This window comes from Cupressus sempervirens, chromosome 1 (genome assembly GCF_028749045.1).
Source record: "Cupressus sempervirens isolate cs-2001-9-10 chromosome 1, ASM2874904v1, whole genome shotgun sequence".
NCBI lineage: Eukaryota > Viridiplantae > Streptophyta > Pinopsida > Cupressales > Cupressaceae > Cupressus > Cupressus sempervirens.
In genome coordinates this window covers 241600406-241744584 of record NC_143118.1, presented here as the reverse complement: position 1 = coordinate 241744584, position 144179 = coordinate 241600406, and the positions used below count along the sequence as shown (strand labels likewise).

General features: G+C 35.2%; 1 protein-coding gene across 1 annotated transcript; it reads right to left on the bottom strand.

The window, feature by feature from the left end:
• Positions 1–37660: 37660 nt before the first annotated feature.
• LOC149577064 (protein PHR1-LIKE 3-like) lies at positions 37661–134402 on the bottom strand. The gene is made up of 4 exons (XM_089795718.1): positions 133620–134402; positions 49570–49624; positions 37875–37945; positions 37661–37780 (listed from the first exon to the last, which is right to left on the bottom strand). Exons 1-4 carry the CDS (start codon positions 134325–134327, stop codon positions 37661–37663), a joined length of 954 nt encoding a protein of 317 aa, XP_089651844.1. The 5' UTR covers positions 134328–134402.
• Positions 134403–144179: the final 9777 nt, after the last annotated feature.

Sequence of the window (144179 nt, the reverse complement as noted above, 5' to 3'; positions counted from 1 at the left end):
CTAAGTCCACAATTTTCAGTTTAATCTGGATCTTGTTGTCCTTCAACCAAAATGATGTTTGGATGTTCCCCTTTGAATTTTTGGATGAAGGAGATGATTTCTTAAGGATTTTACATGTCTTATGCTTCATACTTTTCCTCACTTCCATGTGGAAATCATGAACTTTTTGTCTTACTTCTACAAAATGATCCAACTTAGAGTCCAACTGCTTTACTGCCCCCTCAATCTTGAAAATGTGTCTAAAATCATCCTTAGAGGATAGTGCTTCAAATGATGCTTGAATTGTTGTACAAATATTTTCATTAAGCATAGTTATGTTTTGGAGTCATCATCAAAAATCTCTAAGCTAGTTGCACTATAGTATTTATTCACTTTTAATAGTTGGGCATGTGTTCTTTACACATCTTGAATATCTTCATACATAGATAACATGACCTAATTACTAGCATGTATATTCTCAATCTAATCATCAATCTTATCTAGTTCTTCTTTTGTCTAACATCTAGTAGCATTTGGTATCTCTCACTTCCAAGAATAAATCCATGAAGTGTGACTTCTTGGGAACTCCTTGAAGCTTAAAAGTCATGATTTTGAATGTGATCTTAACTGTTATTGAAGGTGAGGAAGCCGTGGTAATCTTGGTGACCTCAGGGACCTCTGGATGTTCTAGATATGTACACTAGCATACCTTCAGACTTAGCGCACCTTTACACATTCACACCTTTGCACCTTTGGAGGAAAAATGATTTTCTCAAAAAATTCAAAAGCACACCTTCGCACTTAGTGCACCTTCACACAAGTGCACCATCGCACTAGTGAACCTTCAAGGACTTGTGCAAGGTGCTCAATTTTCCAAAAAAATCAAAGTTCCCGAATTTGAAAATGATTTATGGTTTTTGCTCATATAAGATCTAAGACCACTCTTGTGTACATATTCCTGATCCTTTTGACAATTTATGCCCTCTTTATAGTCCAATATTGTCATGGACTTGAACTCTTTCTATAAAATCCTAAAGCACCTTTGTTGAATATTTACATGCACTACCATGGTAATCTTATATGGATGAGGAGGATGCCATGATGACCTACACAAATGATAAACATCAGTATATTAGTGCTAGGGGGTAAAAATAACACTTAACAACTAGACCCAACTATAAAAAAATGGTAAAAGACTAACGGAAGGCATGCACAACTATGCACTAGTTCACCTAGCACACTTGCACAAGTGTATAGGGTGTGCCTAGTGCACTAACTAGGTCAAGTTACACGATTTGTAGACCTTTAAAAGGTATGTAGGTGTGCCTATGTGCATCTGCAAAGTAGTTCAAGGTAGCACACATGGTGCACCTTGTTAGGGTGTGCATGTGCACTTGTGAGCACCTTTAGCCTCTATGCATAGCTTGATCTTCTCAACTAGTAGATTTTGAATGATGCTAACTAACCAGACTCATAAACCTAAACTACAAAATTTTTGCTCCCTAAGGCACCTTGGAAGATACCCTATTCTAAGGAATGAGCTTTTGGGAGACAAATTAAAAGGGGGGTCCCCATTTTCAAAGTAAAAAATGGGCATGTGTTGTGGAACCACAACAAATAGCCCATACAAAGAAAGAAATGACAAAGGTATTTCTTTATCAACAAGAAATTTTCAAACCCATATCAATCTTGTAACTTGATTCTAGATGCCACTATTATCTTTTGAGAACTTCAAACAAGAAACTCAAACTTTCCAATTTTCATGCTTAGTGTGTGTTTAGTGTCTTAATTCTCTTGACACTTCTAAATGCCAACCACCATGAGTGTGTACAAACATAGAAACATTTTTTTCCTAACTAATGAGAGTTTGAGAAATTTTCATCAATAAATTTACAATCACTATATGACTAGATGTTAGAATCCATTTAAAGTGATCTTAATGAGTCATCAGTTACTTGTCTTTTGTATTTCTAGTGATCTATTTGTCAACTTCATAAAGCTCATGTGTTTCCATTTGATTTTCCCTTGAAGCTTTCATTTGTGTGGAGTATGTTAGTGATTATGTTGTGCTAACTCCACTTGATTAAATTTTCATTTATACCAAGCTCCAAAATCCATTTTGTGACACCATCTCGATTTTCTTTTCTTTTCTTTTCACTTTTCTTCACTACAATTAAATTTTGCAGCCAAGGTGTTGTTGTTTCTTTTTTCTTCTATTCTAGTCTAATGACTCTCATGCTCATATTTTAATGAAATTTTGATAAATACACATGCCAAATAGTGATCTTAATATGTCTGTAGGGAAATCTTGTGCCTAGACTGGTAAGTTTTGAATTGTCCTTTGCTACTATCTACCTAAATTGAAAGCAACCTGGATGACCAATTCTTTAAATTTGTGAAGTATTGAGAAATATCAATCTAGAATCTGATTTTAAGGTTAAAAGTCTTCTTTTCCTTCAAGTGACATATGTATTTATTCCATACAAGAAACAATTTATCCAAATGCTTTGACAAAGATACACCTCTTCCAGAAATTGAGACTATTGGGATGGACCACATGATGGGGAACAATCCTGATAAAACACACCGACTCCCTAAATCAAACTATAAAAAATAAAAAGAATCTAAAAGCTGAAAAAACCCAAACAAAATAGACTCAACACAAAGAAAAATAACACCTAACTAAAAAGATTAAAAAAACAAAAACAAAAACTTATATACAAAAAACCCTGAATAATAAGAACATGGGGTGATTTTTTGTAGATTTCTCATTATTTTTAGTAGTAATAAACCACCCCATGTAGTTATAAAAAAAATTGACTTATCTTTGTACTCATAAAAATAAAATTTGGACAACCTTGGTTCAAATTATGAGGCACATATCACACAAAATCAGGAGTTGTGGTAACTCTCCATGGTTATGATTAATCCACAAACAAGTTTTCTTACCTTTACCATCATATCCAAACTAGAAATCATTAAACTAAAAGGGATAATGGAAATATATCACCTAATTTAGTGAGTCCCCCACCATAGGGGTGCACTCACCCATTGTAATTTCTCCTTCTGGTGGTCATATCTCATGGTACACAACTCCACATGCACATGGAAACATTAGTGTCAATAATGTAATATAGCTTTGAAAATAAGACCCAAAAGATAGAACATTGTGTTTATGGTCCTTATTATGACCATCATTAGCCCTAAACCATGAAGTGTCACATTTAGGCTCCTTGGGACTAGAAAACTCTATCATAATCCTTCCTTTCAAATTACAGGGTTTGTTATATCATTAATAAAGGTGTTTTCTCCCTTACATCCCAAAGAAACATGCTAAAAATCATAGATACCTTTCATTATGATCTTCCAAGCTAGTAAGAAATTAGGACAACTTTCTTTTGAATGAAACCCACAGGGATGAACTCTCCATGAATTTGTTATTGAATAGTTTGATATATGCATAAGATACCCATAAAAGAAAATATTTCCTCAACCAAGCTTGAGATAAAATTAAGCACTCTATCCATCTAGTTTGATGGCATATCTTATTCAAAGGGATGTATCTTATTATTATCCAATGGGGAAGCAATGCCACAGTAAGAAGCATTGGTATCTTCTTCTTGATGACTTTCTAATTCAAAAATCTCAACAACCTCAAGATCTTCTACATTTCCATCATTTTTTGCAACTTTGAGATTTTTTACAATTCCATAAAGTTTTGGAACTTCAAAATTTTCTACATCCTCAAAATTTTCTATGATATCCAAACTTATTGCAACATCAAAACTTGTAACAATTTCAATACTTCCAAAATTTTTAGTAGGTTGATTTATCTACACTAACACATTAGATACCGTATCTTGGAAACTAGCACATTTTGACTCTAAATGAATCCTTTGATGAAGGTGAAAATAGTTAGGAAGAAAAAGGATAGCTCTTAATTGAGATGAAGTGGTGATGTAGGATAGTTGGATCAATGTAGACCTTGAATTGTGTTAGAAACTTTCTCTCAAAAGAGTTACAATCTTTAATTGATGTGGGCGATGAATTATGGTACTAATTGAATGTTGTTTCCCCCAATGTGTAAGGGGTAGCATACCATGTCCATATGCTGATTTTGGTTCCAATTAAAGATTTCCTTGAAAATTTTAATATGATCTTCTATTGTTCATGATTCTTCATAGATGAACCGTGGGGAAAAAAATAAGGATTTTTTGGTAAGTCATGTAATGGAACCAATTAGGTTCAATGGTGAACTTCGATCAATCGAAGAAATCCATAGTGTATGATGATGGGAATGGGTGAAGTAGAATGTAGATTGGATGATGATGATGATGATGGAATTTGTAATGTGAGTGGGTGGAGCCTAGGTGTCCCTTTATTGCTGTGAGGATTACAAAAATGATTGAGTCCTAGGAACTCTTTCTTACTGGGCGAAGATCTTAATGCTCACTAAAAGGGAGATAGTGCATCAAGATCTTCTAGTTTGCACACCTTTTGGGAAGTACACTATGGATCTTGGCACACTTATGCAAAAAGTGCACCTTGGTGAAAAGTGCACCTTTTGACAAGCACACCCTAGTGAAAAGTGCACCTTTTGGTAGACACACCTTATGACTATTAACAAACTATCAAAATAGAACTATAGATTTTATAGAACTATCAATAATAATTTTTCTTTTGGGAAAATTTTTTTTAGAGGCCTCCTTCTACTGCCACTTTTGTTGAGCAATCATCTGGCATGATGCTAATGGCAAAAATATCATGAATCCCTCTCTTGAAAATTTAATCAATGACCAACTCCAAGGTTCTAAATGGCTATTTTTTAACCCGTTGGATAGTTCAATCAAAGATAAATGTGAATATTCACAAGGAGGCCTTTTCTAGTTTCTATCAATTATGCACAACTTTGAGGAAATGTAACTACAAACCAATATATTTTGTATTTTTCCATTTTATAATGAATCCAATTTCTAATCAATGTAACTATATGAATTTATATTTTAATCACATGCTTGAAAACAAAATAATGAAGATTGAGTAAAGCGAGATTAAAGAAGTTTACTAAAAGGAAAATTCCTAGCAGACATAAGCCAAAGAAACAACACATCTACAAATTAAATTATAAAAAGGACCTGGTAGGAAACCCATGAAATTAGGAGAAACACTTCCTCAACTCCACTAATTTAATCATTGATGGGAACTTTAATGAAAACTAAAAGATGCTTAATGATTCATCAAATTGTGTAGCCACAAAAAGTGTGTGCACACAAGAGAAAACACAATGCATGAACAATAGTGATCCTTTCTCCAATTCATTACAACAACATAATTTTTTAACATAAGGAAAACACCAAAACTAAAAGATCCCACAATTATCACAACACAATAAAACCATTGGCTCCATTACTATCATGAATGTAATTCATAAAAATAACACACTCTAGCAAGATTTACTACACTCAGAATGAGAGCACCAGTAGCATTTCTATTGCATCAAAATATCATTCTAGAGTACATATTAGATCCATGTATTTATAAGAAACCCTTTCCTTTTTTTGTGTTAGGAGTGAGATATCTTCTAATGTAAACATTATGCTAAAAAATAATAAAATAAAGATAATTATATACAAACCGACTCTTTAAATGGTGCTAAGTAGGTCTCCACCTTGGTTTATATCAATTAATGGGTGCATGAGCCTTTACATGACTTAAAATAATAAAATAAGAACATAAGAAGAGAGAGGCTATGAGATAATCTGGGAGTCACTGGAGCTTCAAAAAATGCAAGCTCAACCTTTTGTAGGCATTTTAAGGAGTTAAATTGTCATCAAAATGCATTTTGATGCATGGAATGCTAAAATTTAGCAACTGATCAAAACTATATGTGCACCTTTGTATTCAACACACATTGTGGGAAGCACACCTTATGAAAATTACACCTTTGTAAAAAGTGCACCTTTGGGTGACATGACCAAAATTGACAAAAATTTTCTAAGTCCATAATTTTCCAAAAGTGACATATTTTTTCTAAGTCCGCAATTTTCAGTTTCCAGTATTTGAGTCTTGTTGACCTTCAACCAAAATGATGTTTGGATGTTCCCCATTTAACTTTTGGATGGTGTAGGTGATTTATTGAGGATCTAAAAATTCTAAAGCTTCATACTTTGCCCTCACTTCCCTGTGAAAATCATGAACTTCTTTCATTACTTCTACAAAATCATCCAGCTTAGAATCTAACTCACTTAGATGTACATGGCATCATCATTAGAGGATACTTGTTCAAACGATGCTTGAATTTTTGTAGAACTATTTTTCACTAAGCATAGTTGTGTTTTGGAGTCATCATCCAAAATCTCTAATCTGGTTGTACTATAGTATTTATCCACTTCTAATAGTTGAGCATGTGTTCTATGCATATCTTGGATATCTTCATACATAGGTATAGACGCTCAAAAATGGTTCGCATCTATGACTTCATCACTTCTTCATACTAATTTGTCCCATTTTCTCATTCTACTAACTTTGATCTTTTGGCTAGATTGACCATATTTCATCATTTGTATCCCCTTTCACATCATACCAAATCAACTCGGAATCATATCAAATCAACCCAAAATCACCCCAAATCAACTCGGAGTCACTCAAAATTGGTCCTAATCAACCCAAAACATATCAAACATCTCAAATCAATCATCATTTATTCACTCCTAGTCATTTTTGTGGCTTTCAGTGCCTTGGAAACCTATCAACTTATCAATCTTATCAATTTGACCTTAGTACTGTCATGGCTCTTAGTGCTAGGTCAAAATATCATTCATGTCATTCAATCTTTGACATTTTTGAGGCTTTCAATGTCAGATCATGGCATCATCAACCATTTTAATAATATTGACAATGTCTGTCAGTGTTATTATGATCGAACCTTATCAATCAATTTCAATCTTGTAGCATTTACAATGTCGGTTAAATGTTACATATCAATTTATTCATGTCATGTGTCCTTGGAATGTTATCAATTTTGATCTATCAATTAATTTGACCATGGTTTTGGTCTACATTTTCATCATCTTATTCGATATCCATCATTGTCACATTTTCATCAAAGGATATAGTCGCATTCATTTAATCAATTTGGCCAATCATCTGCTAATTTTCTCTATAGGATTAAATAACCCATAATTTAATCCTATTCTTTCTAATTATTCTTCCCAATTATCATCCTCAATTAATTAATTTTATTAGTTAATTGATTCATTATCTGCAAACCATGGAAATTCTTAATTTCCTAAGTTCCATTTTTCATCATTAAATCCATTTTCTACTAATTCTTATTTTTTGGAATAAGAGGATTTTTAATTCAAATATTCCATAAAATATTGCGGCATCATGAAACTTGGATGTGACACTTCATGGATCCTCCTTTGACACTTGGCTGAGATTTGTCATAATCAAATATTATTACCTCTTACACATGTCCCTATTTGGCTTATTCGTCATAGATTCTTGGCTTTAAGTGGGTTGAGGAATCTTATGACGCGTCATAGATTCTCTTCCAAATTTGACTTGCATGTGTCATAGAATCTTACTTTTGGCATATTCTGTCATATGTGTCATAGGAATCTCTTGCCACATCGCATGTCTATGGGTGACAAATCCAATGCCCTCACTTTGAGTATCGATTATAAAATGAACAATCTTTCTCTCATTTTGGGTCCTTGAATCCGGATGCTTAAGTTTTGAAAGTCCAAATCTTTGAATCTTTGAGTCTCTACTTCTTTGCATGTTGCATTCTCTCTCTCACATAAAATCACACTTCAAGTATTCTCATGGCATTATCCACATCATAGGCTTTGGTTTCAACCTTGTGTGCACTATAGGTGAATTGGAGCTACAATCATTTGGAGAAGAAAGAAGAACATGGGAGCTACAAACGAAAAAGGGGGTTTCTATTGCTTTCTTAATTATTTTGGCTTTCATGGTAGACTAGTGGGTGCTAACGTATGATTATTGAGTTTGTGATTTTCTCATAGTATGTTATGCATTTAACCCATTTTTTGGTCCTAGAATCTAACTCCCTTAGTGTCTCCTCTCCTTTGAAAATGTACATGGAATCATCCTTAGAGGATACTTGTTCAAATGATGCTTGAATTTTTGTACAACTATTTTTCACTAAGCATAGTTGTGTTTTGGAGTCGTCATCCAAAATCTCTAATCTGGTTGTACTATAGTATTTATCCACTTCTAATAGTTGAGCATGTGTTCTATGCATATCTTGGATATCTTCATACATAGGTAACATGACATTATTATTGGCCTATATATTCTCAATCTAATCATAAATCTTATTAAGTCTTTCTCTTTTCTAACATCTATAGCATTTGGTATCTCTCACTTCAGAGTGCAAATACATGAAGTGACTTCTTGGGCACTTCTTGGAGCTTAAAAGTCATGGGTTTGAGTTTGATATTAACTACTATAGAAGAAGAGGAAGCTATGGTAATCTTGGGGACCTCAAGGACCTCTGGATGTTTTGGATATGTATACTAGCACACCTTCAAACTTAGTGCACCTTCACACTTTTGGAGGTAAAATGTTTCCTCAAAAACTTCAGAAGTGCACCTTTACACTTAGCAAAGTTTCACATTAGTACACCTTTTCACCTAGCATGCATTTTCACCTAGTGTACCATTTCACTAGCACACCTTTAGGAAGTTGTGCAGGCTGCTCAATTTGCCAAAAAGTCTAAGTTCCCAAATTTGAAAAAAAAAGTATGATAATTGCTCAAATGAGATCTTGGACCACACTTGAGTACTTATTCTTGATCCTTTTGATGATTTATGCCCTCTTTATATTCCAACATTTTCATTGACTTTAGCTCTTTCTTCTTCTATCTAAAATCCTAAGGCACCTATGTTGAATATGCACATGCAATATCTTGGTAATATTCACTACTATGGATGATGAGGATGTCATGATAACCTATACAAAAGATAAACATTAGTATACTGGTGCTAGGGATAAAAATGAAACTTAATGACTAGACCCAACTAATGAAAAAATTAACAAAAATGGTAAAAATTGACAAAATGCACAATTGTACACTAGCTCCCCTAGTGCACTTTTGCAGGGTGTGCCTAGTGTGCTAACTAGGTCAAGTTCCATGATCTACACACCTAGAAAGGGGCACACCTAGTTCACCTTCAAAAGGTACATAGATGCACTTGTGTGCACTTGAAAAATAGGTCAAGGAAATGCATGTGGTGCACCTTGTTTGGGTTCACATGTGCACTCGATGCACTTGTGCACACCTTTGGCCTTTATGCAAAACTTAATCTTCTCCACTGGCATATTTTGAATGATGCTAATAGACCAAACTCCTAAACCTGAACTACATAAGTTTTACTCCTTATGGCACCTTGGAAGATACCCTATTCTAAGGAATGAGCTTCTAGGAGTCAAATTAAAAAAGGAGGGGTCCCCATTTTTGAAGTAAAAAATAAGAAATGTGTTGTGGAACCACAAAAGTCCTCAAGGGATCAAAAACAAGATCATGCTTGACAAACTGTCAATAGTCCAAAGAAGGATCAAAATAAAAATCAGTCATTTCAAACTATTAGTATTCCAAAGAGGGAGGAAAAGAAAGGATTAGACATCCTAGATAATTAGTATTCCAAAGAGAGGTCCAAAAAAGAACTACAAGGATTAATCCCCCATGTGTTGTCAATAGTTCAATAGAAGAATCTAAAATATCAAAATACATGTGTGTACAAGTGAGTGAAGTGTATATCCACACACTAGAGTGATTACAAATGTCTTATAATAGAAGCAATATATTTAACAAAAGTTTACATTCATCCATCGAAAAAATTTCTACTATAAAATGCCGCACAGGAGAGAACACTTCAAGGGAAATAAATACATCACAAAAAGAGAGTATGAAGGGGATCTACTAACTTTTGGGTCACTATGATATTAGGATAATATGTGATCTTATATCAAGTATGACATTTTGTCATTCCCCAAGGGAAGTATAACAATAAGACAATGAAAGAAAAGCATGTAAGAGAGATGAAGAAGAGTCATTTTGAGTTGACAATATGGATACCAAAGTAAAATGGTGTTACCATATTGCAAGCTTCCAAGAAGACTACACAAGGGCACATAAATGAACAATAGCACATATAAAACATAACATATAATGACATATAGAATAAGGGAGATACAAATAGAAGAATGTGTATAACTTGTTTGATTACTTTATCATCTTGCATCAATACAGCAGCAAGAATTGTCTAAAGTAATCTAGACAAAATATATAACAAATAGTACAACACAAGGAAAAACACAACAAGGAGACACAATGACTACCATGGTAAATAAGTCTACTTAAAGTGTGTTACCTACCCCCCAAAGCTCAACTTGTGTCATTGGGGAAAGGTGGGAAATTTGCAAGAGGAACAACAACTAACACAACTAGAACCAAGCAAGGAATTTGGTTGGAGTCGCTATGCTCATTACTAGGAGTGAGTGTTAACTATTTAGAAAGAATGTTAGGAATATCATATACATATCAATATGTTCATATTCATCATCACTAACATGTGCACTAGAATCAATATCATCATCAAGAGTATATTTCATATCAAGATTAATAGAATCTAAAATAAGAATAGAACCATCATATTTATCCATTTGCATTTTATTACTATGATTTAATTCCTTCAAAGGATCAAGCATAGGTTGATCAAATGAAGAAAAAGGTTCAAATGAAGAGGTCATTTAAGAAGTAATAAAATGATCCTTAGCCTTATCTTTTCAATTCTTGTGATGCTTACGAGCATGTTTATTGTGAATGATTTTATGGGATGAACTTGAAGGATTAGGATCAACTATCATAAGTTCAAACGAGGAAATAACTATAGATTGAGGAGTGCTAGAAAAATGATGAATAGTTAGGGTAGGTAAGATAATTTTAGGAGGGTCAATGTAAGGAAGGCTAGGCTTAATAATTGTATCTACCTTATATTTCTAATAGGATCAATAAATATTTTCGAGATGGGTAGTTAGTTTTTCTAGGAGAGATGGCCAATAGAAATCTATCTCAACACAATCTTGATGATGCGAGGGTATATGAAGAGAATGATTAATTGAGACAACTTATCCTTTATGGTGACATTTAATGCATTTATGAATGGCATAAGTTACAACTTTCATGGAAAAGAGACATGGAATACCAAGATTAACTTGAAATTGATCAAAAGTAGGAATGATAAAAAAGGTAGTATGCACAATCTATTTGAAAAGGGTCACTGGACAATTGATAGAACCTTGAGGGTAGTAATGGAAACCATTAGAACTTTAATTCCAAATCTTAGATGTGTCATAGGTGTTATTATGAACTCAATTATTAAAAGGACTCTCTCTAGTGATAACATTCATAGAGAAAGAGATATCAATCAAAACACCATGGAAAGGGATACAAGAAACCCTAGTAGTAATGTAAAGAGAATCATTATGTGCTTTAAAAAAATATAAGTGATTAGAGGTGATAGGAAGTGAAGTTTTAGGTTTGAGACAAGGTAAAATGGAAGGTTGAGGTTTATACTCAACATAATTAACCACATGATTAGTTTCTTCTACCTTGCCATCGTAACCGATATTAGTAATGGGAGAAGTTTTATTAATGATTTTTTTGAATGTGAAGGTAAATATTTAGTGTAAATTTGTAAATTCTTATTAGGAGGTGCTATAAATTTGTGAGTACTATTACATTGACATTGATAGATACAATATTAGAATCAATAAGGTATTGGATAGAATTATTTAAAGCATAACACTTTTGAGTATCATGACCAGGTTGACAATAGTACTAACAAAAATCATTTTGATAAAATGACTTAGGAATTTTTTTTATAGTATCAATAGGACAAATAAGATAAATTTTAATAATGTTAGCATTAATAAACTTCAACTTCACCACATAAAACATTATAAAGTTTCAAATAGAGCAGTGTATTTATGATTAGGATAATATATAGAGGAAAAAATAGTTGTAGCTTTAGATTAGTAGCCACTTGATCACTAATTGTGTTAGTTTACTTATTTATTTTGATGTATTTTTTAGGATTAGAAAACTTGTTTTGATGAATTGTAGTGTCACCCTTATCAATTGTAATAGGAGAAATTGGATTGGTGCTCTCAAGCTAGCTCACTTGTAACAGACAATGGTGAAGCACTGCAAAAAAGATGTGAAAAGTAAGTATACTCGGTAAGGAGAATCTTATCATTAATGTATTTTTGTGAGTTAGAAATAAAATATGTTAAATATGATGATTAGACACAAGATAAGATATTTGAGCATACAAATATTTGAATCTACCAATAAAGTCACTAACTTTTTCTTTAACATTTTATTTATAATTCATTAAATTAGCCAAATAAATTTGAGGACCAATTTTGTTTCAAAATTATTGAATGAAAGAATATTAAATCATTTTAGAGGAATCGATAGAATAAGGGGTAAACAAAGATACCATTGCAAATATTTTTCCCTAAGAGTACATGTGAATAACATAGCCATGAGCCTAGCATAATGTACCTTATGAATCTTATTAATGACCTGGCTCTTATTGATCTGGAACTTCAAGGAGCGAATTTCACATGGTCAAACTGTAGAGTTGGAAAGGAGTGCATCTAGGTGAGACTCGATAGATATCTCATCATGATAGATTGGTTAGCTAATTTATCTTGTACTTTGATGGCCATAGAAAGGATTGGATCATATCACTCCCCAATTTTTCTAATGATGGGGCAAATGGATAGAATAAGGAACTTGCCCTTTAGATTTGAAAAAATGTGGATGGGACACCCCAATATCAAGGATAAGATTAATGAGTGGTGATCAATTCATGTGGAGGGCATAACAATGTTTAATGTGGCTAAGAAATTAAGGAATGTAAAAGACAATATCAATATTTAGAATAAATATGAAATTAGAAATATTTTTGAATCTAAGGCTATAATTATGGAAGAGATCTCTCTAATACAGGATTCTATACAGAATAGGTGATATGACATTGAATTCTTGGAGAAAGAAAAAGCCCTACTAGCTTCCTACCATGATATTATTGGTAAAGAAGAAACTTTTTGGAGACAAAGGTCTAGATCCATCTGGTTGTGAGAGGGAGATCACAACATAAGGTTCTTCCATCTCACAACCCTAAAGCATAGATCAGTCAACAAGATCTCTAAAATTATAAAAAATGACAAGACTATTGTTGATGAAGCCAAGCAATATTTTGAAGAGCTCCTTTCTATTTATCCAACCATTTATTTTAATGAATGAGAGAGGATTTTGGGAAATATAAAACCCATTAGTGGGGAAGCTCTCAACAAGAAGCTTTGTTTGATCCCCTCTGAGAAAGTGGTTAAAAAGATCATTTTTTCTTTTGAAGGTGATAAATCTCCTAGCCTTGATGGTTTCCCCATGTGCTTCTTTCAAGATTACTGGCATATAGTTAAACATGAAGTGATCAAGGTTGTGCAAGAATTTTTTTCCTCCAAGAGTTTGTTAAAGGAGCTTAATGCTACTTTCCTAGTCTTGATCCCTAAAGTGCCTGAGGTTGAGAGTTTGACCTATCAGCCTTTGTAACTCTTTCTATAAGATTATCTCTAAAGTCCTCACTCTAAGAATGTTAGAGATCTTTCCTATCTTAGTTTCCCCATAGCCTAGATTCACTCTTGGAAGGCAAAATTTGGATTCCATAATGATTTTTCATGAAGTCATGCACTCCCTTGATGTTGTAGGGAGTCAAGGATTCTTACTCAAACTAGATCTCTCCAAAACTTATGATAGAGTGGACTGGTCTTTCTTGCTGAAGGTTTTGGAAGCTTTTGGATTCAATAACAAGGAGTGTAGAATCATATCCCAATTAATTTCTTATGTCTCTATGGTTGTTATGGTTAATGGCGCTCCAACCTCTTTCTTTAAACTATCTAGAAGCCTCAAACTAGGAGATCCTCTTTCTCTCATCCTTTTTTTGGGTATTAACTCCAATTTTCTTGATGGGGTTAAGTTTTCCTTAGTTTCTAACAAGTTCTCCCATCAATAATTCATCAATGACATTATTCTGGGAGGGGCTTCCACCGTCTAGGAAGAAAAAATATTAAGGAGCTGCTCAATTGTTATTTTTAAGCCACATGCCAAATTGGAATAAAATCTCTTTGTTTTCCATTAACATTTCTACTAATAGATAGAGGATGATTGTAAATATTTTGGGTTGAAATACTAAGAACTTGTCATCTACTTATTTGGGGTTTCCCTTGGGTCTTAAGCTACTGCATAACTTTTGGCATTCCTTGGTGGATAAATTTAATAGAAAAATTATAGGATTAAAAGGGATCACACTCAATCAAGTTGGTAAGATCCAACTACTCAAGTTAACCTTGTAGAACCTACCCACCTATGCTCTTAGCCTAGTTCATATTCCTTCCAAATGTGTGGAGGATATTGAGAAGATCCAAAAAAAAATTGTTTAGGTGTTGAAGAGAAGAAAAGATTGTCCCTGATATCTTGGGACAATATCTCCCTCCCTAAAGATTTTAGAGGTCTGAGATTGAGGAAAATTAGGTTTTTCAACTCTACTTTTCTATTAAAAAAAGTTTGGAGACTATTCAAACATAATGATTAATGAAGTAAAATCTTGATTTCCAAATACCTCTCTAATCATTCTTCTTTATAGGACTTTCTTACAATTAATAAAATACCTAATGGATCCTTCATATGGAATGGTATTTTGAAAGCCTAGAAATGACATCTTTGAAAGCAAGATGGAAACTTGGCAATGGAAATTCTATCTAGTTTTGGGAGAATAATTAGCTCCCAGCTAGACCATTAGAATATTAGGAGGGGATCAATAACATGAAGGACTTTTTTGTGGAAAGGTTTAGGAGTAGAGATGCTAACTATTGGAGGAATGAAAATTGAGTGATACATGGCTTTCCTAAACTCTAATCCTTAGCTCTTATGTTGAGTTCCATCTTCTCAATAACCAATATAGATAGATTAATTTGGGAGGCATCTTCCTCTGGGACTTTTTAAGTGGCTTATGCATACTAGACTTCATCCAATTGCTCTTTGACTACTCTGTAGTGGGAAAAAGCATGGATTTTGTCCCTTACACCCAAGATTAAAATTTTCTTTTGGATTCTTCAAAAGAAGAAAATTATCACTATTGACAACCTTTGTAAAAGAGGTTTCTACATGCCAAATAGATGCGTTTTGTGTTGCTCTAAAGCAGAGACTCTCAACCATCTCTTTCTCCACTATTCCTTTAAAATTTTGATCTAGTCTAGACTCCTTATTAGATTGGATATCTCTTTGGCTCTTCCTACCACTATCCTTGACTACTTCTCTTAGTGGACCCCTCCTTCTCTGAGCCCTAAAGATTTTTCTTCCTTTTGCACTCTCACTCTGCCTCACATGTGTTGGGGTATCTACAAGAAGAGGAACAACATGATATTTAGAGACAAGAAGCTCCCCCTTTAGTAGTCTTCTCCAAAATTATCAATTCAATCTCTAAGAACCTTAGTCTTCTCAAATATGGAGATAGTAGGAGGAGTCCCTTTGAAAACCTTTTAAACCATAATGTCAAGGCTAGAATGGAAATTAGATGGAGTTTTCCTTTGGAAGGATGGTTCAAAGCCAACTTTAATAGGGCAACCAAGGAAAACCCTAGGTTGGTAGGGTGTGGGGGAGTGATAAGAAACCATTATGGTCAAAGTATTGTAGATGTAGCTCTCCCCCTAGGATCATAGACAACCCACATAACTAGCAAAATGGTCACTCTCCAAATACACAGATTGGTCAAAAAGTAGGGCATCTCCAACCTTTGGTTAGAAGGAGACTTAGTGAACATAATTAACTTCCTTAAAGGAATAACTCAACCTTCTTAGAATATTGAAAACATTATATTAGAAACCTAAAATATTCTGAATTTCTTGGTTGGACACTATATCTCTCACATGTACCAAGAACCCAATGCAGTGGTTGATGCGATTGAAAATGAGGCAATGAGGTGTCAAGGGACTATGACCTAGAAGTGTGACAAAAGCCTCCCTATGACTATCATATCTTGCATTGATTATGATATAATCAATGGTAAAGAAAGGGTAATCTTGAATAAGGATGTTTATGCCTAGAAAGATTATTTCACTGATCTTGAAATGTAAGGACGCCCAAAAAAAAGGCAAGTTTCTTAATGATCCTATCATTCTACATGCTTTATGGGTGATTTTGAGAACCACTTCTTCAATTTTAGTGGTGACTATTTGGGTAAGTTTTTGCATGTATTCTCTACAAGTTGAATATCATATAACCAATATAGGAGGCCAAACAAGGATGCATAAACGATCTAACTGTGACAAATGGAAGAAACACTCAAGGGTTTGGGAAATTTTGGAGAATGAGTACCTCACCACCTTCATGGTGAGACTTCATAGTAGAAATCTAGAGGATACTAATATTTTCCAAAAAAAGTGAAGTGATGGTTCACTAAACCTGGATGGCAAAAATTATACCATGAACAAGGAGCTCATTTCAATGGTTACTAGCATTCCAAGGAAGAAGTTCCATAGAGACTAGAAGTTTTCTAATGCAACTATTGATGATTTCCCCAAGGATCCAGATGAGAGAGAGGCCCTTGTGAAAGATGAAGGTAAGACCTACTTTCAACCAAAATGTATCAAAAAACTTTAGAGGTTTTTCCTACATGCTATCATCTATTATGTCACTCTGTATACTTTATTTTATAGAATATGTTGACCCTATGGTAAGAAATATTGTCAATTAGTGGCAAACCACTTAACCTATCTAGGAAGGTTGGTTAATACTACAACTGAGATTTCCACTAGGGAGTATATTTTAGTGTGGCCCGAGTAGTTGAAGGTATACTATGTTAACCAAGCTCATAGTATAAATCGAGCTATTTAGTATTATCATTGGGAAACAAGTTTCATATGTGAACCAAGTTCATAGTGTTAATTGAATCTACTATGTAAACTAAGCTCCTATATCACCTGACTTTCCTAGTGTTATATGAGCATCCAGTGCTAATAGAGTTCATAGTGTCACCCAAGCCCACTCTATTGCCCGATTATTAGAAAATCATCAAAATCACTATATTGCATGAGCATCAGTACTTGAGCTGACTTAAAGGCATATTTTTTTTTATAAAGATATCTATTGTGGAAGTTGAATTTATGTGAAGTTATTGTTTGAAGCATATATAAGGAAGAAAAATTCACTTGTCTAAGATGTAATATAGAAGATACATGAATATTTGAAGGCACAAGGTGCAAACATGGAGTAGATTAAGTAAGTGGGCTACAAGGAAATATAAGGGATAGAGAAGAGACTCATCCATCATAGTTAGGTGATCATATTATTCAAAGGATCTAATTTAGCAAATCAAGTTGTAAAGTAGAGATCATCTTGTTGATTCATCCTAACAGGTGCATCAATCAAATCCTCTAGCGAGTGGACCTAACAGTATTTTTCTAAATTTCTTAACAAATTAGTCACTTCATTATATTGTAAAATCTTTTCACAAGGTGGACCTAATAGTCCTTCATACTCCTAACATAGTATATCACCAGAAGTGATCAATTGTAAGCCCTAATAGGCCAACTTTATTATTGAAGTAGTGAAGCATTGTGAGTGTCATCCCCACCCCAATTTTACCTTCTACTTGGAGGGTTTATATGTTACCATATCTTGTGTCAAAGTTTTATGTTATTGATTTCTATATTGCTTTGTGTTAATGCATGGAAGTAATCTAAGAGAGAAAATTTGTATTGGTTCCTGATTCACCCCCACCCCCCCCCCCCCTCGGTACCCCTCAAAAACTTGTTTATCATTACATTTCCAATAGTTGGTATCTAAGCAAGCTTCTCTTATCAAAGGCTTAACAACTTGAGAGTAAATATCTGACGAAATGGACGTATACAAGTTACAGAAAGCTATTGTTAATGAAAAACTGGATCTACACATGGCTATGGAGCAAGTCAAGAAACTTAAGGAACAACTCACTCACTCTCTAAAAAGAAGAAAGGAATTGGATATACAAATGAATGATAATCTCTACACAAAAGAAATGATAGGAGATCTATACAAAGATAGAATCTCAAAAGATGAAGATGTAGCCATAGAAGATCTACTGGTGAGGAATGCTACTCTATAAGAAGAAGTATGAAAATTGAAAAGAGAACAAGAAAGTCACTTAATCAGGTTATGTGAAGTCATGGAGAAAAAAAACAAATCAATAAACAATAAATAAATGGTAGATGAAGACATAAGACTACTTGCTACAAGAGCAAAGGAAAAGACCAACAAAGTTCAACAGTTATCTCAACATCAAGCAAACATGGTAGATCAGCTAAATGATGTAAATCAAGGAATTATCAATTTGAGAGTAGAAAATGAAAGACTCCAGAATGAACTAAGATTTAGAAAGGAATTGAATGAAAGAAGATGAGGTCACAAGAAAGTGTGAATGAATTAAATGAGAAAACTTTGAATAGACCCAAAGGCACTACAAGATTAGGGTACATAAATCAAGGAGAATCATCACAACAAGGAGCACAAAAGAATAAAAGGCCTGCATGCAACACTTGTGGAAAAATAGGTCATACTTCAAATTTTTTTGGAGCAATTCCATGCAACCCAAGTTCAAAGGTTAGTGCTACAATTGCAAAAAATATGGTCACAAGGCAAATGAATGCATAACCAAATCAAAGTTTGAAGGAAATTATTTCACATGTCATAGAAAAGGTTAGAAATCTTTAGATGTAGGTCAAACATTCAACACAATGGGACTAGACAAAGAGCATTTATTGGTTGGGACTACAATACATGGGGAATATGTCATTATTTTGGAGAATATGTGCACATTAGTATAAATTGTGTAGAGACTTATATCAAAAAAAGAAATGGCAATATAAGGTGCTATGTATGTAAGAAGATAGGTCACTTAGCAAGAAACTATATGAATAGAGATTTAGCATATAACAGTGAAGAAAACAAAGGAAAGTCAAAGATTGAAGAAATTAAAACTCAAAGGAATTAGAAATGGGTAAGAAAATCAGAGGAAAGCCCAAGGAAAGAAGCTATCATCATCCAATATAATGAGTTGGGTGAAGCATCCACATCGAACTAGGCATCCATGGAGATGACTAGAACTGGGAAATCAAAAAAATATTACATTAGTTATAGATGTGAAAAAGGGAACAATTCAAATCAGCATAGAAAGATGCACAAGGTCATGTTTTAACCAAGTTAGAACTTATTTGTAATCGAGCTGCTTGTTATCAGCAAGTAGAGACATTTTAGAACCTAGTTCTAACTGAGCTGTGAAAAGATCACTTCATTCTGAGCTTGAATGACTTAACCAATTTATTCTACCTACCACTGTGTGATGCATTTAGGAGGCTCTAAATTTGATTTTTTTATAAAAGGAAAAATTGAGGGTTTTATTTTTACTTTGCATTTAGTTTTTAGAGCAATTTTGAGCCCCAAGAAATCTACAAGTAAATTAGTGTTGAAGAGAAAAGTTGCAGTGAAAGTTTTAGTTGTTGCAAATTCATCTTTCACTAATTATCATGGCATCCAACTCCATCTCAAAGGTGAAGAAGGGTTTAGAAATGTTAGTGAAGAATGTAATTTGCAAGGCACCCAAATTCAAGCTTCATCCAGCAATGGTCAAGCAAAAGGATCTAATGGGAGCGCATTCAGCTTTACCCCAAAAGGTACTATTGATTAATGATATCTAGTCATTCCACCACTGTAGTATTCAAGAGTTAGGTAAATTTGAAATGAATGAAGCATATAATGCCCTATGTGATAATGGAGTATTAAAGCTAGAACATAGACATATAGAGATTAAGGGTTTAATACATGCCCTATACATGCCAAAGGATTTCCAAATAAAGTGGATCAGACATGTTTTGAGAAAAGTTCATGGCATGTCTATCTGGTTAGAGAAACCTGTAAAGATTACAAAGAAGATGATTCATTGAGTTATGGGTTACCCCATGCTAGATAGACCCAAAATGATGAAGATCCTAGCTCATGGTAAAATGGAAAAAAACCCTAGCACAATGAGATGGCAGGGGAATGAAACTGGACAATTTCACAAACAATGGAGATCAAATTTGGGATCCATGTCATTGCACACAAGATCTACAACTCAAGTAGATCAAACAGTGTCCCATGTGAAGTTGTTGACTTGGCTTACAAGGTAGTGAAGAACAACCTATCATTTGATCTTGTAAAGTTGTAGCTCAATCAACTCAACAAAAACATGGAGAGCATCTAAGCTTCAAAGAAGAACATATGTAAGTTTGGATCCCTCCTAATTTGTTTATTCTTATATGTTAAAAATTATTTCCATCCAAAGGTAGTGTGGTCTGGAGTAAGGATAGGCTAGTAATTTATCAAATCAATGATTACATACAAGAGTTGGGAGAAAATTTTGATGGCATAATGGAAGCATATTTTGAGAATTTCAAGGAGAAATTATAGAATAGGTATAGAATACCTCAGTGGTTGGTTGAGTAGTATGCTCAAGATATTTGTTTCTTGGTTGATTGTGATAACACTCACATTCAAGCAGTCATTCCTAGGACTGTGTGGGTAAAAACCTTGGGATATGAAGTCAACATAGATGGTACAAGGGATATCATAGAAGTTCTTCTTAATGAGCCTATTGACCACAAGGTAACATACTTTGGCACCTATGATGAAGAAAAGACTAGGATATCTCTAGACATAGAGATTCCTCAAGTCTTAAAAAGAGGGAAGAAGAGGATGGAGACCCTAAACAAGAAGTTGAAAGGTGACCCTCTCATGCTAACTAAGGGTAAAGGTGAAGATAAAGAGGAAGAAAAAGAGGGTGAAAAGGAAGAGCAAGAATCTTGTAAGAAGAAAGGAAAAGTGATTACAAGGGCACCTAAGAAGACTACACCCAAGAAGGCATCTACCCCTATAATCACAACTACCAAAAAATCCAAGAAGAAACTAAAAATTCAGGATGAAGATGATGAAGAGGAAAACACTCCTATCATCTAGGTAAAGAAGCCTCCACTATGCTTTGAGAAACAAGTGAAGAGACTGAGAGAAGGAAGTGGCATGGGAGCAACAATAGATATAAGATGCTTTAGTGGAGAAAATGGCCAAATGGAAATATGACCCAAATGAGTTAAAAGGTCAAGCCCTTGATGTCCTACTAAAAGAAGTTACACAAAGATGGATAAAATTTGTTAAAACAAAAAAGGACATCAAAGAGAAAACATTGAAAAGCATCACGCCTAACCTCTCAAATGCATAAATCAAGGAGGCCATGGAAAAGAATAAGAATAAGTAGACTCCAAGATTCAAGGCATTCCAAATTTTGAGAAATAATATTGAGGATGTTGTGTAGTTCACAACAAAGTTGCGCAAAATAATTTTTGTGGAAGAGGTTAAAATGAAGAAAGATGAAGAGCAAGAGGTATAGACTATAGAAGAATCTAATACAGAGATGATGGCATCTGATGTGATTACATCTCTACCCTCCACTCTGATCCAAGCCATTGCTACACCCAATATAGAACAATTAGAGAAGAAGGAATAGAATCTTCCATCCACCCAAATAGGAACTAAGTTACAAACTCAATCTATCTTTGGCACAACTTTAACCAAGTAGAAGCCAAAGGATGAAGATAGGGTTGACAAAGGAGGCAAAGAAGAAACTAAGAGTCAACCAAGTGGAGAGGAGAAGAAATATGATGAAAAAGATAAATTAATTATAGTCTCTCTTAGTGCTAAAAGAAAAGGTAAAGATCTTTGATGAGATAGACCTTGACACTGAGTTTGTGATGTCAAATTGGGATCAATCCAATCTCACTGCTGATCAGATGGAGATCCTCAATGATCTATGGAGGAAAAGGACATAGTAGAAGAAATTGAGAGCAGAAAGAGACAAAGTAAAAGTTCTTAAAGATATCAAGGACATATTTTTAGATGTATTAAAAATTGAGGTAAATAAAGAAGTCCCTCTTATTGAGAAATTAGTAGATATTGTACATAAATTCAATAAGGATATAGATGGGCATGAAAAACTTCTACAAAGGGAAGAAAGAAAGTTTGAGAATAAAGTGTTGGAGAATGTAGAAAAGAAAATTGTTATTGATCAAGTGGAACTATCCACTCTTATTGGAACTCTTGAAGGAGTTGTAAAGAATGTTGTTTCATTGTTCACAAAATTGTGTGACACATCAATTTTTACTAAGGAAATAAAAGACAAACTAATCAAGATTGGTGGAGATTTAAAGAGTAGTGCTAGTTAGTTAGCACTTGACCCAAGTACTAGCTCAAATCATTTTGTGAAGGTTATAATTTTGATAGATTTACAGGTAGAGTTATTGAGGGAGGAAGCCAAAACAAGGGCAACTATATCAGAAATCCAAAGCATGATACTTCCTCACATGGATGTGATGCATAAAAATTTGGTACATGCAAAGACATTAGTACATGACACCAACTTCTTAGTTACAAATCTTGTGATGGAGCTATCAACTAAAATCTAGATTGAACTACACATTTTGAGGGCACTACAGGAAAATTGGGATAAAACTATGTCTTTAATTTTTAAAGTACATAATGATTTCCTCACACATTTTGATATTACTTTGTAAGTATATGTTTTTTGCATTTGTGACAAAAACAAGGGGGGGGGAATAGTATGTATATAATCAAGGGAGAAATATGTATATGAGGAACATATAGAGGAATATGTATATGTTACAGATTAATATAAATCAAATAATCAATCAAACAAAAACAATTTTTGAAAAATCCAAATTTAGTTAAGTTGTAACCGAGTAGTAGTTTTCACTTCAAACTGAGTTATAGGAACCAAGTACATGCAAAGGGGATTTTGACAAAAAAAATTGATTAAAATATTTTTTATTACTGAGAGACCTACTCAACGTAAGTGTTTTTGTTATTGATATCAAAGGGGGAGATTTTTGACCCTATGGTAAGACATATTGTCAATTAGTAACAAACCACTTAACCTATCCAAGAAGGTCAGCTAATACTGCATCCGATCTTTCCACTAGGGATAAGATGTTAGTGGAGCTTGAGTAGAAGAAGGCATATAGTGTTAACCAAGCCCATAATATAAACTGAGCTATTTGGTATTATTAGTGGGAAACAAGTTTCATATGTGAACTAAGTTCACAGTATTAATCGAGTCTGCTATATAACTGAGCTACTATATCACTTGAGTTTCCCAATGTTATATGAGCATCCAATGCTAGCCAAGTTCATAGTATTGCTCGAGCCCATTGTATTTCTTGAGTGTTAGTAGATCATCAAAATCACTATATTTCTCAAGCATCAATACTTGACCCAACTTAAAGGTATATTTGGTTTTTATAAAGATATGAAAGCTAACTTGATGTGAAGTTATTATTTGAAGGATATATAAGGAAGAAAAATTCACTTCTCTAAGATATAATATAGAAGATATATGAATATTTGAAGGCACAAGAAGTGAATATGGAGTAGATTAAGTAAGTAGGCTACAAGGCAGTATAAAGGGTAGAGCCGAGGCTCATCCATCATAGTTAGGTGATCACATTATTCAAAGGATCTAATTTATAAAATCAAGTTACAAAGTAGAGATCATCTTACTGATTCATCCTAATAGGTGTATTAGCCAAATCCTCTATCTAGGTGGACTTAGCAGTCTTTTGCTAAATCTCTAAACATAGTAGATACTTCATTTTTTTGTAAAATCCTTTCACAAGGTGGACCTAATAGTCCTTCATACTCCTAATAGAGTAGATCACTAGAAGTGATCAATTGTAATCCCTAACAAGCCAACTTTATTACTGTAGTAGTGAAGCATTGTGGGTGTCATCCCCACCCTAGTTTCACCTTCTACTTAGAGTGTTCCTAGGTTACTATATCTTTTGTCAAAGTGTTATGGTATTGATTTCATTATTGCTTGATTTTAATACATGGAAGTAGATTAGATAATCTAAAGAAGTAAAGCTGAAGTAATCTAAGAGAGAAGTTTTATTAGTTCCTGATTTACCACCCCGCCCCCCCCCCCCCCACCCCCCCCCAAAGTCACTTGCTTATCATTACATTTCCAATAGAATATGCTATGACCGCTTTTTATTTTTGAAAAAATTCAGCTATAATATCAAGGTTTCTATTCCTTTTTACCTTTTGTCTTCTTTAAATAGAATTATAAAGGGAATTAGGGATAAAATTTTTAGAAATCCTCCTTTACATGAGGGTCTCATGTTTCTTATTTATGAGAATATTAAATCCCATTAAATTGGTAAATTTTTTGAGTTAAAGGGAGAGGAGGAAATGGGTAGTGATTTTGATGATTCTCATGGTTCTTCAGACATTGAAGATAGTGAAGGACTACACTCTGATGATGAGGACTTAGGGATGAAGTCCAAAGGTAAAGGAAAGAATTCTACTCGCAACACTCTTGGAAAATTCCCAAGGAATAGTGGAAAAGCCTTTAAAAATTAGAAAAATAAGGTGAAGTTAGAAGAGGACTAGTATGAGGAAGACCCTATGGAGTTAGAGAAATATGTGGAGCTAACTCAATGAAGAGGGACTCCTAAAAAGAGAAAGCTTATTCAAAAGGCCAAACCCCTTAAGTCAAAAAAAGTAGGCTAAGGTGGTTATTTACTCTAATGATTATGAGGAGGAAGGGGATGACATGGACATTGATGGTCAGGAGAATGTGCCTTCTAAGATGGCATTGAGAAAGAAAACATCAGGAAAAGAGAGCGTGAAAGAGGACATGGGTGATGACTCCCCTCTAGAATACATCAAGCACTAGTATGGTGGGTCTCTCTCCCTTGAGGAGAAAGATCATTCCCTTAGTCTTCTCATAAAAAATATAAGGAAGAGCTCCCATCTTAAGGGGAAGGAAGAAAATCTTCTTGGAAAAATATGACCTTAAATTATGTGAGGCTGGGGATTTCAAGGGAAATGATTAATTTAAAGGTTGGAGAATTTGATCCAGGTAAGGTGGACCTCTAGACTCTTATTGATCCTTCTTTGTTCATTCTTAGTAATAATAGTAGAGAGAATACATAGACCTCCTTAACAATGCTAGGAGCAGCCTACTTGACAACTTTAGGCAATAAAATCAATATTTTATTAGATTTTGGACTTGAAGGATAGGATGACCATGGTTGAGGGGAGGATTGGTGGTAACAGGATGTAAGATACTGAGAACATAGACACCCCCCCCACCCAACAAGGTCTCTAATTGACATGACCACTGTCTATAGGTTGGAATCATGGGCGATGAAGCTAGAAAAAAAGTCAATAGGTTGAAAGTATGCTCTAGAGTATAGTTGAACATAGATATAATATTCTCAGATCCTCCAATGATGATGTAAGATTTTGATCACAAAGATTGAGAGAAGCTAGGGGAGAAAGCCATTTTTATTCTAGATGAGGACCTACATTTGAGAACAAGGAAGGTATGGGAAAAAGGACTAGGGCTACTATAAATAAAATGACTATAGGGGCTTCTTTCAAAATCAAAAAAATCAAAGATGTCATTGAGAAGATGGATGTGCTCCAAGAACAAGTAGTAGAGATGATTAAAAGAATGGATTAGTGACCAACTATCCCCTGGCCTATTCTATGTCTTTTTTACTTTCTAGCTTTTTTATGTTGTCTTTTGGTTGCTAACTTTTTTGAAGTTCGCCCTGTTGTTAGTGTGTTGTTGCTTAATGGGCTTTAATGTTTAATCTCTAGATATTTTGTATAGGGTTTTAGGGCCTCTTCAAAAATTGTTTTCTTAATAAAAAACTTAGCCACAAACCTATACTTATAAGAAAAATCACTATGTATGGTTGTATTGCATAAAAATGTAATAAACGGAATAAACACTAAGCAACTAATGCATATTCCTACATGATCATGAAAACCTCAAAATATGGAAGATAAACATGTAAATAAGCATAACATGAAATCACAATGACTCAAACTACTAATGTAAACCTCATGAAATCATCAAGTGATTGATGATTTCACATTATGGGATGTGGTTGCTCACAATTCCTGCAGCATAACAATGAGGTAGATAGTGCTTATGGAAATGAGGAGAGGGCTCTCCTTTTATAGGAAAAGGATGCAACGAATGGCTGAGATTAAAGGCAAGATGAAGGGCTAGGATCTCTCAGGATCGATGAGGTGTCAATGAGGTGGAGGCCAAGTAGACTCCATGGGGATTAGGGTTTTGACAATTCAAAGGGGGCAATATGCTCACACATGTGTGATCAACCTTTGATGGTGACATGATCAAGAGGTGTGAGAAGCATGGCTTCTCACACATGTGTGAGACAACTTGATTCTCATGCAAGAGGACAAGTGTACAAGAGGTGTGAGAAGCATGGTCTCTCACATATGTGTGAGACACCTCGACTCTCATGCAAGAGTACAAGTGTGCAAGAGGTGTGAGAAGCATGGTCTCTCACACATGTGTGAGACACCTTGACTCTCATGCAAGAGGAAAAATGCAATAGGCATGGAAGTCATGAGAGGTATGGGAAGTGTGAACATCTCTCACACATGTGTGAGGATTCCTCACACGTGTGAGCACACACTTAGGATTAAAAGGAGATTACCTAGGTGATTAGGAAAAGGAAGTTTGATTAAGGAAGTGGGTAGGTTTAAGAGGATGGGTTAGGTTAGAGTAGTGAGGTTAGGTGAGGGTTAAAGGTAGGAGCCATGTGCTCAAATAGGATTAAATGTAATGTTTAATTCCAAGGGGGATTAGGCAAGGATTAATTAAGTAAATGAAGTACTTAATTAAAGTGAAAGGGTTAGAATTTAAATAAACCTTAGTTTATTTAAATCAAGGAAAGGCAAGGATTTAGATAAACCTTAGCTTATTTAAATCAAGAAAAGGTGAACATAATTAAATAAATGTAAAATTTATTTAATTAAAGGTAGGGTAATTAAATAAATAATAAATATTTATTTAATTGGCTAGGAAATGGGATTTGGACAATTTTAGGTGTCTACAATAGTTTGGAAAGTCCTAACATGAATTACAGGATCATCCTTACCATTATAAATCTCAAGATGAGGTATCTCAACATTTTGTGGGATAATAATAGAAAGGATGTCTAAAGAAAGGGGATTGGAAATGTTGTGTAGGGATGTTGTACTTAGATTGAGTGAATTGAGCCACTTGTTGTTTCAAAGAAGTGACATTCTAAACCAAGCTACTAATGGTGGGATTAGAAGATGCAATAGTAGGCATAGATATATTGAATGTTTTAGAAAAAAATTTATAGGAAGTAGAAGGAATATTTAAGGATGTTTGTGGAGGATTGAAATATTTGAAAGGAAAAGCATTATATAAAGGTAATTAAGAAGGTAGGAGGAACACTTGAGAGAAGTGTAGGATTAGGAAGACCAACATTTATAGGATTAGAGACTTATGTAGAAATCATAATGAGAGGTAGCACATAAGTGGGAATCCTAGGAATAAAGGTGGAAATACGAATGGAAGGTTCAACAATTTTGGAAGGAGTGTATCCTAACTCTTGGGCACATTATGTCAAAGGTTTGGCATGAGTATCAATAAGGTGAGATACACCATGAAAGATGGACATTTTATTATCATCATGAGTAATAAGCTTCTTAACAACCTCAATAGAAGAAACACAACTAGGATTTTGGTTCTCATATACAAGCCAAGTTTCCAACTTATCAAAATCATGAGAGATTTTATCAACTTGGGATGGAGGAAAAGAGGATTCATGATCAAAAAACCTAAAGAGTCTACGACTTCTCCTAATGGGAATTTTATAGGTTGGAATTAATGTAATAAATTACATAAAAGGGGAGATCACAATAGGAAACTCTAATGAGATATAAACACACAATATCAATATAATAAGGAGAATTTTTTAAAAAAGATTCAACCACACAATATACCTAATTATAACTTAAAAACATGTAAAGAGGATAATGAATAATTTAAGAATGGAAAAAGGGAGATCAAGGGATATAAGTCGAAGATCAAAAAGAAGAGACATTCTAAGTTTACCAAAAAAAATTGGTGAAAAATATTTATGTGATTTATGTTAAACTATCTGATGTAAGTTCATTAACCTATAACTTTTCACACATTAAATATCAAATACAAGAGAAAGAGGGGCGTCTGAACATAAGTCTTAATATAATTTAAGTTAGATTATCAAAACCCAAATAGATGAAGGGTTTCCAATAGTAAACCAAAATTATATCAAGGAAATATGCAAGAATTTTCTTTCATGCAATGTAAATTGATTAAAGATTTTAAAGGAAAATATAAAATTGAGCTAATTGATTTCCTAAGAATTGTAAGATACATCTAGGAGATAAATATATACAATTATCCCAATTAAGATATGAACATAGGTCTATAGACTAAAAAATGAAATGAATTATAAAGTATTTACCTCAAAATATGTAAGGGAATATTCCTTCTTCTCCAAGAATTGTGAATCTAAACTTGTGACTAAACTTCTAATTGTGAATGTGTGAGCATGACAAAAAACCCAGATAATGATATTTTTCTTAGGCCTCTAGAAACAAGTTTACTTGGTGGTAAAGTGTATGGAAACTTTACTAGAAGATGTACGTGTTAACAAGACATGGTAGCAAAGTTAACCCAACTTCTTCGAAGAGGTCTTGATGAATAATTTCTAGATCTACAACTACAATTTGGACATCTCATTCCTACACACAATAAAGCTTGATTTTTGTTTTGGTTTGATGAGGGTTTTCTTTTTTCAAGCCCTAGATTGAGGAATTGACCTTTAAATTGAGATATAAAACATGAAATAAATAAAGATAAATGTAAATATTCACATTTCTTGAAGAAACCCTAATCAATAAGGATTTTACAATACTTGTACGTTGCCAATATTGAATTTACAATGAAGGATGTAAGAAATATACACAAATGAAATGGATCTACCAAAACCACATTATGGAGCTATGGATGTAAATATAAATCAATGGAGAAGATGGTAAATGGCTTAATGTAGATCTCCTCCCTTGATTGGTGCAAGAGCACCTGAAATCTTCACAAGGATCCAAAGAAATTTTGGTTTGTAGGTGGTTTAGAGAACCACCAATGAATAAAGACTAAAATAAATTCCCAAGATGTTTGGCAGAGTCATAATTAATAGGTTGGTAGAGATGTAGGAAGTTTGTGTCTTTCAATTTTCACAATGTTGTCAATAATGCAAAAAGTTTCTTGTAAGAGTATAGACTGGTCAAACATTGATAAGACCTCTAGAAAGGTTGGAAAAATGAGAAAAAATATTAGATGATGTATTTGGACCAAATTAGGTTCATAAGTCTTAGGTTTAATTCATGGAGCAAGAGGATGCAACATATTGCAAAGTTTCTTGTCATGACAACTATGACAACTTTCGTCAAAAACATTGAAAAGATCTCCAAAATAAGTTGGATTTCATAATAAATATTTTCATGTATAGATTATAGGTACAAAATATAAAATTAAATCAAAGGCAATGGTTGGAATTGATTTTGTTTAGTTTTGGAGTTTGAAGTAAATAGTAAAGGAAAGAAATATATCTCAGTTCTCATCTGAATCCCAACATCCACACCTTAATGGATTGATTGAGAAATTTGTATAACATGATTTGATATGGAATTGAGTGTATCTTCTTATATATAACATTTATTTTTGTTGATAAGTTTTGTTAGTAGTTTGTAAATTTGTTTTGAACTTGCCAATTTGTTGTCCTAAACAAGGCTGTCAAAAACAAATGCCTCTATCTTGAGTTCTAATGGTTGAACCTTGATGGTCATTTTCAATAAATTATGAGACTATATAAAATATGTAAATATTCATTTTTGAGTCATCTAGAATAGGTTTTTTAATTTTTGGAGTGAATTCCTAGCCAAGTTCTTCATATTTGTCTAGGCATGCAATCAGCAAAACCATGAATAAAAGAAGCATTGAATGGTTGATTTGGTTCAATCATAGAACATGGATGGTAGGGTAAATCAATGAAGACTACCTAAGCCCAAAGAAAAAAAATTTGTATTTCATTTGTTGGGTGTATAAAAAAACCTTGTAGACTGTAGTCATAACAAACTAGAAACCCTCATTTTTAGCCTACAATTGGGGAAAGCATTGTACGGATGGTTTGGGAACTCAAGACCAAAAAAAAAATTAGAAAATCAAAAAGGGTATCCAGATCACAAGGTTTTTTGGAATACTATTTAGAATTTTGTAGATTTATAAGTGTGAAACCTCATTTTAAGGCCTAATTAAGTACTAGGTCTATTAGCCCTTCTAGCTAGTGAACAAAGGGATCAATTTGAAACCCATGAGTCCAATCACCTTGGTGACCCTAAAAACCATTGAATGGGTACTAAAATTAAAATTTTCATGCCATCCTAACAAGACAAGTTCTTTGGATGGTTAGATGGAAGATTGAAAACAATGATAGCAAAGGTGAGTTTCAAGGTTAGTGAAGTGGTTTGAATTGATTGGTGGGGATTAGAGGTGAAGGGGAATAGAGAAGAGTTTCCCTTGGGTTAGGGTAAAGGAAAATATCATACAAGGCTAGTAGAGATGCCTAGGACTATGCTAGTGGGTGAACTAGGACTTTCTAGAGATCCTCCCCATCAAATTGGTTTCAAAGCCTCAAAAGATTTGGGACAAGCCATTGTGTATGTCTAACTTTGAAGGTGAATTAGTGGGAGAAGCCACCATGGTGAAAAAAATTGAAATAGAAAGGGAAGTGATAGAAAAAAGGGAGAAGAATAGACTCCTTAAGGAAGCATTAGAGGGTATGAAAGAAAAGCTTTATGAAATTATAGAGGTAGCTAACAAGATGAAGAAAAATTTGGAAATTGGTGAAGAATAGGGAAACAACCTAGATGAAGAGGGTTATAGACTTGGACCTAATCTTCCATTGCAAGAGGAACCCTTCCTTAGAGCCATCAAGGCATTGGGTGGAAAGGTTCTTGAGGGGATACCCCTATTTACTAGTAAGATGGATCCAAAATTGTTCATCAAATGAATATAAGGGATGGAGAATCATTTTGAATGTGAAGGCATCATATAGGCACAAAAAGTGAAGATTTCTAAATCAAGGCTAAGGGAACCAACCCTAACTTGGTGGAAATTCCTTCAAAAAGGGAGGGAAAGAGAAGGCAAGAAGCCTATGGCTAATTGGAAAGCTATGGTGGCCAAAATTAGAGACAACTATCTACCTAAGGACTATGAAATTTAGTTGCACAAGAAGAGACAAAGCTTGAATAAAAAAGACATGGATGTTTCCTCCTACAATAAAGAGTTTCAAAACCTTTTCTTGAGGTCTAAGGTCCAAGAAGAGGAAAGCATCAAGGTGGCAAGGTATCTATGTGGATTAATATGGAGTATTCAAGAGGAGATCAACCTTTGTACTCCTACTACTATTCATAAGTGCTTTCAATTAGCACTTAAAGTGGAAGAGAAGAATAGGAAGAAACAAGACTCTAACTCTAGAGGCAGAGGAAGAGGAAGAGACCCTAGAGGATATAGAGGTGGTTATGGTGGTACAAGCAATAAACCCAAGACTCAACGAGACTCCAAGATGATTGAACAAGGTGGTGAATCAAGTAGTAGAGGTAACTTCAATAGAGGAAGAGGATTCAATAGTGGAGGTAGAGGTAGATCAAGTAATTTCAATAGAGGTTCACACTAAATGCTAACATGAAATGCTATCATTGTGGGAAAATTGGCCATCCAACCCATAGGTGCCCTAAAAAAGAATCATCTTCTTAGAGTGAAAAGAATATGGCATATGTCCAAGAAGAATGCAATAGCAATGCAAATTTAGAGGTGAATCTTGATTCTGAGAAAGGAGAGAATCTGATGTTTAGAAGAGTCTTGATTAAAGAACCTAACAAAGAAGAGCCTAAGAAAAGAAGGCCACTCTTTAGAAGGAAATGCAAGATAATTGAAAAAGTTTGTAAGGTTATTGTGGATTTAGGGTCACCTGATAATATTGTCTCAGAAGAGTTTGTTCAAAAGCTCAAGTTGGAAAAGATTCCTCATGGTCATCCTTATAGAGTAACATGGCTAAACAAATGATATAATGTGTCGGTAAATAAACTAGTTTGGGTGGAGTTTTAAATTGGAAAATATCAAGACAAGATTCTATGTGATGTTTTTCCCATTGATGCTTGCCATATACTCTTGGGTAGACCATGTAAATACAATAGAGATGTCATCTACCATGGGAATAAGAACTTGTACACATTCAAGAAAGATAGGGTGACATATAAAATTCAATCACTTGTTGAAGAAGGGGCAGATGTAGAAGTAGATCCAAGCATACTTATCATGAGTGGGAAGGATTTTTTGCATGATTTTGAGGAGGAAAATGAAGTGGGATTTTCTATAGTTGTGAAACCAAAGGAGGAGGAAGTTTCCAAGAAAACAACATTACCAAAGGAGGTACAAGAACTGTTAGATCAGTTTGAAGGAATTATTAGTAATGGGCACCAACCACACTCCCTCCACTAAGAGCTATCAGTCATCAAATTGGCTTTGTGCCAAGAACTTCATTACCTAACAAGGATACCTATAAGATGACTCCATATTAGAACAAGGAGATTACAAGACAAGTCCAAGAACTACTTGACAAAGGCATAATTAGAAAGATTATTAGCCCATGTATTGTGCCATTTATTTTGGCACCCAAGAATGGAGGTAAGTGGAGAATGTGCACTGATTCTAGGTGGATAAATAGGATAACAATAAAATATAGGTTTCCTATCCCTAGAATAGAACATCTAATGGATTTTTTAGGGGGTGCAAAGTATTTCTCCAAGATAGATCTTTAGAGTGGGTACTGTATATGTGAAAATGTGGCCTATGCTAACACACACACTTCAACACAGTCATTGCATGCGGATTCATCTCAGAATGAACATTGGATTGTTCATTCAAAAATTGACCTGCAAAGCGACCTGTTGCCTTCTATCTAAAGGGATTTTTCCTATTAATATCCTCAGAATCAAGGTGTAGGCAACCAAACCCTCTAAGAACGAAGGATTTGACAATGGAATTAAGCTAAGAATGAGTATGCATATTAATCTAAAATGAAAGATGCAATGTAATCTAAGAACAAATAAAGCAAACCAGATTAAGCATATGCATGATTAAACTAAAATGAGATTAAACTAAGAATGAGAATGTATGCAAGAAATGTAAGTAAATGTGAGCATGAATTTCAACATCAATTCGATAGCAAATCAATTCATCCTTTAAAAATGAAGAGATGAGGGTCTCTTAAATAGACTTTCCTGAAATCCATCAATGGTTGAGATCAATCTGGATCAACGGTCAAGATTGAAGATGAGGTTCAGTCATAAAGGGAGATTCCCAAATTAAAGGGAGTTAATAGCTTTAATTTGAGTAAAATAAGGAGTTAACTAATTTAATTTGAGTAAAAAAAGGAGTTAACTGATTTAACTCATTTTTGATCAATAGTGAACTGGAAATTTCCCTTTTTGAACTGAAGAGAGATTTTGTTGAGATATTTAATTTAATAAAATGAGATATGCTCTCATAATTACTTTTTCTATTTAATTAAATAATCTTTAATTAATTAGAGACACTTTTCTTATTTAATTAAATAACTTCATTTAATTAATTAGGAATGACTTCCCATTTAATTAAATAACTTTGTTTAATTAATTAGAAGTAAGTACTCCATTTAATTAAATAATTTCATTTAATTAATTAGAAATACCTTTCCCATTTAATTAAATAATTACATTTAATTAATCAAGATAGGCGTATTTATTAAATTAAATAAATTTAATTCCATAGTACATTATCCATTAGGATATAATTTAATTTAATTAAAGTATAAATACTTAATAATTAAATTAAATATTAATCAATAGGTTTAATGTGACTAATATGAGTAAATACTATAGCAATTAAATAATAAGCATGATGAATGCAGATTTAAGTTTTCTGCATCTGACAATTAAGTCAAGTAGCGAATAGCAGAATGAGAATTGCCTATTAGAATAGGACTTAAAAATTATCAGAAATAGACCAGAATTGGTATAATGGCAATGAGCCAATTTTGGGGTATTACATTTTGTTCCTCTTTGAATGAATGTGTGAGCAACACGTTCAATTCAAAGATAATTAGAAAGCATGATGCAAACATGAGATTGGTTTCAAAGGTGATGATACGGAGACCAATTGATAAGCTTTTTAAGGACCATCTCTAGAAAAAAGCTTAATCCTAAGGAATCCAAGCAGAGCACTTAGATAACTAAGATCAATAGCATTTAAAAGACTACCTCCAAAATGAAGCATAATCTTTAAGGATCCAAACAGAACATCTAGATACCTAAAATTGATAAGCATTTAAAAAGTTTCTTCAGAACGAAGTTTAACCTTTAAGGATCCAGATAAAACACCTAGATACCCGAGAGTGATAAAGCATTTAGAAGACTATCTCCATAATAGAGCTTAATATTCAAGGATCCAGATAGAACACCTAGATACCTAGAATTGAAAGCATTTAGAAGATTATCTCCAGCATGAAGCTTAACCTTCAAGGATCTAGATAGAACACCTAGATACTTGAGATTGATTAAAAGATAACAAGGTCCAATCATAAGCCATAAAATCATCCCCAGAACAAGGCTTGATCCTCAGGAGTTGGGGTTTAGACTGTCCCAATACCTATCCATCAAACTCTGAGAAGAGTTGTTATAAGATTGATTAGTTGATGAAAAGATAGGATAGATAGCAAAGATGCCAAATAGAAAGGAACAAGATGCCCCAAGTGATTAGATGCCCCAAGTGATAGATGGCAAAGATGCCAGATAAAAGGGAACAAGATGCCCCGAGCATTAAGTATTCAATGATGTAATCATCCTGCCCCCTCGGGAGCGAAATCGAAAGATGACACACCAGAAATATGATTTGAAGCAGTATATCATGTCAGCAGAATCTAAAAGAGATTAGAACGATCTAAAGATTGGGTAGATTTGAAATGATTGCGAAGTCGCAAAAACCAAGTTTGACCAAAAGTTGACCAGATTCAGCCACAGTTGACTTAAGTTGACTATTTTTAAAATGAATTTTGAAAATATGGAGAATGTAAAGTTGAAAGGATTCCAAGAATCATAAAGTATCAGAAAGATTTGGGCTGCACAAGCGTTCGATCACATCGGTCCCCAAAATTTTAAAATGCATTTTTAAGGCTCTTAGGTGTGTCAAATTTTGAATTTGATCCTGGAAATGGATCCAGAATGGTCTAATTAGTCAGGGGTGCAATTTTTACGCAAATTCGAGCACTTTGAAAAATTTGGTCAACACCTATATAAGGGCTCGAAGGGTCATTTTCAATTCATTTGTGCTTTTATCTTGTAGTGATTTCGAGCTCTGATAAAGACATGGTAGTGAACGTGAGATATCATCATTTTGAGTGCTCCAAATGACACAACTGACCAAAAGACTATGGACCACCGATGAGTAGTCGATTTCCCATCTTCGTACTTTTGTTTTCATGCATTTCTAGGTCATTTATTGCATGTTTTAGGCTTGTCAATTCTTTCTTCGTGCGAGATCGATCTCTTCTCGCACGAAGATGTTCTTTCTTCGCGTGAAGAAATAGGATGCACTGTTTCTTCACGTGCAGCCGAAGAATCTTTGCGTGGGGTGGATTTGGTTTCACGTGAAGATGGGGATTCTTCATGCGAGGCAATTCGTGTTTTGCGCGAGAATATCTTTTCTCCAACGGCTAGCTCTATCTTCGCGCGAGGAGATCTTTTTTCGTACGAAGGCGAGATTCTTCACATGAAGAATTAATTATTTTGTGCAAAACTGTATATCTTCGTGTGAGATTTCACGAATCTCACGCAAAATCTTGTGACAGTTTTGTGATTTTGCACTTAGAAATTGCACTTTATTTCATTTTGATGCTTCGATTTGACTTGATACTGATCATTTTTTTGTTGTTTTTTTGTTGTGTGTGCAGGAGGTCTTCGGAGACATTTCTTTTAGATCTCATTATCTACCATATGGAGAGTTATTGTGGAGTTTGGATGATGCAGATCGGGAAAACATTGCCTGATTGGGTTTGTCTTCACTATGCCAGATTCCAGCCATGATGGTGAATCACGGCTTACTGACTGCTTTGGTAGAGTGTTTCCATTCAGAGATGAACACATTTCATTTGCTGATGGGTGAGATGATGATTACCCCAGAGGATATATGGAGGATATTGAGGATCCCATTTCACGGTGCCCGAGTCATCTATGATACAGTGCCTCGATTAGGGACACAGGCACTTTCCATTGTATTCGGGAGAGAGCTACCGAGAGGCAGAGCCATCAGCTGGGATGAGTTGATGCATACCTATGGACCCACACACAGGTTGGCATCCATGCTGGGTATTTTCTTGAGCTGCTTCCTATGTCCTGATAGGGGATAGCATGGGTTGGAGTGTGGATGGGGTGTCATGCTCCGTAGGATGGTTGAGGCACCTGAGATCTTTGGGTGGGTTCAATGCATGTTGGCCCATCTTTTTCATGAGATGCATGAGGTCGTCTTCCACGAGAAGAAGACCATGGCAGCAGGTGTTTATGTTCTACAGATTTGGGCCTGGGAGCATCTCCCTATATGTAGGCCGATTTTTGAGGATTCTCGGGAGCCCATGGAGCCCTACATTTGCAGATATTGAGGGCATATTACCTAGGCCCACCTGGGTAAGACTGAGCACTGGCGGACACATCTCGATGACCTAGTGTCTATTATATGGTGACCCTAGAGAGAGACAGAGGACTGGGATGACACCCCCAGAGAGCTGCCCTAGATGTTTAGTTCTCGACTGCTGGCGGGCAGGACGACATCAGTCATAGAGAGGTTTGTGATCTCACGAGTGTGGCGGCAATATGGCCGACCATAGGACATTTTAGCTAAGTATTGTACCTATGCCAAGGTGCAGAGGGATATTGAGCAGGGATGGCCTCCACAGATGGATCCAGGACGATCCATGATAGACATTTGCAGCTTAGCTGTAGTTCAGTGGGACTACCTACCAGAGGTAGTAGATGCAGGGATGATGCCTACATATCAGGCATTTTTTATGAGCCATCCATTCCCACGCTTCATAGATCCACTAGGGATGATAGGGCAAGTACAGGGGTAGGGACAAGTGCCCCACCAGTAGCAGGCACAGCCACAAGTGCCACCACAGGTCCAAAACCGGGTACAGAAGATACCTATTCCCCCACGTCAGATGGGATCAGACCCAGGTGCTAGGGGTAGGAGGGCAAGACATAGTCGGCGGAGGAGGCAGAGGACAGAGGAGCAAGCCCCTCAGTAGGAGGTCCCACAGCAACAGGTGCCTCCACAGCCACAGGTACCTCCACCGCAGTAGGCACCTCCATAGCAGCAGGCATTAGAGATGGTTGATGAGGATATGCCAGATTAGTCAGCAAGTGGGGTACAGGATGCGATACAGCAGTATTGAGAGCAGGTTTGTGCGGCCTCCTGATAGTTGTGAGAGTTGCAGATTGCATTGGCAATTAGGGATGCACAACTGGTAGAGCGACAGTGAGAGACAGATCGTCAGAGAGAGCACACGGAGACTGCAGAGCAGAGGCTGGAGCTAGCACAGGATGAGATTCACTTCCAGTCTGCTCGAGCTGCATATTATTATGCTGCATACACCAGTGCCGTGCTAGATGAGACATTGCAGGTGCAGCGATATTCTTAGTATGCGCGAGAGTCTAGGGGCACACGACCTCCTGTCAGGCCAGATATGCCACCACCGCCTCCACCACCTGCTACCCCTACACCTCCTGCTCCTCCTGGAGGCAAGGGTGCGAGACAGAGTTAGATGCTCTATGTCTGAGTTTTGATTTTGATCTCTGGCTATGTATCGATTGGTGTGCTAGCACCACATGTATCATTTTTGATTGATTGCACTCAAGTAGCGCCCATTTTTGTACTCACCCATTCTTTGATATATATATATATATATATATATATACAAGATTTTGAGCTAAGTATTCTTGTGTACATGTCATTGTCTATTTTTGTTTTGCTTTGATGTACATGAGATGTATGTTGTACGTAGATAGAACGCATATCTATGAACTGACATCTTACATAGTGTTGCGTGTTTTTTTTTGACAGTCACAGGTATTCTATTGAGGAGCATGAATCGATGAACCAAATGCTTATGCAGGTGTGGAAGAATTTGATGCATGTGGAGTATGAACAGAATTACCATTGAATTGCGTGCTAATGCAAATGGAGTATGTAATGCAAGACTATGTTAAATGCAACCCTAGGTCTAGTTACCAAGCCTCGACGATTTATCATCATTGGATATAAAATAAAGCTCGTATGTTATACAATTCCCACTGACATTGCAATCATGAAAATATGAATATAACATACATTATTGGTATGTCGGGATTAAATGTAAGCATTCGAGGCACAAGAAGCCAGAATGACCAGAACATTTGTCCCTTTTAATGTAGCAAGTTAACATAAGCATCAAAGCATAAACGCTAGGATGAACTGAATGTTGCTTGCATGACAGGCACACCAAACACACGGGAGATTCCTCTTATGCTAAGTATTCAATATTCATTCTGTCCACAACGACCCTTGTGTCTGTAACCTGAGACAGAAGTGTGCTAGATATACTCACAGTGACCCGTACGTTCACTTAATAGGACAAGTATTAGTATGTACTATAGCATGAAGAGTTCACTCCAACAAACAAGGAGAAGAATCAGTGTCATTGACGTATCTGTATAAAAGGAGTCAAGGTACACAAGGCCATCCAATACGAGATGGAGGCTCTTATAGTGGACACCCCTCTTATAGGAATAGATCAACTTATTGGAACTAAATCGCAAATAGAAAGCAAAGAAAAAGATCATGCCCCCCAGTCATTACTTCTCTAGTCAAAGATGACATCATTGAGTTGCTCGAGGAGATATGATAAAGCAAAACAAAGCAAACAAAGAAAATGCTCAGCATATCCAAACAAGTATATCATTTATTTTTTTGAGTTCAATGTTTTTTGAGATTGATGTCAAGTGTCAATGTCCAGAACATGTTTGAAAGAAATCTCTTTAGTAGGGTGACAACAATAGGCAGATGCAGTCAGAATAACTGGTGACTGAGGTCAAAGAGGAATCTTTACGATGAAGAACCTAAAGAGGACTAAGCGACAGTAGATAGACACAGCCAAGACTACTGGTGACTGACACAAAAGAGATCTTCCATAAAGGAATCTTGAGACATGACCTGAGCAATGGTAGGCAAACACAGCTGAAACAACTGGTGACCGTTGTGAAAGAGATTCTATGAGGAGAATCTCGAAAAGAGTGACACTGGCGATAGTAGGCAGACGTAGTCAAAATGACTGGTGACCATCGCGTAGGAGATTCTATGAGAAAAATCTTGAAAAGAGTGACACTAGCAATAGTAGGCAGACGCAGTTAGAACGACTGGTGACTGTTGTGTAGGAGATTCTATGAGGAGAATCTTGAAAAGAGTGACACTGGCGACAGTAGGAAGACGCAGTCAGAATGACTGGTGACTATCACGTAAAAGATTCTATGAGGAGAATCTTGAAAAAGTGCCACTAAGGGGGGAATGCCTCCGAGCTATGACAAGACTCAATCCATGGATACATGAGTAGGAAAAGCAGGAAAGAAAAAGCATGAAAGTGACTATACAGAATGGCCAGAAGATGCGCTACAAGATGGAGCATTAGGAATAAGAGGCGCTTGTTTACCAGGTTTTCACCAATGGCACTTTTCTTGTTTTTCAAAAAAAAAAATTATTTTTTTATTTTTTTTATGACTTTTTCTAATTTTTAGATTTTTTTTAGGACATTTAGATATGTACAGAGAGCTTGCTGAGATTGAATCAACTGTAAAACCGCTTCAGGTGGAGAGTGTTCATAGGCTCTTTAAGCATTTCTCCTTTGATTGTGGAAAGCTGATAGGCGCCAGATCCATATACTGCAGTAATGATGTAAGGACCTAGCCAGTTTGGTTCAAACTTTCCCTTTTGCATTCGTTGTTGATTCTTAGGGTTCTCTCTCAGGACAAGATCACCCAGCTGAAAGTCACGTGGCCTAATTCTCCTATTCTAGCTTCGTGCCATTCTTTGTTGATATGCTCATAGATGATCACAGGCCACTTTTCATCGTTCATCCAGCAACACAAGCTCTTGAAGCTGGGCTATACTATAGTCATCATCAGTAATAAGACCTTTCATAGAGATTCTCAAGGTAGAAATCTTGACCTCTATTAGAAGCACAGCATCCGCCCCATATACCAACGCAAAAGGAGTCGTGCCCATTGGAGTTCTAATGCTTGTTCTATATGCCCATAGGGCTAGATTGATCTGGAGATGCCAGTCTCTCCCTGACTTACTGACTGTGCGATGAAGAATTTTGAGGATCGCCTTATTGGATGCCTCAGCTTGGCCATTACCCTGAGGGTAATAAATGGAAGACCAATGTTGTGTAATCTTGAATTTCTTGCACAGTTCCTTGAGGTCCTTATTTTTGAATTGTCCTCCATTGTCAGTAATGATGGAGGGTGGTATACCATATCTACAGATGATGTAGTTTGTGATAAAAAGTGCTACAGTTTTACCATCAGCAATTGTGAGAGGGATTGCCTCTACCCATTTCGTGAAATAATCTGTAGCAGTGATAATGAACTTATGTCCATTAGAAGAAGTTGGGTGAATTTTCCCCACCAAGTCAAAGGCCCATTGTTGAAATGGCCATGTTGTAGTAGAGGGAATCAACTCTCTAGCTGGAGCGTGAATGAGATTCCCGTGTAGCTGACACTGCTTGCAGAATCTAGCATATTTAACAGCTTCTTGCTCCATTTTAGGCCAGTAGTAACCAGCACGAAGGAGTTTGCGAGCTAGTGTTAGGCCATTGGAATGAAATCCGCAAATGCCTTCATGAACATCAATTAGTGTACATTTGGACTCGTCGGGTTCTAAAAACCTAACGAGTGTTCCGTCGAGACCTCTCCTATACAGATCATCAGCAATAATGACATAATGTGAAGCATTATGGATTAGGTAACATTTCTCATTCCAGGTTAGACCTTTTAGAATGGTTTGATTACGAAGGTAGGAATAGGTGTGATGGTAGTGGGATGATTCTTGTCCTATAATAGAACAGATCATCCTGGAATCAGGTGTGTCATAGGCTGGGTAGTGTAATGCTTCCACCAAGAACTCGTGTTGTAGATCATTTTTTGGCATTTGTAGAAGGGAGGCCAGAGTGGCCATGGCTTCAGCTGCTTTATTATCTACTTGTGGAACTTGTTGGAAGGTGATATGTGCAAAATATTTCGTCAAGTCATCAACCATGCATTTGTAAGGAATTAGTTTTTCATCCTTTGTTTGATACACATCATTTACTTGGTTGATGACAAGCTGAGAGTCACCAAAGATATCCAACTGATCTACTCTCCATTTAGCTACAATTTTCATACCATTGATCAAAGCTTCGTATTCAGCAATGTTATTTGTACAAAGAAATAGAATCTTGTACGATGTGGGCAATGAGTATCTCTATGGTGTGATGAAAAGTAATCCAGCACCTGATCCTTGTTGTGTGAAGGATCCATCGAAGAACATAACCCATGTATGATGATTGAGTGTTAGAATTGACTCATCTAGAAAACCAATGTTTATTGGTAGAAGACTTTGTATGGGTGCCTCGGCCAGCTAGTCAGCAATTGCCTATCCCTTTATAGCTTTGCATTCAACATATTGGATGTCAAACTCCCTTAGTATCATGACCCATTTAGCCAATCTTCCTGTGAGAGCTGCCTTACTGAGCAAATACTTTAATGGATCTATTTTAGCCACAAGCCGTGTAGTGTGGGCAAGCATGTAGTGTCTCAATTTTTGGGAAGCAAAGACAACTACCAAGAAAGCTTTCTCAATAATACTGTAGTTTTTCTCACAAGAGACCAATGTTCGGCTCAAGTAATAAATAGCTCTTTCTTTGTTATCATTGTCTTCCTAAGCCAACAGGATTCCCAAAGATGTTTCAATGGCTGAAATGTATAAAAGCAAAGGATTTCCATGCATAGGAGGCATCAAGATTGGTGTATTGACAAGATATTGTTTAATTTGTGTTAAGCTTTTCTCACAATCCTGGTTCCAATTGAATTTCACACCCTAATGTAAGGTCTTTGTGAAGGGTTGTGATTTATCCACCAATTGTGAAATGAACCTACGAATAGATTGAAGTCTTCCCTATAGTCCTCTCATCTGACTGATGTTTCAAGGTGGTGTCATGTCCATTATTGATTTTAATTTTTCTGGATCTACTTCAATTCCCTTTACAAAAACAATATATCCTAACAATTTTCTTGATGTAACACCAAATGCACATTTCTTAGGATTGAGCCGAAGGCTAAACTTTTCCATACCATCTAGGATTGGTCCCAAATCGTGCAAATGAGTATTGCATTTAGCGCTTTTGACCAAGGTATCATCAACATAGTCCTCCATAGTTCTATGCATCATGTCATGGAAAATTGTAGTAACAACCCGCTGATATGTAGCTCCAGCATTCTTTAAACCAAATGGCATCACATTCCAACAAAAGGTTCCCCGTGCACATGTGAAAGTTGTTTTCTCTTGATCTTTTGGCAAAATTTTTATCTGATTATATCTAAAAAAACCATCCATAAGTGAGTACATCTCATAGCCATCCATCATGTCCACAATCATATCAATATTAGGGAGCGAAAAGTCATCTTTAGGACATGCCAAGTTAAGATCACAAAAATCTGTACAAACTCTGATAGACTTATCGTGCTTGGACACGGGGACAATATTGGATATCCATTCAACATAATCAATTGCATGAATGAAACAAGCCTTCAGAAGTTTCTCCAATTTGGCTTTGACTAGTAATGCAACATGAGGATGCATTTTCTGAAGCTTCTATTTAATTGGTTTTATGCCTGGTGTTATGGACAAGTGATGCATAATAAGATCAGGATCCAATCCTGGCATGTCAGAATATGTCCAGGAAAATTTTATTTTCTTTCCCTTGAAAAAGGCAATGAATTATTCCTTCTCTTCAAGTGACAATGACTGCGCTAGATGTATCACATGAGGATGTTCTTCTGTGCCCAGGTTAATTGGCTGTGTCGGCTCTATTAATGCTGATGATCTCTCCTGAAAGTTACTGGGAAGGGCATCAAATATCTCATCCATGGGCACCTCAGAGAGGTTTTCACCCTTGGATACATCTTTTGTTTTTACTTTTTTGGGATCCAACACTGCCATAATGTGGTTTTCACCATCGGACCTCTTGCATTTTTTCTTTTTAATTATGTGACTGAGATATTTGATGTCGGCCTCAGTCATGTTGATGATCTACTCATTGGTGGAAGATGTTATAGGTTCAATAGCATTTAAGTAACAGGCAAGAGCATAGTCATTCTGGAATGTGGGGACTTCGTTAGATGCATTGGGGTTCCATTCTATAAGCTCGGGATGTGCGAGTGAGAGAGTAGTGGCTGGTTCAATTGCATTCACAATATAGTCATTAAATGCGTGGACCAAAAATTTGAGACCTACGAAGACCTCACCCACAGGTGTATTCAAATGCCTCAGAGTATGAACAATAGTAATTGATGACTCTAGGACTCTAGTTGGATCAGACCCCTATGACCTATCCCTAGACATTTCACTCACTTTGATTTGATTTTCATAGACATGCACTTGGTCAATGTCTTTATCAGTAGTCACTTCTGAAAGATTTTCAAATTCACATTCATGAGAATCGGTGCTACATGGTGAGAGACTATAGAACTCCCCAATAGTGATAGGGACATACTCTCCTTCAGCCTCTAGATTCTTACACAAATACTCAATATGGCATGACTGCTAGATTCTCCCTTTTCTGAATGATATTTGAGTTGCTCGGCATTGTCCTCAAAAGAATCACTAGTATCATCCACAGTTCTAACACGTGGCACAAAGTCATCTAGCTCAGCAAAGAATTTAGCAAGATCATAAGGAATAGGATGAGGGTAAGAATCCTCATCATTAGATTCTTCCTCTCGAGTACCTGACTCAGATGGTGACTCATTTTCAGATGAACTCTCAAGTACGGGTATGAATTTATTGGATCCAAAATAGAAAGGGACCTTCTTGAACCCTAGGCCAGTTGTGTCACTGTTGCTTCGAGTTGTTTCTTTGATAGGATCTATTAAACCATTGTTATTGCACCCAATAGGGCCGGTTCCCTTGTAGCCAAAACACTTCATAAGCTTAAGACCAGGTCCATACTTCTTAGGAGTGATTTCTCGAGCTTGTTCTGTTAGGTCTATTGGAGACTCTTCTTTTTAAAGCCATGTAGCAATGGCTTTGTTTTTGCTTTCATCTTCTAAGGGAACTGTAGCTTTGACAAAAGAGCCATTAAACTTGGTCTGAGGTGTCAACACGAATGGCTTCTTTGCTACTGAGGGTCTCCCAAAATGTCGAGGGGACTCTGGAATAGATGTTAATGACAACACTGGTTCCATGTGGTACTCTCCCATACCATTTTCTTTCAATTTAAATGACTGCTCAATTTGTTTCAGCTTATTGTTGTGATAATCAGTAGACTCATAGTTAGCAGGGATGAAAGAATCAACAACTTTGAGCATATTGCAAGTGTAGCTAGTAGTAGCAGGGATAGTAACTTCAGAGCCATGAAATGGAAATTTAATGCATTGGTGGTATGTGGATGGCACAGCGCGCATCTCATGTATCCATGGCCATCCCAACAGAATGGTGTAGGCTAAGGGAATGTCAAGTACCTGACAGGTGACATCCCTTTCGACAGGACCAACTCAAATTGGTAAAGTCACCAGACCTAGTTACTTTTGTTCGACTTCATTGTACACTTTAATAGTGATCTTTCATCGAGGATCAACAAAGTCCTCAGAATAATCCAATTGTCTAAGTAGAGTAGCAAAAACAATATTTAGGCTAGCGCCATTTTCAATGAGTACCCGACGAACACATGTCTGGTGGATCATAACCTCAATGTGTAGAGGCTGATTGTGTGGGTGATTCAGTGAGTTGTCATCCTCCTCGGAGAAGGTCATAAGATGAGGTGAGGTCAAGTGACCTACCATGGATTGAAATTGCTCAAGATCAAGATCTTGAGGAACATTTGCCTAAGTGAGGGCTTTGTCCAGAATTTTCCTATGAGCAGGCGAGATTTTAAGCAGCTCAAATATGGAAATGTGAGCATTGGTTCATTTCAACTGATCTAGAACACTATAACCGGTTGTAGTCAAGTTCGTCATGTGTTTTGCACCTTTACCAGATGGACCAGCAAGGGCTTTGTCCTTGTGTTGTTGGGTATTTGAAAGAGGAGGTGTAGGGCCTTTGAGCACCAACTTCGCATGAGAGCGAGTAATAGCGTTAGCACAATGTTGTGAAGATGCATTATCCATGTTATTGGAAGTAGGGCCTCTCAAGACAAATGGTGTCTTGGGTTTATCATTATCTTGCTTGCCCTTTATGGTAATAACGTCACAGTATTCAGAATCTATAGGTTCAACCATGTGAATGACATTGTCATCATTGGAATACATATAGTTGACCTTATTGTAGGGTTCTGGTTTCGAAGTCTCTCCTTTTTCATAAGCTGGGAAAGGCTCTTTGAACGCCTTGTGGTCTGAGTTTTTGTTATGTCCATCAACCACAAGTTCACCAGCATCAATCATGTCCTGGACTTTATGATGTAAGTTTATACAGTTGCTAGTCTTGTGTCCCTTGTTTTGGTGATACTCACAAAATGAGGTCTCATTCCACCATGGTGGACATGGTTGTGGATCATAGGGACGAGGGTTATCCATTGGTGAGATAAGCTTGTGTTGTAGCAATGTTTTGTAAACCACATCCAAAGGTTCTCCTAAAGGTGTATACTCTCGCTTGGGTCGTGTTGCCCATGAGTTTCTCGATTTGTTCCTAGATGCCTTATTGTTAGGAGGAGGCTTCTCAGCACTTTTGGCCACTTTGAAGCAGTTTGTGAGATTAAATGCTGCTTTAGCAGGTTTTGGTGTGACATTATCAACAACCCCATCACGTACAATTTCTTGGTTCTTGTTGACATGTTTGGTTTTATCCCTATTGGAAGTGGAACCTTGTTTTGTGTCTCTCTGAAGAGTGAGCTCACCTTTCTTGACCATAAATTCTTCGATACGAATATCCTATGTAATCATGTCCTCAAAGGTACGTGGATCTTGTAGTTGGACTCTATACCCAAAATCAGGTAAGAGGTTATCAGTGAAAATGTCAAGCTTCTCCGTTTTTGGGATTTTATGGGAATACTTAGTGTAAACTTATCTCCACCGTTGGAGGAAAGTGAGAAAAGGCTCACCAACCTTCTGTTTAAGGTTGCATAGATCTCGAATATTTACAGGATGTTGAATGTTATGAGAATATTGCTGAACAAATGAATTAGCAATTTTGTCAAACATCTTGATACCAGGAGGTAAATGTGAGAACCACTCCAAAGCTTGACCACCTAGGATTCTAGGGAATAAGCGCATGAGGTACGTTTGATTGTGTATAAACTCCATAGACAAAGCACCAAATTCTCGCAAGTGATCTTGGGGATCAGTAGTACCAAAGTACTTATCATATTTGGGTAGTTCTATGCCTCTTGGGAAAGGCAGCATGTTTATACTTTTGTCAAATGGAAATGAACAAAGAGCGTCCAATGTGTATGTCTTTTTGGGTTTCTCTTTCTCATGCATCATCTGAGCCAATTGGTCTTGCATAATTTTCAGTTGTTTTTGCAGTTTAGTGGTCTTAGTTTCTTCTTCACATGTAATAATAGTCTCCACATTGAAATGTGTGGGTAGTTTAGCTCCCTCTTGGGCGAGTTTGAGAAAGGACTTTTCTTTCTCTTCATGGAGTAAGATTTCCATGACCTTCTGAAAGTTTTTGTCTCTTCAACATTTTTCTATGTGTTCAGGAAGGATTTCCACCTCTTCTTGTTCTTCATCAGTGTCATCTTCTTTCTCTTTCTCCTTGTCATCCCTAGGTTGTTCTTGATATCGACTATGACTACCCCGTTTGGGTTCACGATTAGTCATTATAGGAACTTGTTTAGTTTCCGTATGTTGTGTTTCAAAAGGGTCCATGGAGAAAGGATCATACATTGTGTTTGAGAATGTAGGACTCCTACCTGTCTCAGTATCCTTTTGGTAAAAAGGATTCCTAATTTGTTGCAAATTGGAAAATGTTCGTTGAACTTGAGATGACCTTGCAAGTGAGGAAGATCGTGAAGACGCCTCACTAGCCAAACTGGATATAGATTGTGTAGTGAAAGGTAAGCTACCTTTGCTGTGATTATGACCCCTAGCACGACCACGTCTAATGTTATCAGGATAAAACACGTTGCCGCTTCTGGTTGTGACAGTCATAGGCAAGGACAAGAAGCTAGAACCTGGACAAGGACTAAACTAAGACTGAGTCTCAAAATGGACAAGATAGTAACAAGAATGTTGTTCACTAAGGCACAAATGGTCTGATTTAAAGGCTAGAATAGCCAGAGATTATGACCACTGCAACACAAAGTATGACAAGCATTAAGACGAGGACCAAAATTACTTATGAGACAAGACTAGTCAAGGTATAAGACACAAGTTTTTAGTTAAGCGAAGTGTCATTGTTCTAGGACTTTTTGCAAATAGAGAGCGATAAATGAATGCAGAAAAGGACAGCGTGTAGGCCGCAGATAGCTAGAACAAACCCAGATTGTTAATGCTGATACAAATTTTTGCATGAAAAACTTTTACGATCTGTGCGAAGAAGTTTTACGAGCCGCGCGAAGATGTTTCTGTCTCGCGTGAAAATCAGTAACAGTTTTTAATTTTGCGCGAGAATGTTTTTCGAATCGCGCGAAGATGCGCAATAGAAATTTAATTTTGCACGAGGACAAAATGGCTTCGAGCGAGAGCCAAATGATTTTGTGCGGGACCCAAATGATTTTGCATGAAAGGACAGAACAATTTCACATCAGTGACTAATTTTGACAAAAAATTTGATCGTTCCAATAACCAGGTAGATAAATAGGCATGTAGAACAGCAAGCAAGTGATTTTAAGCATGTCTGAAAATAATGAGCAAGGGCAAAAGCAACCTTGCGCATGAACAATCAAGTGACTTAGTTTGTGCTAATCCCTAAGAGAGCTATTTGTGTATGTTTTCAAAGAGTTTTGCAATCATTGCACACATTCCTAGAAAATAAAAGTTGGCTTCTTTAAAGTATTTAGTAATGGTTTGACTCTACAACTTTTATGACTCACAGGGGTGACCTCCAATCCCGGTGCACTGAGGTTTTGACACAGTCTGAGAACTTAATCTTCAAGAGCTGCTAGGGAGATCTGACAACCCACAATGAACCACACCCGTGGAGATTTCTTTCACAAGGACATTTATATAGCGGTTGTCACTACCATGGCGAAAATGGCTATTACCGCTCGAGGTATCGTCAACGTAGTTTTCCCTGCAGAGGGATTGTCTGCTACGATTAACCCTCTCTAAAGGTGACCGACTCACAATAGTGTACCACGAGGGGACTTAGCTTCCAGATTCAAGGTTTTGACACCTTTTCACCTTTAGCCCAATCAAAACAAACAGATTAATCTGACACGCTAAAATAAGATTATCTCTTAAAGATCTATGATATCAAATCCCCGTGATCTATCAACCTCTCTGGAGAAAGGATGCCTTAATCAACAAGTTGAAGATTCATCTATCTACGAGATGCTCAAAGTATCCTCCCCACCCATAAGGAATCCGTCTTAGAGAGGAGTTTCACTAGGAACCCACTCCCTCAAGATCCACGAATAGTGTTCATGGGGGCTTAATTACTATGTGTGTATAGATGTTAATTCTTGAAAACAAATCTATCTAAAAGTAATCAAAAAAGCACAAGGTGGTACACTTAACACTTTAACTAATGTGAGGTGAGTCCAAAGATGTGGAACATTTAACCCCTCACACAAGCCAAAACGAGTCCACAACTCAGAAATTAGTGAGTTCTAGAAAGCACAAAAGGGTTGCCTTGTGGAGCCTTTAACGCTTATGTCCTATAGACCCCTCCCCTATTTAACGTGGTGCTGAGCTTGCAACCACAGGGTGGAACGAGGGGCCGGCGGATTAGCGAGTCCAATAACCCAAGATAGCTAATTAGATCTATCACTAAAGACTAAGCCTGCTAAATGAAACTAATAGAGATCACAACCTAGTATCAAATTATGCATGTGTTGTAAAATGAGAACATGAAAGAAAATACACACACAAGCTTGACATAAGAGATGTTCGTTTTAGCTCCAAATGAAGTGTTATCAGTCAAAAAGAATTACCTGGTAATCCTCGCAACGCGCTTAGTAGATTTTTACCTATTTTTGGCAACTTTAGCACGCTTTTTCCATTGTCCCACAAACCGTTGCTATGCTGTTCCAAAAAAATTAGAAAACACAGAAACACTAGAAACTGTGAACAGTCAGCAAAAAAATCAGAAAAACAAAAATCAATGCAAAAAATTGTCTTTGTCAGTAGAGTCTCGCGCGAAATTCCTTACAGTCTACGTGAATAAGTTTTACGGCCCGCGCGAAATTAAATTTGGCCGGCGTGAAATTATATTCGGCTCGCACGAAGAAACAGGTTTTGCATGCCAAAGAACTTTCTCACGCGATGCGAAAAGAATCTTCACAGGAAGATTCTAGATTCTCGCTCGAAAATGAACAGTTTCGCACGAAGATTCTCGAATCTGTACGAAACAATACGGACAGAGAACAAAAAAATGATTTAAAAAATACAGAAAGAGGCCAAAAATTTTGATTTTCAGGCCCCACGATGGGCGCCAGAAATGTATATGTGAAAATGTGGCCTATGCTAACACACACACTTCAACACAGTCATTACATGTGGATTCATCTCGAAATGAACATTGGATTGTTCATCCAAAAATTGACTTGCAAAGCGACCTGTTGCCTTCTATCTAAAGGGATTTTGCCTGTTAATATCCTCAGAATCAAGGTGCAGGCAACCAGACCCTCTAAGAATGAAGGATTTGACAATGGAATTAAGCTAAGAATGAGTATGCAGATTAATCTAAAATGAAAGATGCAATGTAATCTAAGAACAAATAAAGCAAACTAGATTAAGCATATGCATGATTAAACTAAAATGAGATTAAACTAAGAATGAGAATGTATGCAAGAACTATAAGTAAATGTGAGCATGAATTTCAACAACAATTCGATAGCAAATCAATTCATCCTTTAAAAATGAAGAGATGAGGGTCTCTTAAATAGACTTTCCTGAAATCCATCAACGGTTGAGATCAATTCGGATCAACGGTCAAGATTGAAGATGAGGTTTAGTCATAAAGGGAGATTCCCAAATTAAAGGGAGTTAATAGATTTAATTTGAGTAAAATAAGGAGTTAATTGATTTAATTTGAGTAAAAAAAGGAGTTAACTGATTTAACTCATTTTTGATCAATAGTGAACTAAAAATTTCCCTTTTTGAACTGAAGAGAGATTTTGTTGAGATATTTAATTTAATAAAATGAGATATGCTCTCATAATTAACTTTTTTATTTAATTAAATAATCTTTAATTAATTAGAGACACTTTTCTTATTTAATTAAATAACTTCATTTAATTAATTAGGAATGACTTCCCATTTAATTAAATAACTTTGTTTAATTAATTAGAAGTAAGTACTCCATTTAATTAAATAATTTCGTTTAATTAATTAGAAATACCTTTCCCATTTAATTAAATAATTACATTTAATTAATCAAGATAGGGGTATTTATTAAATTAAATAAATTTAATTCCATATTACATTAGCCATTAGGATATAATTTAATTTAATTAAAGTATAAATACTTAATAATTAAATTAAATATTAATCAATAGGTTTAATGTGACTAATATGAGTAAATACTATAGGAATTAAATAATAAGCATGATGAATGCAGATTTAGGTTTTCTGCATCTGACAATTAAGTCAAGTAGCGAATAGCAGAATGAGAATTGCCTATTAGAATAGGACTTAAAAATTATCAGAAATAGACCAAAATTGGTATAATGGCAATGAGCCAATTTTGGGGTATTATAGGTACCATCAAATCATAATGAAGGAGGGGGATGAATGGAAGACAACCTTCAAGATGTTAGAAGGACTTTATGAATGGTTAGTCATAACATTTGGCCTCACTAATGCACATAATGAATGAAGTGTTGAAATAATACATAGGCATTTTTGTAGTGGTTTATCTTGATGACATTCTCATTTTTAAAAAGACTGAGGAAGAACATGTGAGGCATTTGGAAAAAAATTTAAAAGGCTGCAAGAAGAAAAATTGACTATTAACCTTGAAAAGAGTGAGTTTTTGAAGCAAGAGCTAGTTTATCTTGGTTTTGTAGTTTCCCAAGGTAACTTGAAGATGCATGTAGAATATATCCTAAGCTAGCTTACACCCAAAATAGGGACTGCAATAAGAAGTTTCCACAATTTGGCACAAATTTATAGGAAGTTTATAAGACATTTTAGTGAGACATGTGCACTGACACCATCAAAGGGGGACTAAAAACCAAGTTCTTGTGGACCAAAGAATCCAATGAAGGGTTTGAAAAATTGAAGAAAGAGGTACCTACAAAATCCATCTTAGTATTGCCTAGTTTTGATAAATTATTCATTATAGAGTGTGATGCTAGCAATGTTTTTGTTGGGATAGTATTGAGCCAAGAAGGGAGTCCAATAGCATTATTTAGTGAAAGGATAAATGAAGCCAAGTCCAGGTACCCATTCTATGACTTAGAACTTTATGCATTGGTATATGCACTTAGGAAGTGGAGGCACTATATTTTGCTTAAAGAGTTTTTTTTATACATTGATAACCAAGAATTGAGTTACATTAACACCCAAGAGAACTTAAGCATTAGGCACATAAAATAGATAGAATTTATTCAACCATATACATTCATCATAAAGTACAAGAAAGGGTAAACCAATAAAGTAGCAAATGCATTAAGTAGGAGGTTTCTTATTGTCCAAGAAATATTTTTGGAAAGCATAGGAGTTTATGGTTTTAAAGACCTATATACTAGTGATGAAGACTTTCTAGTGGCCTACAAGGTATGCTTAGACTTTAACAACCACCTCCATAGTAAGTTTGTTCATTACACTTTTCAAAATAGACTATTATTTAGAGGAAATTAGTTATGTGTGCCTACAAGATCAATGAGAGAAAATTTGATCCAAGAGAAGCATATTGGTAGTCTTAGTGGATACTTTGGGTTGAATAAGACATTGGATTTAGTGGAGAGGTTATATTATTGGCCTAAAATGCAAAGGGATGTCAGGAAATATGTTGATCAATGTGTAATATGTCAAAAGGCCAAGGGAACTTCTTCAAATATAGGAATATATTAGCCCTTGCCCATTCCAAATAGGTCATGGGAATGCATTAACATGGACGTCATAGTGGGATTACCAAGGACAAAGCCAGATCTAGATAGTGTGTTTTTAGTTGTGGATAGATTTAGCTAAATGAGACATTTTATTCCTTGTAAAATAACACCTGATGCTAGTCATATTGATCACTTATTTTTCAAAGAAGTGGTAAGGATTCATGGCTTACCAATCAGTGTAGTTCTAGATAGAGATGTTAAGTTCATGGGGCACTTTTGGAAAACTCTATGGAGAAGAATAGGTACAAACATGGCACATAGTTCATCCTACCATCCCCAAATAGATGGCCTAACATAGGTGATTAATAGGGTTCTTGGAAACCTTTTAAGTTATTTAACTAAGGAATATGGTCAAGCATGGGACCAAGTAATTCCACAAGCTAAGTTTTCATATAATGATAGCACTAATAGGACTATTGGTAAGAGTCCATTTTAGATTGTGTATGCCCTTCACCCAAGGGGTATTTGTGAACTTAGAGACCTAAAAGACCATGAAGAAGTGAGTGGACATGTAGATGACTTTGGAAAATCCATAAAGGAAGTGCATGAGTTGGTTAAGATGACTTTAATGAAAGAAAATCAGAAATTGAAGAGTAAAATGGAGAAAAGGAGGAAAGATCTACAATTTCAAGTTGGTGATTGGGTACTAGTACACTTGAATAAAGCAAGATTTCAAAAGGGAGTGCTCATCAAACTCCAAATGAGAAGGATTGGACCATGTAAAGTCTAGGATAAGTATGGCGCAAATGCTTACAAAGTGGACTTGCCAAAGGAATTAGCCATCTCTCCCATTTTCAATGTGCACAATATCATTCAATACAAAGGGCCTGATATGAATGAGGAAAATAAAAGTACATAGGTTGATGTAGAGGTTAAGGACATAAGATTATGATGAAAGAACATCCTAGGTGCAAGGGCAATCTTGCATCACCCAAAAATATTTTACTTTTAGTCTTTTCTACTTTATTAAGGACTAGTAGACAGGGTGGTTACTTTTTATGGGAAGTTACTATTTTTAGTAAGTTTTTCATATGAGTTCAGAATGTTCTCATTTTCTACTAGAAGGTTCATTTTAGAGTTGTAAACCTACCATAAAAATATCATTGCTTAATCCTAAGTATCAGAGAAGTTATTGTCAATTTTTGGTGGAAATATTTACAGAAAAATCTTCAGATTCACTGTTGGAGGCTTTAGAGTGCATGGATGAGGTCCAAAAAACGAAAGGGTGCTAGTGTAGTTTTAAGCCTGTAGATCAAGAGCTAGCATTTCTAAAAAGTGGTTATAATAGCCAATAAGAGCAACGATTCATGAGTTATGGCCTTTCAAAGTTGGGCTACCTAAAATATCTAAAATAATTGTCAAAGATATATTTGGCCGACTCTATGTGTATCTGTCAGCTCTAGGTATTAACTTTCAATATCTAGAATCTTCTTGGGAAGCATAAAATTGCCTATTTAAGAAAGTCCTGAACATTTTCTAGGACCACTTTGGGTGATAGTTCGCAACTTGTCTTGTAAATTATTGTAATGAGGCACCCATGTGGGTTAGCATATTGTACTTGAGAATTTTGTAATTTTGCATTTGCAGTGCAAATAAGAAGTCCATATTTTGTTCTTGCATTGGTTGTTGTTTCTTTATTCATGTTATGAGTTTATGGTTTTAAGGGGAGCTCCTTGGATCAATTGGTATTAGAGCTAGAGTTCTTGAGTGTGTGGATAGATCACTAACTATGAGGCAGTTCACACAAGGATAGTTGTTTGGGCTGATCATGTAGATAGATCATCAATTGTGAGGCAGTTTACACTAGGGTTTCAGTGGAAGCACAAAAATGCCTCTATGAAGAGAGCATGGCAGAAGATTCATAGGTGTTACACCTAAGGGTTTTTGAGCCCTCCAAAGACAAATGCAAGCATTGGAAGAACAAATGCGAAGAGGAATAAATATTCCTATGAGAGATGAAAGAAAGGATGAGAATGAAGTAGAAGAAAATGTCAGAGCAGAGGTAGTTCTAAATCCAAAGGAAGAGAGGCTTTTTAGGGCCATCTCCAATATTAGAAAAAGACCTAAGTTTAAGGTTCCCACATTTTTAGGAAATCTTAACCTAGAAGAGTTGATCGATTGGATCAATGAACTAGAGGAGTACTTTGAGTATGAAGATATTGAGGATCTGGATAGGGTGAAATTTGTGAAAGCAAAACTGAAGGGACATGCAAAGATTTGGTGGCAAGAGGTTTAGTTGGAGTGAAATAGAAAGGGAAAGACAAAATCACTAGATGGGATCAGATGATAGCTAAAATGAAGCAAAAATTTATTCCTATGGATTATGAGCTTGATCTTTTGAAGAAGATGTAAGGAATGAAACAAGCAGGAAAATCTATTCAAGAGTATACCGAAGAGTTATACTGAGTTCTAATTAGAACTAGCCATGTAGAAGCTGATAAGGAGAAAGTTTCTCATTATCTTAATGGGTTAAGACCAAGCATTCAGAATGAGCTAAGTCCAATTTGAATGAGGAGTATTAAGGAGGCATACCATTTTCCCTAAGAGTTGAGGAGAAACTGAGCAAGAAGTTTGACAATAAGAATAGTAGAGGAGGTCATGGTGGAAGATATGGTAGATGATCTTATGAAGGTTGTAATGATGATTAGAAGAACAAGGATGAGGTTGGAAGTAGTAATCAGAACCAAAAGGGAGCAATTCTAATCATTTCCATGATCAGAACAATAGAGATCAAAGAGGAAGAGGTATAGGACAAGGATCTCGAAGAGGAGGCTTCTGTGGAAAATGTTTTCACTATAGAGAAGAAGGGCACAAAGCATTTAAATGTACCCAGCATCAAGGAAGGATAGATTGAAGAATAGAGGGTTAGGCGAGAGTTGCACATGTTGATGAAGATACCACGTCCTCACATTCTAAAGATGTTGAAAGAGGAGAAGTCCTAGTTAATAGAAGAGTCCTACTGAGTGGTGAGAATGAACCTAATCAAAGGAGTTTGTTTTGTACAAGGTACAGATGTGAAGATAAGTGTTGTGATGTGATCATTGATGGTGGAAGTACTGACAATATGGTGTCAAAAATGATGGTCAACAAGTTGAAGCTGAAGAGACAGAAACACTCATGTCCATGTTGTATTGCTTAGATGCAAGATGACCACAAAGTTATGGTCAATGAGCAGTGCTTAGTGAAGTTCAAGATTGGAAGCTCCTAGGATGAGGTATTATGTGATATCATACCTATGGACATATGTCATGTGTTGTTGGGCAGGCTGTGGTAGTTTGACAGGCATGTTGCACATGATGGGCAAGCAAATACCTACACTTTGCCCAAGGATGGAGTGAAACATAAGTTTGAACTATTGAAGGATAAAGAAGAAAAGGTATGTAGTGCTGCCAAAATATGTTTTTTTGATGGAAAAGAGTTTCTTAAAGGTATGAAACATGAGCATATGTGTTTTTCTATAATTCCTAAAGATAATAAAGAAGTAGAGGACGTACCTATAGAAGTTGCAAATATGCTGGAAGAGTTTTCTAAGATTTTATTAGATAATGTACCTAATGGATTGCCCCCAATGAGGAAGATCAGTCACTAGATGGATTTGGTTCAAGGAGCTATTTTTCTAAACAAGGAAGTGCACAAAATGACACCAGCAAAAAGTGAAGAGTTGAATAGGCAAGTTCATGAGTTGTTGCAGAAGGGGTTGATTTGAGAGAGTCTGAGTCCATATGTTGTACCAGCAGTATTGGCAACAAAGAAGAATGGAGAATGGAGAATGTTCTTGCGCTATCAACAAGATCACAATAAAGTATAGATTTCCATTGCCAAGGATGGATAATATTATGGACTATTTGAGTGGAGCTAATTATTTCACAAAGATAGATCTAAAGAGTGGGTACCATCAGATTCGTATCAAAGAAGGTGATGAGTGGAAGACTGCTTTCAAGATAAGGGAATGACTATATGAGTGGTTAGTCATGCCTTTTGGGCTAACTAATGCACCAAGCACTTTTGTGAGGCTCATGAATGAGGTACTGAAGGAGTTTCTGGGTAAGTTTGACATTGTTTACCTAGATGATATATTGATCTTTAGTAAGACATTGGAGGAGCATCTAATTCATATGTGCAAGGTGTTTCATAAATTGAGGAAGAAAAATTGTTGATAAACCTGAAGAAGTGCAGCTTTGTAAAGAAAGAGTTGGTGTACTTGGGATTTGTAGTCTCAGGAGAAGGTTTGAAAATGGACCTAGAGAAAGTGAAGGTTGTCCTTGAATGGCCTACTCCAAGGAGTGCAACAGAGGTAAGATCTTTTCATGGACTACTACATTTAATAGAAAGTTCATAAGAAGTTTTAGTAGTACTTGTGGACCCTTGACTAAAACAATAAGAGGGAATAGGAAAGAGTTTTAAGTGGACTGTAGGAGCAAATATGAGTTTTAATCTATTGAAACATAAAGTTTTTGAGCAACCTATTTAGTACTTTCTAATTTTAACAAGGTGTTTCAAGTAGACTATGATGTTAGTGATATTGTAATAGGAGTTTTTTTGACCTAGGAAGGTAGACCAGTTGCTTATTTTAGTGAGAAGTTGAATGATGCAAAAAGAAAATATTATGTTTATGATCAGGAACTTTATGCTATAGTTCAACCATTGAAGAAGTGGAGACACTATCTTCTTCCTAAGGAATTTGTTTTGTATACTGGTCATCAAGCTTTGCAATATTTGAATAGTTAAGAAAAATTGAACCAAAGGCATTTAAAGTGGGTTGATTTTTTGCAAAGTTATACATTTGTTTTGAAACATAGGGGTGGGAAGTCTAACAAAGTTGCAAATGCTCTTAGTAGAAGACAACTTTTGTTGACAGAAATGTAGATAGAGATGGTTGGGTTCAAGGAACTCAGTACATTGTATCAAGATGATCCTAATTTTGGTGAAGCATGGAAGGCTTGTACAGAACCTATTACACTTGATAATACAAAGTGATTGGATTTCATGATCCAAGATAATATGTTGTTCAAAGGAAGCTAGTTGTGCATTCCCAGAAGTTCAATAAGAGAGAATCTCATCAAGGAGAAGCATAGTGGAGGATTGGATGGATATTTTGGTAGAGATAAAACCATAGATTTGGTTGTTTAAAATTACTACTGGCCATAGTTGTAGTAAGATGTGATGAAGTTTGTACAAAGTTGCAGAGTATGTCGATGGCGAAAGGAGTGAAGCAGAGTATAGGATTGTATCATCCATTACCTATACCAGAGAAACCATGGGAGGATATCAGCATGGATTTTGTTCTTGGATTACTGAGGACATAATGTGGGCATGATTCTATTTTTGTGGTGGTTGATAGGTTTTCAAAGATGGCACATTTTATTCCTTGCAAGAAGACTATTGATGTTGTTCATGTAGCAGAGTTGTTTTTTAGATAAGTGATGAGATTGCATGGTCTACTAAAGAGTATAGTTTTAGATCAAGATACCAAATTCGTTAGGTATTTCTGGCATACATTATGGAAGAAGTTAAAGACAGATTTGAAGTTTAGTTCATCACATCATCCACAGACTGATGGACAGACAGAAGTTGTGAATCATAGTTTGGAAAATTTGTTGAGATGCTTGGTTGGAGATAAACCAAAAGGATGGGATATGATTTTACCATAGGTAAAATTTGCATATAATAATTCTATCAATAGGAGTGCCAATAAATCACCATTCCAGATTGTATATGGGAGTAGTCCTAGAAATTCTTTTGAACTGAGGCAGTTGGATAAAGGAGAGATAAGTAGTGCTAAAGCAGAAGATTTTGTTGAACATTTGAAGAACATCCATAAGGAGGTGAGGAAACACATCATAAAGATGAATACATAGTATAAGGCTAAGGTGGATGTGAAAAGGAGATATAAGGAATTTAAGATTTGAGAAAGGAGCATTTTCTAGTGGGTACAAATAATAAGTTGAAGATGAAGAAGTTTGGACCATGCAAGATAATGAAGAGGCATGATTCTGGCAATGCGTATGAAGTGGAGTTGCCCACTAAGTTGAATATTTCATCAGTATTTAACATTTCAGATTTGAAAAATTATTATGAAGGAGGTGATGGAGATGAAGTTGTAGAAGTGCAGTAGAGCATTCTAGTAGCTAGTTTGGCTACAAAGGAGATTGAGGAGATACTAGACAGTCGTGTTGGAAAAAGTCCCAGAAATAGAACTTATGAGGAATATCTAGTCAAATGGAAGGGAGGCCAATTAAGGATTCATCATGGCTAGCAAAGGAGGAGGTTAACCATCTTGGTTTTCTTCTAAACACCTGAGACATGATGGGGTCACTTCTCAAATTACCTCGGGTGTCTGATGTAGGAGCATCCTAGGTGCAAGGAAAATCTTGCATCACCCAAAAATATTTTATTTTTAGTCTTTTCTATTTCAATAAGGACTAGTAGATAGGGTGGTTAATATTTATGGGAACTTGCTATTTTTACTAATTTTGTCATATGAGCTCAGAATGTTCTCATTTTCTACTAGAAGGTTCATTTTAGAGTTGTAAACCTACCATAAAAATTTCATTGCTCAATCCTAAGTATTGGAGAAGTTATTGCAAATTTTCAATGGAAAATTTTACAGAAAAATCTTTAGGCTCACTATTGGAGGCCTTAGAGTACTCGGATGAGGTCCAAAAACTTGACAAAAGGGTGCTAGAGCAATTTTGAGTCTGTAGATTAGGAGCTAGTGTTTCTAAAAAGTAGTTATAATAGCCAATCAGAGCAACAGTTTGTAAGTTATGGCCTTTCAAAGTTGGGCTACCCAAAATATCTAAAATAATTGTCAAAGATGTATTTGGTTGACTCTATGTGTATTTTTAGGGTTTGTCAACCCTAGGTATTAAGTTTCAATGTCTAGAATCTTCCCAGGCAGCATAAAATTGCCTATTTAAGAAACGCCCAAACATTGTCTAGGATAGCTCTAGGTGATAGTTTACAACTTGTCTTGCAAATTATTGTAATGAGGTGCCCATGTGGATTAGTATATTGTACTTGAGAATTTTGTAATTCTACATTTGTGATGAAAATAAGAAGTCCATATTATGTTCTCACATTAGTTGTTGTTTCTTTGTTCCTATTATGAGTTTATGGTTTTAAGGGGAGCTCCCTGCATCAGATTACCTACACAAACCAAGACTCAAGATGAGAGGATACTTGATTCTAGGATGAAGAAAAAAAGGCACAAAACCTATATGGAACATCTTGTTGAATGGAGATCCTTTCCTAAATTAGAGGCTCCTTGGATAGCATAAGTTGGCTTCAATACATTTGGCATTATTTTGGTCACTTAGTTTCTTGTTGTAAGGGGGAAATGATGTAGGAGCACTTGAGATCTTAACAAGGATCCAAAGAAATTTTGGTTTGTAGGTGGTTTTATCCAACCATTAGTGAATAAGGACTAAAATAAATTCCCAACGTGTGTGGTAGAATTATTGTTAATAGGTTGGTAGAAATGTGGGAAGTTTGTGTCTTTCAGTTTTCACAATGTTGTCAATAATGCACAAAGTTGCTTGTAAGAGTCTAGACTGGTCAAATGTTGACCAAACCTCCAAGAGGGTTGGAAACATGAGAAAAAAATTTAGATGATGGATCTGGACCAAATTAGGTTCATAAGTCTTAGGTTTAATTCATGGAGCAAGAGGATGCAAAATATTGCAAAGTTGTCATGACAACTATGACAACTTTTGTCAAAATATTAAAAAGCTCTCCAAAATAAGTTGGAGCCCCTCATAATTTTTGACACATGTGTATTATAGGTATAAAAGATAAAATCCAATTAGAGGCAAGTGTTTGCATTTATTTTGTACGATTTTGGAGTTTGAAGTAAATAGCAAAGACAAGAAATTTGTCTTAGTCATCATTCAAAGCCCAACACCCACACCTTAATGGATTGATTGGGAGATCTATGTAACATGTATTTTTGGGGAATTTAGTTTATTTTCTTAGATAGGACATTAATTTTTTATTGATAAGTTTTGTTAATAGCTTGTAAATTTGTTTTGAACTTGCTAGTTTGATGTCCTAAACAAGGCAATCAATAAAAAAATGCCTCTATCTTGAGTGCCAATGGTTGAACCTTTATGTCCATTTGGAATAAAATTGGGGACTCTATAAAATATGTAAATATTCTTTTTTTTTCCATCTAGAATAGTTTTTTCTATTTTTGGAGTGAATTCCTAGGCGAGTTCTTCCTACCTGGCTAAGCATGTAATCAACAAAACAATGAATGAATGAAGCATTGAATGGTTAGGTTGGTTCCATCAAAGAGAATGCATGGTAGGGGAAATCAATGAAGAATCTCTTATCCCAAGGACAATTTTTTTGGATTTCATTTGTTGGGTAAAATAAAAAAACCCTCTAAACTACAATCATAACAAACTAAAAACCCTCATTTTTATCCTACAATTGGGGAAAGCACTGTACGGATGGTCTGGGAACTTTAGACCAAAATTTTTTTTGAGAAAATCCAAAGGGGTATCCATATCAAAAAATTTTTTGGAGCACTATTAATAATTCTACATATTTATAAGCATGAAACTTCATTCTAAGGCCTAATTGAGTACTTGGTCTAGTACCCCTTCTATCTAGTGAACAAAGAGATTGATTGGAAACCCATGAGTCCAATCACCTTGGTGACCCTAAAAGTAATTTAAAAGGTACTAAAATAATCTTTTTCATTCCATCCTAACAAGACAAGTGCTCTAGGTGGTGAGATGGAAGATTGAAAACAAGGATAGCAAATGTGAGTTTCAAGGTTAGTGAAGAGGTTTGAATTGATTGGTGAGGATTAGAGGTGAATGGGAATAAAGAAGAGTTTCCCTTCAGTTAGGGTGAAGTAAAAGACCATAAGAGTCTATTAAATACATCTAGGAGTGTCCTACTAGGTGAACTAGGACTTTGTAGAGATCCTCCCCATCATTGATGGCCAAAAAAATTATATATCTTGAAGAGGAAATGTGCATAGAGAATCCTTGAATCTTGAAAGCCTTGAGTGCTTGAATTGCCTTAGTAAATTTTTCCTACTTGAATTCTTGAGAGCTTGAAATTATGACTTAAAATTTCTTTTATATCAACTAGATATGAAAATGAAGTTTTTAGGATTCCTTTATAGTTTTTTTAGCACAAAGACAAAGCATGTTGACTAGGTCACATGATTTTGGAATTCACAACCTTGATACAAAACTAGCCTCAAGACTTGAAGTCCCTAGGGAATAGGTCAACCTTGGTCACCCTATTTTAGAATAGGTTGACCTCATTTTCCCTATTTTAGAATAGCCCAACCTAGGTTAATCTATTCTAGGGTTCTCCCAAAAGGATCTAACCTTGAGGTCTCATAAATCATGCAGATGAATATGCAAGAAGGAAGACAAAATAGGGGAAAGATATAATTGAACACACATCCATCTATGGTCAATAAGGTCACTAAAGAGCAGGAGCTAAAGTTATGAAATGATTGGTGATTCCATTTTAAGATGGTACACCAATACAAGAAAATATTTTTGTAAAGCTTGAATAATTTTAAGTGAGGTTAAATCCCAAAAAGTATGATTTTGGTGTACAATCTTGAAATTTGTTGGTATATATAGTATCAACAAAAGGAACAAAGTTAGACCCTACAAAAGTTAAATAAATTATCAAAATGGGGGCACCAATAAACATAAACCACCTAAGATCACTTCAAGTTAGATTAGAATCCATAAGAAGATTTATTTATCAACTTGCTGAAAGTGTCATTCATTCATGCAACTTCTACATAAGGATACAATTTTCAAATGAGATGATCAAAGTGAATAAGAATTCAAATTTTTGATGACACAATTGGAAAACCCACCTATTCAAATGACACCAATTCTAGTAGAATCATTATTTATTTATATTTAGGGACATACCACTCATTAGAGGCATTGTTGGCTTAAGAAGATGAAAAATGAAAAGAGAAAGCAATCTACTACATTAGAGTAACTTTGGTCAAATACGAGTTGAACTATAGCTTTATTGAAAGAGCATGTCTTGTGAAAAAAATATACATCACTATATTTTAGCATAAAAAGTCAAGATAATCACCAAAATTGATCTTTTGAAATATTTACTCAAAAAAATAGCTCTAACTAGAAGACTAGACAAGTGGGTTAAGGTCCTAAAGTAATTTGACTTTGAATATGTGGACAAAAAAGCCACAAAAGGATAATTCATTGTAGACCAATTAGAAGAGGATCCATTAATAGACACTCAACTTATTCAAGTTAAATTTCCAAATGCAAAAATTGTTTGTATTGAGGCTAAAACATGGAAATTATATTTTGATGGTTTATGCACACAACATGGCTTAGGGGTAGGGATCCTCGTAATAACACTTCAGGGATATACTATCCAAAAATCTTAGAATCTTATATTTCCATGTACTAATAATATAGCAAAATATGAAATCAAAGCCATGATTATAAAGATGGAATTGGCATGGAAAGTTAAAGAGGTTCAAGTGTACGGAGATTGAAAACTTTTTATAAACAAAATAAAATATGAATATCAAACCAAGGATTATAAGTTGTTGCCATATAAGAGAATGGTTGATTGATTTGAATTAATACCTTGTATTGAATTTTTTTGAGAAAATACCAAGGGGAAAGAAAAAAGAAGTAATTCCATGGAAACCTTATTTTCTCTACAATAATTACCAACTCAAAGTGCCAAATATGAATTCTTGGTGGAAGATTTGGTAAGACCTGCATTCAACCTTCTCAAAATTATAGACCATCTTCTTACTAGTTTGACATGACTCACCTTAGTACATAGCCATTTACACATACCTAAAGAAAATACCCTACATTTGTCCCAATATAAAAACTAATCAAGAAACTTTATATGCTAAGCTACCCATTATAACCTTATCTCTAACACATTGCATTGTAAAGGTCTTGAGGAATAAAAAATTTCCTTGCAAGAAATCCACAAAGGAATCTATGGGTCTCATTTGAGTGGTTAAACCTTATCAAAAATAATTATTAGAATAGGATACTTTTTTCCAAGTATGAAAAAATATGTTATCCTATTTGTCAAAGTATGCTAGAAGTATTACTTTCATGAGAACTTGATTCATGCATTGGCTTAAGAACTACACCCAATAGCCATACCATGGCCCTTTTATCAATGGGGGTTAGATTTTATTGGGATGATTTATCTACCATTGTCAAATAGTCATAAGTACATCATAACTATAACAGAGTATTTTACCAAATGGATTGAAGTAGTTTTACTATCAAATTCAATAGGAAGGTAAAAATCCATGTTTATATTAAATCGCATCATTTATAGATATGGTTTACCTCATGCCATATTTATGGGTGATTCTAAATATTTTCTAAAAATAGGATATTGGTGAGTTGTATGAAAAGTTCCATATTATACACCATTACTCCTCAATTTACTATCCATACGGGGATAGTCAACTAGAAGCAACAGACAAAAATATCTTTAAAATCCTCAAAAGAACTGTTAACAACTCATGTAGAGACAAAAACATACAACTAAATCTTGCATTGTGGGAATATTTAACCCAATAAGAACTCCCACTAGGGAAACACCATTCTCATAGGTTTATGGAGTAGATTTATTGTTACCATTAGAGGTTTAAATCTCCCCTTTGAGAGCATCCTTACAAGGAATATTAACAAATGAATATTAGGGTTGCTAGACTTCAACAACTTGAGTTTCTATATGAGCATAAATATCAAGCCTATGAACATCTCAAGGTTTATCAAAATATAATGTCAAGGAACTATAACAAAATAATAATAAAAATGAGTTTCGAGTTAGTGACTTACATTTGAGAGAGAGTCCAGAAAATGAAAACTGATTGAGAAAAGAAGGGAAAATGGAATGAAAATTGGTTAGTTACATTTTTTATCACATCTTCCTTAGAATGAAGACTTATAAGTTGGTCAATTATGTTGGGTAATAATTAGATGAAATCCTCATCTATTTGAAGAGGAATTATAACAATATATTAAAAAATAAATCAAATGAAAGAGTATCAACCTTTGTATAGCATTATTGACCCTGAAGAAACCCAAAAATATTGAAATATTGATCCTAAAAAAATTTAAGGATATCAAAAAGAAAGAAATCCAACAATAGGGAAAAATTAAATATGAAGAAAAAATAAATAGTTAAAAAGAGAGTTACAAAAGTAAGTAACAAAAATAATGGAAAGGAGTTCCCAAGGAAAGTATCAAAAATACTAAAAAAGGGATCCTAAAGAAATTTAAAAATAGTGGAAATTTTGATTTTGAAGAAAGAAACAAAAACATCCAAATATTGATCCTTGAAAATGGTATTCTTGGTAAAAACCTAGCAAACAAGTGCCTTGATACACCATGAAAAGAAAAAAAAGTCTTGAAAATAACAATCATTGTAGTGATAACCTAGAAAATAGGAACTTTAATGCATCAAATCAAAACAAATGAAAAAATGAAAATGAAAAAGAAAAAGTGCTTTGGTGAAAACCTGGTAAACAAGTGCCTTGGTCATAAGAAAAAGTAAATCAAGAGGAAAAAATTAAATAAACTTAAGTGGTGAAAACCTACTAACCAGGTGCCATTTTGCTTTAAATTGTCCTATGTTAGGTCAAAATTAGTTGCATTTTCATCTGTGTTGTTTGTCGTCCTTGTATATATTCTTGCATTTGTCCATCATATGTACATAGTCATAATAAAGTCTTAGAGCTACATTTGCATATACCAAAGCTTTCATCTTGGTTTTGAAAAGAGCCTAAGTCTAACATCATAATATCAAACTAGAGATAATTCAAAAATAATCGAGTTCATTAAATAGACACCAATTGGCACAAATAAATACATTAAACTAAAAATATTTGACACTTCATGTAAATCAATTTTCTATCCAACCTTGATCGCAAACCAAAATTATTGACTTGGATGCTTGAGCCCAAAATTGAGTTATTTTAAATCAGGATTAGAAATTCAAACAAAGATCATAATGGATGGAATTCTACTATAATATGGATCCAAAACCAAAAGAAATAATGTTTAAAGTGTTGCTTGAATTTTTGGAAGTCATAACTTTTTAGTAAATTGATGATTTCCTTGACTAGAGGAACAATGATAAAAGCATGAAATTTTCTTAATTTTTGCATGACTATTTTGAGGTTGATTCATTGAAGTATGCAAACCTATCAAATAGCATGATCATCAAATAATTATTGAGGACACTTGAATATGGATGGACAATACCTTTGTCTATTAATGCAAATAGATACCTTGGCCATTTAGATTTTTCATGTCTTAATTCCAAAATATGCTTGCAATATTAAAATCGATGAAAGTGATATGTTGACCATCATGGTTATGCAATTTTACTAGTGAGATTTGTAAAAAATCCATGAGAAAAAAATTGAGAGAAATAGGTATCCATACTATCATGGTTGTATCAATTTCATGTTTCAAATTGCTCAATGATGAGAATATAACATAATCTTATGATAAGTGACAATTAGTTGCATCTTGCATTCATATAGATAGCAATTGCATATCAATCATTTTAAGCTTTTTTCCAAATCATGGGGTAGAATTTCAGTCAAGGGTATATCGTCACATTTCCCTCTAATGGAGTATGTTAAATTTATCAAAAAAATTGCATGTTAAGTTGCACTTAGTTAGATTTATTGATCAATCATATAGTTGCATGATCATTAGGGGAATTTATTGCATTCCTCATTAATCATTTATTCAGTGCACTTGGCTCATTTAACTCATTTAGAGTTAATCATGTAGTTCATTTCATTACTCAATTAGATCATTACATCATAAATCATTTAATTTGCATTTATTTCATATAACATTTTATGAAATCATTAAGCTTATTAATCAATTCAATTCAATAGATGAATTGCATTCCATCACTTTTAGAACAAAATGTATTATAGTTAAAATTCATCATAAATTGCATTAAGATCATTAGGTTGATTTTGCTAAGTTAGAACACATCATTTAGTTCATAAATATATCATATTTGTACCATAAATAATTTTTCATACATAAGAAAAATTTGAAAAACATTTGCATTGTGCATACAAGTCATATAGTCACATTAAGAATCATATAAGTGCATATAAAAAGCATTCACCATTCAAGCATCATAGGATCATATAAGCACATTTTATTATAGAATCTTCATCTCATAAAAACTAAACATGCATACATATAAGAAAAATAACTGCATCCATCGTATGTAAAATAATATCATTCATTTAAGCATCTAGAGTAAAATAATTGTATTCATCACATTATGCATCAAAAAACACAAAAAGAAGCATATAAATAGGAATAAGTAATAGAGAGCTATAGATCATCAAAATCAAGAGTACAAAATATCATGATATCAAGAAGGAAATAATCAATTATATAAGAAGAGTCCACCATGAATAAAATGTCCAATCAAAATGCTAATCAATAATAATGTATCATCCTAAAGTCCTAATCAATAATATGCATCATGGTATAATAACAAGGTAGAATAATCAATGCATTAACTCGAGGCATAAGACCCACCACTTATTCTATGTATACCATTTATCCCAATATAACTCTTTGGATCTAGTCGTGGTGCCTAACATGTGATATCCATATCTATACATGGTTGAGTCATTGTAGGTGCTCGAGCTCTAGGGGAAACTGTTTCCATGGTTGTTTACATTATTATCATAAATTAATCCAATCAACTATTAAGTTATGTGACATAATCCTATAAGGCATTCATATGTGGTTCTTGTAACTATAATATTTAAACCTATGGTACTTGCATTGAGTTACTTTAACTTGTGAAACATGGACATGTGCTTGAACATGAGCTTATGGATCTTGTGTTTGCCTAATCAAGATCTATAATATATATACCCACAAAGACAATGATAATCCAACCCTAGGTCTTTATCTAACCCCAATGTCCCTCATATTGACTTGACCATCTTGCATCTATACTCCCACACTAATTCCACTCACACAATCCCTATTAGATCTAATAGTTCTTGAAATTGGTCCTCTAGGCAACACAATCATTGATCCACCCCAACTTTACACTAATCTAGGAATGGCATCTCTACTTGATAGTGCATCTCAACTAGGAGCTCTTGATGCCCAAGGAACTTATCTATCACCATGTCTCCTATAGTCACACCACCTTTTTCATATGTTATTTATCTCTCTTTTTTGTATCTTCCTCGATAACCTCATTGTCCTCCTTCCCCTTCAATATATTTTTCCCCATCATCATCATTCGATGACATATCATCTATATCAAGAATGGGAATTTATGGATTAATATATGAGGAAATCAATGCTCCAAGAACCACCATCTAAACTAAGCAGTTGTTTTGACATCCTCAACATGTGATCCCACTAAAATGGATGTAAAAACATCTCTAAAAATGTATCTCTATCTACTTCATACTCTATCTATGGTCCCCATAAAGATATCTTATCCTAAACAAAAGCATAGTGAGAAATTCCCTATGACATATCCTATCTCTATCCATACTATCATAGGAATCTCATAAAATAAAATATTTAAATGAATTGAAGAGTCTAACAAAGAAGACATCTAGGAGTAAACATACATACCATCTTCGCGTTGTCCTCCTCTTACTCCTCACAAAATTAGTACAAATAACAACATAGCTCATGTAGATCATTTCAAATTCATCTTCAAAACTAAGTCTTTCCTATTTGAGACTTGATAATCACTCCCTCATAAACATAAATATAATGAAACATCATAGGGATATACCTAACTTTAAAAGGTCAAGTAATGGGAAGATAATCCCCTATCCAAATATATAATAGGACTTCTTTGACTAATAATATTGCATTAAATCAATAGATAGCATGATATAAATTATGGTACAATTAAGAAACAACACATGAACCCCCAAAAAAAAATTCATGGTTATGTAACCATGTCCTCTAATATCCTACCCTAGATGACTACAAACCATCATCTTCTCCTATCTAGAAGTATAAAATTTCAAATCAAACTCGCTTGGACAACATGAAGTGCATCATATACTAGAGTATACTATCAACTTTGAAGTGTCATCTCTAAATACTCATATGCAAGAAACTCCATCATAAACCTAATTATAGTAGACTATCTATCTGACTATTAGAACTTGAAAAAATATGATACACATCCTTGGGTGTGATCATCATCTCTCCTAATGGTAGGTAGAATGTATTCTGGTCTGAGTGCCATTGCTCAACCACAACTAAAAGTAAACCTTTTTTATCCTAAACTAAGGCATACTAGGAAAGAATCCAAGATCACATCTAGAAATGACCTATCAATCCAATGGAGATAATTGACCAATCAACTCAAATAGCCAAGAGTAAAAACCTTTGACATAGAGCTTACTATGTTGAACTTGTTTTCCAATCAAAATAAATTAATCAGTTAACATCATCTTAGTGGTTATCGAACATCAATCCAATTTCTGTCATATTAGCTACTTGATTATCATGAGCACATCATTTTCTTGACTCCAATTGACCTATCTAATTGATAATCTAAACATTACTAAAATAATTTATACAAACATCAACAACTTGGTTATAATATAAAATCAAATGAACTGATTGAGTTTTTACTTGAACATATCTACAACTTGACTCATTTCATCATGAGCATAATAAAATTGACTCAACATTCAAAGCAAGCAATTGAACAATCCAACAAAATAAAAAATGAGAAAATAAATTGTTAGGATTTATTTTAATTTAATGGTAGGTTCTATTTAAGGCTTAAGTGCTATTTAAAATATTGGTATGTGTCATTTGAGACATAGGCACTATTACATTTTTGAAAAATGCACAATGACTATGGATAAGCATTAAAAGTATCCTATGTGCTAAAAGATGTACTTGTGAGTCAAATTATTAAAACAAAATTTCAAATTTTTCAAGCATAATTCTAGGTTCTATTTGACAATGGCCAAACATTAGAATAGGATAGGTATTTTATACATTCACCTAGGTGCTAAAATATTTATCCTAGGCACTACAACAATATTAGGCATGATTTGACATCACCCTAATCATTGTTCTAAATATAGAGTAGCACTCTTAGGTGTTATTTGATGTCTTGAAGGTCCTATTTTTTTATCACATAGGTGTTAAAAAAATTCCTATGTGCTAAAACAAATTGTATAGGCACTAAAACATGAACTTTTGTAGAAAACATTGAAATCACAAGTGTAACTCAAAATTTTAGCTACAAATTAAGAAATTGAGTTATGGAGGCTCTAGATGACTTATCAAAAAATTCTAGTCTAGTGGACATTAGAATTGACAAGCCCATTACAATCTACACTCTCAAATATCCACTACCATCAAGAATAGTAAGAAAGAACTTAGAGTTGTGATATTTCTACCAAGATTTAACTATGTAGTTTCTAAGTTAAACTCATTAACCCATGTTTAATGAGTAGTAATTCACACATGAATTCATCATTCATGAGAATAAATGAAACACTTAGCACTCATTGGATCTAGGTGATTTTCACAAAGGTGAAGCACCGGGACTTCTTGGGAGGTCACCCATCCCTATACTACTCCAACTTGAGCATGCCTAACTACAAAGTTTGCTCCATGGTTAAACCCACTCTGCTTACAACCTCATTTTTAAAACCTTCACCAAGTGTTGTGCCTTATGAACCATTCATTTGAAAGCCCCATCAACTCAAAAAATCAAAAACTTAGAGCTCAAGAAAATCAAAATCAAAAGGGAGAGGTGAAAATGACAAGTGAAATGGGGTTTTTGGACCCTTTAAATCATTTTTTAACCTAATGGGGCTTTGTTATCACATATTTTTAACACCTATACACCTATTAATTGAATTTTGTTTACTAGGGGCACTATTATCTAATTTTTTCTTCATTGCTACTTGAAACATCATCAGATGGGAATAATTTTGCAAAAAAAATTGATATTTTCCAAATAAATGGGAATTCATCACCTTTCATTCTAATTTAATTTTTGAGGGACATAGTATCAGTATAACATTGAAATGCATCAAAATTGGGAGAATAAAAGTAAATTTAAAAAATAGGGGACATCAAACATAGTTTTTTTGAAATCATCAATAGGGCATTTAAATTAGTTTTATCATTTAATTAGGAATCATATTGAGATTTTAGCATTGAATAAGGAAATTATAGAATCAATGGTCAATAATATCAATCATCAAAGTTTGAAAAAGAAATTAGTAAATAAAAGATCAAACATTCTATGAATCGATGTGCTTCACATGTTGATTCAAAAAGAGACATTTGTAGACACCCCAAATTGGTCAACCTAAATCAAAGAGGTAAACTCAAGTCAAAGAAAAACAATTGAATATTCAACTTTAATCAATTGAAGATCAAAGGCAATTGCATTTGATAGATCAAAATATCAAACAATTATACAATTGATTCAATTAATTGTATAGTTTAATTAAACAATAATCTAAAAGCCAACCAATTCAAGGGGTGCACATGGCTAAAGTAATCAATTAATTCATTTATTAATTATATTTTCTCTCACCAACCAAATGGGACCAATTAAATTCAACCAATGCAAAACAAGAATGAAGTTCACATGGATCACTAAAAACTTTGCTATCTGCACCATTCAGTTCTCCTTTGCGGTCTTGATTGTTGATCTTCTCCTCTTGCACAAACATTTGAAACACACCTCTCTTTCTCTCAACATTTAAAACTATTTAACAAACTCTAACCTAACCTTGGTTAATTAACTCTACTCATACCCTTAGAATTTATCTATAATTAGCAAGTCATTCTTAGATAAAATCATTCATAATCATTTGCATCCACATTCTATGAATTTACATTGTTTATCATCAATAGCTCAAGTTTCTTATTAATTCATTATAATTTTAGCTTATCTTTGTATCTCATTATAGGAATTGTAACTTATGATTCTAGTAAATCTAGGAGCATCCTTAGTCTTCTTATCTAGAAAAACATGAGATATTTTGTACAGTTTAATTTGAGATGTTTTATGATTATTTGGTTTCAAATTGATTAAGTCATGTTAAAGTTTCATGAGTATACTTTTTATAGAATACAAAATTGTGATATTTTAGTATGGTGCACACTAGAATCGACTAGCTCACTCAAATCTATGCTCTAGAACATGGAGTACCATTGTGAAGAGCAAGAAATAAATCAAAGCTCAACAGAATAAAAGTAAAAAAGGAAAGGTGCAAATAACAAGAAAAAATGGGTTTTGTGCCTTTCCAATCAATTTTTAACCTAATGGATCATTTGTATCACATTATTTTAACCCCTATGCACATATTAATTATTATTTTTTACTAGGGCACAATTATTCAAAGTTTTCTTCATCATTAATGGGAACGTCATCAAATGGGAATAATTTTCCAAAAAATAAAAATAAAAATTGAAATTTCAAAAAAAATGGAAAATCATCAACCTTTCATTCCAATTTCATTTTCAAGGGAAAAAAGTATGTGTATAACATCAAAATACACTAAGATTGAGAGAATTAGAGAAAACTCTAAAAATAGGGACAAACATAAAAATATTGAAATTATCAACGAGGCATTTCATGAATTAGTTTTATTAGTTAACAAGGAATCATATCAATACTTTATCATTGAGTTAGGAAATCAAAGAATCAGTAGTCAATCATTTCAATAATCAAATTTTGAATAAATAATTAATGAATCAAATATCAAACATTTTTTAAGTCATTGTGCTTCACACATTGATTCAAAGAAGGGCATTTACAGACAAGTAACCTTTGTTACCCTAACCAAAAGGTTAAATCAAGTCAAAGAAAAGCAATTGAATATTCATCCTCAATTAATTAAAGATCAAAGAAAATTGGATTCAATAAATTAAAAGATCAATTATGCAATTGATTTAATTCATTGTATAGTTTAATCAAATAATTAATCCAAAATCCAACCCAATCAAGGGGTACAAATAGCTAAATTAAATAAAGTTATTTTTTTTTTAAATGTCCTCACCCAAAACACGGAGTAAATTAAGTTCAAAAAATGGGAAATAAGAATGATTCTCACATGGATCACTGAAAGCTTTGTTATCTTTGCCTTTGCAATCTTAGTTGTTGATCTTGTCATCTTGCACATATAACCGAAACACACCTTGTCGCTTTGTATAAATATTTGAAACCATTTATCAAGTTCCAATATTTCCTTGGTTACCTAAATCTACCCCTACCCTTTGGATTTATCTATAAAAATAATCCATTCTTAGAGAGAATCATACATTATGATTTGTATCCACATTATAGGCATTTGTACTCAATATTTAAAGAGCATTTAGTTTTTGTAGACACTCAAAAATGGTTTGCATTTATGGTTTCACCACTTCTTCATACTAATTCATCCCATTTTCTCATTCTACTAACTCCAATCTTTTGGCCAAATTGATCATATTTCATCATTCATATCCTCTTTCACATCAACTTCATATCATCTCAAAACCATTTCATATCAACTCAATATCACCCCAAATCAACTCAAAATCACCCAAAATCAGTCCTAATCATCACGAAACATGTCAAGCATCCAAAATCTATCATCATTTGTCCATTCCTAGGTATTTTTGTGGCTTTCAGTGCCTTGGAAATCTATCGATCTTATCAATCTAGCCTTAGTACTGTCATGGCTCTTAGTGCTAGGTCAAACTATCATTCATGTCATCCAATCTTTGACATTGTCGAGGCTCTTAGTGTTAGATCATGGAATTATCAACCACTTTAATAATATTGATTGTGTCTATTGATATTATTATGATCAACCTTATCAATCAATCTTGATCCTGTAGCATTTACAATGTCAGTTAAATGTTACATATATTTAGTTCATGTCATGTTTCCTTGGCATGTGATCAACTTTAATCAATCAATCTGACCATGGCTTTGGTCTACTTGTCACCATATTATTTGATCTATATTATCATCACATTTTCATCAAAGGGTGTTGTCGCATTTATTTAATCAATTTTGGCCAATCATCTACTAATTTACTCTATAGGATTAAATAACCCATAATTTAATCCTATTCTTCTTACTAATTATTCTTCCTAATTATCATCCTCAATTAATTAATTTTATTAATTAATTGGTTCATCATTTGCAAACCATGGAAGTTCTTAATTTCCTAAGTCATAGTTTCATCCATTAATTCCATTTTTTACTAATTTCTATTTTGTGAAATAAAGGATTCTTAATTCAAATATTCCATGAAATATCGACATCATCATGACACTTGGATATAAAACCTCATGGATTCTCCTTTGACACTTGGATAAAATATGTCAAAATCAAATATTCTTATTCTCTTACACACGTCCATATTTGGCTTATTTGTCATAGATTCTTGGATTTAAGTGGGATTCAGGTGTCTTATGATGCGTCATAGATTCTCTTCCACATTTAGCCAAGTTTCACTTTCATGTGTCATAGAATCCTAGATTTGGAATCTTTTGTCATGTGCATCATGGATTCTCAAAGGAATCTCTTGCCACATCGCATATCTAAGGGTGACAAATCCAATGCTCTCATCCTCCATGCCCATTATAAAATGAGCATTCTTCCTCTGATTTTTGGTCCTTAGCTTTTCTCATCTTTTGCACTCTTGCTATCATATTAAAATCACAACTTCTAGTATTCTCATATAATTATCATTATCATAGGCTTTTCCTTCAATTTTGTGTGCATTATAGGCAAGTTGGAGCCACAATCATTTGGAGAAGAAAGAAGGATATGGGAGCTACAAACGAAAGAGGGGGTTTCTATTGCTTCCTTTATTAGTATGGCTTTCATTATAGACTAATGGGTGCTAACATATGTTGATTGAGTTTGTGATTTCTCATAGTATGTTATGCATTTAACCCATTTTCTAGATCCTACAATTTGGTGAACCCGACATGAACATGCATATCTAACTTGGATTTTCTTGTTTTGTGCTTGTAGGTGCAAGGAAGGAGCTCACTTGGAAGGGTATAAAGGCTATCTACAATTCTATATCACATATAGATTAATTAGGGGGTCTAGTAACATGATTGTATGCTCTTGTTTCATGCATTTTGTTAGCTTGTTGTCCTAGGGTGCACTCTGCTCTATCAGGGTGCACTTGGGACCCCTAGGAGCAGTTTTAGGAGTTTAGAAGCCACCAAAACCCCTTTCTGCTATTTCTAACTTCTCAACTACACCCAAAACTTACCAACTACATCATTGATGTAGTCTATACTTTTTGGGTGCACTTGGGAGTATAGGTTTCAAAATTTATAGTTTCTAGGTCTTATTCAGACACCATTTCCCCATAGTTTGCACCTGACCTCTCAACTGAATCCTAAAACTACCAACTACACCCAAATAGGCCCCAAATATGTCATGGATGTAGTTAGCACTATCTAGGCACACTTGGGGGCATTCTGAGCCATTTTGGCCTTCTAGGGTGTAGTTTGCTCTCTCAGAGTGCATCTGGTTCACCGAAAATACACACATCAATTAGAATCTGCATGTAAGGTTTCCATTTGCTTCTAGAACATGGATTAGATGATTTTTTGTTACTAATGGTCTACTTGCAGCATGTGGCAATCATTGGATGAAGACATGATCATGAAAAACTACTAATGTTTGTTTGCAAGACATTTTCGAAGACCATCGTGTGTTTGTCAAAACCATGTGTGTGGATTTCCTAGATTAGATAACACTTCATTTGGCGCTTAAAATGAACTTTTTCTTTTCTAACTGGTGTATCTATAGTGTTTAAATCCCTAGGAGTTACATTGGACATATCCTCTCCCCTCGCCATTCATGGATCTTGGGTGTAAGAGAAATCCACATAACTTCTATAGGAGGCTTGCCTTGACCAAGATACTTGATATTGGGTATGCCAAGGGATGACCTCAGAGTGGTAATGGACCAAAAGCTAGGTCAACATTCCAGTTTCTATATAAAATTTGATTATAGTGAAAGTTGTGTCGATGGTATTTCTACGTGATAGCTCTCCTCCAATACCCTTGTGGTGTGTCAAACCCTGACTCTCGAGGCTGGGAGACCTTTTGCAAAAGTTTATCATTCACTTGCCGAATGAAATGTCATTACTAAAAACCATGTTTTAGTGGCCAAAATCCTTTCTATTGACTAGCTCAAGGGGTCACCTATGCTCATGAAGACATCCTAAATTCTCGTGGTCCTTAATAGAGGCAACAATCTCTTGGGAAGTCATGCCCCTTGGGAAGCGAATCTTGGTAGCCCCAAGAAGTGAGTTTGTTATAAGGGGGAGCCTGTGGTGCCAAGATCCTATAGCTAAGCTTTAGTTCAAGTAGGAATTCAATGGATGCATTCCTAAATCCTAGGTTGTGGTGTGTTTGTTCACCTTTAACAATAGCTATTCTTGTCTTAATGTGTCTTGCGTATGTGTGAAACATAATCAAGATAAAAGCCAACGTTCAAATTTACACCTTGAAAACTTGCAAACACTTGTCAAAACATTACAATTTGTCAAAACATTTCAACCTTTTTCCAAACTTTGTAAACTTTGGTTCAACACATTCAAACCTTAGAAAACATGGCAACTTGTGATCCTAAATGTGCTTGGCAAAATGTAGATCTCATTCTTGCATAAACTCCACTTGAATTTACCCTAGTCTAGGACTCATTCTTGCATCATATAGACTTCATATTGCACCTTTTAGTCCTCATTTAGTATCCATTACCTTTCATATTGCATCCATTTGGGTTTAGTTTACCTCCCTTAGTCTTTGCATTTTCCTCTCAAAACTTGCATGTTGCATTGTCCATCTTGCATCTTTGCATACTCAACCTTCATCTTGACCATTTTAACCATCATTCCAAGTGTCATAAGTATCATTTTAAACCTTCATTTTGTTCTTAACATTTTCCTCTATTGTTTACCTCACTGTGGCATCAATCTAGAAAACATAGCTCTCAATATTGCCTTAGTTTTAGCCCAATTTACCAACTGTATCCTAAAACTACCAACTGCACCCAAACTGGCCCCAACTACATCATGGATGACTTGGTGGTCTGAGGACCTATTTTTGGATTCCAGATAACATTTTGAGGCTTTTACAGTGTCCTTAGGTACCTGGTTAGCTCCCCTTGCATTAACGTACCCTAATTTGCATCCTGCATCTCCTAGTCTTCATTGCCTTCACTTAGGACATCATTCCTTATATCATATCCCCTATTTTTTACCTCTTGATCCATAATAATAGCAACCCCAACATCTTAGCTTCGTGGCATATCAATTTGGTAACCATACCTTTCAAAATCAACATACATTCAACCCAGCTTACCAACTACGCCCAGAAACTACCAACTGCACCCAAATTGGCCCCAACTACATCATAGGAATACTTGATACTTTGGGGTACACTTGGCACTATTAGGGTGCATTTGGGCACCTGCATGACCATTTTGGGCCTCCAAATTGTACTTTAGGACCCCAACATTGCATTTAGGAGCCTTTGTACCTCCTCATTCTGCACTTAACCCAAAACCACATCTTGCACCCAAAATCTCATTTTCCATCATAGGAATTGTCCATATTGCATATCTGATCAGCATCATCACCATTTTGAGTCCCCTAAATTTCATTTTGAACCCCAAAACCTTTGAATTTAGTCAAAAATCTAAACAAAAGTATGAACTCTAGAGTATTACATTGTGTCAACGGATGATGGATCTTGACCATTGTCATTTTATCATTTTATTTGATCAAATTCTACCTATTTCAAGGTAGATTTGGCTTTTTCATTTTTTATCTTATCATTATTTTCCTTTTTTTGGTCAAGATCCAAAGTCTTTTGTCATAATGTTAAACTCTTAGGTTAATACCTTGTAAAGATTTCACCTAAGTTCAAAACCTTGCATATACCTCTATCATTAGCATAATAATATTCCTAAAGGTCATTTTGACTTACCCTAGTGGTATATCTGCTTCATCTTGCATTGATCAAAATCCTAGCATCATTTTCACTATCAAACCCTACCAAATTGTCCATCAATCAAATTGTCTTCTTGATCATTTACCCTCATTTTACCTATCCCAAACGTCATTATCAACCCTTGAAAACCATCCCTTTCATAGTATACCTTGCATACATCAACCTTTTTCATCCTTACCAAGTCCAAAACATAACCCTAATTGTCATTTTTCATACCTTAGAGTCATTTTCATCCCCTATAGTCAAACTTCAAAATGACACCTTGCATTTGCATTTTCATAACATCCCTAGGACATTTACACTTTGCACATCAAAACCCTAGCTCATTTATCATTTCTTTACATTGTATAAACTCCCTAAAAACTTAAAAATCACAACAAGACTCATATCTTTCATACCCACATCTTAGTTATCAAGTTTTGACCTCTTTTACCAACTGCAACCCTATTTTACCAACTACACACTTCAAGTGCACAGTTGGTGTTTTTAGGATGCACTTGGTAGTTTTAGAGTGCACTTGGTAATTAGGTGTTTCATTCTAGGTTTTGGAACCCTAATCTACACTTCCACACCTTGCATTGCATCCCAAGACCTGAGGAAACATTCTAAATCACTCAAAATTTGCATTTTCAGCACCCTAGCACCGTTGTTTACCCATTGCATGCCTCTTACTTACCAACTACTCACTTTCAGGCCCCCAAATATGTCATGGGTGCACTTGGTACTATTTGAGCACAATTGGTAGTTTAGGTGCACACTTGGGAAGCAAAAAAGTCCATTTAGGTTTTTCCCCATTGCATCTGCATTCTTTGGTATCATGCTAGCACTTACTAGGACACAATCAGCTTAGAGACCTGAGGAACTTTATCAACCTTTATTTTCTAAGGCACGAGCACAACCAAAACCTCATCCATGACAAAAGAAGAGCAAAAAGACCCAACAACCATTTGACTAAGACTAAATCGAGGCATCACAACCTTTACTTGCAAACCCCTTAAACACGTATCTGCAAGATCATCATAATCAAGCTATGACACAACAAACCTTTAAAAATGCACCTACTCTAAGGTTTCCTTCAAACACTTCCCCTACACATGGGATGGTTCAATGGAGTCCAAACTTTGAACCTATATTTGTGTCGATCTCACTAGGAGAAGGAAGTGTACCAACCACACCCAAAGATGAACAATCACATTCCTTCGAATTTAGCCAACCTAACACAAGTACCTTCAAACCTAGCACATCAAACATTCAACAAGGTACTATACACCTCAGTGATGACTCTGACACTGATTATGGCATCACTAATAAAGAAATGGATAGGGCATGTCAAGACAAAAACTTCCATAAAAACTTCAAGCTTTTGTCAGCCCAAGAAATCATCAAATTCAACCCAAATGTGGAAGGACCTAAGTCCAAACATCAAACCAACACAACCATTGAAAACATACAACCCACAATCAATTTGGACTTAGATAAGGGGAAAAAACCTTTGGAGTTTTCAAATAGGATAATGGCACTTATAAGGTCCCATCAAGAATCAACCATCAAAATCCTCCAAAGTACATTTGAACACATCAATGTTAACCCCTTGTTCAACGAAATACCACCAATTCCTAAACACCCCAAAAGAACATTAAGACTTGATTTTAGTTACATGATGCAAAAACAAGATGCACTTAAAGGGACTTTTGATCTAGGGATGCTAGACATACCTCCTTTGGAGACAAATCAACAAAGTGCACCTTTTCTCCTAACTCTACCAAGTGTTATAACATCAAATGTTATGGAGCCTCCCATGAGTACACTATGTGAAACATCAACCACAAAAATCCCTATTGATGCACAAAGGAAAAGTCTTATTGACATTACACCTATTCCCAAAAGTAATGCACCTCATTTTCAAGTCAATATGATGTCCCAAGGAGAAACCTCTAACACACAAAGGTGTCAAAGAAACAATACCAACATGATGGTCAATTTGCAAGGACTTAGTCAACTCCGACAACAACATCAACCTATAGTGGTACAAGGGCTTAACACTTCCAACCCTCAACCAAGTCTACATCCACTTAAAACACATTCCACATATCAACAACAACACCAACCACAACAACAACAACCTCAAGTGGTGCAAACATCCAACATCCCTAATATGCGGTCCAACATAAACCCGCTTGACCTCCATGCAATGTATCAACAACAAGCCATGTTTGCTAAACAACAAGAGCAACTCAAACAAAAAATGGAATACCAGAAATGCCTTGAGAAAAAAAATTCATATCAACAACAATTGTTACAACAACAACATGTGCCACAACAACCTCAATAGATACCTCTATAGCAATAATCACAAACATGGTCTCACATACAACTAATAGAGGTATCCCAACAGCAACTGCCACACATGGCACAACAACAACACATGGTATAATAATCATAGTCAATCCCACAACAAGTGCCACATCAAATACCACAATAAGTACCCCAACCATAGGGACCCTTCTATCTTTGAGGTACCAACATACCTCCACCACCTAGTAACACATCACTAGACTCATAGACACAAAAATGTTAGAAATGAATAGACATAACTCCACCATAGAAAACGGGCTACTCATAGGCACAAAGGACTTAAAGGAAAGACTATCAGGCAAAACCCTAATAAAGAGCTATTGCAACAACTCAAACAACTTTCGAAACAAGTCAAGGCATTGGGAGTCCAAAAGAAATAGGCTCTATATACGAAAAGGGACTCACATCCTAATCCATTTGATAAAAGTTTGTATATGCCTCCATTTCCAAAACAATTTGAGGCTCCAAGGTTTGAAAAATATTGAGGAAAAGCCAACCCTATTGATCATATCAGAGAATTTTGTGCCTCATGTACCAAACTCAGTAATGAGCCCACTTAGCTCATGAGATTGTTCCCTTGTTCCCTAGGTGGGCCCACACTTGAATGGTACTCCAAACTTCCTAGTAATATTAAATCCTAGTCGAAACTCGTAGACAAGTTCATCTCCCACTTTTCCTTTAACATTATGAATGAAGTAACACTTTTTGATTTGTGCTCAACTAAACAAAAGACAGGAGAACCATTTATCACATTCTTATTACGCTAGAGAAGCTTAGTCAGTCAATGCTCACTAGACATTCCTGAAGAACAACAAGTAAACTTGTGCATTGAAAATGTAGTCCCGGACTTAATGTATGAACTCAAAATCAAGAGCCCAAGTACTATTTCTAAACTAATGAAAAAGGGGGCTAGTATTGAAGATGCTCTTATCTGTAAGGGAATCCTCAAGATAAACAAGGAAAAAGCAAACACCAATTCCTCTAATGACAAGACAATTTTTTTCTCCAAAAACAAGAATATGACTAATGATGACATTGTGGATGCCTGCATGATTAGCACAACACAACCTCAAATAACTTTGAAAGGTGCAAATCCTATGAATTCACAAACTCCCAATCAAACATCAGCTCCAAAATAGAAAACTAAGACTTCCATGTAGGACAAACCCCAAAGACATCCTAGATCCAAGGATAGAAAATTCACACCATTGGGGATACCTCTTGAGATGGCACTGCAATAGTTACTAAGTAATAACTTCCTATAGTTACCCCTGATCAAAGATGAACCATTGACTAAAGTTGATTGGTGGGATGAAAAAAAGTATTGTGATTACCATCACACCAAATGACATAAGACTTCATCATGCTTCCAATTGAAACATTCAATACAAGACCTTATTGATGATGGTGTAATCATGATTGATCCATCATTGTTAGCATCCAACTCTGACCACACTATATTCAAAGATCCTTTGGGTAATCATGACAAAGAGAAAGCCTCCAGTTCAAACTCAAACTCACAAGCTAATTTGAATTACATGTGCATGGGACATGACTACACTGTCAATTGTTTCAATGAGTCAAATTCCCACATATCCACATTCACTTTAAAGGTTGAAGACCATCATTGTGTTGTCACTACATGCTATACCAAGATCATCCTACCTGGAGCTCCATCTAGACCTACTACTTCTACTAGACTTGCACCCCCTAGTAGACCTACGACTCCTACTTCATCTGATTATAGCCTTCTTGAACAAATTAGCAAGACCCCTATGCAAATATCCATCTTAGACCTACTGCGTGCATCTCCCCAACATTAAAAGATCTTGGATCAAGCCCTTAAAGAGTTAGTAGTCCTAGATAACATGGATATTGCCCAATTCCAAGCCATGATTGGGAACCTATCCACCTCAAAACATATTAGCTTTTCCCCTTGGGATATTCCTAAGGAAAAACCTAATCACAATGATCCCCTTCATCTTAAAGTCTACATACATAATGCCAAAGCTAGACGTGTCTTAATAGATGGAGGAGTAGGATTGAACATGTGTACTCTTAAAGTTGTCAAAGGCTTGGGTTATTCTAAAGATGATGTGGATCCCTCTCAAAGAATCACAATAAAAGCTTATGATGATGGTGAACACTTCTCCAAGGGCATCATCACATTACCTGTTAGAGTTGGTCTAGCTACTAAAGATACATTGTTCCATGTCCTAGATATAGAAATGAATTGCAACATAATACTAGGATGCTCTTGGCTTCATGCTATGAAAGTAGTACCCTCTACATATCATCAATGTCTAAAGTTGTCCTATGATAGTGTGGAGGTTACCATCCCCAGTGATCCAGATCCTTTCCAATTTTTGCCAATCTAAGAGATGCTACTGCATACCAAGTCCCGATAAACAATAAAGCACAACCATAGATTCCTCTAAGTATGTGGATGTTCATATACTCCTCAATAAGGCCAAGGAAAAGATGAAGATTGAAGATAATGGGTGTGGAGAGTACTTTATGTCTCAACTATCCCACATTAGGGAGTCACCACTTTCTCCCCAATCTTATGGTAAATCACAACTATTACAAGCACAACATTCTGAGATCAATCCACAAAATGCCACTTCTACCAATGAGAATACATCCATTTGTATGGAGAAAGAACAAGCTAAAAAAAAAAGCACTTTCATATATCCTAGCAAGTATGGACTTGGGTTTACTATCATGCAAAAAATAAGCTATGATGGATGTAGTGGTCTTGGATCTCAGAAATAGGGTATAATTGAACCTATCACTACAAAAGGATGACCTCCTAGTTTGGGGCTAGGATTTGAAACATTACTAATAGGTCTTCCCAGTACTATGGTACCTACATGTAAGACTATGGATGTTTCGAATGATGAAAAGGCATCTAAGGATATCCCACCTAAAACCAACAATCCTCTAGCTTCTGAGCATAACCTCAATGATACCATGGAATCTTGATGCCCATATCCATAGCTTTAACCAAAGCTCATTCAACACTAATGATGACATCCCCTCAAGTCATCCTAGACTATTGGATTGGGACCAATGTGGACCACCAATTTTTGACTGATTTGACAATGATGATGCTCTCACAATAGACTTTGAAATCTATGAAGGCATTATGATTGAAGATCATAAAGAAGCAATTTCTCCTAAAGAGAACACACTGGCATATTTTGGGGAGCCAACTCCACCTTTTAGTTACAAAGTAAAAAGAGAAAATAATAACAAGCATAGGTCTCTTGGTGAAAACCGAAAGGCACCATTAGACCATGAAAAATCAAAACCTAAGAAGCTCCCAACAATACAAGATGAAAATTATGATGCCATGAATATCAGTGTTCCAGTGTTCAACATGTTATAAAATCTTTTGGAACTCTCTCATTCAGCATTCATGTGGAAGGTCATTGGTCTCAACCCCATGCCAACTACATCTAGGATGCACTTGGGAATGCCAGCTATGTCCAAGATACACTTGGCTGCATTTTGGGCATAGTTGGGGCGTTTGGATGCCCTACTTGGCCCTGGGACCCCTGTTTGGCCCTGTTTCAACCCCATTTCCCCCCGACAGATTCCTAAGTGCCTAAAAATCATTGGAAAGTAGTAAAAAGCATGAAAAATTATGAAAAATAATAAAAAGTACAAATATGGCCTCGATGTTCTCACCGGAGGTCCTGCATCTACCTATTGTCGAAAGGTGCACACTCATTCACCGCGGTGTTGCTCCCTAGGTAGCCGATCCATTCTCCTTGTTCTAGAGCTCTTTTTTTCCAAATGAGAGAGTGAAAATAATCTTCAAAACCCTCTTAAAGCCCTTTTATAACTTTCTACTACCTAGATGGATGTGCATGAGCTTCTTTCTATGTTGGTCACGATGCCCTTTTTCACTTTGGAGCCCATAACTTTCACATTTTAACTCCAATTTTTTATCCATCAGTTGCTATGGCTTTATTTCTCATTGTCAATGAAATTGACCTATCATATGCCTATGTTGGTCAATTTCTCAAGGGGGCATAAATATATACCACATTTCTAGGGCATGTTGTGGCTTTCTCATCAGTTATTCTTTGACACAATGCTCTAAATCACATTGTATCAAAGAGGGGCAAAATGTAGACACTCAAAAATGGTTTGCATCTATGGCTTCACCACTTCTTCATACTAATTCATCCCATTTTCTCATTCTACTAACTCTGATCTTTTGGCCAAACTGATCATATTTCATCGTTTGTATCCTCTTTAACATCAACTTCATATCATCTCAAAACCATTTCATATCAACTCAAAATCACCCAAAATCAGTCCTAATCATCACAAAACATGTCAAGCATCCCAAATCTATCAGCATTTGTCCATTCCTAGTTATTGTTATGGCTTTCAGTGCCTTGGAAACCAATCAATCTATCAATCTTATCAATTTAACCTTAGTACTGTCATGGCTCTCAGTGCTAGGTCAAACTATCATTCATTTCATCCAATCTTTGACATTATCAAGGCTTTCAATATCAAATCATGGCATTATCAACCACTTTAATAATATTGACTGTGTCTGTCGATATTATTATGATCAACCTTATCAATCAATCTTGATCTTGTAGCATTTACAATGTCAATTAAATGTTACATATCTTTAGTTCATGTCACGTGTCCTTGGCATGTGATCAACTTTAATCAATCAATCTGACCATGGCTTTGGTCTACTTGCCACCATCTTATTTGATCTATATTATCATCACATTTTCATCAAAGGGTACTGTCACATTTATTTAATCAATTTTGGCCAATCATCTACTAATTTTCTCTATAGGATTAAATAACCCATAATTTAATCCTATTCTTCTTACTAATTATTCTTCCTAATTATCATCCTCAATTAATTAATGTTATTAATTAATTGGTTCATCATTCACAAACCATGGAAGTTCTTAATTTCCTAAGTCACATTTTCATCCATTAATTCCATTTTTTACTAATTTCTATTTTGTGGAATAAAGGATTCTTAATTCAAATATTCCATGAAATATTGACATCATCATGACACTTGGATAAAATATGTCATAATCAAATATTCTTATTCTCTTGCGCACATCCATATTTGGCTTATTTGTCATAGATTCTTAGCTTTAAGTGGGATTGAGGTGTCTTATGACGCACCATAGATTCTCTTCCACATTTAGCCAAGTTTGACTTTCATGTGTCACAGAATCCTAGATTTGGAATCTTTTGTCATATGCATCATGGATTCTCAAAGGAATCTCTTGCCACATCGCATATTTAAGGGTGACAAATCCAATGCTCTCATCCTCCATGCCCATTATAAAATGAGCATTCTTCCTCTCATTTTTGGTCCTTAGCTTTTCTCATCTTTTGCACTCTTGCTCTCATATTCAAATCACAACTTCTAGTATTCACATAGCATTATCATTATCATAGGCTTTTGCTTCAATTTTGTGTGCATTATAGGCAAGTTGGAGCCACAATCATTTGGAGAAGAAAGAAGAACATGGGAGCTACAAATGAAAGAGGGGGTTTCTATTACTTTCTTTATTAGTTTGGCTTTCATGGTATACTAGTGGGTGCTAGGGTATGTTGATTGAGTTTGTGATTTCTCATAGTATGTTATGCATTTAACCCATTTTCTAGGTCCTGCAGTTGTAATTTGCATTCTTATCATAAGTAGATCAATTCCTCACTAATTCATCATGATTTAGATTAATCTTTGCATATCATTCTAGGAATTTTCACTTAGGAGTTTTTGCAAATCTAAGAGTGTCCTTAGTATTCTCAGTTAGAGAGGCATGAGAAAATTTTGAGTGCTTAACTTAAGAGGTTTTATTTTACTTTATCATTAATTATTTTCTAATTGAATGATTCAAGGTAATTTTTTATAAATATACTTTCTATAGTAGACAACTATAGATCACACCTTTTTATGCAATGGGCATGTTGAAGAGTTTTCTAAGGTTAATTAAGAAGGCTCCACTAGTTACATACATATTTACAGCACAAAAAGGTCAATTGGTAGGCAATTTATTAAATATTGTTATTTATGCAATAAGGGTCTCAAAAGATAAATGGGCTTCAAATTGAATATGCATTCACTTGTAAGGATCCAAACATGATTGAAAAAACAACTTTGAATTAGGAAGATAATTAAGCTCTATCATCAACAAAAGAGATAGAAAGGAATACACACACACGTACACAAACATATATATATATATATATATATATATATATATATATATAGAGAGAGAGAGAGAGAGATTGTATAAGTTAGAGATATATATATTAGGATGAGGAAACATTGAGGGGTGGGGTGCGGGGAGGGGGGGGCGGATTGGTTCAATAATATTATATTACTTTCTTCTTAAATTAAGAGCACAAAGCAATTAAACAAAGAAAGATCCAATACAAGAACATCATAACACCATGATTTTATATTGAATTAAACTTGATAAAGTAAAAAACCCTATGGGGATGATACCCACAAATATCTCACTACTACAATAATAAGGTACCCTATTAAGGGTTTCTTGGTTAAAGGATTAAGTAAAAAAGAGAGTGAATGCACTTGTATTTAGGTCTATGACCTAGCGCTCAATTTTTAATTAAAATATCCAATATAAAGACATTATTTGATAACTAAGAGGGTGAGAAGTGAATTAGTTATGTCCAATTATCGCATAGTCCCTTCAAACTTTTGATCATCATCAAAGCAACATAAACATTAAAAAAAAAAAACTTCAATACATCCAATCACTTGGTAGACATATCCAACTTAGAACTTTAACTCATACATCCACTTCTTTCCAAATTGTTCCTTACATTTTCGACTGTCAGTATATTTCTAGTTATTATCTAGTGATATCTTAGTTATTACCAAGTTGTAGTAAAATGTAAAACATTTAAATCAACTTGTAGCACAATTAACACCATGATTTTTAATATCAAAATCTTGTTAAGGGAAAAACCACATGGAACTAGCATACACTTTGTTAAAGAATTTCACCAAAAGATCATCTAGACCTTATCACTCCCTATATAGGACTAAAAAGAATGGCCTGATTTAAAGGACTTGCAAACACCACTAATTGATGTTACCATACAGGACTTCACAAACTTTTTAGGTCCACTCAGTGCTTCTGAGGTTTTCTTCTACAGTGGTTAAATAATAATGTAAAGTGATTTGCTAAGAATAGAAACTACCTTTTCTTGTTCAAATATGTGTTATTTCTCTCTTTTTCTCTTTTACTCACTCAATTGATTATGTCTTCTACAAAATCTTCTTCTTCCCTTCTCTCTACTCTTCTCAATTCACTTGGGTCGACACTTCTTTCTTTTCACACTTTCTTTAATATTTCATACTCACTGCAACTTTAAAACTTCAACATAATTGCCTTCTATCTAGCAATAGGGGATCAAATCCACAACCTTTTAAAATCATCTCAATAACCTAAAATATCATTTTCTCCTTAAATAGATTTCTCAATACTTCCAGGTCCTTCCATCTTTTGTTTCTTAATCAAAATCGTAGATTTTAGCTTTACAACTGAAATTCCTTCATACAATGCATTTAGATACATAGAAAATATAACTTTACATAAAACTTTGTGTCCACCCTTATCCTTCTTCAATTTCCTTCATTAGATCCTTCTTGAGTTTTCTCCATTTTTTTATCTTGCAACAAACTTTGACTCTTATATTAGACCTTCTCAAACTTTCCAAATTTCTATCAATAGTTGACCTCAGATTTCAATTTCTCAAAATTGTTCATTAGGTTGTCACTTAGTAAATATTAAATTTAATTGGGCAACATATAAATCCATAAATATTGACTCACTCAGATAATACTGCATTCTTCTTCTTCTTTGCAGTTGCTTAGGCAATACTATAGTCACTCGATGAATACAATCTCCCTTCATTAACCTTGTGATTAGGTTAAGCTTGTGATCATAAATATATTGCAACAATACATGATTGTAAAATAATCAAAATAATAGTGCATAATTATTGTTTAGCTCATTCAATTATCCATTGAATACCTTACATATAAACTTTGACTTCATCATAATTTAATTCTTTACACCATAATGAAACATGTCCTACATTAACTTTTTTTATTATAAAATTTTCAATTCTTTGCTCTGGTGTTAATATATTGAATTATCATGTTGCTTATATGTCCCTTATCATCATAATGTCCTTCATTCTCTTTTGTAAACTTAGCAGCTTTTTTTTTATGAATGATATCATGATATCTTTTAACAACTTTTAGCAAAATGCACATCCATTTCTAACATGTTTAATAGTCCCCACTATTGTGACAATAGGTTATTAATAATATATACTAGTTTTTTTTTTAATGATACCACTGCAATCATTGGATGTCATCATTGTTAGTGTAAATAATTAATTATTATTACACTTTACTTAAGTTTACTTAGGTTAATGCATTATTTTATTATTTATTAGATTAGACACCTAGGAGTATGCATACTCATATGATTTTTCTTATTGACAACATAGGAGTTAGCATCTCTAATTTAGCACATGGTGTCTACAACACTGAAGTTTGCATAATCAACTGAGTAGTCATGTAAACAACATAGTTGTTCACACTCTAAATAAGCACATGGTGTGTACAATAGAATTTTACATGACACACCTATGTAAGCATTATCCTCTCATCATCATACTAACTTCTTTTCTCAATGGAGGATAATCCACTCTTAATGGACATATGCTTAGTTGTGAGACTTATCATTGTGTTGAATCCTAGTCAACCTAGAGGCCTTTATATTTAGGTACTCCTAGTGTATATTTACATCAATTGAATATCATATTATTATTCTAATCATACTTTATTGGTCCATATTGTGTTTGTGCTTGAGCTTCTTGATCTTGGTTGATTTTTCCCTAATGAAAATTCTTACATGGTATCAGAGTTGAGAGAAATTCTCTTCACATAGCCATTGGAGACCATTCTTGCTTCACCTCTCAAAGGACCTTGATTTAGATCTGGAGTATCGTAGTCATTCAGAGCATCTAGAGCCAAAGCAAACCTCACCATCCGGAGTGTCGATTCAATAAATTTTGACTATAAATTTGCCTACCCTAAGCCATAGTAAAATCTAAGGCAAATTTTTTTTGCAAACCGAAACCTAAAGGCCCGATTTACGAAATTGGTATGATCCTTTAGATCTATGAAATTAATTTTTAGATCTACATTTTGCATTTGCTTCTCCTTTTAGATCTACAATTTTTTTGGATTTGCAATTTATTTCTAAAATTTTGCAAAAAACAATTGGCCTTTTAGGCCAGTAGGAGAGATTTTTTGTACGTCAAGATTGGAGCTTGTTAGTGCAAATCAAATATTGGCATCATATTTAGAAGGTCAAAAAACCCCCAAATCAACTTTTGCTTCATCAAAATTGAACATCTGAGGTGAAATCTAGAGTCAATTGATTTTTAGAGGTGTAATGATGACAATTCAGGAAAAATAATTGTAGAGGTGATTTTCAAACAGTGATATCTCCCTCATACGGACTCCTTTTCCTGAGCAATTTTTTTTTTTTTGGGGTAGATTTTGTGATCTACACATTGGTGTAAGATGTTTGAGACCTCTCTTCTTGAATTCTTCTACAAATCACAAACCCTAATTTTTGCAACTTCAAAGGCTTTGTTTGGGCTCATCTGGACACATTTTCAGATTCTTTTTTTTTTCTAAAATTGCTCAATTTTTCATCTACTTTCCAAATTTCCAATCAGATTATAGGCTTGTGTGGACAGAAATGCCACTTTTAGAAATAGGTCCTTTTGTTTTGCATTGTATTGCTTTGATTAAACTTCAAATTATAAAATATTTGAGCTACATTACTAAGTACCAGATTTGAACTCCACAAGGAGGTTGTAAATAGCAAAATCAAAAGCCCACTTTTGTCCATTTTGACAAGTGGCCTATTGTAAACACACTACATATAAAGTGCCAAAAGTATCATTTTTGGGGGGGTTCTTTGATTGAGTGAATACAAGGGTGTGTCTTGTGTTCTTGTGTCTCCCTTTCTCTCTTGTGCTCTTTTTATTCTTTGCATCATGGGTTCATCTAAAACTCCACTTTTAACTTCACACAATTATACTATATGGAAAGATATTGTATGGAGTAGACTACTGGAAAAAGGATTAAATCGGTATGTTGATGGTACAATTGTGAAACCCACTAATGTTGATGCACAAGTCGATTGGCAAGTTAAAGATAACTAGGGTTTAGGAATTATTGGGACTTGTGTTCATAGATATCTCTTCTTCCACATTTCTAGCTTTAAGGATGCCAAGAGTGCTTAAGAGAAACTTGAAGGGTTATATGGTAAGATGGATGAGGAAAAGGGATTCCAAATTGAGAATGATCTACTTCTATTGGATCCTAAGAATTTTGACACAATTCAAGATTGTGTCAACAAAGCCAATGAATTGAGAGCACTACTCAAGGGTTGTGGTAATCCCATGAAGGATGATATATTGATTCATCACATCTTGAAGAGGATACCTTCCTAGTATGCATTTTTTTTCAAGTTACAACACTCACAGGTTGACCATGGGAAGTACCTTCACTAAGCCTACATTTGATGCATTTGTAGAAATGTTTATTTTGTAACAATCTAAGTTGATAGATATGGGAATTATCAAGTCATCTAAGTCTATAGCATTGGTGGCTAGTAATGAGAACCAATCAAATCAAGTTGGAAAAAGTTCTACCAATAGCAAGAAAAAATAGTGGAAGCCAAAATCACAATCGGAGACACAACAATCTACCTCCTCACAATAAGGCAATTCTTCTTCCAACAAGAAAGGAAACAACAATAAGAAGGATAAACTATTTTGTGCATATTGCAAGAAACCAAATCATGATGAGCATCATTGCAAGGCTAAGAGAATATATGAGTTGGTAAACATACTTAGAAAGAACAAAAACAATGTGCCAAATGCTTCCAAGGATTCAAATCCATCCACTTCATAGCGAAAAGGGCAAGCATTTATGGCAAGTTCAAGTTCTTTAGGGGAATGGATTCTTGACTTGGGTGCCTCATATCATATGGGTTCTTTAAAAGGACACTTTTCTTCATTGAAATAGTCCAAAGTACCTCACATCTTTGTAGGGAATGATACACAAGTGGAATTTGAAGGGAAAGGACAAGTTGAGATGGAAAATGGAGAGTTCAAGGATGTTCTCTATGTTCCTAACCTTAGCACAAATCTCCTTTCAATTTACCAAATCACTCACTATGGAGGTGGTAATAAAGTTGAGTTCCTTCATGATTCAGTAATGGTACGCAATCTTAAGGATGATTCATTGGTTGCAGTGGGTAAAGTTAATCATGACACAAGGCTTTATTCTTTCTCCCACTTTGTGCCTAAGTCTCTTTCACATGCCTTGTTGACACAATCTCAATCACAAAGTAAATTATGGCATAAGCAGTATGGACATCTTACCTTCCATTGTCTTCATCAACTTAGCCCAAAAAATATGGTCAAAGGTCCACCTACAATCAACTTTTCCACAGGTGAATGTTCAACTTGTTCAGTGGATATGCATCTAGAAGAGAAGTTTGATAAAGGGAAGTCTTGGAGAGCATTAGTTGTTCTTGAGTTGGTTCACACAGTTCTAAGAGGCCCCTTTTTATTAACATCAGTTAGCAAGGGTCACTATGTCCTCACTTTCATTGATGACTTTTCACACTACACATGGGTCTACTTTCATAATCACAAGAATGAAGTGTTTGATAAGTTTCTAGCCTTCAAGAGTCATGTTGAGAAGCAATCAAGTAAAGCCATCAAGGTTCTTTGTACAGACAATGAAAGTAGATATGTGAACTCAAGACTTAGAGACTTTTTTGAACTTGAGGGTATTGATCTTCAAAATCTTGTAGCATTTAGTCCACAAAAGACAAGTGTTATAGCAATGAGAATTAGAACTCTTAATTCAATGGCAAGTTGCATGATTCAAGCTAAGTCTCTTGATCCGTCACTTGAAGTTGAAGCTATAAGTAGTGCCAATCACATCCTTAATAGGTCTCCTCATAATGTCTTAGATGGAATGACTCCTTTTGAGGCATGGTGCAGAAAAAAACCAGTTGTGAAACACTCTAAAGTTTTTGGTTGTCCAGCATGGGCACACATATCTTCAAGGGAATGCAAGGCACCACCACCAAGGCCTTGTACTCTCATTGGATATGATGAAAGTGTTAAGGCATATAGACTTATGGATCTTGAAACTTAGGAGATATTTATAGAGAGGAAAGTTCACTTTGAGGAAAGTTCATCAAGCTTATCCTCTCATCCTCTCCATACTTCATACATTATGGAAACTGATAGTGACAACAGTGATAGTGATTCAATAGATTCACTTGTGGGGGATCCTATTGATAGATGTAGGATGAGATCACAACACTAGAAAATTCCTCATGTATACATTGTTACAGTGATAGGTCCATGTAATTCAATATAGTTGGGTACACCTTATCTTCCAGTTCCAGAATCAGGGGATGACTACATTTCAGGTTTGTTTGTGGAGTCCTACATAGTAGATCTGGGAGACATTATTGATGATATACATCTTCTCTTTGATGAATAAGATCATTCTTCAATTGTTGTGAAGGAATACTCTGATCCTCTTGTCCATTCTCTACATGATCAATCTTCCAAGATTGATATGATTGTGGATCCTTATGTATAGCAGTTGCAAGAGATCTCTTTATCATTCAAGGAGACAATTGGTTCTTTGAGATATGTTATACTCCATCCTTGCTAGATCTAAACTTGTTCTTTTTAGCAGTGTTCAAAAGGGTGACCATCAGTATCGACACAGGGATAGTTGAGTAGGTTTTAGAGACATCATTCATCTTCAGAATTATTTCTACACATTAGGGAAGCATCTCATATGTACCTATGACATTGTTTCTTTCTAAAGGGAGGAACATTATTTAGCAGTCATGGATTAGCTTCTACATTCATCTCGGAGCATCTATCACTAATCAAAATTCTACATTTTGGGGGGGAGGGACTACCTTGTCTCCTTTCTCTTTCTTCTTCTTCTCTCTTATTGTGGCGGGGGGGGGGGGGGCTATTTCCTCTAATGGGGTTTTGTCCTTCTAATACTTCTCTATTATACATCATGATGTATGGTGTAATGGGGGGGGGGGGGGGGGTGGTCTTGATTACTCCATCCATCCTTGCATCTTGATTTTTCATCTCTCTTTTTGGGGAAGGGTTTTTCCCATGAGGTTTTCCCTCTTTCTCCATTTTTAGAGAGATTGCATTGCATTTGTAAATTGGTACCTAACATGGCCTAGTAGCTGGGACCCATCATTCATTTTCATCATAGCTTTCGTGAGCTTAAGTGCATTTCCCTAAGTTGCACTTAAGGGGGGGTGTTAGTGTAAATAATTTATTATTATTACACTTTACTTAAGTTTACTTAGGTTAATGCATTAATTTATTATTTATTAGATTAGACACATAGGAGTATGTGTATTCATATGAGTTTTCTTGTTGACAACACAAGAGTTAGCATCTCTAATTCAGCACATGGTGTCTACAACACTGGAATTTTCATAATCAACTGAGTTGTCATGTAGGCAACACAGTTGTTTGCACTCTAAATAAGCACTTTTTTTCTATAAAATAATTTTACATGACACACCTATGTGAACATTATCCTCTCATCATTGCACTAACTTTTGTGCTCAATGGAGGATAATCCACTCTTAGTGGATGACACAGGAGCATCTAGTGGTGTAAGGGCAAACCTGTATCACCCAAATATATGTTTAGAGATAGTTTTTATTTAATTTTTTTTCACTTTTGGATACCCATTTGGGTCAAATAAAGGTTCCAACTCTCATAATTCTACTATTATTTTTTTGGATTAGAGTTTTTAAACACCTTGGGATACATGTAAAAGCAAAAAATGGGTTATTTTATAATTGATCCAAAATTATAATGAGTTAGAGGGTTTAATTTGGAGGTATGATTATACTTGTAATTTAAAGTGTTCCAGAAAAAGAATCAGGTCAAAAGTCTTTACAGTTAGAAAGTTATTGTAGTTTTAAGTTTCCTAGAGACCTCGTAAGAGCACTTCAAAGTCAGGTTTGAGGCACTAAAAAGCCTCATAAAAGACCAAAAAATAGGGGACAAGAAAATCTAGTCCATGGGGCTATAGAGCACTTTGAGAGCTTTCCAAAAATGTAAATGTTTTGTCAATCGAAGTCTCGGTTCAAAAGTTATGCCTCTCAGAAGTTGGGCTACCATTTCTGGATTCTTCTAATTTTACACCAATTTCTAACGAGATTTATGGAACCTTTTGTTTTGATGGTGGATGCCAAATAGCATATTCTAGAATTTATTCCTAACCCTAAACCAATTGGGGTCTATTTAAGAACATTTTTGGCATTGTAAAGGCAGTTCTTAGTGGAGTTTGGAAGAAGGCACTGTGGGGAGAATTTCTCTCCAAATTCAATCTATTGTATGCCCATAGGGAATTTCTTTGGGTTTTTTTTCTTTTCACTAAATTTAGTAGTATATTTTCATTGATAATAATATTTCCCTTTTCCTATTGTGTTCATTTTGGTCTTGGGTTGTGTCCCCATCAAGTGGTGTTAGAGCAGGCTTTCTTGAGTGTGTAGATAGAGTGCTGACTGTGAGGTAGTTTGCACCAAGACTATGTGGTTGTGGATTTGAGTCAATAAGATGCCTCCTCAAAGATAAAATGGTGGAAGGGTCAAATTTTTTACTCCAAAGGAGGTTAGAGCCCTCCAGAAACAAGTTCGAGCATTGCAGGAGGACATCCGCAAAGGACTGAATGTTGTTACAGGTGATGAAAGTGAGGAAGAAAATGAAGAAGAAGAAAATATTGGACAAGAAGGAGAAGATGAAGGGGAATTCCTAAATTAGGTAGAGGAGAGGCTTTTTAGGGTCATTTCTAAGCTTGGAAAAAGACCTAAAATTGATGTGAGTATGTTTTCGGGAACTCTAAACACTGATGAGTTGATCGATTGGATCAATGAACTAGAGGAGTATTTTGAGTATGAAGATATTAGGGACCTAGAGAGGGTTAAGTTTATGAAGTCCAAAATGAAAGGCCATGCCAAAATCTAGTGACAAGAGATTTAGCTCGAAAGGAATAGAAGAGGGAAGGAGAAAATCACAAGGTGGGATCGCATGGTGGACAAGCTAAAGAAGTAGTTCATTCTTTTTGATTAAGAGCTTGATTTGTTCGAGAAAATGAAAGGGTTAAAGCAAGTAGGAAAATCTATCTAGGAATATATAGAGGAATTTTATTGACTTCTTATTAGGGTAGGGCATGCAGAAGCTAATAAGGAGAAGGTTTCCCATTACCTCAATGGGTTATGACCTAGCATTCAGGAGGAGTTAAGTCTGGTTAAGTGACTAGCATTGAAGAGGCATACTAGTTTTCCTTGCAAGTTGAAGAGAAGCTAAAAAAAAGGTTTGACGGAAGGCAAAGATGGCATGGTTAAGGAGGAAGGGGTGGTGGTAGGTCATTTGGAGGCTGAAATGAGACCCAGAGGAAAGATGAAGATGTGGATACTAGCAGGAACCAGAGGGACAAGGGTTTCAACTGTTCTCATAATCAAAACTTTATAGATTAGAGAGGAAGTGGTAGAGGATGTGGACAAGGTTTAAGAAGAGGAGGCTTCCATGGTACCTATTTTCATTGCAATGAAGAAGGTCATCATGCATTTGAATGCCCTCAATGACAAGGAAGGATAGATAGGAGAGTTGATGGTCAAGCAAGGGTTGCTCATATGGATGAGGATGCACAATCATCACATTTTGAGGATTCAAAAAGAGGAGAGGTTCTTGTAAATGAAAGGTTCTTACTAAGTGGTGAGACTAAACCTGGATAAAGGAGGAGTTTGTTTCATACTAGGTGCAAGTGTGAGGATAAGTGTTGTGATGTGATTGTTGATGGTGGCAACACTAACAACTTGGTGTCTAAGGAGATGGTCTCTAAGCTAAAGCTTCAGAGGGAGAAACACCACCAACCCTATCAAATTACTTGGGTGAAGGATGATCATAAGGTCCTAGTCAATGAACAGTGTTCGATGAAGTTCAAGATTAGGAATTACCATGATGAAGTTCTCTGTGACATTATTCCAATGGATGTCTACCATTTATTATTGGGAAGACCATGGCAATTTGATACGGATGCTATACATGATGGTCATGCAAATACATACTCTCTGACAAAGGATGGAGTTTTCCACAAACTAAAGCCCTTGAAAAATGAAGGTGAAAAGGTATGCAATAGTGCTAGGATATGTCTCGTTGATGGAAGAAATTTTTTGGATGGTATGAAACATCAACGTATGTGTTATGCTTTGATTCCTAGAAGAGATAAGGAAGGAAATAGTGAAATTCCACCTAAATTTTTAGGCCTATTAAGTGAGTATAGAGATGTCATCTCTGTTAATGTTCTAGAAGGGTTGCCACTAGTAAGGTGGATCAGTCATCAGATAGATTTAATCCCTAGAGCTAGTTTTCCTAACAAGGCTACTCATAGGATGAATCCTACTGAAATTGAGGAGCTAAATAGATAGGTTCAGGAGCTATTAAGGAAGGGTTTGATTTGAGAGAGCTTGAGTCCATGTGCAGTACCTGCAATACTAGCAGCAAAGAAGGATGGAGAGTTGAGAATGTGCACAGACTCTCAAGCTATAAACAGAATAACCATCAAGTATCGATTTCCTTTGTCAAGAATGGATGATCTTATGGATTGCTTGAGTAGAGCTTAGTACTTCACAAAGATAGATCTCAAGAGTGGCTATCACCAAATATGGATATGAGAGGGAGATGAGTGGAAGACTGCATTCAAGACCAAGCAGGGTCTATATGAGTGGTTAGTCATGCCCTTTAGACTGATCAACACACCAAGCACCTTCATGCGGCTTATGAATGAGGTACTAAAGAAATTCTTGGAAAAATTTGTTATTATCTATTTGGATGATATTTTAGTTTTTAGCAAGACTTTGGATGAACATTTATTGCACATTTGTAGTGTCCTTGAAAGGTTGAGGGAAGAGAAATTATTGATTAATCTGAAGAAGTGTAGCTTTGTAAAGAAAGAGCTAGTCTACTTGGGGTTTTTTGTATCATTTGAAGGTCTCAAAATGGATCCAAAGAAGGTTAAAGCCATTGTGGAATGGCCTACTCCAAGGTTTGCTATTGAGGTGAGATCATTTCATGGTCTGGTTAGTTTTTACAAGAAATTCATTAAGAACTTCAATGACATATGTGCACCCCTGACTAAAACAATAAGGGGGGATAGAAAAGAGTTCAAATGGACTAAAAAAATTGCAAGGAGTTTTGAATTGTTGAAGAAGAAGGTGAAAAAATAGCCTGTGTTGGCACTTCCTGATTTCAATAAAGTGTTACAGGTAGATTGTGATGCTAGTGGCAATGTTATTGGGGCTGTATTAAGCCAAGAAGGTAAGCCTATTGCATATTTTAGTAAAAAATTGAATGATGCAAAGAAGAAGTATTTTGTTTATGATCATGAGTTCTATGCAATCATTTAGGCTTCAAAGAAATGGAGGCATTATTTATTGCCAAAAGAATTTGTCTTGTATACTGATCACTAGGCATTGCAATACCTAAATAGCCAAAAGTAAATTGAACCAGAGACATATGAATTGGGTAGAGTTCATGCAGAGCTATACATTTTTGTTGAAACATAGAAGTGGAAGACCTAATAGGGTTATAGATGCATTAAGTAGGAGACATTTGTTGCATACAGTAATGCAGGTTGAAGTGGTTGGGTTTGATGAACTCAATAATTTGTACCTAGAGGATCCTGATTTTGCTAAAGCATGGAAGGCTTGTAAAGAACCTATTACTGTAGATAGAACTAGGTGGCTAGATTATTTGATTTAGAATGGTATGTTGTTCAAGGGTAGTCAATTATGCATTCCAAGGAGTTCCATGAGGGAAAATTGATCAAAGAGAAACACAGTGGGAGAATGGCAGGACACTTTGGTCGAGATAAGACCATTGCCATTCTTAGAGAACATTATTTTTGGCCTCAAATATCACAAGATGTGAAAAATTTTTGTAGAGTTGTCAAATATGTCAAGTAGCCAAAGGATTTAGTCATAATACTAGACTTTATCAACCACTGCATGCTCCATCAAAGCCTTGGGAGGACATAAGTATAGATTTTGTTCTTTGATTTTCAAGGAGACAAAGGGGTAATGACTCAATATTTGTGGTGGTTGATAGGTTCTCCAAGATGGCACATTTCATCCCTTGCCACAAGACTCATGATGCTATACATATTGCAAATTTTTTTTCAGAGAGGTGGTGAGACTACATGGTCTCCCAAAGAGTATTGTTTCTGATAGAGATACTAAATTTGTGGGGTATTTCTGGAGGACTTTATGGAAGAAGTTGAGGAAAAAATTGAGGTTCAATTCTACACATCATCCATAGACTGACGGATAGACCGAAGTGGTAAATAGAAGTCTAGGCAATTTGCTAATGTGTTTAGTGGGAGATAAGCCCAAGGGATGGGATTTGATTCTGCCACGAGCTGAATTTTCTTACAATAATTTTGTAAATAGAAGTATTGGTAGATCACCATTCCAAATTGTGTATGGAATTAGCCCAAGGACTGCACCAAAATTAAGGAAGATGGAGCAAGGAGGGAGGACAAGTGCCGAGGCAGAAGAATTTATTGAACATAGCAAGAGCCTGCATGAGGAGGTCCATGCACACATCACCAAGATGAATCAATAGTATAAAGCTAGGGAAGATCAAAGGAGGAGACATGAGGAGTTCCAAGTAGGGGATCTAGTTATGGTATGCTTACAAAAGGAACGATTTCCAGTATGTACTTACAACAAGATGAAGATGAATAAATTTGGCCCCTGCAAAATTTTGAAGAAACATGACTTGAGAAATGCATATGAGGTGGAGTTGCTAGATGGGATTCACAATTCTCCTATCTTTAACATTTCAGACTTAACAGAATATCATGATGATGGTGCAGATGAGGGGTTGATGTTGGAGCCATGTCCAATTCCTACTTCTAAGAAGGATGAGATAGAAGAGATTCTGTATAGTCATGTGGGCAGGAGTACCAGGAATAGGTAGTATGAAGAGTACTTGGTGAAGTGGAAAGGATGACCAATAGAAGACTCAACTTGATATCAACAATAAAGGTTTCCCATTTGGGTTTTCCTCTACCAACCATTAAGTGATAGGGTCACTTTTCAATCTACCCTGGGTGTATGATGCAGGAGCATCCAGTGGTGTAAGGGAAATCCTGTATCACCCAAATATATGCTTAGATATAATTTCTATTTAATGTTTTTTCATTTCTGGATACCCATTTGGGTCAAATAAAGGTTTCAACTCTCACAGTTCCACTATTAATTTTTTGGGTTAGAGTTTTTAAACACCTTGGGATACATGTAAATGCAGAAAATGGGTTATTTTACAATTGATCCAAAATTATGATGATTTAGAGGGTTTAATTTGGAGGGATTATTATAATTTTAATTTAAAGCACTCCAGAAATAGAATCAAGTCAAAAGGCTTTATGGTTAGAAAGTTATTGCAGTTTTAAGTTTCTCGGAGACCTCCTAAGAGCGCTTCAAAGTTAGGTTTGAGGCACTACATGGCTTTGTATAGGATCACAAAATGGAAGACAAGTGAAGCTTGTTCATAGTGCTAGAGAACACTTCAAGAGCATTCATCAATCAGAGTCCAAGTTCAAAAGTTATGCCCCCCAGAAGTTGGGCTACCGTTTCTAGATTCTTCTAATTTTACACCGACTTCTAACAAGATTTTTGGAACCTTCTATTTTGGTAGTGGATGCCAACTAGTGTATTCTAGAATGTATTCCTAACCCTAAACCAATTGGGGTCTATTTAAGAACATTTTTGGCATTGTAAAGGCAGTTCTTAGTGCAGTTTGGAAGAAGGCACTATAGGGAGAATTTCTCTCTAGATTCAGTCTATTGTAAGCCCATATGGCATGTCTTTGGGTTTGTTTCCTTGTACTGAATGTAGTAGCAGATTTTCACTGATAATAATATTTCCCTTTTCATGTTGTGTTCATTTTGGTCTTGGGTTGTGTCCCTATCAGTGGACATGTGCTGAGTTGTGAGACTTATCATTGTGTTGGCTCCCAAGCAGTCTAGAGGCCTTTATATTTAGGCACTCCTAGTGTGTATGTACATCAATTGAATATCATATTGTTATTTTGATCATATTTTATTGGTCCATATTGTGCTTTTGCTTGAGCTTCTTGATTTTGGGTGATTTTTCCCTAAGGCAAATTCTTACAATCATCATGATTATTTCTTGCATGAACTTACCTCTTTTGGAGACCTCAAACATTACCTTGTTCATCAACCTCTACTCACTCATTGGTTAATCTTTACATTCTCTTGCTTATGTCATGAGTGGATCCCTATATATCTCTTGTAGCATTTCTCTTGGCATCGTCATGATTTAATCATCATTCCTATTACATCATTGTTTCCCTATATGTTGTTTGTGTTTACCATCCTTTGAATTATAAGGTTGTTTGTATTTGAATATCCTTTTGAACTAGAAGGTTTTAATAATTAGAATGTTGTCCTCTAACTATAATCTACATAGTGATATAATAAAAGGTTTTCATGTCATGAGTTAACATGTCCCTTTAATATTACATATCCTTCTTTATTTATATTTTCTATCTGTTATTCAATGATACACTGGGCTTGAACCCTTGTGGGAGCCACATTTACATCTAGTTCCACATGTTATTAATTCACATTTTTTACACACGATACAAACTAGATAAAAAAAATAGAACAATGTTTGGACTTGGATAATATGGATGCTTGTATGAGGTGTAAATGATGACAAGTTGGTCATTGCTTAGATCCTCTAGATCTGATCATATTTCTCTCATGATTGTAGGGACTTGCACTTGGAAAGTGAGAAGTGAAGAAAGCTAAAGCATGGAAAGTCAAAGCATCAACAAATTTTCTAGTCATTTAGGTAATGGCTACCTCTCATGATTCTTTAATTTTCATACATGCATTCATATTGTAAAATCAAGCATTGAATTTATTTACCTTATCTAGTTTCATCACTTGTGTGAAGCATTTAAATACTTTGATGAATAAGATTTATATTTTCAAAAAAGATGTTTAATTTTCATACATGCATTCATATTGTCAAATCAAGCATTGAATTTATTTACCTTATCTAGTTTCATCACTTATGTGAAGCATTTGAATACTTTGATGAATAAGATTTATATTTTCATAAAAGATGTTTGATAAAATATAGAATCTGTGTAATAAATGGGATCAAAGAAAATGTTATTCATATTATGGCATAAGGTATTGAATCATATTTTAAAATGATTACCCTATATAGAAAGTGTGGCTCCACTTGATTTGAGTCTATAGGTGAAAAATAGGTAACAACTATGTCTACCATCTCTATCTACAATTACATCTTGTAGCCATACCAAAAATTATCTGATCTAACCTTGCATACTAACTATCCAATAAACTACATTTGGTATCCACATGACTTAATCATCAAAATCATTTAGTAGAATACTAAATCTTCACACAAGATCAATAGTAAGTATAGGTAGTTTACATCAACGACAATATAATCCTATGCTTATTGGTTATTCTTTTCAACAATCTCCCACTTTGGCATTGATAGAAGTACTTAGTGAAAAAAGGCTAAGTGTCCATCCAATATATGCCAAACAAAAACCTTCAAAAAATTGAACTCATGTTGAGTTGATAGGTCATTTATTTTTCATTTCTCAAACACATGTCTCCCTCTGAGATCAATGGAAAAGATGGGGACAACAGTGAATTCAAAACTATTCTACCATAATTGTACTAAGTTCACATATGCATATGTACAAGTGATAGCAAAAACTTACATCATTTTGAAAATATCTACAAAACTACTTTTAAGTATAATGATGTCCACTGACCATGTATTCTCCAAACTTCCCAATCTTAGAATTTGGCCATTCAAATCATAGGCCTTCTATTTAGCATGAATAAATCTAGTGGATGTGGGGTATTTCTTAAGGTAACAACAGTCACAAGAGCTCTCTGCATAACATTTAATTTAGAAATAATTGTATTCTATAAGTTAGCAAATCTCCCAAATATCTTCTTATCTGCTTCAAGTGTGTCTATGGTATCATGGAGCTTTAAAATAACTGACATGTAAGTAGAATCAAATCCCTTTTATTTATTTACTAGTTCTTCCTAAATTTCCTTGATAAGTTTGTCAATATCTTTCACTTTGGAAAAATGATTGCTGCAGGATTTTAGAATCATATTGCCTTCATCAATATATTTCTTGATTTGAATAGAAATCAAAGTACATAATTGCATATATCTCTTTGAACTAAAAATTTTTTGCACTATGTCCTAAACATACTTCTCTAAAGTTTCAAATTGATTATCAAGATTATTCAATATAACTTCCAATTTCTCCAATGGAGCACTACTAGTACTTATCTAAACATTAAGTAAAATCTTTATGATATTGTCAACTACTCTACTGATCAACTTAATCCCTTTCTCCTTCTCAGTCAATGATTTTTCATGAACTTTGGCCTTATAAATAACATCTATTTTCAATAGCTCATCTTCATCCATACTTTCAATATTTAGCTTACCATGAGATTCGGTTAAGTCAAAAGATTGCAATGATTCTCTTGCCAACAATGAGTGAGATTAGATTTATCAATAGGTTTCTCAACATCAATATGTAACACTTCAAGAATATTTATCTTACTAGTTGCCTCTAGAACTTGCAAATATGGGATGCCATCTAACCTTGTCTTGTCATCAATCAATGAACTTTGTGTCTAGCACACTAGGTACATTATGTTAATTCTATTTAACTACGAGAACGTACTAATTTGAATAGCAGATCATACAAGATCAAGTAAAGCATGGATATCCTTATGTAGGATTTTCCTTTTTATAACCCTATATAAATAACCTTATTGGCATCTCATTTAGGAACATTTAAATAATATTTAGTTTGCATACTTATTAAGTATGTTTGCTATCTAATTTGATCTTCTAATAGACATCGATCTTGGAGGATTATTATATGTTCGAATAAGGGCCAACTTAAAAGAGTCATGTCCTTTGTAAGGACATGCCTCTTGGGTTCAATATAAACATAGGCTAAGTATGACGATAGAGAACACACAATACAAAATAAAGTTTGATCCTCTACATTACTACCTTATACGAATTATTGCAGACTAAGAACATTTCCAGAATTGATATTATACCATTGAAGACACTTCATATAACTCTAACATATAGAAGATAATATCTAGCAAGTATGTTCAAATCTTTGTAAGCTTGGTTGTTCAGAATTTGTAGAAACTTTACATGGTATCAAAGATCTAGTAATCAAACCTAGGATTTGAAAATTGACAATTAGATTTAAATATCTAGCAACATCCTTTTGCATTTAGTGACTAGCACAATCAGACCTGAAGATAGGTTTGATGGATAGGAACACTTAGTTGCTTGGAAGTTTAGAATTATGATGATTCTTGAAGACAATTATGTGAAACAGTTTGTTGATAAAGAATCCACGCAATCTAATGTTGATCCTTATAAACTTGTCTAGATTAAAGGAAACATGAAAGCCATGCAAATCATATTAGATGGAATCAATAATGATATAGTACCTATGATCATGAAACATTAGAGATCATTTCATATGATGAATGCGTTACTAAATGCATATGAGGTTAACAATGCAACTAGAACCCTTGCACTAAAAAGGCAATTGAATCATATACAGATAAAGAAGGGAGAATCTATGAATTCATACTTCCTAAGGGTAGCTAGTCTAAGAGATGAACTTGCAAGCACAGGGACCATAATTTAAGACAAAGAGTTAACACTTATGGCTATATATGGGTTAATCCAAAATAAAATGTTGCAAATGTGAAAATTTTGTACACCATAGATCTAATTGCCCTAAGAATACAAAGCAGCAAGTAAACTGTACAAACATTATCCAGAAAGAAGAAATCTATGTTGAAACAATTGATTAATTATGTATTGTCTTTGATGTTACACAAAATTTTATATCATTTTAGGTCAGTGTATGTTGAGCTCACTCGGGCATTGAAGATAGTTTTATGTGGCTATTGAATGTTCCAGAGTTTGTCTAGTTTAGAAGATAATATCTACCAATTTTACTCAAGCACCAAAGAAAAGTTTGTGGAATATGAGTGTTAACTGAGCTCACTCGATTAATGAAGGAAATGTTGGATGAAACCAGTGTTAACCAAGCTCACTTGGTTACCAAAGGAATTGTGTGAATATGTAGTGTTGACCAAGTTCACTTGGTTAACATAGGAAAATTATTTTTGAGTTAATGTCTATCGAGCAGGGTCAGCTAACGAAGGATTTTTTTGTTTTGGCATATTAAGTTCAATTGATTTATCTGTTGGTTCTAGACGACTGAGAAGATGAATATTAATTTTTCTAAGTTGTATTTGAGTTGACTTGACAATATAAAAGATATAAATAGAAGGTCAAGTTGAGGGTTAGAAAGTGTGAAGTGTGAATTCATGGAAGATAATTGAATATTTAATGATGCTAAGAGAAAGCGAATCAAGAAGGATAAGCAGAATATCCTTGAGAACCTAAAAAGGTATATTTGATTAGGAAGGATCAAGTATAAGCCAGAACTGAGATCTGTAATCAATAATTCAATTGCATCCAAAACAAGTCATGTCATTGTTATTCTCTAATCATTGTAGTAGTGATCTAAATATCTTAACGGAGTTGGCATAACAGTTATTTGTAAATCCTCTAACAAGGTGGCATTTCTATTGAAGTGTCTAAAGACCTCTAACAAGGCCAATCCTAATATGGTGATTAAATCCTCTAACTAAATCACACCTAATAGTGTATTTTGTAACCCTTAACAGGGTTGGCTCCTAACAAGGCGCACTTCAAAAGAGTGAAAATTAGTAACTAGTTGCAATTGGTGGTTTTTTCCAAATTGGGTTTCCACGTTAAATCTTGGTTTCAAATTTGTTCATGCTATTTCTTTTATGTATTTGCAACTAAGTTAAAGTAATAAGTAATCATAGATAGAATCTTAAGATTTCCATGTTAAGTATTTTTTGAGCATTCTCAATATTTACCGAGTTATAGCATTTTTAGTGTGTTTATCGAGCATCAACAGAGTTTATTTTATACTAACATCTAAGAGATCTAGGATTTATTTTTGTAGTAACTGATTCACTCCTCCCCTTTTAATTACTCTTCTTATATTTCCAACAATTGGTATCAGAGCTCTTGGTGCTTGCAGAGTAGGTTTCAAGGACCTAAGCTAAAGATTAGGATGTCTTATAGAAGAGAGATTCCCAAGTTGAACCAAGAAAACTTTGCAGCATGGTAAGGATTTATGAGATTACATTTGGCAACTATCAGTGATTTAGGTTGTAAGTATCTTGATACTGAATACAAGACTCTTTTTGGAACATTATCAATTGAAGACATTGTTGAAAAGAAGAATCATAACACCATGATGATTGATATTGCATCTACTCTTAGTTATGTTGAACTTGATGAAGTAAAAGACTGTACTATAGCTTATGCAATGTGGATCAAATTGAAAGACATTTATGGAGGAGATGACAATGCAAGAAGAGCTAAAGCAGAAAGTCTCAGAGGTCAATTTGATTAGGTGAAAACATTGCAAAATATGTGGAAAAAATCAAAGCAAGTATTAGTGCAATCAAAGCATCTAGAGGAGACATTGATGAAAAAATAGTTGTAAGCATGGTACTCAAAACTCTTCTTCCTATCTATGCAATTAGAGTATCTATTATTCAAGAAATGAGGTGTGATCCAAATAACAAAATATCTCTAGATGCTCTAGTTGGAAGATTGACATCTTTTGAGTTGGATAACTATGACAACTATGTTCCTAGTTCCAAAGGTATTGAATCTGCATTTGAAGCCAAACTCACACTCAAGAAAAAGAGTAAGAAATTAAAGGCCAATCAATCAAGAAGTGAAGAAGAAACAAACGAAAGTTCTGACAATGATATTGAAGTTGTTGAAACCCTACTTGCAAAGAAATATTCTAAAGGAAGAGGAAAGTACAAAGGCAAGATTCCTCTAATCTATTTTTCTTGTGAAGAAATTGGCCACATTGCTACTAGGTGTCCAAACAAAGAAAACAAGGATGAGAAGAAAAGCAATAAGTACAAAGGCAAGAAGGAATTCAAGAACTACAAGGACAAAGGTAAGAAATCTTATTTTATGGCTAAAGATTCTGATAACAGTGAAGATGAAATGGTATATATTGTTGTAAAAGATGAATCTGATGATGGAGATAAGATGGCACTTATCTCTCATGTTAGCAAAAATGATACTTGGATTATTGATAGTGGCTGCTCACATCATAAGACTAGAGATAAAATAAAATTTTAGCTATGATGGTGGTAGTGTGAGATTTGGAAATAATGAACTTTGTTTCATAAAAGGAAGAGGATGTATCTCTTTGACCAATAAACTTATATTTGATCATGCTTTTTGGGTTGAAGGACTAAAGCATAATCTACTAAGTGTGACATAATTGAATAACATTGGATTCAAGGTAGAATTTATGAATGGGAAGGCCAAACTGTTGGATGAAAAAGAAAATCAGGTTGGATCTGGCAAACAAACAAAAGGTAATCTATTTTATCTTGATCTCAATGAAAGTTCATGTTTTATTGCTCAAGTAGAAGAAAGTTGGTTGTGGCACAAAAGATTATGTCATGTAAACTTTGATAATCTAGTTATGATAAGCAAACATAAAAGAGTAAGAGGTATTCATAGCTTGAAGAAACCTGATATGGTTCTATGCAAAAATTATCAAATTAGTAAGATGGGAAAGACTAGTTTCAAAAGCAAGAACTATCATTATGAAGAAGTCTTAGAGCTTGTGCATATAGACTTATGTGGACCTATTGGAATAGAGAGTTATAGTGGATAAAAGTTATTTATTCTTTTTGTTGATGACTATTATAGAATGATGATTGTAATGTATCTAAAAGAAAAATCAGAATCTTTTGAAAAATTCAAGTGGTATTTGGCAAGAGTAGAAAAAAAAACTAGAAAGAAATTAAAATGTTTAAGATCAGACAAAGGTATTGAATTCATATCCAATGAATTCTACATAGAAAAGGGAATTAAAAGACAAGTATCAGCTTCTAGTACACTTTAGCAGAATGGTATAGCCGAAAGAAGGAACAGATTCATCATGGATTGTGCAAGAATATTGATGATAGAAAAGAACGATCCAATCAAATACTGGAAGTAATAAACACTATAGTTCATACCTAAAATAGAGTACATCTAAAGAAAGACTCAAATCAAACTTCTTATGAAATATGGTATGGCTACAAACCTAATGTAAGTTACTTTAAAGTATTTGGCAGCAAATGTTACATCTTGAAAGAATCTAGAAAAGGAAAATTTGATGTCAAAGGTGATGAAGGCATATTTTTAGAATATTCCTATAGAAGTAAAGCATACAAATATTTGAATTTGTCTACTCATAAAATCATAGAAAGTGCACATGTGAGAATTGATGAGTTTGAGAAAAGAGTGAAGAAGAAAGTAGCAAAGAGCTTGAGGATTATAGAAGATTTGTTTATTATGAACCTAATACCCTACCAATATATCTGAAAGAAAGGAGGATTCACCTTTTGAGTCCCCAAAATCTCCAACAGCTACTAAGTTGCAAAATTGTAACCCAAGTCATACTCTGAAGGACCCAAGTCGTAGTCAGAGGCGATGGAGCTAGAGGAAACCAAGTCTGATAGACCTGAGTCACAGACAATGGGACCTAAGCTTGATACTGAAGTTCATGATGAGATCAATAAAACTCATTCCAAATTAGCAATATATGTTAGAAGTCATCATGCATCTGATTAGATCATTGGAGACAAATTAGACAGAATAATGACAATAAGCAAATTGAAACGTACATGTTTACTTGATGAATTTGAACCTAGAACTTTTTTAGATGCTTTGGATACTGAAAGTTGGATTGAAGCAATGAATGAAGAAATAGAATAGATAGAGAAGAACAAAACTTGGACTCTTGTTCCTCGGTCCAAGGATAAAAATATAACTAGCACAAAGCGGGTATTCAGAAACAAGTTGAATGAAGACGGAAAAGTTTCTAGAAACAAAGCAAGGTTGGTATGTAAAGGCTATTCTCAAGAAGAAGGTATTGATTATGGTGAAACTTTTTCTCCTATTGCAAGATTAGAAGGTATTAGAACTTTACTAGCATATGCAGCTCATAGAGAATTTAAAGTTTATCAAATGGATGTAAAATCTATATTCTTGAATGGAATTCTTGATAAGGAAGTCTACATTGAATAGCCTGAAGGTTTTGTAGATCTTAGAAAAAAGGACATGGTCTACAAATTACACAAGGCATTATATGGTCTCAAGCAAGCTCCTAGAGCTTGGTATGAAAGACTTCATAACTAATTGATACAGATTGATTTTCAAAGAATGAATGATAACAATAGTCTATATATCAAAGAGGGACCAGACAAAAAGATTGTGTTGGCAGAAATATTTGTTGATGATACTTTATTCACAGGAAATGATGACTTGTGCAAGGTATTTTCAGAAGAAATGAGTAAAGAATTTGAGATGTCTATGTTTGGAGAAATAAAATTCTTTGTTGGATTATAGATTCAATAGAACAAAAATAGTATCTACATTACTCAATCTAAATATATCAAGGAGATACTAAAGAAATTTGGAATGGAAGACTCAAAACCAATTGGAACCCCTACGTCTACTGGACATAAGCTTTCCAAAAATGATGATTCCAAAGAGGTAGATCAGACCACATATAGATTAATGATTGGAAAATTGCAACATATAGTGTACACAAGACCTGATATTGCATTAGCAATTAGTATGGTGCCAAGATTCTTAGCAAATCCCAAAGAAAATCACATGATGGCAGTCAAAAGAATCATGAGATATCTGAAAGGTATTGAAGAATATGGTTTATGGTACAAAATAGGAGGCAATTTGGATTTAAAAGTATTCACAGATGCTGACTAGGTAGGAAGTATTGATGACAGAAAAAGCACTAGTGGTGGAGCATTCTTTCTTGGAAAAAGACTAGTGTCTTGGACAAGAAAGAAATAGAATTTATCTCTTAGTCCACAACAAAGGTAGAATATGTGGTAGCAGCAGTCAATTGTTCTAATATTGTTTGGTTCAAACAACTCATGGCAGGTATGAAGATAGAGATCAAGGATCCAATAGGTGTATATTGTGATAACACTAGTGCAATCAATATATTAAAGATTCTAGTGATGCATAGCAAAACAAAGTACATTGATATAAAATATCATTTCTTGAAAGAATTGGTACAAGATAAAGAAGTCAGATTGGAATATGTAAATACTAAAAAACAATTTGTAGACATATTCACCAAGCCATTACCTAAGGATGCATTTATGTATCTAAGAGGTAAGCTAGGGGTCATTCCCTTATCTGAAGCTCGCTAAATGAAGTTTAGTTATGCATCAACCATAGCATTATTGAAGATCAATCAATTGATATAATATTGACAAAGGCATATTACAAATGAATTAGTACTTGTGGTACATTCATATTAACCAATTATTGTCTTTGGCATGAGATGTCATAGAGGGAGAAGTTTGTTGTCATATCTCATAGAAATTTTTGTGGAGAAGTTTGTTGTCATATCTCATAGAAAGAGTTGTCAAAGAGGGAGAATGAACTTGTCAAAAGTTCTAGCAGACAAAAGCTTTCTAATAGAGAGAGAAAATGAAGAGAGAAAGAGTTCACACTAATAGAGGGAGTTCTCATGGATGTGAATTAGAATGAAACTAAGGATATGTTCTTTACTTTATTCTTGCTCTAGAAATTTCATTGTGTTATGACATGTTGTGTTGTCATTAATGCCAAATAGGGATATTGTTAAAACAATTGATTAATTATGTATTGTCTTTGATGTTACACAAAATGTCATATCATTTCTAGTCAGTGTATGTCGAGCTCTCTTGGACATTGAAGATAGTTTTCTGTGGCTACCGTGTTAGTCTTAGATTAGTTTTGACATTTGAGTATCAACACACTTAACCAAATTCTCAAGATGATGTTGAATATAATATAGAAGTTGAGCTACAGTTTATGCCAAGCCAAAGAATTCAATAGGTGCCGAGAAAAGTTCAAGTGCCAAGCAAAGTATAGATGTCGAGTCACTATAGATGTCAAGTGAAATAGAATTACTATAGGAGCCGAATGAGATAGTTTTCCTATATGTCTCGAGCATCAGCAACTAGTAAGTGCTGAGTAACACAAAATCAGCATATGAGTTTGTGCCTTCACAAACTCATATGTAAACCATTTCTGGAGTCGACATAGGATGAATCTCAAAAGATCTTGAAGATAACAACAAATCTTTTGCATTACCTATGCAATCAGCATGCAACCAATAAGAAAAATGGAGAAGGCATGCAACCAATAAGAAAAGTGCAAGAATCAAGTGGGAAATGAAGATTTAATTATGATTGTAGATTCATACCTAATCCTAAGTCTTCAAAATCTTTAAAAGGAGATCAAGACCCCATTATGTAAGAGAGAGGACAAGCGAGAAAGAAGTGTATGGGTGAATTATAGCAAATTTTAGAAGGGTGATTAAAGACTTAGAGAAGAAAAAAGGCAACATAGCATAATCCAGTTGTTGAAGAACAAAGTATCAAAACCTCAAAGAGTGACAGAGAAAAACAAGGATCTAGAATCAACAATTGAAGATTGCAAAACTATCAGGTCAAGATTATCTAATACTTTCTAGCAATTGTGTTAGATATGGAAATCTTATGAACTTAGGTTGGCCTAGCAATCATTTGTAAATCCTTAAAAAGGTGGCATTCCAAGTGAATGTACTAAAGGCCTTTAACTAGGCCTACTTTTAGTATGGTAGTGAAATCCTTTAACCAGGTCACTTTTAACAAGGTGTAAAGTCTTTAGTAGGACAGGCCTTTCACAAGGTAGACCATTGAAAGTGGTCAAACATTTTAATCTTGAATAGTTACACATTTCTACAGTGATATTTTGTGGGTGTTATCCCCACCCCAATTTTACCTTCTCATTTTGGAGGGTTTCTAGGTTACCAAATTTGTGTGTTATCTATTTTCATGCATGTCTTTACTTTCATGTTTATTAGATAGATTAGATGCATGTGAATAATTTCAGTAAAAAGCTATTGAAAAGGTTAAAGTTAGTTACTTCTGATTCATACCCCCCCCCCCCCCCCCAGAAGTAATTCTTTCCACTTGTTAATTTCAACAATTGGTATTAGAGCTAAGTTCTCACAAAAAGGAGCCTTACAACTTGGAGAAAAGATCTAGAAATGGAAGTCTACAAACTTGGGAAGATCATAGAGAATCAAGCAATTGACATACAACTTGCCTTACATGCTTTTGAAGAAGTTAGAGGAGAATTGAGAAAATCCTTAAAGAAAAGAGGAGAGATTGCCATAGCTGAGAATGACACATAGTACAAGGAGATTGACACCTCAAATCTATTTTCAAATGGAAATTTCAAAGAATTTGATGTAGCAATAGCAGATTTGATGGAGAAAAATAGAGCTCAAGTAGAACAAATCAGAACACTCAAGCTTGAACAAGAATCACAAGCCATGATGCTTTGTGAAGTGATTGAACAAAAGAAAAGAGCCATTGAAGACAACACTATGCTAGAAGAAGACAAGAGAAACCTTTCCAATAGACTAGAAGAAAATTCAATTGAGCTAGCAAGAATCTCAAACATGTAGCTAGACACTCTAAGCTAGATGATGAATGCACATCATGAACTAAATGTCAAGGATATTGAGATCTCCAGACTAAAGATGCAAAATGATCTAAAAAGAGAAAAGGAGATTGCAGAGAGCTTCAACAAACCCAATGAGGCCATCAAGTACTTTGAGCAGGTACTAAAATACCAAGGGCTAGCAATGACACTTTAGGACTAGGATACACCAGCACTAAACAAGGAGAATCATCCAAGACAACAAAAGAAAGAAGTAACAAAGGTAAGAACACTAAACCTAATTGTCATTTTTGTGGTAAAAAGGGACATACCTCTAATGTGTGTAGAAGCAAGAATGCTCATTAGCATGACAAGCCTAAGAATGCAAGTTATTTTCAGGACTAGGACTATCAGACCACCAAGATTTGAAGGACACTATTACAATTGCAAGAAGTATGGACATAGAGCTTTTGAGTGTAGATCAAAGCCTATGTGAACACCAAATCAGCTAGCAGAACCAAATAATGGACATTACTACAATTGGGACTACAACACAAGGTATAGTTGTCATTACTGTCAGGAATATGGACACATTTCCAAAAATTGCATAAGAATGCATTTCAGAGGAAACTATAGCAGATGGTTGAGTCAAACTACATGTTTCAGTTGCTTGAAGATCGGTCATATCAGCAAAAATTTCCCAACAAGGTCAAAAGCACCCAATTCAAAGAATGACAAAGGCAAAGAGAAGGTAGATGTTGAGCACATCAAAGGAGAAATGAATAAAACATGGAAGAAGAAAGATGGGTGTGGCTCATCAAATAAAGGGATCACTTCACCTAATAGGTTAAGTGGTCACACTTCATCAAACTAAGCAAAGAGAAGGCATGAGGAACTGATTTACAAAGCTTAATCATACATCAGTTCCTAGACAAGCAAGAACTAAAAAGAAGAGATCAACATGAACAAAGATGCAACATTAAAATTTTGAGATTTTGGAAGTATCGTCGAGTTTCCCTTACACACCGAGCTAATTGTCAAAACATTGAGAGCCGAATGATTAATAGGAGCCGAGTGAATAAATTTTTAGTTGAAATCAAGTAAGTAATACTCCTGTGAAAGCTGAGTGATGAAAAGACAATGGAAGCCGAGTATGTAGAATCCTTCACAAGCTGAGTGGATAGCTATAAATGTACTAAGCATTAAATGCAAGGAAAATAGGGTATATTATCATATTTTCAATCATTTTTCCTCATCACGAATGAAGAGAAAAAACAAGAAAGAGCACAGAGTGAATCCAAAGCAAAGAATCCAATGTATAAGAAGATTTCAACAACATTTTAGCACAGTTCCATTAATTTCAAGGTATTTACAAAAGTACCAAGCTATGCAGTTTCATGTTTTCTACATGTTAAAACCCTAGCTTGTATAAAATGGCTTCAAGCTCTAGAAAAACCCAGGAGAAGGAACCATTTGAATTCATTTCAGCTAGTATCCAAAGAGGTCAAACAACCTAATTTTCATCCAATACCAGAGGTTGCATATAAGAATGATCTAGTTGGAACCCTATCCATCATACCCCCCTAAGGTTCTAATGGTTCAAGATGTAAGAAAATGCTACAATTGCAAGATAGGAGCCATAGGTGACATGGAAATGAGGGAGGCATATGAGAAATTGTGTGAGAATGGAGTGTTGAAAGAAGAGTATAAAATCACTAAAAATAAGGGTTTGATGCATGCCCTAGAATTCCCTACAGTATTCAAGACAGAATGGATTAGGCTAGTGTTGAGCAGAATATATGATGGAAGCTTATGGTTGGAGGATGGCCCTATAAATATCACAAAAGAATTGTACATAGAGTGACACGGTACCCAACCCTAGATCAACCGAAGACCCTTAGGAGTGATTCTAAGGAGGTAATTGAGAAAAATATAGGTGTTAAATGGAATAAGAGAGGGATGAAAAATTGATAGCATCCAAGACCCTCTTGTTGATTTTGCTATTAGGGTAATTGCACACAAATTCTATCAGCCTAGCAGACTCAATAGTGTATCGTGCATTGTAGTGGATGTAGGATACAAATTGGTGAAGATGGATCATACCTATGGTCTTGCAGAACTACAACTGCAATAGATTAATGAAAATCTAGCAGCAATTAGGAGAACAAAGGGATCCCAATGCAAATTTGGTGCTATTTTGATATGTATATTCTTTTATGTTTAGAATGAATTTCCTTCTTTTAGTAAAGTGGCATGGAAAACAAATAGGTCTATTATAGCTCAAGTCAATGAATATATTGAGCAGATGGGAGCTAATTTTGAGACCCTAATGACAAGCTATTTTGAAGACTTTAAAAAGTCAATGAAGCAAAGGCTAAGAATTCTAGTGTCATTAGTGGAGAAACATGTAAATGATGTATGTTTTCTTGTAGATATAGACTATACATACATTCAAGCTACCATACCAAGAGTGAGATGGTTAAGACCTCTTGGATATGAAATAAACATAGATGAAGCATCAGCAACGATAACTGCATTATTGGCAGAGAAAATAGACAAGGATGCACCACATTTTGGGACTTATGATGTGGTGAGATCAAAAGTGGATATGGATGTAAAGACTGACTCCACTTTGAAAAAGAAGGACAAGCTTGTTAAAAAGCTAAAGGCCAAATTTGGGGAAGGCACTGCAAAAGAAGTAGAAGATGAAGGTGAAGATGTCGAGGGTGATGAAGAAGAACAAGATCAAGGGCCACTTGCCTTAACCCAAGGTATGGGAGAGGATGCAGATGAAGAGGATGATGTCGAGCAAGAAGCACCCAAGCCTAAGCCAAAGAAAAGAAAGGCAAAGAAACAACCAGTTGCACAGCCAAAGGCAAAGAAGAAGGCTACAAAGCCAAGCCCAACCAAGCCAACAACAAGGGAAGACACCAAGGCTACAACTAAAGTGGCAAAAGAGTATGAGAAATAGAAGGCAACAGACCAAGGAGTACCTATAGAGAAAAAGAAGAGAAGAAAGTATGTTGCACCTCCTGAATCAAATGTAGAAAGGACAAAGTTTGATGAAGATCAATTTAGATTGGTAAGTCATTCTACCACATCAAAATTGGAAAGCATTTGCAATAATATTAGAGATAATGATGATTTAACTGGTCTAAAGACCATTGATTTCAATAAGTTGTCAAGGGAAAAATAGAACATAGTGGAAGAATCCATCTACACTATGATGGCTAAGTTCAAGACCAGCCCACTTGAACTAGACAACACAATGCCTAAGGAGCTAAGCTCACTAGTTGATAATAAATGGCATTGTTGTCTTAAGATAGAGAAAGAAATAAGGGAGTCTACATTGGCTCATGTAATTCCAAACCTTACAAAAGGTCAAATGAAAAATGTTAGCAAGAAACATGAGAGAAAATTTGCACCCAAATACAGAGCCTTTAAAATTTTGCAAAATCAAATAGAAGATGTCTAAATGTCCACACAAATGTGGAAATTAATAAATGGTTTGACAACTGTGAAGGAAGGATAGGAAGACCCATTTGAAGGTAGAAATGATGGAGAAGACACATGGTAAAGAGGTAACAGTTGAAAGAGGAAGAAATAGAGAAAGAAAAGGATAAAGAAGAGAAAGAGACAGAAGAAGAGATAGTGGAGAAGACACATGGTAAAAAGGCAATAGTTGAAGAGCAAAAAATTGAATAGAGTGTCCAAGAAACCCAATTGCCACCACCAAGTCCTCCTCATACAAAATTTGTAGAAACAATAATTGTTAAGGATGTTCCTGACACTTCAGGTCAGAAGATCAATCCACTCACTACAAAGGATCTCAAAAAGATCCTTCACCAAACTACACTGCAATCATAGCTTTGTACAAATTTAGTTTTGGTGAATGTGGATGAATTACAGAAAGCTATAGTAGAGATAACAAGGGAGAAGGAAAGCACACAAGAACAACCTACACAACCTCCCACAACTACAACTAATCAACCTAAAGAGCAAGAAGAACAAGACAAAATTGCTAAGGTTGATAGTATAGTTACAATAGCAACAACTACCGAGGAGAAAGCAAAGGAACAAATAGGACAAGATGTTCCTACTACACAAAGTCAAGATGCACCTCCTCAAATTATAATTATTGATCAAGGCAGTAGAGAAGAGGAGAAAGAAGATGAGAAAACCCCTAAGGAGCAGGAGGCAATACAAACATTGGTGAACTTGCCTACCTCGAGGACTCCTAATAAGAAGTTGAGCATTGATGCAGTACCATTGCAAATTTTAGCACCAGGCTTGAGCTCCACCAAGGTTGCAAGGGTACTTCACTATGGAGATCCTACACTTGATGAAGAAATAGTCATACCAAGTTATGACTCAAGAACTATGAACCTGTAGTAGATAAATGAAGTGCAAGAGGCACTAGAAAGAAGGAAGAAACAAGAAATACTCAGAAATGAGTATAGGCAAGAGCAAGCACTTGTGGAAATAAAAGATATATTTTTTGATGCATTCAGCTTGCAAGTACCTGATGAAACCCAGCCCATTATGGAGCAATTGTCCAACATAGTGGACCAAGTATAGAATGAGGACCTAGAAACTAATGTTAAACTATTAGAATGGTCAGAAAAGAAGTTTTAGATGAAAGTGAATGAGAAAATATCAAGTGAAATAGAACTTTCTCAAGTAGAATTGGCTAAAAAGATTGAAAAAGTAAAGAAAGTACTTGAGAATGTATTCTCATTGTATAATAAGATGTGTGGTTCATCATATTTCACCCAAGAGACTAGCCAAAGGATTCTGAGCTTAGAACGAAATCTCAAGATTTCTAGCACTCAACTACCCAAAGATCTAGCTTCGAGTGAGAAGCATTTTGCAGCTACGCTTCACACACAAAAAGAGTTAGCTATGTTGACAATAGAAGAGGCCAACATTAAGGCCAAATTGATGCAAATTCAATCTTCCATTACCCCACATATGGAAGTACTCCATAAGGAACAAGCCTATGCAAAGAATTTTCTAAAGAAAGATCCTAATGTTTCTACTCTAGAAGGTCTTGTTCATCTTGTAGTAGAGACAGCCATCCAACACAAGTCATTGGAAATAGTATTGAACAACTAGGATGCTTCTCTCAAGATGATTATGGAGGTAAATAAAAAAAATTTAGCTAAGTATTCTATTCATCCTTAGTACCCTTTAACATAAGTGTCAAAAAGGGGGAGAGATAATAAAGAGGGAGATATAATTTTTTGGGGGAGATGTGAATAATAATGAGAAATAATACATTCTTTAATGGAAATAATGAATATCCAGAGGGGGATATGTTCACATTTACATTTTAAGGAAGTAATACGGAGTACAGGAAGTAAAAATAGGGTACAAATAGATACACAGTACAGATAGGGCAAGGAGTATCAAATACATCAGCATGAGACATATTTGGCACAAGAATTTTGGTTATAGGAATAGAAATGGCACATGAGCTTAGGGGGAGTTACAAGATTTTGAGGTATACAAAATTTGGAATAAGTTTTTGAAGTCTTGTACATATGCCGAATAGAATATGTAGTATACTCATAGAGATTAGATGCATAATGTTTAGTTAAGTGTTTTTTCCACTCATGTCAAAGGGGGAGATTGTTAGTCTCAGATTGGTTTTCATATTTGAGTGTCAACACACTTAACCAAATTCTCAAGATGATGCCAAGTATAATACAGAAGTGAGCTATAGTGTATACCGAGCCAGAGAATTCAATAGGTGTCGAGTGAGCTTTAGGTGCTGAGCAATCTTCAGGTGCCAAGCAAGCTTTAGGTTTCGAGCAAAGTATAGATGCCAAGTGAAACAAAATTACTATAGGAGCTGAGTGAGATAGTTTCCCTATATGTGTCGAGCATCAACAACTAGTAAGTGCCAAGTAACACAGAATCAACATATGAGTTTGTGCCTTCACAAACTCAGATGTAAACCATTTTTGGAGTTGACATAGGATGAATCTCGAAGGATCTTAAAGATAAGAATGAATCTTTTGCATTACCTATGCAATCAGCATGCAACCAATAAGAAAAATGGATAAGGCATGCAACCAATAAGAAAAGTGCAAGAATCAAGAAATGAAGATTTAATTATGATCACAAATTCGTACCTAATCCTAAGTCTTTGAAAGATTTAAAAGGAGATTGAGACCCCATTATGTAAGAGAGAGGACAAGCAAGAAATAAGTGTATGTGTGAATTATAGAAAATAGTAGAAGGGTGATTAAAGACTTAGAGAAGAATAGATCAACATAGCAAAATCTAGTAGTTGAAGAACAGAGTATCAGAACCTCGAAGAGTGACAGAGTGGAACAAGGATCTGGAATCAGAAATTGAAGATTGCAAAACTATTAAGTCAAAGAATTTCTAATACTTTCTAGAAATTGTGTTAGATATGGAAATCCTATGGACTTAGGTTGGTCTAGTAGCCATTTGTAAATCATTTAATAGGGTGGCATTCCAAGTGAATGTACTAAAGTCCTTTAACCAGGCCTACTTTTAGCAGGGTAGTGAAATCCTTTAACTAGGTCACTTTTAACAAGGTGTAAAGTCTTTAACAGTATAGGCCTTTCATAGGGTAGACCATTGAAAGTGGTCAAACATTGTAACCTTGAATAGTTACACATTGCTACAATGATATTTTGCAGGTGTCATCCCCACCCTAGTTTTACCTTCTCATTTTGGAAGGTTTATGGGTTACCAAATTTGTGTGTTATCTATTTTCATGCATGTCTTTACTTTCATGTTTATTATATGGATTAGATGCATGTGAATGATTTCAGTAAAAAGGTATTGAAAAGGTTCAAGTTAGTTACTTCTAATTCACCTCCCACCTCTCATAAGTAAATATTTCCACTTGTTAATTCCAACATATCAAGCATTCCAGAGTATGTCTAGTTCAAAAAATAGTATCTACCGAGTTCACTCAAATGCCAAAGAAAAGTCTGTGGAAGATGAGCGTTAACTAAGCTCACTCGGTTAGTCAAGGAAATGTTGGATGGAATCTATGTTAACCAAGCTCACTTGGTTACCAAAAAAATTGTACAAATATGCAGCATTGACCGAGTTCACTTGGTTAACACAAGAAAATTGTTTCTAAGTTGATGTCTACTGAGCAAGGTCGACTAACAAAGGATTTTCCTGTTTTGGCATATTTGAGTTCAATTGATTTATCTGTTGGTTCTAGTCGACTGAGAAGATGAATATTAATTATTCTAAGTTGTATTTGATCCTACTTGACAATATGAAAGATATAAATAAAAGGTCAAGTTGAGGGTTAGAAAGTGTGGAGTGTGAATGCATGGAAGATAATTAAAGATTTAATGATGCTAAGAGGAAGAAAATCAAGAAGGATAAGCAGAATATCCTTGAGAAGCTAAAAAGATATATTCAATCAGGAAGGATCAAGTATAAGCCATAATTGAGATTTGTAATCAGCAATTTAGTTGCATCCAAATCAGGTCGTGTCATTGTTACTCTCTAACCATTGTAATAGTGATATAAATCTCTTAACAGAGTTTGCTTAATAGTTATTTGTAAATCCTCTAACAAGGTGGCATTTCTATCGAAGTGTCTAAAGACCTCTAAAAAGACCACTCCTAAATGGGTGATTAAATCCTCTAATAGGGTCACACCTAATAGTGTGTTTGGTAACTTTAATAGGGTTGGCTCCTAATAGGGCTCACTTCAAAAGAATGAAAATCAGTAACTAGTTGCAATTGGTGTTTTTTCCAAAATTGGTTTTCCACGTTAAATCCTAGTGTCAAATGTGTTCATGTTATTTCTTTTATGTGTTTGCAACTAAGCTAAAGTAATAAGTAATCATAGATAACATCTTAAGATTTTCATGTTAAGTATTTGTCGAGCATTCTTTGTATTTATCGAGTTACAACATTTTTAGTGTGTTTACCAAGCATCAACAAAGTTCAATTTTTAGAGTTTATTTTGTACTAACATCTAAGGGATATGGGATTTATTTTTGTAGTAACTAATTTACCCCTCCCCACTTAGTTACTCCTCTTATATTTCCAACAATCTATGATCTTGAGAATCATGTATTGTATTCTACACTATCAAATGAAGTATCAAGCAAAGCATGGGTAATTGATAGGGATCATCTCGACACATTACAGGATACATGTTAGGAACCTGTGTGTTCCTTCTGTTTATTTTGTTAGAGTAGTGTTGTTGGACGCATATGCTTTGTAAGTCGTCCCGCGAGTATATTTTATTATCCCACATGCATAGGTAGTATTACTTTTCTAGATCGTACCCAGTATATAAGAACAGGTTGAGGCCCTTGATGGGCACGGACGAATTTATTGTATTGAGCTTGCTCAAAGGAGGTTACCCCCTCGAAGTGGCCTGCGATCAGTAGATTCATTCTGAGTTCTGCTATCACTTTGTATTCTGTTATTTCGAGCATTCTCACGATATTGCTATAAGGAGGTTCATCACATCTGGTATCAGAGCACTCTCTTGGGCTCGCTGGGTGGAAATTACATCAAATTTTTTTTCTGTCGTGGCCTTCAGGTTCCTCTCACTTCTAATATCTCTTGTTATTGCAATAACTCTTTTTAGTTGTTCTGTCTGTGAGTGAATTTTTCTAAGTCGACTGTTCAAAAAAAAAAAAAAAAAACCTTGTTTTATGGTTGTTACGCGTACAGGAGCAAAAATCATGGAAGAGGAAATTGCATCCCTCAAAACCAAACTTCAAGATCTGGATGACAAAATTCTGGGTCTTAACTTTCAGTAGTCAGCCATGAGCCGAAACCATTCAGGAGATACTGGGTCCTCTTCTGGCAATTTCCGTGGACCAAAGCTTGATTTTCTGCGCTTCGATGGTTCTGATCCGACTGGATGGATCTATAGGGCAGAGCAGTATTTCAGCTTGCATAATACTTTGGATAACCACAAAGTCCCCCTTGCATCTTTTCATTTGGAACATGAAGCTCTTCAATGGTTCCGTTGGTACATCAAGGCTAATGTAGGCCCAACGTGGAGAGAATTGTGCACCCTCATTTTGGAGCGCTTTGGCCCTAGTTCCTTTGATGATTTCACAGGAGCACTCACTAAACTGCGTCAAACAGGCACTATAAGAGAATACCAGACAGAGTTTGAAAAATTAGCTAATTACACAGAGGGCTTGTCTGATGAATTCTTCCGTAGTTGTTTTGTCAGTGGTCTGAAGGATGCACTTCGCTCAGAAGTCAAAATGTTTCGACCTACTACAATGATGGAAGCCCTTGGGTTGGCTAAGTTAGCGGAAGACAAGATTAGTGCTCTACAACGCTCCAGATCTAATTTTGTTCCATTCAGAAATACAGGTTCTCACAACCCTCCAGTCATACCAGCTCCCAGAACTACTCCGATCAAGCACTTGTCTGAAACAGAGATGCGAGTCAGGCGAAACAAAGGGCTTTGTTATAATTGTGATGAGAAATGGTCTCGGGGCCATAGATGTGTTCAGCAAAAGCTCTATCTCTTGGATGTGGATTCTCCACCGGAACTGGAAGAATATGTAGATGCTCAGGAAACAGTGGATGATGAGGTTGAGCCTCACCAGCCTGAACCTCCTTCACCAGAAGCTCCACCAGAGATATCTGTCCATGCTTTGGCAGGAGTCACTACTCCACAAACTATGCGGGTCCAGGGTTTCTTCAAGAAGATCCCTCTTACTATACTCATTGATTCTGGTAGCACTCATAACTTCATTGATCCATGAATAGCCAAACAGGCTGATTGCTTTATCCATCCCTGCTCTAGCTTTGAAGTCATGATTGCCAATGGGGGCACTTTACCTTGTAAAGGGAAATGTCGCAATGTGCGTCTCTCTATTGGAGATTATAACATGCGCTCTGACATGTTTGCCTTACCCTTAGGTGGCTGTGATGTGGTTTTGGGTGCCCAATGGTTACGCACTCTTGGCCCCATTCTCTGGGATTTTGCTGAACTTTGGATGCAGTTTTCAGCCGAGGGGCACCAACACACTTTGAAAGGCTTACAACCAGGGTCTCTCAGCATCATCAGTTCACACCGTATGGAAAAACTTCTTAAGAAGAATTCACATGGTGTCATCGCTCAGCTCCATTCCATTCAGATGCAGCCATCAGCAGTCTCTAGCACTCCTGCCTATCTCCAACACATTTTGGACAAGTATTCTGGTATATTTGCTGAACCTGTGGGATTACCTCCTTCTCGTCCAGAGGACCACCGTATTCAGCTCCTTCCTGGCAGTGTTTCGCCCAACATCAGGCCCTACCGCTACCCATTTCATCAGAAGACCGAAATTGAGATACTTGTCCGTGACTTACTGAAGCAAGGTATTATTCACCCTAGTACTAGTTCCTTTTCTTCTCCAGTTCTGCTTGTTCACAAAAAAGATGGGTCATGGCGACTCTGCATTGATTTTCGAGCACTTAATCATCTCACTATAAAGGACAAGTTTCCCATTCCAGTTGTTGATGAACTTCTTGATGAACTTCATGGGGCTCATTTTTTCTCCAAGTTAGATCTTCGTTCTGGGTATCATCAAATTCGGGTTAATGAGGAGGATATACCTAAAACTACCTTCCGCACACATGATGGTCACTATGAATTTTTAGTCATGCCCTTTGGCCTCACGAATGCTCCTTCAACATTTCAGGCAGTGATGAATAACATATTTCGACCATACCTCCGGAAATTCATTCTGGTCTTCTTTGATGATATCCTCATATATAGCAAAACTTGGGCTGAGCATCTCCATCATCTGGAGCTTGTCTTGCAACTTCTCTCTGATCATCAACTCTGTGCAAAACTATCTAAATGTGTGTTTGGCCAGGAGGAAGTGGAGTATCTCGGGCATATTGTTGCACACCATGGAGTGCGGGTGGATCCTACAAAAATAGATGCCATGAAAACTTGGCCGCATCCTAAAACTCTCAAGAGCCTTCGAGGTTTTTTGGGGTTGACTGGCTACTACCGCAAGTTTGTCAAAGATTACGAGAAAATTGCAGCACCATTGACAGCTCTGTTAAAAAAGGATGCCTTCTCCTGGACCCCTGTTGCTGAGACTGCATTTGAACAACTGAAACAGGCTATGTGCAGTACACCTGTTCTCGCGATGCCAGATTTTTCCAAACCCTTCACTATTGAGAGTGATGCTTGCGGCAATGGATTGGGTGTTGTTCTCCTGCAAGATGACCATCCTATTGTGTTCACTAGCAAAGCCCTCTCTGGTAAGAATCTAGCCCTCTCTACTTATGAAAAAGAAATGATGGCTATTTTGCATGCTGTACAGAAGTGGCGGCCATACCTCTTAGGGAGTCATTTTTGCATCAGAACCGATCACCAAAGTCTGAAATACTTCCTGGAACAACGGGTATCCTCTCCTACACAACAGAAATGGGTCAGCAAACTCATGGGGTATGATTATGAGATCACCTACAAGAAGGGTAAGGAGAATATTGTGGCAGATGCTCTTTCTCGCACATTTGATAATCAAGCTTCCCTTTTCGCTATTTCTATGCCCATTCCCAATTGGTTAGCGTCTGTTCAGCAGGGCTATGACAGTGACTCTTCTTTATCTCAAATCATTCACCAGCTAGCCAATAATCCTTCTGCTATACCACATTACTCTTGGGATGGTGCTTCTCTTCGATACAAGGGTCGGCTAGTGCTTCCTCAGAACCCAGCTCTACATCAGACTATTTTTTATGAACTCCATGCTTCTCCTTCAGCAGGGCACTCAGGCTTCCTCAAAACTTATGAGCGAGCAAGGAGAAACTTCTTTTGGAAAGGGATGAAACAGACGATTCAACAGATGGTGGCTGAATGTGATACTTGCCAACGCCACAAGGGTGAAACAACCCTCCTTCCTGGCTTGCTCGAACCATTGCCCATCCCTACACGGATTTGGACTGATATTTCTATGGATTTCATTGAAGGGCTTCCTAAATCCGGTGGCAAGACAGTGATCTTGGTTGTGGTTGATCGTCTCTCGAAATATAGTCATTTTTGTGCCCTCAGCCACCCCTATACTGCCTCCTCTGTTGCACAAATCTTCATGGACCAGATATTTCGTCTTCATGGACTCCCTTCTTCCATTGTCTCTGATCATGATGCAACTTTTACCAGTCATTTTTGGACTGAACTGTTTCAAAAAACTGGCACCAAACTGAAGATGAGTTCGGGCTATCACCCACAAACTGATGGTCAAACTGAAATTGTCAATAAATGCTTGGAAACTTATCTTCGTTGCTTCACTTCCGAACAGCAACATCAGTGGGCCAAGTGGCTCCCTTTAGCTGAATGGTGGTACAATACCTCTTACCACACTGCCTCTAAAATGACTCCATATGAAGTAGTCTATGGTCAGGCACCTCCAGTGCTCCTTCCCTACACTCCCAACAGCTCACCAGTCCAGGCAGTTGACATAGTTCTCCGCAGCAGGGATCAGATTCTTCGTACCTTACAGGATAATCTTCACATGGCCCGTAATCGGATGAAACAGCAAGCAGATCAACACCGTTCTGAGCTCTCATTTCAAGTTGGGGATATGGTTTTTCTTCGTCTACAGCCATACAAACAATCCTCCCTAAAGCTGAAAGGGCGTCATAAGCTGGCCCCAAAATTTTATGGGCCTTATAAGGTTCTGTAGAAGATTGGTTTAGTTGCTTATAAACTGGAACTTCCTCCTTCTTCCCGCATTCATCCAGTCTTTCATGTTTCTTGTCTAAAGAAAGTTCTGGGTACCACTGTCAGAGCACAAACTACTCTCCCTGAAATGGATACGGAAGGATCCATTATCCTGGAGCCGGTGGCAATCATTGACCAGCGCACTCGCCAGCTTCGCTCTCGCTCCATCTCTGAGGTCTTGATTCAGTGGCATGGCATGCAACCAGAGGATGCTACCTGGGAACCCCTTCTTCAGATTCAATAACAATTTCCACACCTTAAGCTTTGAGGACAAAGCTTTTTTCTAAGGGAGAGGGGATGTTAGGAACCTGTGTGTTCCTTCTGTTTATTTTGTTAGAGTAGTGTTGTTGGACGCATATGCTTTGTAAGTCGTCCCGCGAGTATATTTTATTATCCCACATGCATAGGTAGTATTACTTTTCTAGATCGTACCCAGTATATAAGAATAGGTTGAGGCCCTTGATGGGCACGAATGAATTTATTGTATTGAGCTTGCTCAAAGGAGGTTACCCCCTCGAAGTGGCTTGCGATCAGTAGATTCATTCTGAGTTCTGCTATCACTTTGTATTCTGTTGTTTCGAGCATTCTCACGATATTGCTATAAGGAGGTTCATCACAATACAAAGAAGTACTAGATTCTATATTTGAAGAAGTTGATGGAAAAGTTACCATTAGTGATAATTCCTCTCATTCAGTCAAAGAAATTGAGAATTGCACCTTGAAACTGAAGTCAAGTATTTCTCTACATCTCAGAAGAATACTCTATGCACAAAGAATAAAGAGGAATATAATCTTTCTTACAACACTTGAAGATGATGGAAATAATGTTGCATTCATGGATGGAAAAGTAATGACCTTGTCTAAGAACTCTCATTTAAGAAATCAAAGTTGATTGGTCATAGAAAGGGATTCTTGTATGAATTAAATGCATAACCTAGTCAACTCATTCAAGCATTAATTCATGAAGTTGCTAATATAAACAAAATATGGCACAAAAGGTTAGGACATCTAAATTTCAAAGCCTTATCAACTATGGAGAAGATGGTTACTAGTTTACCTAAGTTGAATAAAAATCATTCAAGCATATGCAAAGGATACGATCTGGGTAAAAACACCAAAAGTCCATTTCATGATAGCACTAGAAAAACTAACAATGTTTTAGAATTAGTTCAATTAGATTTATGTGGACCTATGTCTATTCCTTCTCTTGGAGGATTCTGGTACTATATACTTTTCATAGATGATTTCTTTAGGAAAACATGGATTTACTTCTTCAAATGTAAAGAATCAGAAGAAATCTTTAAGAGATTTAAAGAATTCAAAACCTTAACTAAGAACTTATCAGGACATAAAATTAAAAATCTAAGGACTAACAATGGAGGAGAATATACTTTAGACTTGTTTAAAGATTTTTGTAATGAAGCAGGAATTAAGAGGCAATATACATCACCCACAACAAAACCAGGTAGTGGAAAGGAAGAACGCAACAATTATAGAAGCAACAAGAGTTGTGATATTTGATCAAAATTTAAAATATTATCTTTGGGAAGAAGCCTCTTCTACTATTTTTTATATTCAAAACAAAAGCTCTCACTCTCACCTTAGAGATAAAACTCCTGAAGAAGTCTTCACTAAGGTTAAACCTAATATAAGCCATCTTAGGATATTTGGGTGCCCAACATATATACATGTCCCAAAAGAAAAGAGAACTAACTTAGAACCCTTTGGGAGGAAATGCATTTTTGTTGGGTATAGTGAAACATCTAAAGCATATTGAATTTTCATACCTAGTTAGAAAAACATTGAACTTAGTAGAGATGTAATATTTGAAGAAGATTTAGCATTCAAAAGAGCCCTAAGTTCTGAAGATCCCACACATTTACCTAGTTCTAAAGAAAATCATGAATCTAAGTTTGAAAGGGAGAACATTGAAGAAATTGAAGATGAAATTCAAAATCTTAATCTTGAGGAAACTCAAAATTCTAGGAAAAGACCACTTTGGGCCATTAAGACTATAGAGGAAGCACAAGACTTTGCTACACCATTTGGAACCTTCAGAGAAAGCAAAAGACTCAAAATATTTTCTAGTTATCCATCAAACATGAGTGATTTATCTAAATCAGAACCTACCAATGTTTTAGATGTTATTAAACTTATAGCTTGGAAGGATGCTATGATGAAAGAATATCAATCAATTATTAAGGGTGATGTTTGGGAAATTGTTCCAAGGCCTGAAGGATAATATGTTGTTTCTTATAAGTGGATATTTAGAATTAAGCATGTTGCTAATAGTAGCATTAAAATATATAAAGCCAGATTTGTAGCTAGGGGATTCTCTCAAAAGGAGGGAATTGATTATGAAGAAACATTTGCTCCAATTGCTAGATACACCTCTCTAAGGGTGGTCCTAGCTATTGCAACATTGAAAGGATGGAAGGTACATCAAATGGATGTGAAAACAACATTTCTGAATGGAAAGATAAAAAAGAGGTATATTTGGAACAACCTGGAGGATTTAAAACTCATAACCCTAAAATCTTTATTTTTCAGGCTCAAGAATGCTCTCTATGGGCTTAAACAAGCTCCAAGGGCATGGTATGAAAGAATTGATAAGTATCTTTCCAGTTTAGGATTCTCCAAGAATGAAACTGATCCAAATCTCTATTACAAAAAGGATAAAGATGATATGATAATTTTGATACTATATGTTGATGATTTACTAATAACAACTGATGGTCATCTTATAGATCGCTGCAAGAAATATCTAATCAAAGAATTTGAAATGAAAGATTTAGGACTCCTTCATTACTTCCTAGGACTAGAAGTATGGAAGAATTTTGACAACATCATACTTAATCAAGGAAAGTATACATTAGACATCTTGAAGAGGTTTGGAATGTGGAACTATAGACCTATGTCTTCTCCAATGGAGACTAATCTACACAAACTTAAGGAAGTAGTAGCAAAATCACCTTCCATAGATTCTACTATTTACAGACAAATTATTGGGTCTCTTATGTACTTGGTAAATACAAGACCTAATATTTGATATGTTGTTAATGCTTTAAGTCATTTTATGTGTGAGCCAAAGGAGACTCTCCTAGTTACAGTCAAACACATCATGAGATACTTACAAGGAACTCTTAATCTTGGGCTCAAGTATGAGAAATTTGATGTGGACTTACATGGGTATGCAAACTCAAATTGGGATGGATGTGTCACTAATACGAAAATCACTTCAAAATGTTTTTTTAGGTTAGGCTTAGCAATGATATATTGGATATGTGGAAAGTAGGCATTAGTAGCACAGAGTTCCACAGAAGTTGAATACATTGTCACAGCAATGGCCTCTCAGGAAGCAGTTTGGGTCAAAAAGTTACTTGTGGGATTATTTGGTCAACCCATTAATCCTACTATTATTCATTTTGATAATCAGAGTTCCATCAAGCTTTCTATGAATCCAGTTTTTCATGATAGGTCCAAGCATATTGAAATTCCTTACCATTATCTAAGAGATATGGTAGATGGAAACATTGTAAAATTAGAATACATTTGCACTATAGATCAAACGACAAACATTTTTACCAAACCTCTCTCTTGAGTGATAGATCACTTCAAGAAAAGACTTTGTATGGTTATACATTTGTATTCTTTAATTATTAATAGTTTTAAATTAAAATTATTATTGTCAGACTATTGACTGTTATGGGTTTCACCATTTGTATTTAAGAGGTGATGATCTCTTAGATAACGTGTTGAATAGTAGAGAACTACTGTCAGACCTAGATGAGTTCAAAATCATATTGTGATGTAGACATTTCTATGCCTATGAGTCACAACTTAGATAAAGGAAGAATTTAATCATTCTTCAAATTTTATCTTGTGTTTTGGTATATCTTAACTTAGGATCATGTTGTGATCAATATTGGGCTATTAGTACTTATGAGTTGCAACTTGGGTAAATGAAGAATTTAATTATTCTTCAGATTTTATCTTGTATGTTGCATTCCATACAATATTGTTATCACTAGTATGAGTGATAAGTCATATTACAAGATAGTAATATAACATAGTATCATGTGTTCTATGATATCACATGCTTAGAAAATTCAAATAGATATAGAGTATCAATCTATGATTATTCATCTTGATTGATGTTACTAGATATGTTATCTCTCAGTATGATTATCAAGTTAATAGGGAGTGTTAATTCTATGTAACTACGATAACATATTGATCTGAACAACAGATTATACAAGATTAGGTAAATCATGGATATCCTTATGTAGGATTCACCTCTTTATAACCCTATATAAATAACCTTACCAATGTCTCATTTAAGAACATTTAAATAATGTTTAGTTTGTTAGAATTGCTTTAGAATAATTGAGAGGGGGGGCTGAATCAATTATTCAAGGTCCAAATGTCCTATTCAAACTTTTCACTAAGTATAGTGAAATTATTCAACCATTCATTCATCCACGCTTTAGCTTATCTAATCAGTAAGTTACTGTAAATCAACATGCAAGTAAAACACACAAGAAATCAACACATGACATAGTGATTTACGCGGAAACCCAATTTGGAAAAAACCACGAGTAACATGCTACTCAATTTTCACCCTTCTGAGGTGATGCCCTGTGAAAGGCCTACCCTATTAAAGGCTTACAACACACTATTAAATGTGACCTTGTTAGAAGATTTAACCACCTTTTTAGAAGTGGGCCTGGTTAGAGGACTTTAGAACATTCACTTGGAATGCCACCCTGTTAAAGGATTTAGAAATGGTTGTTAGGCCAACCTAAGTCCATAGGATTTTCAAATATAATACAACTACTAGAGATTATTAGAAAATCTTAACCTGACTACAACATACAACTTATCTTGCAGATCTTAGATCACTTCTCAGCTCATATCCTTGCCTGGCCTTCAATCTCTGCAACTCTTAACAGCTTGCCTTTTCTTTCAAGCTTTGTCTCCTTGAGTCTTCATACTCAATGTACCAATGCAATCATCTCTTCATGACCACTTGTAGAAGCAGAGCCTCTATGCTCTTCCTTCTCCTAGATGTCACCTCCTTGACACCCTTTCAACTACTTCGCAGATTTGGCACTTCTGTAGCAACAGTATCAGCAACTCTCTACTTCTTAGTCTATGACTCCTTAAATAAAAGTCTTAGAATTCCTTTTCCTGCTTGATTCTTCCATTTTTCAATTTCAATTCACATGGATTAGGTAGGATTCATTGTATCTAACCCATATTCTATTTTCTCTAGAAATTTCTTGAATAATCCTTTAGAATTTGCCCAAAAATAGTTTACATAAGATTTTGTGCCAACAACTCATCATCCTTATCTTCCAACTCATTCACAAAATTCAATGCAACCACTATGTTGGCTTAGATTTGGAAAATCTTCATCATTTGAAATAATGTAGCAGCTCGACACTATTGAAATACTAGTGCTCGACACACTATATTACTCGACATCAGCTATGTTTTTCCTAATGCTTAGCACCTAAAGATCACTCAGCACCTACTAAATTTTTTTTGATGCTCAGCACCTGATCTTCACTCTGCGCTTGAAGATCACTCATCACGTACTAGAAATATTTGTTACTCAGCTCCTACTGAGAATTTGCTCAGTTGCAACTAACTTGCTCGACACCCACTAAAGATTTTAGTCTAAGCTTTGCAGTCAACCTTATTACAGCTTTCTTCCTCCAATGTTTCTAAGTGTGACCAACCTCTGTGTCTATGAGTATGTCATCAATACATGACTTAACCATTGTCTTAAATGATCCTTGCACTTCATTACAACATCATAACTCAACCTTTCCTTTAGGTGCTCTTGTTACATCTTGTTGATCAAATCCTCTTCATCAATCAACTAAGTGATAGTGCTTGAATCTTATAAGTAAATATCATCCCTACAAATGGCAAGTTTGACATCAATGGCAAAACAATGATTGAAAACATTCTTTTACAATAATCTCCCTCTTTGATCTTCAACAACAATGAGCTTTTCAATCAGATTTCCAACAATCTCCCTCTTTGGCATTGATGGAAAACCAAATTGATCAACCATCAAACTAAACTATTCAACCGCAAACTAACTAGGTTAGAACAGTAAGTCAAATGCCAAAAAGTATATTGTAACATCACATCTCCTTCTACTATTCCGATTGCTTCATTTCACTTCTCCCTCTTTGTTGTTGTATCCTTTATCTTTATCTTTCTCCCTCTTTATTATTCACCTTCTTCTATTATGATCAACCTTTGAAATCTCCCTTTATCTTTATTCTAGTTGTCTACTATCTCCTTCTTCTTTTTTGATCCTTTATCTTCAACAGTTGTTGATCAATTGTTCACTTCTCCCTCTTTGACAACAATGCCAAAGACATATTAGCATCTTAATATGCAGATGTAGCTCTTACAGGTTTAGTTAATGTCTCCCTCTGTCACCTTGCTTGTGACTGATTTAAAATTTCAACACTTCTACTACTTTAGGCATGGATCCCAAAGTGAACATCTTCTGCATCAATGTGTAAAATTTTCAAAATTCAACTTATTCGATGCAGGGCATTCTTACTTTTTGGTTCAAGTAGCCTTAGCTAGGGGTGTCACCCCTAACTTGCCTCTAAGATACTCAAAAGCATCTTTAGGTAGTGCTTTTGTGAAGATATCAACAATCTATTCCTTTGAGCTGACATATTCCATCTTCACCTATTTGTCTTCTACCAACTCTCTTACATAGTAATACTTGATTGCTGTTATCACCTAAATTTGCACCCTTTCAAATTACAATAGAAACTTGATAATTTAGGCCAACATTGGAACAACCAAAGGCTATGGGTAACCTATCAATGGTTGAACCTCCAGATTCTAGGCTGGCTCCTTTATGGGAAATCACCTGATTGATTCTTCTACCACTACTTTCTTGCTAAGAAAAGGGTTAAGGAAGATTACAAAATAGAAAAATAGACTACTTCCTAAAAGGTGATGCACCAAATATGTTTAAAGAAAGGTTTCAACTACTAACAACCATTTCACCATCAAAATGCAAGAAAAACACTAATAAGCACTGAAACTTCATATTGGCCTGCAACAGTGTTTCACATTAAGGTTTTGATTCTCACTCATTAGGAAAAATAGAAATTTTTAACTTAATAAGATGAAAATTAAACAAACACAAAAGGTGACCTGCAGACAAAATACACTTTAGTGACAAGGTATAAACTGAGACAGATTAACAAGGAACCCTTGGATTCACAGACTAACCTTATCAAATTAGAAAAACTACACAATACCACTGAAAAAGATTGAGGCTTGAAAATCCTTTCCAAAATGAACCTGTAAAATGCTTGTCATATATTCAACTTTTCTTCAAAATAGTTACAGATTAACACATAATAGTACTCGAGATAAAATATCACTCAATACTATTTTGCATAACTCAGAACTGCCTTCCAATGAGTTCTAAAACCCATTAAGTACCAAAACCCAACCCCTTGGGTTGTATGCAGAATGATAGCACAAAAAAGAGGACTTAATCACTCACTTAATGAAGTCCTATCCCTGGGAAAACTCCATTATCTCATAAAGAACCCAATGACTCACTAATAACTGCCCTAAAAACACTCTAACAGCCAATAAATCTCCTCCAACTACCAAGGCAAAGTCAAATTTGACCCCAAAGCCTATATTCTCTCCTAGAAGGATTTATAATGTCTGCAAAAACTTAAAGGCCATAATGGGAAAAGGATGACTCATTTGATTTCCTTTTGCATTAATAATACAAAATATTCAATGACTTATAATAATGTCATTTAAATATTTATATTTTACATTGACATGCATGCAAAAGGAAAACAAATAAATAAAACAATGTTCTTGTTGTTTTGCATTAAGAAAATAATATTAAATGATTAAAATTAACCATTTTAATATTGTTTCAATGTTATAGTTATGCAGAAAAAAAAAAAAACAAGTAACATTATAAGCTTAAAAAGCTTCTAAGGCATTATCAATAAAACCAATTTCACTCCCCTCAAATATGAATAAAATCCAAAAGGGATAAAATCCTATCAAAAGCCACGGATCCCAAATTATATAGAAAAACATATAGGGTGTTGAAACTTAAGTTTTACCCTAACTCTCATCATTTGATATCATGAAGCTTTTGAATATGAAAGGAGAGGAATGAGGGTTTGAGGAGACTTGCAGAGTCAAATTTGACTGATGATTTTTCCTTCTTCCTCCATATGTATTCGCTGGAGCTCACTCTGTAATAGTTGTTCGCATCACTTGAAGGTATGAAACCTTTGCCAATTTTTCACATGAACTTGTTCTTATTGGTCACCATGAATTATTTTCTGTATCTGATATTTGCTTTGCTGAAAGCATGAGTTAAAATTTCCAAGTGAAAACCTTGCTTTTTGGAAATTTTGTTGTCTTTTTCATGAATAATTTCGAGCTACTATCTAAAGAATTTGACCACAGGGTTTGATTGAATGCCACCACACAAAAAAATGTTGAGTTTGTTGATATTTGAACAGCCATAAGAGGTATCTTGAAACATTTTTACTTCATGTTGTGATAAACCTATGGTCGATACTCACAAGAGTTGTATTCTTCAATTGTTTAAAATTGTTCTGGGTACATCTTGTTTAGCGATAACAACATTTAGAGCCATTTTTGTCTCTACATGCTTATGGCTCTAATATCATTTTTTTTTTTGTTGAGATTTTTAGTCAATGAAGATTTAGGATCAGAATTTGGCTCCAAGTTTCCTTTCTGTTTTGTGTCAAGTCGCTCTTGCCAACTGGGTGAAATCTACAAATGTTCTTTACTTTCTATCTTGTCTGTGAAATATAACGTCTTCATTGTTAAACCTGAGTAGCCCTGTTTTTTATCTGTTTTAGAGTCTCGTCTCTCTGATTTGTATGTTCTACATGATCCTTGTCAACAAACTCTTCCAAGTAGTTTTGATAGGAATAATGTGTTATGCAAGACTGTTCCTGCCCACTACAATCCTCTGATTTTTGTCTATAAACATGAGAGTCTGTGATAACCCTCTTTCCTAAATCTAAAAGCTTTGTTCTTGCAACTTCAAGTCCTTCTGAAGGGTAGGATTGTGATGCAAGTGCTCTTTGTGCTTTCTCCAATATTGCTTGCAAGTACTTTCCTTGTGATTCTATCCTCAACTGCAAGTGTCTTTGAACCTCTAGTTGTTCATGTAACCTTCTCTGTACCACTATCTGAGCATTAAGGGCATCTGCAATATGCATTGTCTCCTGATGGCTTGGTGTGATATTGTTGTCTTTCATCACTATGTCTTGATCATGCTCATCCAAGCTTCTTCCATTTTTGGCTGTCTCAATGTTCACTTCTTTGTGTGGCTGTTTTCCAAGCCTAAATTTTTGAAGATGACTCTTGAGATGGTATAGTGTAAGTCCTTTAACACCCATCATTCTCATAACTAGTTTTGGAGTGGCTTTTTCTGGTCCACCAAGCTGGGCCACAACACAAACAAATCTATCATGAAGCTCTGGAGTCCACCTGAGTCTAGGCTTGGGCTCAGCACAAATAGCAAGACCCATGCCAAGAGAGAACTTTGGGGGCTGAGATGTAGGACCTTCAAGCCATAGTAGGATCCCGAATTAGACTCTTCCATTCTTGATAGCAAATTCAAGCCTTTTCAATCACATATGTTATTATTTATGTGTAAGGTCCTCATGGGCATCACGTTCAGACTTGAAGGATTGACTTTCTTTTCTAAAAGCATTTTCAGAACATTCCATCTCCTATAGTTTCATTTCTATCTCTGCATGCTTGTGGCTTGCTTCAGCCTACAAAGCTTCAGCTGCATGCAACCTTGATTCCGCTTCAAGGGCTTTTGTTAGCTTCAATTAAAGAGGGTTTCATTTGTTCATACTTAGTCAGATCAACACTAGAAAGTAGCTTCTTATCTCTTAATTCTTTCTTAGAATGTGTCGAATCAGTCTATACTAAACTGTAGGGTGTAGTTATTAGCTGAAACTCTTCAATGCCATAAATGGCATGTCCACAGATACAGCCTATCTAGCGAAGCTTCATCACTAGAATGAGATAATATGACTCCAGAAACTTAATATATCCTACATAGCAAGGAAGCTCCTCATCTAAATAAAGCTTTAATCTTTCTGAGAACTGTTTTACTGATTAAAGAATGTGATCTCCATGCCTCATTAAGAGGTGCTGATTAACACCATCAATGTTACCCAGCCTAGTTTTAGTTGATGGTCGAAGCTTCACCATTTTTTGCATTATTTATTTATGGAACAATTCTGATCTGATTCCCTTGAAAGCCAACCTCGTATTTTATGCTTCTATTGTTATGTTTCATTATTGGATTTGCATATTTCCAATCATGAATCTACTGTAAAAGCATTTTACGTGCAAAAATTTCCATCTCTAAAAATTGTTGTTTGAATTTTTACTAGCAAAATTAACCTCATTGCTTGTTTGCATAAACAACTGAATGTTGTGGCATGTATAGAATCCACACTTCTATCCACATTAGTATTATTGACCTTTGGAATAGATGTTTGTCGGCTCCTTTGCAAAGGTAATCTTGAATTGCATGGATATTAAAAATGCACTTAACATGCTCGTTCTCTGAAGGATCCAAGGTTATATACTTTACTCGAACAGCAAAATTCCCCAAATATTAATCCTTTTTGGTATAATTGATGGATGTTTTCTCATGAGTCCCATCACAAGATTCAAGCTCAAATGTGTTCTCGTTACTACAGAAGACTGCCTTCTTCCTTCCCAGGCAACAATTAACCTGCACTTTTGGATTTAAAAATGTTGATTGAGTTGACTTATAGGGTTCGAGCATGGGCTCGTGACACCTATAAACAACTTCATTAGCAGTTGCACTTGTTATTGATCATTTTAATGTCTCTGCTTTCTACACATGGCACAAACATGTTAATAATAAAATCACTTGTATGCACTGATTTTTAGACTTCTGATATTACTGCTCCATGATTAATTGAATTCATTGTTCTTGTTCAAATTAGGATCAAGGGTAAATGGTACAAGTGTATATGTATGTTTTACGAAACTAGACATTGCTTAGATCCATATGGATCTAACCTGTACCTTTCTTTGACTTTTTTGCAGGAGTTGGACGCTTAGGGAACCAGGGAGAACTGAAATTCAGCAAGACAACTTTAGGAATGCAGGCTCAGACTAGCCATATACCCCCAAGCAATGGTTGGTTCCCTTTCTTATACTCTTTCATGTTCATTTGTATCATTTATTTTGTTTTCTACATGTTCCTTATTTGCACAAGAATAATGAATAGGTTACTCTCACGACCTTGTGTGAGAGATTTTGATCAATTTTTCATTCAATACATTTTCTTTAATTCTTTAATGTATAAACTCCAAAAATGAAAATTGTCATTGTTTAACACAAATAAAGAATTTTCTCATTTTATCAATGTAATGTACTTTTTTCATTTCTATGAACATTAGCAATTGAATGCAATTGATAAATAGTAATGAATGTTAAAACAAAATTTTGTAGGTAATGAAATTTTGATAACAATTGCAATATGCTTGGTTTTGGCATGCATTATAGGGTTCTTTGATATATTGATAGCACTTGTATTATCATAATAAAGTGTCATAGGCTCAATTACTTCTTCCTTCATACCTTGCAACAAATGTTTGATCCATACAATATTGGTGCAATTTATAGCAACTGCCACATATTCAGCTTCAGCAATAGATTGTGAGGTGCAACTTTTCTTTTTGCTTGTCCATGTAATCAACCTTTCCTAAGAAAAGTGCTCCTCCACTGGTGCTTTTTCTATCATCAATGTTACCTCCCCAATCTGCATCAATGTAAGCTTTCAATTCAAACTTCTCATTTCTCTTGTAGTATAAACCAAAGTCATCAATTCCTTTCAAGTATCTCAATATTCTCTTCACTAACATTAAGTGGTTTTCTCTTGGATTAACAAAAAATATTGCTACTATTTCAATAGCTAATGCAATGTCGAGTCTACTATGTACAACATATTGCAACTTTCCAATCACTGACCTATACATTGTCTGATTTAGTTCAGCAAATTCATCATTCTTGGATAGTTTATGACCTATTGCCATTGGTGTGCTAACTGGTTTTGAGTCTTCTAGCCCAAATATTTTGAGTACTTCCTTGATGTATTTGGATTGGGTCACAAATATACCATGCTTCAATTGATGTACTTGTAATCCAACAAAGAATTTGATTTCTCCAAACATTGACATCTCAAATTCATGCTTCATTTGATTAGCAAAATCTTTGCATAAAACATCTTTTCCTCCAAATATTATGTCATCAACAAAGATTTATGATATCAAAATGTCTTTACCTTCCTCAATTTTGATGTACAAATTGATGTTGTCATCTGTTATCTCAAATCCTATCTTTACAAAATATTTTTACAACCTTACATACCATGCTCTAGGTGCTTGCTTCAATCCATAAAGTGCTTTGTGCAGCTTGCAGACCATGTCCTTGTTCTTCTCATCAACAAATCCCTCTAGTTGTTCTATATATACTTCCTCTTCCAGTAAACCATTCAGAAAAGCTAACTTCACGTCCATCCAGTAGACTTTGAAACCTCTATATGCAGCATATGCAAGTAATGTTCTTACTCCTTCCATTCTTGCAACAAGGGCAAATGTCTCTCCATAATCTAGTCCTTCTTCTTGTGCATAGCCTTTGCAAACTAATCTGGCTTTGTTTCTTGTTATTTCACCATTCTCATCAAGTTTGTTTTTAAACAACCACTTGGTACCAATCACATTCTTATCAACTGGTCTAGGAACTAGAGACCACGTCTTGTTCTTCTCAATCTGATCTATCTCTTCTTTCATGGCCTTATACCAATCATCATCTCGTAGTGCATCTTTAACTATTTTGGGTTCAACCTTGCTCAGTAGACATGATTCATTCCTTAGTCTATTCCCTATCACGGGTCTAGCATCTTTATCACCAATGATTTGATCTACAGGGTGATGTCTTCTTACATACTTGGCTAATCTGGGTTCAGTATTTGATCCTTCAACTTTAGAATCATTTCATTCTTCTTCATCTGGCATTTCATCATTTCTTTCTTGCATACTATTTTCAAAACTAAAATGTCAATTTTCTACATTCTGCAGCTCAGCTTCTGAATTTAACTCAACATTCACTGGTTGAGACTTGGTAAATACTAAAATTTGTTGTTGATTCCCAACTTGATTTGCAACATTGTCTTCAGTTGTCATTCCTTTGTAGAAGTATACAAATGATCTATAATCCTCTATTTTCTTTGACTCATCAACCTAAACTTCTGCATGCTCATCAAAATTTACATTTGCACTCTCCACAACTTTGTTAGTGTTAGTATTCAAACACTTATATGCCTTACTTCTAGTGGAGTATCCAAGAAATATACCTTCATCACTTTTTGCATCAAACTTGCCATTTCTAGTGTCTTTTAGAATATAGGATTTACAACCAAACACTTTGAAATGTTTAACATTAGGTGAATGACCATACCAGAATTCAAAGGGTGTTGCATTTGTACCTTTCTTGACTTGAACTCTATTTAGTGTGTAGACTGCAGTACTTATAGCTTCTCTCCAGTATTTTAGTGCAACATTTGTCTCCATCATCAAGGTTCTAGCACAATCAATCACTAACCTATTTCTCCTTTTAGCAATACCATTTTGTGGTAGAGTTCTTGGTGCTGATGTTTTCCTTTTGATACCTTTGTCATTGCAAAATGTTTCAAACTCTTTTGATGTGAACTCACCTCCTCTGTCTAACCTTAGGCATTTCAGGGTCTTTCCCGTTTCCTTCTCAACTCTAGCCAAATATCACTTGAACATTTGAAATGCATCATTTTTTTGCTTTAAGAACATAGTAGTCATCATCCTAGAATAATAATCTACAAATAACATTATGTATCTATCTCCCAAGTAGCTTTGCACTTCTATTGGGCCACACAAGTCTGCATGAACTAACTCTAGTACTTCATTGGAAGTGTATGTTTTGCTTTTGAAACTACACCTAGTCATTTTCTCTAGTTGACATTGTTTACACATTGTGTTTTTAGGTTTCTTCAACTTGGGCAATCCTATGACTTTCTTTTTCTTGCTGATACTAATCAAATTATCAAAGTTAACATGACACAACCTTTTATGCCATAACCACACATCATCAAGTCTGACAACAAGATATGTCGCTTCTTCCATATCTAGGTAAAATAGATTACTCCTAGTTTGTTCGCCTTTTCCTATAAAATTTCCATCAATGTCATAGATCTTGGTAGTTTTGTTTCCAAATTCAACTTTGAACCTATATTTTCTAACTGTGATACACTCAACAAGTTGTAGTTCAATCCTTCAACATAGTATGCATTATCACATGAAATTTTTTTTGTAAGTTTGATAGAGCCTTTTCCTTTGATTTGACATGGAGCATCATTACCAAATCTAACACTATTTCCATCATATTGAGTAAAGGTAATGAACTTACTTTTATCTCCTATCATGTGATGTGAGCATCCACTATCTATGATCCACTTGTCATTCTTGTTCACACAGGTAACTAATGTTGTTGCTTCATCTTCATCTTTGTCTGATTCATCCTTCATGGCTACATAAACTACTCCATCATCATTCTCATCAGAATCTTCTTGAACGATGTAGCATCTCTTGCCTTTCTCCTTGTAATCTTTGTTGTCATCTTCTTTCTTGTTTCAAAACTTGTTTCCTTCTTTATAGTTTTTCTTCTATGGACATCTTATAGCTATATGACCTACTTCATTGCAACTGAAACATATGATAGGGAGCTTACCTTTGAATTTTCCTTTACCTCTATGGAATCTCCTAGCCAGTAGTGCTTCTAACTGTTCCACATCTTCCTCATCTGTGCTGCTATCACTGGATGCATGTTTTCCTTTTCTTCTTCTCTTGCTTGATGTGTCCTCCTCAGTATATTTTATTGTCATCTTGGCCTTGAAAGAAGATTCAAGGTTCTTAGGTCTGTAGTTGTCAAAATTGGATAGCTCAAATGCAGTAAGTCTTCCAACTATTCCTTCAAAAGTTAGTGTGTTCCCTTGTACACATCTCAACTCTTGGATGGCTAAAACTCTTATAGCATAGATAGGAAGTAGAGTTCTTAAGTATTTGTTGATGGATGTTTCTTCTTCCAGTTGTCCACCTAGACTTCTTATTGCACTCACCACTTCTTTTATTCTTGTAGCATATTGAGCAGCATTTTCACCTTCCTCCATCTTCATGTCATCAAACTTCCCTCTTAGGCTTTCTCTCTTTGCTCTCTAGACATTCTGATCACCTCCATAGATGTTTGATAAGGTTTTCCACATTTTGAATGTAGTGTTACGATCTTTGATATCATCATATTCAACATAGCTAAGTGTAGATGCAATTTTCAACATTGCTTGGTTGTGCTCCTTCTTTTTGTTTAAGTCATCTGTAGTAAGGGGTCCTACTGGAGTTACATGCTCTATTTCAATTGAGGTTTGTGCATAGTCACCTATTGACCCAAGGTGCAATTTCATCAAACTCTGCCATGCAAAGAAGTTGTCTTTGTTAAGCTTGGGAATTTCTCTCTTGGACATCTTGATCTTCCTACTTCTAGTACCTTGAAACTAAATTAGCAGATGGCTCTGATACCAATTGTTAGAATTTCTTTAGAATAACTCAGAGGGGGGGCTGAATTAGTTATTCAAGGTCCAAATGTCCTATTCAAACTTTTCACTAAGTATAGTGAAATTATTCAACCATTCATTCATCCACGCTTTAGCTTATCTAATTAGCAAGTTACTGTAAATCAACATGCAAGTAAAACACACAAGAAATCAACACATGACACAATGATTTATGTGGAAACCCACTTTGAGAAAAACCACTAGTAACATGCTACTCAATTTTCACCTTTTTGAAGTGATGCCTTGTGAAAGGCCTACCCCATTAAAGGCTTACAAAACACTATTACATGTGACCTTTTTAGAGGATTTGACCACCCTATTAGAAGTGGGCCTAGTTAGAGGACTTTAGAACATTCACTTGGAATGCCACCCTGTTAAAGGATTTACAAATGGTTGTTAGGCCAACCTAAGTCCATAGGATTTTTAGATCTAATACAATTGCTAGAGAGTATTATAAAATCTTGACCTGACTACAACATACAACTTATCTTGCAGATCTTAGATCACTTCTCAGCTCATACCCTTGCCTGGCCTTCAATCTCTGCGACTCTTAACAGCTTGCCTTTTCTTTCAAGCTTTGTCTCATTGAGTCTTCATACTCAATGTACTAGTGCAATCATCTCTTCATGACCACTCGTAGAAGTAGAGCCTCTGTGCTCTTCCTTCTCCTAGATGTCACCTCCTTGACACCCTTTCAACTACTTCACAGATTTGGCACTTCTGCAACAACAATATCAGCAACTCTCTACTTCTTGGTCTATGACTCCTTAAATAGAAGTCTTAGAATTCCTTTTCCAACTCGATTCTTCCATTTTTTAATTTCAATTTGCATGGATTAGGTAGGATTCATTGTATCTAACCCATATTCTATTTTCTCTAGAAACTTCTTGAATAATCCTTTATAATTTGCCCAAAAATAGTTTACATAAGATTTTGTGCCAACAACTCATCATCCTTATCTTCCAACTCATTCACAAAATTTAATGCAACCACTATGTCGGCTTAGATTTGGCGAATCTTCATCATTTGAAATAATGCAGTAGCTCGACACTATTGAAATACTAGTGCTCGACACATACTGTGTTACTCTACATCAACTATGTTTTTCCTAATGTTCGACACCTAAAGATCACTCGGCACCTATTGAAAATTTTTTGATGCTCGACACCTAATCTTCACTCAGCACTTAAAGATCACTTGGCACATAATAGAAATATTTTTTACTCAGCTCCTACTGAAAATTTGCTCGGCTTCAACTAACTTGCTTGCCACCCACTAAAGATTTTAGTCTAAGCTTTGCAGTCAACTTTGTTACAGCTTTCTTCCTCTAATGTTTCTAAGTGTGACCAACCTCTGTGTCTATGATTATGTCATCAATACATGACTTAACCATTGTCTTAACTAATCCTTGCACTTCATTACAACATCATGACTCAACCTTTCCTTTAGGTGCTCTTGTTACATCTTGTTGATCAAATCTTCTTCATCAATAAACTAAGTGATAGTGCTTGAATCTTATAAGTAAATATCATCCCTACAAATATTAGGTTTGACATCAATGGAAAAAAAATGATTGAAAACATTCTTTTACAATAATCTCCCTCTTTGATCTTCAACAACAATGAGCTTTTCAATCAGATTTCCAACATAGTTTGCATAGTTGTTAAGTATGTTTGCTATCTAATTTGATCTTCTAATAGACACCAATCTTGGAGGAATATTATATGTTTATGATAAGGGCTAACCTAGAAGATTCATGGCCTTTGTAAGGACATGCTTCTTGGGTTCAATATAAACATAGGGTAAGTATGAGGATATAGAACACACGATACAAAATAAAGTTTGGTCCTCTACATTACTACCTTATACAAATTATCACAAACTAAGAACATTTCCAAATTTGATATTATGCCATTGAAGACACTTCATATAACTCTGATATATAGAAGATAATATCTAGCAAGTATATTCAAAGCATTATAAGATTGGTTGTTTAGAATTTGCAAAAAATTTACACATTAATCTCCAGTCCACCTATGAAAGTCACATGCCCAGTCACTAATTGTCCTTTATTAGTCTCCAAATCTCTAATATCATCCTTCCAAGATTTTATATCTTCTTGTGAGTCAATGGTAACTGGAACACCTATAATAAACACATTTGGTTCTCTAACAATATAAACAAATTATCATAAAAAATATTTTATCCTCATTCCTCTTTGTTTTAGGCTCTTTCTTCCTAGGAACATCTTGTCTAACTTGCATAATCATTCTACTCATTATATCACCAGTCTCAAAAATAACTCCCTCGCTCTCTTAGTCATCCAAAGATTTATCCTCCTCTTTGCAACAAGCTTTCTCTAAGCTCATTTTAACATACTACTCAAATCATCATGACTAATTAAGGGTATCATCTCTAATAGAGTTGCTTGTATAATCCTATGATCTTCATCTAGAGATATTAATAGTTTCTCATCAAACAAATTATACAAATGCTCAGGTAATTGATATTTTATTTTCACCAATATTTTTCTACACTTATTCAAATAATAGATTACACCTTTCTCTAACTTCCTCCTATCCTCTTTATTGAATAACTAATAATACTTCTTGATAAGATCTAAAATTCCACACTTTACTAATTTAACAAGAATCTTATCAATTGCATTTTATCCCTTACTAACACTTAGAGGTTTTTCAGTAATAGCCTTTATTGCAATAGCTCCTTTTTGAACTCTTTTCTTAGATTGATCAAGTTTTATGGAAGAAAATTCATCTTATGTTTTTTCCCTCTTCAAACTAAGATCTTCTACTTGGTTCTTCTTCTTATCAATTTTGACTTAGCCTTTTCATCCTTTGGCAATGATGTAACTTTTTTCACAAAAGATAAAGGTGCAGTCTAAAAAGAACTGCTAATTGCCCTTGTAGTAGGAATAGATAGGGGAGTGGATGTCTCCTCATCTATATCAATAGTCACAAATTTTTCTCTTCCTTCCTTCAATCCTAACTTTTAGACTTATCCCAGATTTCTCTACATCCTTATCAACCACTCTTTTAGTTTTCTTGTTTCTCACTTTTTCAATCAATTCACTCTAAACTTATACATACATTTCAAGGAATTTACCAAACCTTTTTGCATTGGGATCAATCTCGCTATAAAAAAAATCATTAACATATTTCACAACAAGATTCATAATCACTTCATAGCCAATTAGAGGTATCTACATTTACCTTGATTCAATAACCTCCATGCAACATTGATCAATTTCTACCATGGAACATACTCTTTGATATTTTTTCTCTCTTCTGCATTCTTTTCTAAAACATTTTCAATTGACCTGAGATTAGCACATCAATTTGATCTGTGTCTTGCATCTAGTAAAATTGAGAAATTTGAAGTGTTACTGGAACATCTTTCTGCCATGTCATTCCAGGAATAGGTATCATCAAGTAAATGAACATGTGGATAATTAGGGAAACAATCTTGAATATATTAAAATCTATCTTTTATGATTTACTCAATATTTTTAATTAGCTACTTACTCAAAATTTCACAAACATCAAATAGAGTATCCTCACTCATAGTGACCAAAAATGAGTTAAGTGTTCTAGTATGATAGACTTTGTACACAAGAATCATGAATGTTAACTTCACATCATGTTCAGTAATATCACTTATAATCATAGTT

Coding starts and splice junctions, on each gene's coding strand:
- LOC149577064 (XM_089795718.1), bottom strand. CDS start 134,327: ATGGGTCTTGCTATTTGTGCTGAGCCCAAGCCTAGACTCAGGTGGACT. Junction 49,625..133,619: donor TAAAAAACAGGGCTACTCAG/GTTTAACAATGA, acceptor TTTTTGGAACAG/CATAGCAACGGTTTGTGGGA. Junction 37,946..49,569: donor GCTAAAGTTGCCAAAAATAG/GTAAAAATCTAC, acceptor CCTTGCCTCCAG/GAGGAGCAGGAGGTGTAGGG.